The sequence below is a fragment of the Armigeres subalbatus genome, chromosome 2 (assembly GCF_024139115.2).
Source record: "Armigeres subalbatus isolate Guangzhou_Male chromosome 2, GZ_Asu_2, whole genome shotgun sequence".
NCBI lineage: Eukaryota > Metazoa > Arthropoda > Insecta > Diptera > Culicidae > Armigeres > Armigeres subalbatus.
In genome coordinates this window covers 447,784,226-447,891,537 of record NC_085140.1, presented here as the reverse complement: position 1 = coordinate 447,891,537, position 107,312 = coordinate 447,784,226, and the positions used below count along the sequence as shown (strand labels likewise).

General features: G+C 40.9%; 2 protein-coding genes across 2 annotated transcripts; one reads left to right on the top strand and one right to left on the bottom strand.

Moving 5' to 3' along the window:
• Window positions 1-29,296: 29,296 nt before the first annotated feature.
• LOC134218160 (protein sickie-like) lies at window positions 29,297-96,202 on the bottom strand. Its single transcript, XM_062697056.1, has 5 exons — window positions 96,075-96,202; window positions 79,374-80,028; window positions 56,804-56,940; window positions 32,721-32,898; window positions 29,297-31,614 (listed from the first exon to the last, which is right to left on the bottom strand). Exons 2-5 carry the CDS (start codon window positions 79,451-79,453, stop codon window positions 29,970-29,972), a joined length of 2,040 nt encoding a protein of 679 aa, XP_062553040.1. The 5' UTR covers window positions 79,454-80,028; window positions 96,075-96,202; the 3' UTR covers window positions 29,297-29,969.
• Window positions 45,204-46,281, top strand: LOC134218159 (chymotrypsin-like protease CTRL-1). The gene is made up of 4 exons (XM_062697055.1): window positions 45,204-45,314; window positions 45,374-45,537; window positions 45,593-45,852; window positions 45,919-46,281. Exons 1-4 carry the CDS (start codon window positions 45,264-45,266, stop codon window positions 46,212-46,214), a joined length of 771 nt encoding a protein of 256 aa, XP_062553039.1. The 5' UTR covers window positions 45,204-45,263; the 3' UTR covers window positions 46,215-46,281.
• Window positions 96,203-107,312: the final 11,110 nt, after the last annotated feature.

Genomic DNA, 107,312 nt, shown 5'->3' with positions numbered 1-107,312 from the left:
AGTGGATTACTGAGTAAGAATGGTTGAGTGAGTAGAATGGGTTCATTTAGAGAAGGCATTATTTCCTTTGTGTGCCTTATAGCGAGCATACGCGTTCATTTAAAGAATGCATCATTTCCTGTGTTTGCCTTATTCCTGGCAATCGCGTCCATTTAAAGAAGGCATCATCTCCTCTGTCTGCCTCATACCGGCAAACCCGTTCATTTAGAGAAGGCATTATTTCCTCTGTGTGCCTTATAGTGAGCAAACGCGTCATTTAAAGAATGCTTAATTTCCCTGTGCTCTATTCCGGGCAAACTCGTTCATTTAAAGAAGGCATCATCTCCTCCGTTCGCCTTATACCGGGAAAACGCATTTATTTGAAGAAGGCATTATTTCCTGTGTGTGTTCTATTCCGGGCAAACGCGTCCACCAAAGAAGGCATAATCTCCTCTGTCTGCTTTATACCGGGCAAACGTGTTCTATTAAAACAGGTGTTTTTACTCCATTTCGTAGAATAGCAGTTTTCCATGTCATAATGACAGGAATGACAGTTAAAGTTAATTAGAAGAATTATCAAAACTGTTGGTTAAACAGAATCTGTAATGCATTTATCTAAGATTCTATTTTTTATTCTTGGCAAGATTGTCATTTTGCGATATCTGTTGGTGTTAAAATAATAATAGAATACTACAGATTCAAAACGTTTTCGGGGAATTGCCTTCGGGGTAGTGTCCCATTCGGGTGATGGTTTTCGGGTACGTCCCATTCGGGTAATGGCGTTGGGGTACCGGCATTCGTGGAGTGAGTTCTATAAGAAATGTGTAAATGTATAAAAAAAGATACAAAGAAGGAGGAATGGAACGGGCCTGGGATTGAACCCACGACCTCCTGCATATGAGGCAGAAGCGGTAGCCATATGATCATCAAGACCGTTCCATGACGCAATTGGAACGGGCTTGATGATCACGTTAACATTAACCACTCACTTCGAATATTAAACACTGAATCGTGGTTACGGCTCATCTTAACTGGGAGCCAGAGGAAGGTCGCTAACTGAATTACTGAGTATGGCGATGATAGGCTGACGCGGATTCGATTGCTAAAGCTATCAGCACACTGTTTGACTGCATAACAAATATTTGTAAAGCCATCTTGATATCCATGTTGATTTCTAATCAGTTTGATAGATGTCCAGATGAACATGACAAATATTTGTCATTATGACAAGCAGTGGACTATGGACTTAATCGTATCGGCGAGACCCACAACGGCAATGATAGCTTGGAATGTACTTGAATTGTGATAGCATGACGAGAATGGCGATGGCGGAGATTATGAGGATATCGACCATCGCTGGGTTAGACTTGCTGAGAGAAGGCGATGGGGCTTGTTGAACTAATAGGAACGGCAATGGTAGTGATGAAAATGCCAGCGAGAATTAGATGCATCGAGCGGCGAGACTCACAATGGTGGTGGGAGTTCAATAGCCGATAGAACGAACTGGGACGACTTTGACGAAAACTAGGTCGATGTGGTTCTATTACTGAAAGGCCGATTGTGTACCCAAACCTAGCTTGAACAACAGCGGGATGGAATCGTGAGCTGAAATCAGAAGTTGTATATCCTCACTTTAAGATGGTGATGATGTCAGTTTATGGCATTTCAGCCGTTAGTATCATTCTGAGTTTCTAGGAAGTTCCAAGCCTTATCTCGGACCAAACTGTTCATCTATCAACCAGCGTATAAATATCGGCGTCTTAGCTGTTTAAACTCGAGCCAAAAAAAGTATAAAGACCAGATCTATATGCGTATGCGTTTTTTTTACTTTTGGTTTGATCTGAAAACTTTCTAAGAATGGAACAAAAGTAATATTACATATTTTTTTCATATGAATGACTTAACGAATCAGGCATCGTTATTTCGAAGAAATTCTCGCACTTTTTGTTAATGCTGCTTGTCAGTCGTCGCATAATTTCTTCAGATGATTTTGGCTAGCTGATTCCACCAATTTTTCATACGCCCAATGCACTATGGTCCAGTATTCAGATTTACGCGGAAAGATGCATTTTACGCCAAAACTATATTTTAGAAAAACTGATAAGAAAATTATTTTGAGCTTTTAGTGGAAGCTATTTCAGTTTTATCTTATTACTTATTAGTTCTGACATGAGCTGACTAAGGCCGTCTTCAGTGTCTTGTAGTCGGTCGAGTCAAGTACAAGACACTGAAGACGGCCTTACTGTTGAGGTCGAAATACGCATCTGTCAGGATACAATAATGGTGGAATTCAATGGGATTGTTCAAACTCGTCTTATGACAGGTAGAAAAACTGTTGCAAAATTGTTCGAAATAGTAAGGCCATCTATGGTTTTACCAAAAATAGGTATCATCATAAAAAAAATAGATTTTTTTTTATTCTCAGAATATTGATATGTTATGATCTACAATGTTGTAGGTAGCTTATTCCAATCAATTTTGCTAAAAAACTTTTCTGTAGCTCTTAGTTGGCTGATTTAGAGCAATTTTACTAATTGGATTAGTGTACCTAAAAATTGTATTTTGATCTACTTTTTTGTTTTACATTTCTCGAAAAAGTCGTCTTCAGTGACTTTATCAAAAATGCAACTTTTGATGGATGAATATGCTTAATATCTTTTTCCGATCAAAAGTTATAATTGTTTTTCTGTCAAAATACATTTTTCATAAGTTGATATCTCCGGTTAGGGCAGACCAAAAATATATTTACACAGCATTTGAAAGAGAAATTAATATTCTTTATTATGTCGAAAATTGGGATATGTTATTTTTTATCCCAAGTTTTATCAATTTTACTAAAATGTTTTTCAAATAAATTAATATAACCTGACAACGGAAGAAGATACAGACGATATTCTTTTAGCAAAACACGCGTTTTGAAAAGCCCCAAAAGTCTTCAGAAGATGACATTCAGAAATGGGAAATAAAAAATCTACAGCTTAAACACTTTTTATAAATTTTATCATTATCATCGTATTGCAAGATTTACGAGAAAAGATGCATTTTCGGTCTGAAGATACTTTTAAGAAAAAAATTTGTCTTCAAAGTTGTTCTGGATACTTGGGCTTTATTATAAAGTTACTGAAAAATAGGTGTGCATTTTATAAAAATGTGAATTTTTTTTATTTTACGGAAAATTGATAAAATGTTCTAAATAGCGCAGCTTTTTCCCATCAACTTTGCTATATAAACTTTTTATGTAGCTCAAGCTCACTTGTTTAGAGTAATTTTACTACCAGGATTAGGGTGTCCTCAAAAAGAATATTTATGATCTGCTCATTTCATTTTTCATTTTCACGGATGTCATCTTCGAAAACTTTTGAGGCTTTTTAAAACGCGTTTTTCCATAAGAATATCGTCTGTATCTTCTTCCGTTGTCGAGTTATATCAATTTATTTGAAAAACATGATTTTAGTAAAATTGGTGAAACTTGAGATAAAAAAATAACATATCCCCAATTTTTGACATAATAAAGAATATTAATTCTCTTCAGATGCCGTGTGAATATATTTTTGGTCTGCTCCTAACCGGAGATATCAACTTATGAAAAATGTAATTTTGACAGAAACGATTATAACTTTGATCGGAAGAAGATATTGAGCGTATTTACCCATCAAAGTTACTATTTTTTGAGCTCTAAAAGTCACCTGAAGACGACTTTTTCGAGAAATGTAAACAAAAAAGTAGATCAAAAATACAGTTTTTTGAGGTACACAATCCAATTAGGTAAAATTGCTCTGAATAGCCAACTTAAGCAGAGAAAAAGTTTTTTAGCAAAATTGATTGAATAAGCTGCGCACAACTTTGTAGAACATAACATGTCATATTTCTGAGAAATAAAAAATTTTCTATTTTTTAATGATGGGCCACTCTATTTTTTGGTAGAACTATAATTATGGCCTTACTATTTCGAACAATTTTGTAGAACAACAGTTTTTCTAAAAATACAGTTTTGTAAATGCATCTTTCGTAAATCTGAATCCTGGACCAGTGCAATGTCAGTAGTGACTGCTCCCTTCATTTTCAGTTTCTGTTAAAATCACCCAAAAGTTACTCATTGTTTGAAACTGAGGGCAATTTGATGGATTCAGATTTTTTGATGAGCTGAACCCAATATTGTAGTACCATTGTGTATTTATTGTGAATGGCAGCTGGCTAAATTTAGCTAAAACATAAATGGGCCATCATGGGACTGAATGATGGGTAAATCCGCTTTTGACGCAGATGGATTTTGCAGGACTGTGTATAATTATTTTTTTGTTCTCTTCCAGCATGGTGAATATTTTGAAACTACGTTAGTTTCAAACTGCGAAAAACAAAAAGAATGGTTTACTAATTATGAAATGCTGTGGAAAATTTGTATTCGATCACTTCAAGACTATCTGAAGCTCCCCATTTCTAAATGATTCAGCCCTTAGGGTGGTCAAGATACGCGAATTGTTTGCAGAATCGATATGGAATCTATCAAGGAAAAATTATTCATATTTTTTTGGGCTGGGTTTTAGAAATATATAAAATCGTGAAATTCTAATGCCATTATCATAAACGCAAATCGTAGTTGTAATTCATGTGGAGCTCGTTCCGTAGATTGAGACCTACTGAATCGCACACACAGAGAGGAGCGCGTTTATTTTCCATCCAATCCGCTAGCCGGAGAGAATGAGCTCCGCTCGTTCAACAGAGGGCTGGTCGGGACTCTGACAACTAGAAGTCAGACATGCACTCGACTTTGGCGAAAGGATCGTTCCTTTTGAAGGTGTATTTGCACGTCCTTTGAAGCATTAGAGTGATTCTCGTCCTTCCCAGTTGTAGTGGAGGTGCTGATGGTGGCACCGGTGACGGTGAATCCTTTTCATCACACAGTCGAAGAACAATTAAAAGTGACGACAATAGTAACTTGCGGTGGATGAATGGAGCAACAATACAGCGACCGGGGATGTGTGCTGTGGGGTTCGAAGAGCTGCATCCTCTTCGGGCAGGGATGCAGTGATGCAGAATCGCGAATGGACCAAATCAAGTGCTTTTCTTCCTGCTCGGTGAATCGATTTTCAGCAAGTCACCCACTGAAAGGGAAGATAATTTATTGTTAGTGGAGTTTTGCGCTTCTGCTTTTAGTGGCCGCAGATAAGGAAGACTCGACAGAACTAAGTTTTGCGAGCGTGTCAAATGTGGCTGTGCGATGATTTGTTACATCTATTAGTGCTTGCGTTGGTGCTTTATGTGTCTAGAGTAGTTTTTATTGAGCTCTATTATTCATAAAAAGCATTGTCTGGTGGATTGAGAATCGTTACTGAAAAGTAATTTGCCTTAAGTGTTACGCCAAAGAAGCAGCTTCTACGTCGTGTTAGCATATCTCAAAGGAGGATTTAAAGTGATAGGTTTGGTTCCGCATACAAACGAACAGAGCATCAAAGTGAACGTGAAAACCTCAACCCAATGGAAGAAGGGTGGATCGCGAACGGAATTGAGTTAAAGTTTTATTGTTTTGGTCTGAACAGAAAATACAACATAAATACCTCCCTCCAGCTCCGCACCCATGAACAGGAAATGAATCAAACAGCGAAGTGAGCGTGAAAAGCAATCGCCGCGGGAAGAAAACAACAATACCAATAAAACGACTTTTATCTCTTTCTGAAGAAGCATAATGGCAATCGGTGCTGTTCGGAAGAATCGCCAAACCCAGTTGGGTCGGTCAGGCGCTTGTTCGCTCGCGTATGTTCCACGCGCTTCGTCCTATCCGAACAAAAAAACATGTAAAAACAACACAGTGAATGAATCAGCTGAATCCTTCCTGCTTCCGAGCGCACAACCTGCAACTGGATATGAAAATCGATCGCCCGTATTGAGTGGAGCTGTTGGTGTTTGGTGGCGGTCGCGTCGCACGGGAGGTGATTATGCGAAAAGGATACGTCATCATCGTAGTTGGCGTGGTGGTGGTGCAGCGGAGGATAGGTCGGGCGAACAAAAATTGCACATCCATCGCACAGGAGCCCGGGCGTTAGTCGGTTGCTTGGATACATTGGAACGTTGCGTGGTAAGGAAATATTCGGGGATGTTGAAAACTGGAACAAAGATTGTTGTGAACAAAGATAGTTTTGATATCATTGTTATTGACGACCATTTAAATTCCTTCCTGAAATCATTATAAACAAATCTAGGATTCAAATTGATATCGAAATGATATTCTTGGTCCTGCTACATTATGCAAGAAACCCGTGCGGGTGAATGGCGTGTTTGATTAAATTGTGCACAGCACATTTCTAGCGCCACGTTCCACCCGGCGCTACGTTCCCATCAGTAGCACATACGAAATACGGAGCCAACTGTCTCAGGTTTGCAGCAGAGGGACTACCGTCGACCGGCAACAATGATCCTTTGGTGGTGGAGTCGGCGATCAGTAGGTCTTACTCCACAGCAAGGAGTGGCGCGTGATGTGACTCATTGTCTATGGTGTAGTGTGGTGAGAAGTGCATTCGAAAGCTGTGTCATAATTTCCGGTGAGGGTGGATGGGATTGTGGGTGTGGTGATGCAGCGGCCGATGAAACTGGAACAGGTGTTTCGAGGGGTTTTCTTCGAAAAGGATATGTATATCGACAAAAACTAATAAGATCATCGAGTTCTGAGCGGTTGGTGGGAGGACAACGTGATAGGTTGCTAGTGTCAGGCTATAAATGCTGTTTAATGTTTATTCATGATGGATGGTAAATGCTGTCGTCATGCGATTGTGGCCCTTCAGACTCGTATGGCGTCTGTTTTCGACATGAACATCAATTTTGAATGTGTCAAAAGTGAAACAAAGTCCCTATTTATTTATTTTATTTCTCAAGTAGGTCAGAATCGTGCCAGTAGGTCTTTCTAAAAGGCAATACGTAACTGAACGAAGTAATACTGATAATCCACTTTACTCACTCATTTGTTCTTAATAATTCGCTCAATCTTGCTCACTCACTCTTACTAGCCCATTCACTCACTCACTCACTCACTCACTCACTCACTTTACTCATATATCCCCTGTTACACACTTACTCATTTTTACTAACTCACTCACTCCAGCTCATTCTTTCTTCCAATTAACTCCCTCACTTTTACTTACCCACTCAACCTTACTCACTCACTCACTCTTGCTCACTGGCTTAGTCCTACTCACTCGCTCATTCATACCCCTCGCTCACTCTTGCTCGCTCATTCTCTCTTACTCAATTCACTCAATTTTACTCATGTACTCACTTTTGCTCACTTACTCACTCATTTCCTTTTACTCACTCACTCACATTCTTATACATTCTTAATGGAATTATGGGTAGTGTCGTAGAGTCTTCTTATATTATAGCAATCTATAGAACTGGAAATGGGATTTCATACCGTTACCATCTTCTATCCTATACCTACAACTAAAATAATTCTAGTAGGTAACTGTTGGAATCCGAAATAAGCGAAAAAGCTCGTTTCTGCATCCAATTAGAATATAACCCTTTCATTACTATCACATTGGCAATCCGTTAACCAAGACGAACCTATGCCATAGAACCCAACTCCCAGATTCCAATTAAACTCCGCATGAACTCGTGGCGAGTGCAAAGGTGTTCTCGGTTTTTAAAGACAAAAAAAAGTTCGGTCAGTACCATCGTTTGAAGTGATTTTAACAGAGACGTCAAAAAATGTCATGGGATTGATTTTTACAAAAGTTATTTACAATTCGATTTTTTGATTAACTTAAAGGATGTTACATTTTTGTTATACAGGTCATTGTTCTAAACACAAAGTGTGAGCCATGAGAACGAAATTTAAAAATGTCACGGAATGTCATGATATTATTGTCATTCGACACTAATTCGGCTCTCACGCTGGCAATTTCAGATTTAAGGCTATGACCTATTAGAAAAAAGTTTCAAGGTCTTTTAAGGGCTACACTGCCGTCCCAAGCATAGTTGTCCCATGTTATTTTTAGTTGATGGCCTTCCTGCTACCCTGGTGACCAACAAAAGAATCCATTAATAGATTTAAGAACTAGAAAGGATTGCTGGCAAGCCTTGCCATGATGTCTGATAGAAAAATAACTAGTCTGAGCAAATGCGACACCGCCAGCACACTGGTGTCGTAAAAGAACGACATGGGAAAACTATGCTTGGCACGGCAGTTCATGTTTATAAAAAGCACAATTGTACATAGCTAGTGAAAAAAAGGTATTATCAAATTAGTCTCCGCTCTGTACGCATTTAAGACATTATTTTCTTATATTGAGGAAGAGATCGAGATGACTTTTACTTGAGAATTTTCAAGCCTAAGTTGCTGAAAAGTGCAGCGTGAATAACGATGCTTTGGGGAACGCTCGTGATCACAATCATCGAACAGCGTCTGACAATGACCCTCTTTACGACACACGGATAATGGCAACCAGACACCCACAGCAATGAAAAACGGACTCGACAATGGACTTAACATTGAACCACCACGCGCACCTCTTTAACAGCGTCATGAACTTATCGATCACGTCGATAAAGCAGATGAGAATGCAACAAAAAGGCGCAAAACAGAAGCAGCAAAAAGGAAACAATATATACATTGACTCTGCGCTAAAGTATTGTAAAGGCACAGCTCGCGCTGTGCCCAATGGGACGAATGAGCTTGATAGTTAGTAGTTAAATAAAAAAAAAATTTCAAGCCTAACCGGAGCTCTATGACTGTGCATTCCGAACTAGTTTTTTTTATCATCTACTGACAAAATCCAAAAACAAAGTCCAAAATAAATGCAAAGGAAGGACCAAATTACTTCGAAGAACAGTATATGAAGCAGATCTATTTAGTTTTTTCCAAGTTCCTTTCATCGACTAACCGACGTGATCGTCATTGGCTCTACTGACGAACTCCTTCAGCGTTATAAGGATCTTTAGATGTCAAATCCATCTACCAGTTTCCTATAAAATGATCGTTTTAGTCTAAACACGGTTTGGGCATTGAAAATTTTTATTCGCGATTTTATCAATTTCACTTTGATTTTTTAGAATTTTTTTTTCAAGGTTTTCATTCAATCAAGTACCTAATTTCCTAAATCTATCAACCTTTTTTGATTTTTCAACATATTTAGAGTTTGTATATTCAATGCTGTTTTCAGGGTTAATTTTACATTTTCCGTGTAACGAGTTGGATAAATAGTTTAGTGTGTAATATTCACCACTATAATAAGAAGGTTAGTTGTAAGAAAATTCTTAGCTACAAATATTTTACTCTTCAACACACGGAAGAATTATTACTCAATTTTCAATATTTTTTAATAAATGTGTCGAACTTGGGAAATTGACTTTAAACCACATTTAAATATGCATTATTGATCAACATCAAAAACTTTTTCAAAATCTGTTCAATTGGAAATTACAAAAAAATGATCAAAATACCCCGTCTAAAGGCGGGCTTGGGCATTAGAGGGTTAAGTTAACTTGTTTCAGTCCGACCTAAATATCAAAAATAAATAAACCCGTATGGGCATTTTTTGTGTTAAATTTCAGAGAATTTTCAGAGAGCGTTATCATGCATATTTTTTGGTTCATCATAACTTGATTTGACCATGGTGTTAATTCGGTTGGATTTTTAAAACCATTGATAAATGAGGGAAAGTACCCAGAATTTTGATGTAACTGTGCTCAATCATTACTGACCAGTATCAGAAGATAGTTTAAATACAATTGGATCACCAAAACAAAAAAAAAGTTCCGAGAGTCTGGTTCCCTCGGGGAATTGGACAAATTTCGGTTAGTTCAAAACCCATCTTACGACATATCACACATTATAGTTTTGTTTAAAAGACAAGCCCAATAGATGAGTTTTTGAGTACTGAAGTATGTATTCCTGGGAACCAGGCTTAATGAAGTGGACAAATTTCGATTAGCTCTGAATTCCATCTTGCTACGAATCAACTTTCATGATTTTGAAAGTCCAGAGCTGAGAGCTTTTCGGCAAACTTGCCACTTCTTTCCAGTCTTTCAAAATCATGAAATCCGACATTCAACAAGGGGCCTTTCACAAATTACGTAACGCTGAAGGAGAGGGCGGGGGTCAAGCCGAGCGTTACGATGCATACAACAAAATTAAACCTTCCATACAAAAAGTGGTGGTCTAGGGGGAGGGGGAGGGTGGGGGTCTAAAATCACCAAATTTAGCGTTACGTAATTCAAAAAAGAACCCCAAGATGAGTTTCAGAGCTAATCGAAATTCGTCCTCTATACAAAGGGGACCACGTTCCCAGGAAAAAATGGCTCTCAACAACTCATCTGCTAAACTTATCTTTAGAAATCATGAATTTTGATATGTCGCAAATTAGATTTCGGGGTCAATCAAAATTCGTTCCACGGAACACTCCCGGATGTGGTCAGCGTTTCCAAAAACTCCCAAATTTCATATTATCCGGCAACTCGGCCGTACGAAAATAATTTTGTTTGTTGAATATCTTGGAATACATGTTTCAAAATGGACAAATTGATATGAAATTTGCAAAGAAGAATCCACGTATCATGTCACTCGAACCCACAACATCCTACTCTTGAGATTAGAATCCTTTAACAACAAGACCACTTAAAGGTTCCGTTTGCGGAAAAGCCATCAGAATCCGAATACCAGCATCCAACGCAGCTTGCTCTTTTTTGCAAATTGAACATCTTTCGGATGCTTGATTTACCCAATCGTCACATGTGCTTTATTTTTGTATATCCACAGTCAAGTGAGCCCTCCTTGTTCAAAGTTCATCAGTTCATCAGTTGATATTGACTTTCTTCATCGAGAAGCTTGATTCTTCGTAATATGGGTTTTGTACCTAATCGAAATCCGTCCACTTCCCCGAGAAACCCAGGTTACCGAGAACACTTCCGGACCGCTCCTAATGTGGCCAAAATCTCTTACAATGTATCTGCGGTTCTTGTTTTTCAATATCGTGAAGTTTGATTAGTCGCAAAATAAGTGTTGGAGCTAAACTAAATTTGTCCACTTGCCTGAGGGATCCAGAATCCCGGAAAAACTTCTGGTCTGGTCTGGTCTGGTCAATGTACCAAAAATTCTTAAAAATTAATTATTGAGCATGTTCCTAAAAATCATGAAGTTTGCTATGGGTTTCGAAACATTTCTCTGAGGAAACTATGTTGCCGGGAACACTTCCAGACCTAGCCAAAGTCTCCAAAAACTCTCAAAAATGTATCTATTAAGCTTGTCTGTTAAAATCATGAAATCTGATACTCCGGAAGGTGGGCTTCGGAACCAACCGAAATTTATCGACTTCCCTGGGAGAACCAGGTTCCCAGAACTTCCGGAACCATGTCCTGGTGATCTAAACGTATCACAACTAACTTTTGATTTGAGCACGTTTGCATTAAAATTCTGAGCACTTTCGCTCATTTATCAATGGTTTGAACAAATGGCCCGTTTTTGCTGAGCCTGACCCAGAACCCAGAAATCGGACAGAACCAAAAAAATAGACACGATGACGCTTCTTCTCTGAAAATTTTATGGAAATCAGACTCTCAATTTGAATGCAATTCGATGCTTGCTTTATTATTATTGTAAATCAGTTTGGTCAACATAATATTTGAATAAACGAACCCCAATCAATGTTTTACAATACGCCCATTTGGATATCTAAATCTTTCAAATATTCTTGATTATATGTAAATTCTATTATCATCTTCCACATATGGGAGTTCGATCGTAGCAGGGAGTTCGATCGTAGCAAGCGTCGTGATAAGAGGTGCTTATGACACTTCCCCGACGTAAGGTTTGCGGTTCAACCAAAAAGTGTTTATTTTCATTTTTTTCGATGGTGATGTGTTCTTATAAAGTATTGAAGCGCCTTCAAGATCGATCGTCGGAACCCTCGGACTAGATTTGCAGAAAACCGGTGAGGAAGTTCCTTTTATTTTTTCTTACACGCCGTAGTGCTATTGACGGAAGCAGTTCTTGGCTCCGTCCCCGCCATTCAAAACAAAAGGCGTGAGCAGTATACTTCCGTCATACGCATATTTGTCCCACGTTTGTTGAGATTCCCTATGTACATGGGACAGTTATACGTATGACGGCAGTATAATGTGCTTTATTTTGCTCGTAGAAATTGGGGATCTGCTGCAACAGAAAAATATTTGCATCTGTAGTAACTATTTATTATTTATTATTTTTTGAATATATTGACACTCTGTACATTTATCATCGGGTTTTTCTATCAATTATTCTTCATATCAACTTCCTGTATGTCGTAAGTTTCCTTCAGATAAATTGAAAGACATGATTGATTTTCAATCCACCACTGCAACTAGCATGGCGTACGGTTCTGTGTTCGAATAATGTCTAAAAGTAAACCGTCAGATGAAACGCATTTTTCAAAGGTACTTGCATGCACAGAAAATATAAAATATTTTTTCATAACGGTGTTTTGAACGCGAATAGATGCAGTTTTCCATTACGTTTTGGTTGTACGTTTTTAGTCTAGATTTATTTATTTTTTTCTATTTTTCGGGTTTATCGTAAGTGATATCCAAATAAGTGATATAAGTGATATACTTATGTCAAACCTTAAAAAATCACGTTAATAAAGAAATAAAAAAAAAAAGTGATATAAGTAATCATTATAGTTAGATACCCGGAAGATGGAATACTGTTGAAATATGACAAAAGGTGAGAAGAAATTGTGTTGAAAGGCGATGGAGACCATGAAATAAATCTCTTTGTTCATCAAATGACTGACTGATCAATCCCAAGGAAGTGTTTTTGGAAGATTGGAAAGAATATGCTGATTACTTAGGTAGAAGTACTTTTTTTTTAAAGAATACTCATAAACTTATAGTAATACGTATAACAACCCATTCAATATTTTATGATGTAGAAGTTGAAAAAAGCCAATATCTGTGTGGCGTGATTAATAGATTTTCCCTGATTCAATTTTGCAGATTTTCTGTTCCTCGCACATTTCAAATCATAGTTCATTTCTAATCGTCTAACGTATACTACGCATGAGGCACAGCGACAGCGGTCACTGCTGTATCGTGAAGGACTTGTGGGTTGATGGTTTAGATCAGACTCAAACTAAAGGTCTAGTAATAGTTTTATGTATTTTGACTTCGGTTAGTAAGTTAATTTTTAACATCACCTTTTTTCGGAGGTGGTTCAAAACAATCTTCGTAATAAGTTGCTTTTTCGAATGGATGCGTCAAGGCGTATAGGACTATTGGCAATATGTGTCCTTTGAGTTTGAGCCTTATGTGTTTTCTCATTCTGTCACTAATAAAGATGTAAGGTGCCTAATTTGTTCTGTGATTGCTTATTTGGGGTATTTCATTGTTAAACATTTATTTTATGTGTAAAAATTGTTAAGTGAATACAATACCACAAAAATAAAAAAAAGTCTTAAAATATCAAGCACTGGAGAATAAAAGATATGTGGACAGCTTTCTTTGTAAAAGACATGCTTCGTTTATTCCTTTCGACGTTTTTCACAACATCTGTGGTCTTTTATGTACATTTCATACAAATAGTATTTTTTTCTGGTAAATAGAATAAAATATAAAAAAAATATCCTGTCTTCAGCATGCTTCTCTTCTTTCTCATTTAAAAATTCATTGAATAGTTCGTCATTATAGATGATGACGTATGTTAGCATTAATATCCTGGTCAAAATAATTAAAAGCATGGTTTTCTTATCTTATTAAGGTTGCATGGATCGCATCACTTACCAAGGTGAATCCTGATTCGTGCAACTACTTATCCCGCCCACTAACAAAAATCCCTCCTGTGGCAACTGTGGAGATGCAGAGGTGATCTCGGTCTCTAGTAACAACAGCTGTCACACCAACTATTCCTTTCCTTCCCAGATGACCGTAAGGACGTGGCCGGCGCCGGTATTGATCATTTAATTACTGAACTCTCGATCTGTGCACATTGAGGTTGGAAAGCTAATCCCAAGCCCCAACTATTGGTTCCCTGTGCAATTTCGATTGTTCTGGTCAATCACGGAGTAGCAACTACGAATTGTGCGGTCATCAAGCTCAAGCTCAAAGCTCAAATTCTATTATCATCTTCCACATATCTTAGCCGTACATTCTCATGATAGTTCATTTTCATTTATTTAGTTAACATCTAAACAGATAACACTGAATCAACAATTTGACGCCACAATGCACGGTTCGAGGCCGCATCTCCATCCTCGGATACGCCCCACGCTCGCCAAGTCGTTCTGCACCTGGTCTGCCCATCTCGCTCGCTGCGCTCCACGCCGTCTCGTACCTGCCGGATCGGAAGCGAACACCATCTTTGCAGGGTTGCTGTCCGGCATTCTTGCAACATGTCCTGCCCATCGTACCCTTCCGGCTTTAGCTACCTTCTGGATACTGGGTTCGCCGTAGAGTTGGGCGAGCTCATGGTTCATTCTTCGCCGCCACACACCGTCTTCTTGCACACCGCCAAAGATGGTCCTAAGCACCCGTCTCTCGAATACCTGAGTGCTTGCAAGTCCTCCTCGAGCATTGTCCATGTTTCATGTCCGTAGAGGACTACCGGTCTTATTAACGTCTTGTACATGACACATTTGGTGCGGTGGCGAATCTTTTCGACCGCAGTTTCTTCTGGAGCCCGTAGTAGGCCCGACTTCCACAGATGATGCGCCTTCGTATTTCACGACTAACGTTGTTGTCAGCCGTTAGCAAGGATCCGAGGTAAACGAATTCCTCGACCACCTCGAAGGTATCCCCGTCTATCGTAACACTGCTTCCCAGGCGGGCCCTGTCGCGCTCGGTTCCGCCCACAAGCATGTACTTTGTCTTTGACGCATTCACCACCAGTCCAACTTTTGTTGCTTCACGTTTCAGGCGGGTGTACAGTTCTGCCACTGTTCTCATGATAGTATTAAAGGCGAAAGTACAAATTTGATAGTTACGTTAGGATACGGCAGACATGTAGATTTATATATAGAAGTGGATATTGACAACCAATACACTTCTATCCGAAAACATCGTCAAAAACAGGAAACTCTAGATTCGCGGCAAACGTTGTCATATTCTGTTGCAGTTTGCGACAACCATTTGTTGCGCGTTGACCTTGAACTAATATTTACAAAAGAGAACAATGTTGGATTGATTTAGTGTTTTACTTTGAGTGAAATTAAACGCATTTTACAACGATATCTAAGTTTGGAAAATGACATTAGCATTTTCCATATCATTGTAAAATGTGTTTAACTTCACGCAGAATTAATTATCACTTGATAAATTCGCGTTTTCGTGTCATTGGATAATTAACATCAAAACGAAATAACCTCTAGATTGAACATAAGTATTGTGAGTGTGTTTTCCTTTTGTTTTGATGGCGAAACAAAAAAAAAGTGCGAATACAATCATCGCACTTTGTTTTGTTGATCAAAACGATTGGAGAAGCCTCCGAATAAGTATGGAAAAGTTGGCTTACTTAAACATTAATTTGAAAACATACAATTGAGGTTAGGTTCGATTTCCGACTGCTCTCTCGCTGTGTAAAATGAACTCACCGAAAATCATCGGCCATCGGTTACACAAAATGAGTAACATCGTAGTTACTCATAATATGAGTTGTTCCAGGAGAGGCCCGTTTTGTGTGAACGGAACACAAAAATATGTAAGTCATTTTAAGCGTGTGTCGAAGAAATTTAAGCGCGATGATCTCCCTACAGAATCGCAAGCGAGTTAGCTCGTGTATGAAGCCTCGATAATTGAGATTTGAGTATGATTCTACCAACAATGATTGTGAAGACAAATAGCAAACTTTTCTAGAAATCTCTTGACAGTAACAGAAATTCAAACAGGTGGTCCTTTCAGGTTTACTTCTTTCAAAGCCAAGATTATTTTGTACCCGCAGTGACCCGCACCCTAAAATAAGTTGCGAACCCCCGCCCTATAACGGGTGCAGCAGAGTGAGCGCTCTCTCAATTTCTCACGTGATACGTTCTCCCAAAGCATGGGTGTGAATTTTCCGTAAGAGAAAAACGGATCTCCTTTTCGTGGAAAACGTGTCCAAACCGCTGGCAGAAGGCTCTGTCTGTAGCCATATGGTTTCGGAGAACGACACTCACCGCATCGACACAAACATCGAAGCGATGTTGATCATCCCCAAGAGCAACCCTCCTCGGACCACGCTTGTTCGGTAGATACAGCTCGTTATGACTCACCACGCCGATACTCCTACTGACTGGGGTTGTCGAATGCGTTCCAAAGCGAACAAGCGGAAGCAAAACACTCTGTTGCTTGTTGTTGCTCCGTCGTTCGTGTCCTTCGGTATGGGTTGCGTTAGTGTTTTTTAAGAAACCCCAAAAGCCAAAGAGGTACCCTCCTAAAAGTGTACGATGTAGTAGCAGCCGGCGTTCGACAACACACTATCCAAAAAAGAAAAAGGAGGTACAACGAACACAAGATTTCTCCCCAAAACCGAGCAATAACAATTGACGGCGTCTGACGATGCAGGTGTTGTCTATGCAGCAGTATTAAAACGGATTTTCCGAAGAGCTGTGCCACCTTGAGGGCAATACTATGCAACTGAGATTCAAACAAAATTATCGGCACAAGCAAGTGCAGAAGGTTCATAGCCCCCCTCGGGTGCGGAAAACAAGATTTTATCAATCCAAAACGTTACATTCCTCATGGGAATAATTACTCACCTGGTAATCTCATTCCGCCAGAAGCAGTATGAGCGCAAATAAGCAAACCAAGTTTCATGATTATGTCTATGTAATTCTGCTCATCTCATTTATACTCGGGGGAAGATAGTCTGAAGTACTTTCGTAGAATTCCAAAATAGCTGCATTTTATTTTCAATTATTTACCATATGCTAAACAGTTTTCTCGTCAGTTACTTTGTCATTTTTACTCAGTTTTGAATGATAATTTTCAAAAATGAATACATATATCGGTGTAATTTTTATTTCGAAATCAGAAAATAAATCTGTAGTTGCGTCATCACTGCTTAACATTTAACTTCGATTACTTCATTACTGTATTCTTTGGGTTATTAGACCCCATGGGAGCGTACAAACCCATTCTCTCCGAGAGCATCGCGCCAAGGGAAGGTGTGTCATGTTCACATTTGTGTTCCTTGCGACTTGCAACGTGGCGAGAAAGTTACCAACCCCAGAACGAGACGAGAGGTTGTTTTGCCAGAAACGCGTAAAAAATTGACACCATCGTTAAACCATAACAATAAGGTTTTATGCGCCACGAATAGAGGGTCCGCTTGGCGCTTCCATTTGATTGCCGTTTCAAGGATCATGTGGAATATTTTTTAACACAAGAGAAAGTTTTAAAAATGTATCGTCGCTGTTAATTACATACCTTGATGATGATCATTTTATTTGGAATATGTAGAACTCAGAAAAAATATTTTAAGCTCTTTTTAGTGGAATGTAATCAACCGTCTAAGACGAGTTAAGTACTCTCCATTTAATTTCACCAATTATTTCGATATCTTTGCAGATACGTATTTGGACCACAACTGTGTGGTCGTCTTCAGTGTCTCGTACTTGACTCAACTAAGTCGACTGCAAAGATATCGAAATAATTGGTGGAATTAAACGGAGAGTACTTAACTCGTCTTAGACGGTTGATATGTAGAACTGTTTTGATAAACTCATTAGAAGCATGTGTATAAAACACATGTATAATTGTATACACTTCATGCAAGGAATACAATAAATAGTGTTAATGTATTCAGTCTGTGCATCATCTAGTCGAAGACGGTAATCCTATCTTCTAAATATATGCTCAATAATCTGGCAAAACATTGTATGCTAGTAAGCTCTCCCACAATAATAATTTGTTTACATTTCATCCCAAAATAGTTACAAGACAAATTTAGAAGCTTTACACAGAGATTATTTGTTTGAAACCTTGATTACATTACCACCCGAATTTTCTTTGAGTTCTTGCAATTCAAATTGTCGCCTTCAAATCCATGTGAATTTGTTAAATAACATCAAATTCCAAACAGAATGAACAATTGAGCAAACTGTTGTTATACTAGATACTTATCCCCTGACCACTATCTGGTAGTATTTGACGGTAGGTACCGTGAAGCAATATCAGTTCATCCGACGTAACTACTTGTGGACCTCAGAAGTAAAAACAAATATGGATGTCTCTCAGTTTTGGACAGTATCTTGAGCGAGCAGTTCTTTGACCAGTGACTCCCACTATAAAACCCTTAAAATGATTCAACTGCTCCAAAAGCTATTGATGCATCAGTTTTCTCTCTATTATCTAAGCTTTTGGAAAATAGATCTACTGCCGGCTACGTTGACATGCCGAACAAAAAAACATCTAGCAAGAAAAACGAAAAAAAATCCAGCCTTTTGCCTTTCTCGTACGACAAAGTTGTACCGAAAGGCTATATGATTGCTCCAAAAAAGAACTTTTGATAGAAGGCCCGGAGGTGATGTCTGTATGTGTGTGAACAAATTTTGTAGGCACACTTTTTGGAACTTAGCATTATCCGATTTACTCCCAACAAATTGCATTCGACGGGGAATGTAGTCCCATTGTTTGCTATTGAAAAATTGTCCCGATCGGACATTGCATTTCGGAATTATTGAAAAATCATTGTTTTTCCCAAAGGTCCAGCTTTAGAAATAAAAAATTCAAAGCCATATTTTTTTTTTCAAAAATAATGGCAATGCAAATAAATGCAAAAAGATCGTAAAAATGTGATCTATTCCCCTAAAGAGCTTTTTTGACCTTTCTAATGTAGTTTTTTCAATATATAGAAAGGCATCAATCTGGGGGATTAATTGGGTTTTTTTTCCTATGAACGATTAACAAGTAATTCATACATCTTTGGAAAATTATCTAAAAAAATATTGTTTGATCCACGACAATTCAAGTTTACGCAATTTTTAACGCAACTTTGATCCTTAATCTTTTAAAACGTTGTGGAGCTATGGATATAGTTGTAATGCCCTTCTTTTCAAGCCTTATGGATCATACATACATACAGACAGCATGTCAAAGTAAGTCGATTGATATATAACATTCGGGGTCTACGGGCCTTGTGTCAAACATTTACGTTACGCATTGTTGTTCGAGAAAGGCAAAATATTGATCATAAAACAATCCAACTAATTATTAAACACTTTGATGGGATGCGTAGAAGCTCTTTTATTTTACATTTCCCCAGCTTTTCCCATTGCCATTTTCCTGAAGCTTTAAGGTTCGGCTAACCGTTATACTAAAAAGCTTACAATAGTCTAGCTGATACTCAAACCATTATAACACAAGCAGATGTTGTTGCACGGAACGCCGCGAGTACGACTTGTTGCTGCCATCGGCGTGTCTCGTCAGACAAACTGACGATACAAAACACGTATAACAGTTTCACTGACAGCATAAAGTAACATCGAACTGGATGGATGTATCACGTCGTTTATTGTCATGTTGTCTACAGGAGAAGTTGCGGAAGCAATGCTTGGTAGATTTAAGCTTTTAGTGAAGCATCAGTAGATTGCATTTTTTGGGAACAACATGACTACTTTTTTGAATAAACGATTTCTCTACACCCAAAAACCAAATCTGACAATTATTTTATAAAATCTCAAAATATAAAATTCTGCTTGGTTAAAATAAACAAAATGTATGCTTTTTATACATGCTTCAATTTAAAAATAATACAAAATTGAAAAATTTCAATACAACATTAAAATCTTCCGAAATTGTATATGCCAAAATGTTATACCGTTTCTTTAAAGTACTTTTGCAGAACTGTATTAAAATGTGCCATCCGCCAAGACACCAATCTTTTTTGTTGGGTACGCATTTCTTTTTAACATTCAAGCACAATATGGTCAACCGTAATCACATTCAATAGTGATCAACAAGACTTCATCAATTGTTGCAAGAAAATCGGTTGACGATGGCTATATGAAAAGTTGTCGAAGCTTTATCGGAACCTCTAAGCTGTCTGTCTAAAATGACTTTTTGAGGTGGAAGACTATTTGCAGAGCCTCCGCAGACTGCGTGGCTGGCGACGTGCAGCCAATGAACGAGTTGCATGGAGAAGACTTTTATTTACTGCACAGGCCATTCATGACTTTTCGAACATAAGGCCTTTTCTTCTTCTAGAAGGCAAATTGCACTTTCCTAGTTTGTTGATAACGATATCTGGCTGTTTTGCGATAGCTTTGAGGTTCAGTCTTTTTCAGCTTTCCCATTTGTTCCTTATTACATAATAATTATTAATCTAAACTATTTGATTTAACAATTTGTCTTTTTCTTCTGATTTGTCTTATTTGTCTCATTTGTCTTACTTGTTCTACTTGTCATACTTGTTCTACTTGTCTTAATTGTCTTACTTGTATTACTTGTTTTACTTGTTTTACTTATCTTCCTTGTCTTACTCGTCTTACTTGTTATTTGTCTCATTTGTCTTATTTGTCTTATTTGTCTTATTTGTCTCATTTGTCTTATTTGTCTTATTTGTCTTATTTGTCTTATTTGTCTTATTTGTCCTATTTGTCTTATTAGTCTTATTTGTCTTATTTGTCTTATTTGTCTTATTTGTCTTATTTAACTTATTTGTCTTATTTGTCTTATTTATTTTATTTGTCTTATTTGTCTTATTTGTATTATTTGTCTTATTTGTCTTATTTGTCTTATTTGTCTTATTTGTCTTATTTGTCTTATTTGTCTTATTTGTCTTATTTGTCTTATTTGTCTTATTTGTCTTATTTGTCTTATTTGTCTTATTTGTCTTATTTGTCTTATTTGTCTTATTTGTCTTATTTGTCTTATTTGTCTTTATTTGTCTTATTTGTCTTATTTGTATTATTTGTCTTATTTGTCTTATTTGTCTTATTTGTCTTATTTGTCTTATTTGTCTTATTTGTCTTATTTGTCTTATTTGTCTTATTTGTCTTATTTGTCTTATTTGTCTTATTTGTCTTATTTGTCTTATTTGTCTTATTTGTCTTATTTGTCTTATTTGTATTATTTGTCTTATTTGTCTTATTTGTCTTATTTGTCTTATTTGTCTTATTTGTCTTATTTGTCTTATTTGTCTTATTTGTCTTATTTGTCTTATTTGTCCTTTTTTCCTTATTTGTCTTATTTGTCTTATTTGTCTTATTTGTCTTATTTGTCTTATTTGTCTTATTTGTCTTATTTGTCTTATTTGTCTTATTTGTCTTATTTGTCTTATTTGTCTTATTTGTCTTATTTGTCTTATTTGTCTTATTTGTCTTATTTGTATTATTTGTCGTATTTGTCGTATTTGTCTTATTTGTCTTATTTGTCTTATTTGTCTTATTTGTTTTATTTGTCTTATTTGTCTTATTTATAATATTTGACTTATTTGTCTTATTCTTTAAAGAAAAGGCAAATATGGTCCAAAACCCTCATTTGAAGGCTGCATTTGCCCGGCAGAAGGCAAGAGAGGATTTAGTATCTTATTCTATTTTTTTAGGAAACTGCTCGGTTTAAGGAAAGGGCAGATATAATCCCTTTTATTAAGTCAAACATTTGCTTGGTTTAAGGCAAGGGAAGATATGATCCCTTCTTTCAAAAATGCATTTGCCCGGCAGAAAACAGGAGAGATTATACACAAAAAGACTAAGCTCGAAAAACAGAAGCGATGTCTGTAAAAGAACGCAACAATGATTCTTAAAAAAACTTTTCATAAGAATCATTTCTTAATAAATGGGAACGATGTGCAATGGGCAATCTTGCATATCCTTATATGGAATATTTGAAACGCCTGGCAAAACCAACGCCTGAGCATAAAAATAATTAAAATTGACAAAAAGAATTTTGTGATGAAAACAAATATTCTTTTACATGAATTTATTGCAGTTATAAACAAATTACTTTCATGACTATTCGGAACTAATGAGCTTTTCACATTCTATTTTGAGCGATTACCATTGACACACTAAATTAATCATTTGTAATTTTATCCCACGTGAATAATACGTTCACTAATTAATAATCTACCATTATGGGTCCAGCAGAGCTTGAAGCGGTTGTTATCTACAGCAGATACTCCTTCCATACAGGCTATAATTTCCAGTAATTATCTCAACATCCCCGCACAACTACCCATTTCGAAACTGAATGTACTGCATTTCGCTCATTAAAATTCATATCACTTTTATCAGCCATCCTTCCCCTCACCCAAAGTTGTACACTTCATTGGGCACTGCAGCTCGAGGGATGACACTCTGATGCCATAAAAATCCCTTAATCTGTAATTTTACACAGAGAGCACGCGAGCGAAAATGCTGGACCCCCTCCAGCATGAACGCAAGCAGCTTCCGACGAGGTTGCTGCATTCCATCGAAAGCCCCAGTATCGGGTGTCAAACCCAAGTGTGGTGGCATCCGCACGATTAAGTTGATGGTGCGTCGAACTCTAAATGCAAATCCCCCATTTTATGGACACCACGCACCAGTCCGCACTACATACGTCTTAAATTTGGTTCCACTGGAGCCCATAACTCATAATTACGTTCTCTATTCATTAGATCCCTTTTTTATCGCACCCCTCTCGGGACAACAGCCGCTGCCAAAATGTGGGGTGCTTCAGAACGCAGTCGACAAGAATTGCATGACAAGGATTCCCTTTGTGTGTGAGCATTACTGAAAAAGGAGGCGATGAAAAATAATCGAAGCATCAAAAATGGTTCAAGACTGGAGACTTCCCCCCCATGCATAGCAACCATAGATACGAGCTGCCAGGCAGGAGGTTGCTTTTCGAAACGAAACAGTGACAAACACCATGGTAACCGGCCCCCATCGAGGCTTCGAACAGCGTGTGGTGTATGCAGCAGACTACTAGATACGATCGGTGGTGCGACCAGTAAGTAGGAATATTCTCCCGCTTCCATAACAATGACACTGCTTGAAAGCATTCTTCCGAAAACGAAGTCCTTATTTGACGGAAATCTTTTCGCTTCTACTGCCACAGCAGTTGTTTCCCAAAGAAAGGATGATGGGTTACTACAAGGAAATTAAATTACACATATTCAATGATAAAGTATTGTTAGAAGCAAACAGCACGGTGTGTCTGTAATATAATTTTATGTCTGAATGCTACCGCATATTTTTGTGATAATGGATCAGCTATTCAAAAGAAAATCATTCGCTCGAGATTTATTTGAGAAGGTACCTAAACATTCTCAGAAAAAAATCACCATCGGAATAATTCCGGAAACAACTTCACTCTGATGAACCGCAACCTTTCGAGGAAAAGCTTCCGAAAATACTTTCACCCTTACAGCTGCCATGACCTCCTTCTTCTTGGTGGTCAGCCATCAGGGTTTTGTTTGGATTAAATCATCGGCTATTCCTGGTGTATCGGCAAAAGGGTTTTGCTCCCTCAAGGGCAACCCATTTATGGTTTCCGAACAAGTATCCAAGAGCTCCCTTCCCCAAAGGAGTTCCACATTGCTTAGTAACTGAATAAAGAAGAGCTACCGAAGCGATTCTACGAACGAAGCAGTTGAGCCTTCCTGTACGGAGCGACATGGATCAGAGCAAGTGCTTCGAATTTTTTAATCGTTTACTGGTTGATAAATTATTGCTGCTTGCGGCAGAGGAATTCAATAAAGAAGAGAAGAATTCATGTTTGCCGTTCCATTCCCCAGCCCCACAGCATCGATGCTGCCATGTCGTGCCGGAAATCCCCAACAGCATAGAATGTTGCTACCCAAGCGGAGGGATTTTCGCTGCCAAAAAGTGAGCACTTGCCGTAGACATAATCGAATTATGTGGAGATTGTGAGCTTGCGACGAAACGGAATAAGTGACAGATAATCAATTATGCCTTGTCGAGCGGATGTGCCAACTTAATCGCTCACCTGCGGTCCAATTCTCAGAACTGCACAGCGCGTACCGAGCATCAGATGCAAAGCTGCCGCAAATATTGAAATGGGAATTTTCGATTTATTCTTTGGATCCAGCATGGCATGGTTTGGCATATTCGTGTCAACAGGTGCTGTTTGCGCTTCTCGGGTGAAAAAGTTGCGTCAAGGGATAGAGCGGAAGTTCAGATAATAACTTTATGAGCACATCAGCTGTAGGACTTTTTTATGCTGAAGAAGTTTCATTGCACGTTATTCGCCTCTAGGAGTCGGATGTGGAGTTCTCTGAAAGAAGGGAGTGTTGCCGAAAAGATCTTGGCTGGATCAAACTTATTTTAGGAAGATTCTAAAGAGGTTGAGCTTTTTCGAGTACAGGGTCTCTTAATAATCAAGTAGACTCACTTGTTCATATGACGTATATTTACATACAAAATAAATTAAAAAAAATAACACCCGCGCTAAGTACAGTTAGGATCTGAATACGGAACGGAAAGACGAATGCTCCGCCATTCGACCAAAAGATCTGTAATGTAGTTTTAATCTTAGTTTAATATGAAATTGATTGAATGCAATTTATAGCTAAGTTATTTAAGCTTAGTTAAGCTTATACATAACATACTCCGTGATTGATCAGAACTGGTGTGAAAAATCTTTCCAAGAAGCTCGGAAGCCTCTTTTCAAGAGGCCGGGACGCCTCCTTTCAAAAGGCCAGGACGCCTCCTTTCAAGAGGCCCGGAAGCTTCCTTTCAAGAGGCTCGGAAGCCTCCTTTCAAGAGGCTCGGAAGCCTCCTTTCAAGAGGCTCGGAAGCCTCCTTTCAAGAGGCTCGGAAGCCTCCTTTCAAGAGGCTCGGAAGCCTCCTTTCAAGAGGCTCGGCCTCCCTTCAAGAGGCCAGGAAGCCTCCTGTCAAGAGGCTCAGAAGCCTCCTGTCAAGAGGCTCGGAAGCCTCCTGTCAAGAGGCTCGGAAGCCTCCTTTCAAGAGGCCTGGAAGCCTCCTGTCAAGAGGCCTGGAAGCCTCCTTTCAAGAGGCTCGGAAGCCTCCTTTCAAGAGGCTCAGAAGCCTCCTTCAAGAGCTCGGAAGCCTCCTTTCAAGAGGCTCAGAAGCCTCCTTCAAGAGGCTCAAGCCTCCTTTCAAGAGGCTCAGAAGCCTCCTTCAAGAGGCTCAGAAGCCTCCTTTCAAGAGGCCTGGAAGCCTCCTTTCAAGAGGCCTGGAAGCCTCCTTCAAGAGGCCTGAAGCCTCCTTTCAAGAGGCTCGGAAGCCTCCTTTCAAGAGGCTCAGAGCCTCCTTCAAGAGGCCTGGAAGCCTCCTTTCAAGAGGCTCAGAAGCCTCCTTTCAAGAGGCTGAAGCCTCCTTTCAAGAGGCTCGGAAGCCTCCTTTCAAGAGGCTCGGAAGCCCTTCAAGAGGCCTGGAAGCCTCCTTTCAAGAGGCCTCAGGAAGCCTCCTTTCAAGAGGCCTGGAAGCCTCCTTTCAAGAGGCTCGGAAGCCTCCTTCAAGAGGCTCGGAAGCCTCCTTTCAAGAGGCTCAGAAGCCTCCTTTCAAGAGGCTCCAGAAGCCTCCTTTCAAGAGGCCTGGAAGCCTCCTTTCAAGAGGCTCAGAAGCCTCCTTCAAGAGGCCTGAAGCCTCCTTTCAAGAGGCTCAGAAGCCTCCTTTCAAGAGGCTCAGAAGCCTCCTTTCAAGAGGCTCAGGAAGCCTCCTTTCAAGAGGCCTGGAAGCCTCCTTTCAAGAGGCCTGGAAGCCTCCTTTCAAGAGGCCTCAGAAGCCTCCCTTTCAAGAGGCTCAGAAGCCTCCTTTCAAGAGGCCTCAGAAGCCTCCTTTCAAGAGGCTCAGAAGCCTCCTTCAAGAGGCCTCAGAAGCCTCCTTTCAAGAGGCCTGGAAGCCTCCTTCAAGAGGCTCAAGCCTCCTTCAAGAGGCCCGGAAGCCTCCTTCAAGAGGCCCGGAAGCCTCCTTTCAAGAGGCCTCAGGAAGCCTCCTTTCAAGAGGCCTGAAGCCTCCTTTCAAGAGGCTCGGAAGCCTCCTTCAAGAGGCTCAGAAGCCTCCTTTCAAGAGGCAGAAGCCTCCTTTCAAGAGGCCTGGAAGCCTCCTTTCAAGAGGCTCAGGAAGCCTCCTTTCAAGAGGCTCAGAGCCTCCTTTCAAGAGGCCTGGAAGCCTCCTTTCAAGAGGCCTGAAGCCTCCTTTCAAGAGGCTCGGAAGCCTCCTTTCAAGAGGCCTCGGAAGCCTCCTTTCAAGAGGCTCAGAAGCCTCCTTTCAAGAGGCTCGGAAGCCTCCTTCAAGAGGCTCAGCCTCCTTTCAAGAGGCTCAGAAGCCTCCTTTCAAGAGGCTCAGGAAGCCTCCTTTCAAGAGGCTCCAGAAGCCTCCTTTCAAGAGGCCTGAAGCCTCCTTTCAAGAGGCCTCAGGAAGCCTCCTTTCAAGAGGCTCCAGAGCCTCCTTTCAAGAGGCTCAGGCCTCCTTTCAAGAGGCTCGGAAGCCTCCTTTCAAGAGGCTCTGGAAGCCTCCTTTCAAGAGGCTCAGAAGCCTCCTTTCAAGAGGCTCAGGCCTCCTTCAAGAGGCTCAGGAAGCCTCCTTTCAAGAGGCTCAGAAGCCTCCTTTCAAGAGGCCTGGAAGCCTCCTTTCAAGAGGCCTCGGAAGCCTCCTTTCAAGAGGCTCAGGAGGCCCCTTTCAAGAGGCTCAGAAGCCTCCTTTCAAGAGGCTCGGAAGCCTCCTTTCAAGAGGCTCAGAAGCCTCCCTTCAAGAGGCTGGAAGCCTCCTTTCAAGAGGCCTGGAAGCCTCCTTTCAAGAGGCTCAGAAGCCTCCTTTCAAGAGGCCTGGAAGCCTCCTTTCAAGAGGCTCAGAAGCCTCCTTTTAAGAGGCCTCGGAAGCCTCCTTTCAAGAGGCTCGGAAGCCTCCTTTCAAGAGGCTCAGAAGCCTCCTTTCAAGAGGCCTGGAAGCCTCCTTTCAAGAGGCTCAGAAGCCTCCTTTCAAGAGGCTCCAAGCCTCCTTTCAAGAGGCTCAGAAGCCTCCTTTCAAGAGGCTCAGGAAGCCTCCTTTCAAGAGGCCTGGAAGCCTCCTTCAAGAGGCTCGGAAGCCTCCTTTCAAGAGGCTCAAGCCTCCTTTCAAGAGGCCTGGAAGCCTCCTTTCAAGAGGCCTGGAAGCCTCCTTTCAAGAGGCCTGGAAGCCTCCTTTCAAGAGGCCTGGAAGCCTCCTTCAAGAGGCCTCAAGCCTCCTTTCAAGAGGCCTGGAAGCCTCCTTTCAAGAGGCCTCGGAAGCCTCCTTCAAGAGGCTCAAGCCTCCTTTCAAGAGGCCTGGAAGCCTCCTTTCAAGAGGCCTCAAGCCTCCTTTCAAGAGGCTCGGAAGCCTCCTTTCAATAGGCTCGGAGTCCTCCTTTCAAGAGGCTCGCCTCCTTTCAAGAGGCTCGGAAGCCTCCTTTCAAGAGGCTCGGAAGCCTCCTTTCAAGAGGCTCGGAAGCCTCCTTTCAAGAGGCTCGGAAGCCTCCTTTCAAGAGGCTCGGAAGCCTCCTTTCAAGAGGCTCGGAAGCCTCCTTTCAAGAGGCTCTGATTTATAAAGGAATTCCGCGGGTAATTTTTTAAGGAATTCCGCGGGGAATTTTCTAAATAATTCCGGGGGGAATTTGCGAAGAAATTCCGGAGGGATTCTGGAGGGAATATCCAAAGCAATTCCGGAGGAAATATGCAAAGCAATTCCGGAGGGAATATCCAAAGGAATTCCGGAGCGAATATTTAAAAGAATTCCGGAGGGAATATCCAAATGAATTCCGGAGGAAATATCCAAAGGAATTCCGGAGGGAATATCCAAAGGAATTCCGGAGGGAATATTTCTAGGAATTCCAGTGGGAATATCCAAAGGAATTCCGGAGGGAATATCCAAAGGAATTCCGGAGGGAATATCCAAAGGAATTCCGGAGGGAATATCCAAAGGAGTTCCGGAGGGAATATCCAAAGGAATTCCGGAGGGAATATCAAAAGGAATTCCGGAGGGAATATCCAAAGGAATTCCGGAGGGAATATCCAAAGGAATTCCGGAGGGAATGTCCAAAGGAATTCCGGAGGGAACATCCAAAGGAATTCCGGAGGGAATATCCAAAGGAATTCCGGAGGGAACATCCAAAGAAATCCAGGAGGGAATATCCAAAGGAATTCCGGAGGGAATATCCAAAGGAATTCCGGAGAGAATATCCAAAGGAATTCCGGAGGGAATATCCAAAGGAATTCCGGGGTAAATTACCAAACGAACTCCGGGGGAAATTTCCGAAGAAATTCCGGAGGAAATTTCAGAAGGAATTCAGGGGGGAATTTCCGAAGGGATTCTGGGGGGATTTCCGAAAAAAAAATCGGGAGAGAAGATTTCCGAAAGAATTTCGAGGGGTATTCCCGAAGAAATTTCGGGAGGAATTTCCCCCCGGAAGTCCTTATGAAATTCTCCTCAGATTTCCACCAAAAAGTCTCATCGAAATTCCTTCGGAAATATTCCCACCGATTTTTTTCGGAAATCCCCCCCGAATTCTGTCGGAATTTCCCTAAGAGATTCACGAAGAAGGAATGTCCGAAAGATGCATGGCGGGAATTTCCGAAGGAATCCTGGTGGGAATTACCGGAGGGAGTCTCCGAAGGAATATCGTGGCAAATTCCCGAAGGAATTCGAGGGAAAATTTCCTTAGGAATTCCTGGGGTAATTCCGAGGAGAATTATTTCAATGAAATTCGAGGTTAGAACTGTCTGGAGCAATTTTAGATGAATTGCAGGGGAATTTATAGTATCAAAATGAAAATTAGATTTTGATATTGATATGGAATATTTTGCTTTATGCTTTGAGCTTAAAATTGATTCAAAATGGACTATCTTTGTATTTGTAAGCATGTAATTTTTTTTCATAAGTTTTTGATAATTATTGCTTTATTTTTTAAAATAAATTTCATATTTGGTATTTGCTTTTACTTTGATTCCTTCGTTTGAAAAATTTCATACACATAATTTTTTTGCGTGAAATATTTAAAGCTTTCCATGGGACTCCGTATTTTTAAATTACGGATGATGAAAGTCAATCAGAGAACATTGTTTGATCTTCTCTTCATTCAATGCAGTTCAAAAACAGTTCTAACATTGGTCTTCAGGCCTTCTAATGTTTTATTTCATTTTCATTCAACGGCCATGGTATCATAGACATGTAGGTATGTGGGATGTTTTAAGGATCAACGTCGCAAACTTAAAACATTGCAACTCAAGAACACTCAAATGTGGCTAGAAATATGCAACTTATCGATGTTACCGTGGTTGAATTACTTTACGCATAGAAATTTCAATTCGATATTTTGAATAGTTGTTACGTCAACCATGAAATCATGGGCAGCATAGCAATTTTATTCTCTTGGAGTAATTCTTTATTGAAGGACCATTGCCACCTACTCAATTCCGCGGTGTTGTCTAACAATGATTTCCGCAACTAAGCAAATTGCAAAATTATTAGTGGATTGGATAAGAAGGATCATCAAGTCCATTTGTTTGTTCCCATATGTACATATAACCGTAAAAAGAATCCTCATCCGCAAAAAAAAACTTCTGGAAATTTTGACTTATACGTCAGCTATGCGATCATGGGCAGATCAAGTATTATCACTTCCATTCCAGTTTTTTTTTTCAAATCGTCAGCAAATGAATTGATTTCAAATACAATTCTCCCTAAATTAATTCCGCAACGAATGACCCCTCCAATAAATCATCGCACACAACAAATCTCCGAGCAATTGCCATCCCCAGCAATGCTCGACCTCTTAATCCCATGAATTAATTCCTCGGCATGTCTTTCGGACTGGCCCCCCTTCCATCGGCATCTCCTTTATTCCACATATTATTACCCAACAGACGACGCCCCACATCCCAAACACCAGACAATCCACCAACAGAAATAACTGTCACCACGGCGAGACATCTCCCCGCGCCTTTTGAATCTTCCTTGCCCATAGCGAATTACGACCGTACAAATCCCACGCACGCACCTCGGCCCTCGCCATTTACCCAAACATAAATTATCCGCTTCAATAATAATACGAGCTGTACCCTCGACCGACAGCGGTTTCGGGTCACATGAAAACAGCAACTTTTTTTTATGATTTTTATTTTCAAATATTACTCACCGTTCCTCGATCGTCGTGGGCAGCGGCGTTCGATTCCGCAAGGAGCTGATGTACTGCTGGCGTGTCATCATGCTGCTTCCACCGCCACCGCCCTCCGACAGGTACCCGTTCTCCATCGAGTCCGAGTAGCGTGCGGGGATTTTTCGCAGGGCGTCCCCATCGCTGCAATAGCCCTGGCCGCCCAGGTCCTCGCAGTACTCCGATATGTAGTGATGGCCGCGGGCACCCCGAGTCGGCAGGGTGACGTGACTGTTGTACCCGCGGAGCAGGGGTCTCATTGGGACCACGGTGATTTGCTTCTCCTCCTGCTCGTAGATGGTCCCATTCTGGTGCTGGGCAGTGTTTAGGATCTTTGATGGCACGGTGTTGAACTTGTTGTTGTTATTGTTGTTCAAATTGACATCGTTGAATAGGAACGAGGGCGAAGACTTGTGAGGGGAGCTGAGATTCGAGATAAGCTCGGAGCCACTTTCCGATCCACTGGGGCGATAAACGACACTGCTGGACTCGCTGGAGTTGGAGTGTTGACCGATGGACGCGCCCTGTGTCGAATTTGAATGCATGCTGTCACTCATGCAGCTGGGGATTTGCTGCTGGGAGGGGAGTTTCAAAGGACTTCCCATGATGTTGTTGTTACCACCGACACTGATTGTATTCACCACATTCAACCGATCACTATTGTTGTTTGATATGTTATTAGGCAAATGCTGAGGCGAGATCAGGCCGTTCTGGTGGCTCCCGAAACCAGCCAGAGCACGATCCAGCTTCGAAAGTTCATCCTTTGATTTGTGCTCCTGAAGGACTAGCTGTGGCTGCGACGGTTTGCTCGTTCCCTTCACAGCGGCCATCGGTTTCGGAATCCCAGTATTGACTGACGGTGGAGCGGCCATCGTTTTCGGAGGTTGCAATTGTGACTGTGGCTGGTGCAATTGCTGCTGATGCAGCAACAAACTAGTTTTACTTTCGGATTTTGCATCGAGTTTTTTGCTGCCCGTACCTCCCACAGAGGCAGGTTTCAGTTTCGATTCGGTCTTCGGCTGGCCTCCGCTGGCGTTGGCTGCAGTCGTCATGGCCGCCGCCGTCGGAATTTTGTGCGCCTTCGGAGCCGTGATCGGAATGTGCGTATCGTGGGGCTGATCCTTACCCACTTTGCTCTTGTCCCCGCCCAGTTTCCCCACCGCGGAAGTCTTCGCTCCGGACGCATCCTTCGAGCTCGACTTGGATGAGATGAGTTTCGATGATTTAACTTTGGCACTACTGTTGGCAGTGTCGGATTTTTTACCCACATTGCATTCCTTGGCGGGTTTCCCCGGGGGACCTTCGTTCAGACTCAAACTCGAGTCACTCCGTTCGCTTCGAGCCGAGGAAAAGCCACTGCTCGAGCTGGTCCGCTTGGAAATGGTCGATTTGGAGGTTTTGTCCTGTTTCTCTTTGCTGTTGAATAGTTTCAGTTTTTCCAGCATCGATTGCTTCTGGGTTGGGTTGGGAATGTTGGTAACATTTCCGTTCGGGATTAGGGTGACGTTGTTGTTGTGGTTGCTGTTGCTGCTGTTGTTGTTGTTATTGATGTGGTTGGTCCCGATGGTTTGGGTCGCATAGGGACTGGCCGGAATCTTGCATGTCGTCTGCGGTGGTCGGAGGCTGGAACGAGAGTAAACACACCGAAATGTATGACGGAATAGAATCTAGCGGGGGTGCTGCTCCGGGAAACCAGAGAAAAAGCCATAAAGCATGTTAATAGAAATATTTTGCTAGTCACCGGTTGATTTATTGGTCTGGTTTTTGTATGTTTTTTGGAGTAAATTGCTCATTCTGATTTGTGAATGGGCTATTCAGGGCTATTCTAATTCATCACAGGAATGGGAAGGTGTTGTTCATTATTGTGGCGAAATCATGATGAAAGAATTAATCAAGTTCATGAACATATCACCGTATTAGCTATTTTTATTTAAAGCCATCTAGTTGTTTGATTTTTTTTAATAAAACAACTGTACGTTATGGTTGAAACCTGAATTTGGTACAATGTGTAGAACGGCTCAAGTATTCGGCAATATAAAGAGTGAAGCGGTTCCTCACTTTAATGATTTCGATCACGTTCTTTCAACAAGTTTCACAAGTTACCCCCATCATTTTTCCACCCAAATCTGGCACATGAAACCATAAATTCCTATCAACGTGTCCTTGGGGACACCGTCGTTTAATCAGATGTGCCATAGAAAAGGCCTTCGCCGTCGTGTGGTGTAGCAACTCGCGTTTCTACAAGAAAAAACTCCCTTATTTTTGTGCTACCACCGAAAGCATGCAATGAAACCTGCTGCGCTGCCGTGAATTCGAAATTGGTCTTGCAAAACCTCTACGAAAAAAAATGTGATGCTCCCCACAAACGCATTTTACTCGATTCACGAGAAGACCATTTTGGATGACAAACACACAGCCACCGGCATCGACCGACGGACGAAGCGACCCCACCAACCCATCCATGTCCCAAAAGCAATGAAAAGTGCGCCTCTTCTCCATACTCCATACAGACACATGTTTGCTGTTTATAACCATCGTATCCAAACAAAAAAGCCAGTCAGTAAGTGCGGCGGCACCAGTAGCATCATAATTTTCATCATCCTTCTGTTGCGATCCCCCGCCGCACATCTGAGAGACAGAAATACCTAACCGAAGCAATAGAGCAGCCGTAGACCAGGACCAGACCCATCATAACAAAAAGCGACAAAACCGAGCGAGCCGATATTTACCTGCTGCCTCCTTTGGGGATCTGCGTTATTATCGCCGTCCCATTATGCTGCGGACTCCCTGGGCAGCTGTTGCCATCGTGTGGGGTACTTCCGCTGCCGGCGCTGATTCCTGCCTGGGCTCCTCCTACGCCCCCGTTGCCGCTAGCGAGGGTGTGCTTCTGCAAGCCCGGATGAAGTCCTGTGGATGAGAAGAACGAGAAAAAAAAACGAGTGAAAATTAAAACGTTGCCGTTCGGAAGAAGATTGGAAAATGTGGTAAAAATTTGTAAGCAGATCCGTGGGAATACGAAGTCAGCGGATGAGTTTCTAATGCATGTTTCCCTCTTTATTTTGAGTCCAGTGTGGTTGGGATGTGTAGCGGATAAAAAAGGTTGTTCCAATTATGAAGAACATGTAAAAGTGTGACTGCGCATAGGGAAATTGAGTCCTGCTGTGGGACGACTATCGAGAATGGAAACAAAATTGTTTTTGAAAGTTGATTACTGTTAAGGCTATGAAAGCTGTTTGTATGCTACGGATTTCTATAAATTGGGGTGTTTTCTTTTTGATTTCCAATATAAAATAATTGTGCTTCAAGTAGCGAAGTTCACGTCTTATAACATATTCGGCGGGTTCCATAAGTGGAAGACATAGAATTCTGTTTTTACGTGTCGTGTTTTTTTTATTTTGTGGCTTTAATTTACTACCAAAATCCTTGCAACATGTTCCTATAAATCCTAAATTATTCAAAGAGAACGCAGATGCTAAACACAGCAAATTCTGGGTAAAGCGTCCCATTAGTAATTCGCGTACCTGAAGATATAAAACAGGCCCCATTTCGCGGTCATTAGCCCTTTTACCCAGCAACTTTTTTCCCTACCTCCTCGTGACGCTGCTGGCCGGGATACGAGCAACCTTAGGGAAGATCGGGTAGCCAACCCCGGTGGGAACTATGGTCGTATTCTGACAGGGAAGGGAGGGGGGTTCGCTCCTCTCCGGAGCGTCTGTTCTCCATGTCAGGAGCGGCTCACAACATCGTCTATTCTCCATTCTTAGGGAAGATTGATCTTCGTCCGAGTGCCAGCGAGGGACTCTAAACTAAACTGTGCACGCCATGTTGCATCGTGTCAGCATCGAGAAGGCAGTTCCTTCAACGCGAGGTAGGTAGCGCAACCCTGATAAGGTAGCCTGCCGAAGATTCCACAGTTGCCAAGAAAAGCAAAAGTAGAGCAAACGGATTGATTCAACGGCAACAGACCCGGCAACGAATAAAGCACAACGATTGGAAAGTCGGATCTTGGAATGCGAGAACTTTGAATGAGCCCGCACGTGTTGGGCTCCTGGCTCGTGAGCTGCAGAAAGTCGGCGTGAGTGTGGCAGCAATCCAGGAAATACGGTGGCCCAGAATTGGAGAACGTGAATTCCGGGCGGTGGATCCCATAACGAACACTTCATTCAAGTACCACATCTACTGACAGAGCAGAACGAGGAGTTGGCTTCATGATGATTCGAAAGATGAAGCGTGTTATCCGTTGGAAGCCGATAAGCGACCGCATTTGCGTGTTGAGAATGAAAGGCAAATTCTTCAACTATAGCCTGATCAACATCTATGCCCCAACGAACGATAAGCCTAATGACGTGAATGATGAGTTCTATGAGAGCCTTGATAAGGCCTACGGAGAGTGCCCAACACACGATGTAAAAACTGTCATCGGGGATGCAAATGGACAGATCGGAAGAGAAAGTTTCTTTCGCCTTGTCATTGGTACGGAAGCCTCTATTCCGCTATCAACGATAATGACTTGTGACCTTTATTGCTGCTAGAGGGATGGCAATCAGCAGTACCTACTTCGCACGTTAGAATATCCAATAACACACCTGGCAACATCCTAGTGCAGACACTTGCTCACAGGTAGCAAAGGCAGAAGAGAAACGAATCCACCGCAGAAGAAAAAGGCAACACGAAGAGAGTGTGATAGCTGAAGCGCAGGGTAACATGGATAGAAACGATATGAGGAGGTTTTACACAAATGTCAATAGCGCGCGGCATAAGACTGCGCCAGTGCCTGCCATGTGCAACGACCGAGAGGCGAACTTGCTGACAGATAAGACTATGGTGGCTCAGTTGCTCGGAACCGGTCGGAATTAGTTTTGCTTTTCAATAGTTTGCCTGTTATCTTTGTTTTGCACCAGTCAGTAGGCGCACCGTCGGGTCGTTTGCTTTTCTACTGTGCACAAGCAAAAGTGAAACGGATCGTCATGAGTGAGGTGTTTATTAATACGGTCGAATTCCGTTTCTCGATCGATTCACCTCGACCCTCATGGGTAGAAATTGCTGAGTTCGTAAAGCAATTGGAATGTGATGTGTCGCATGTGGAAGCTATCTACAAGCTGACAGAAAACCGAAGCAACTGCATCAAATTTACTTCGGAGGCTGTGATGTTAGAATCTCTTCGAAAAAAATGCGGAGCCTTGGAAATTCAAATACGTTAGTGGTAAAAGAGGTGTAGAGGTGTAGAGGTGTGTATGATGGTACCGGGAGGTAATACTCGTTACCTTCGAGTGTTTGATCTGCCACCGGAGGTATCAGACAACGCACTTTCAGCGGTTCTCAACCAGTACGGAAAAGTGCATCGTACCATTCGCGAAAAGTTTCCTCCTAACCTGGGATTGGACCATGTCTGCACTGGTGTTAGAGGCGTGTACATGGAAATGGAGAAGGAAGTGCCTCCGTCAATCAAAGTTAACTGCCGAAGCATAAAAGTTTTCCATGACGGTTTCTTATGCCAAGCGACAGGACATCGTCAAAACATCTGCCCTTTGAGGAAAAACCGGAACCCGTCTGTTCCCCATTAGGCGACTGATCATCGTCCGAGTGCCAAGGAGGGACTCGCACCTGAAAAAAAAAGTCAGAAACTGTGGAAGTGGATTTGGCGGAAGACGAAATCGTGGAATTTGAGGAAGAAATTATTGTTGATCATCAAGTAGAGGAAAAAAGTCAGATAGAAGAAGAGATGCCAGAAAAGCAGGCACCAGATATCGATGACGAATACATCCAAAGGACATTCGGAATTCCCAACTGTTCGCAGCTGGTAAACGACTTCAAGGTAGTTATGAAGGAAAAGACACGGAAGCTAGAGGAAAGCCAGCGTCGAGCTCAATTCGCTTCGTCAGGATCCACCAAGCGTGCTCCGCCAAGGAAGAGTTCACGCAAGATTAATAAATAATTTCATTTTAACTGTATTCGGCTCCGTAAAGTTTGAGGAAACGTCTGAGCCTTAATAAACAAATAATTAACAAAAAAAGACTATGGTGGCAGCCAGGTGGAAGGAGTACTTCGAAGAATTGTTGAACGATGAAAATGAAGGTGTATTAAGGAGCAGGATGGACATAATCGGCGACGGTCAAGCTGTGGAACCACCAACGCAGGACGAGGTTAAGAAGGCTCTTAACGAGCTGAAAAACAGTAAAGCTGCTGGGAAGGACGAGATCCCAACCGAGCTTCTCAAACACGGAAGAGAGCAGCTGCATCAATCAATCCACCACATTATCTAGAAAATATGGGAGGATGAAGAACTGCCTGCAAGCTGGTTGGATGGCTTCATGTGCCCAATCTATAGAAAGGGCACAGGCTACCCGACTAGAAGGTCATATCAAAATTATATCATACTATGTTATTATGTTATACTAAATTTTTATAACAAAATTTGTTAGAAACATGGTGCAGGATGTTGTTAAAATATCTAAATTTCTATCAAAAACTGCACTATTGGAAACAAAAAACTATCAAATTTTGTTACAATTTTATCATAAAAATAACATATCCTGTTCGAAATTTATAACAGAATCAGATACAAAATATATTGTTTCTGTGCAGTTGGAATTTTTACAGGTCGTGATAGGTCTCCAGATTGTGATCAACAATCATATTTTTTTGTTTTTGTCTGAACAAGAATATTTTTCGAGAACATGAAATTAACAACAAAAAGGCAATCTTCTCAAATTATATCAGCGTTGTGATACCTATGGCTGGGAGACTTTGCTACATCTATTTTAATTGCCTACTGTTGGGCAATTCGGTGTTAAGCATTTTTCAAATCATATTATGATATAATCCTGTTACAACATTTGAAAGATAATGGCTACTGAGAACAAAATTGTATCAAAATAAGTTATAAATATCACAATATGTTAAATTTGTGTTCAATTTTTGTTATGCTCTTCTAGTCGGGTAGTGTGTGCCAATTATCCTGTTATCAGATCCTGTTCAACAGACTGAGACCGCTTGAGGAGTTCTTCGTCGGCGAATACCAGGCAGGTTTCCGTGAGAGCCGATCAACGACGGATCAGATATTGAGCCTGCGGATGATCCTTGATAAATTCCGGGAGTACAACTTGCAGACTCACCATCTGTTCATTGATTTCAAAGCAGCGTACGATTCAGTGAAGAGAAATGAGCTGTGGCAGATAATGTCCGAACATGGTTTTCGGGTGAAATTGATTAAGCTGATACGTGCAACGCTGGATGGCTCGAACTAAAGTATTCGGAGCGCAGACGAAGTGTCAAACTCGTTTGTGACCTGAGGCGGATTGAAGCAGGGTGATGCACTTTCGAATTTATTGTTCAATGATGAGGCGCTATTAAAAGATCTGGCGTGCAGAGGAATGGCACTATCACCACACGGTCGCATATGCTCCTGGGCTTTGCGGACGACATCGACCTCATTGGATTAGATCGCAGAACAGTAGTGGAGGCTTTTGTCCCACTGAAGAGGGAGACGGCGAGGATAGGCTTAACCATTAACTCTACCAAAGTACATGGTGCCAGGTAGAGATAGAGGAAAACGTAATAGTGCTGAGTTAGTGCTTGATGGGGATGTGCTTGAAGTTGTTGAGGAATTTGTTTACCTTAGAACGCTTGTGACATGCGACAATGACGTTTCCCGTGAAGTGAAAAGACGTATTGCATGTAGGACATGAAGCATGGACGTTAAAAGAGGCGGGGTTTTTGAGCGAAAGGAAGAAAGCTCGCTGACCCATAGTGTTAAATATCAACAAATTGAAAAAAATATCTTCACAATATTATTTTAAATCAGGCGTTCTCAACCTGGGGTCCTTTCAAGAGGCTCGGAAGCCTCCTTTCAAGAGGCTCGGAAGCCTCCTTTCAAGAGGCTCGGAAGCCTCCTTTCAAGAGGCTCGGAAGCCTCCTTTCAAGAGGCTCGGAAGCCTCCTTTCAAGAGGCCTGGAAGCCTCCTTTCAAGAGGCTCGGAAGCCTCCTTTCAAGAGGCTCGGAAGCCTCCTTTCAAGAGGCTCGGAAGCCTCCTTCAAGAGGATCAGAGCCTCCTTTCAAGAGGGCCTCAGCAGCCTCCCTTTCAAGAGGCTCAGAAGCCTCCTTTCAAGAGGCTCAGAAGCCTCCTTTCAAGAGGCTCAGAAGCCTCCTTTCAAGAGGCTCAGAGCCTCCTTTCAAGAGAGCTCAGGAAGCCTCCTTTCAAGAGGCCTCAGAGCCTCCTTTCCAAGAGGCTCAAAGCCTCCTTCAAGAGGCTCAGGAAGCCTCCTTTCAAGAGCTCGGAAGCCTCCTTTCAAGAGGCTCGGAAGCCTCCTTTCAAGAGGCTCAGAGCCTCCTTTCCAAGAGGCTCAGAGCCTCCTTTCAAGAGGCTCGGAAGCCTCCTTTCTAGAGGCTCGGAAGCATCCTTTCGAAAATCTCAGAAGCCTCCTTTCAAGAGGCTCAAAAGCCTCCTTCCAAGCTCAGAAGCCTCCTTTCAAGAGGCTCTAAAGCCTCCTTTCAAGAGGCTCAGAAGCCTCCTTTCAAGAGGCTCGGAAGCCTCCTTTCAAGAGGCTCGGAAGCCTCCTTTCAAGAGGCTCGGAAGCCTCCTTTCAAGAGGCTCGGAAGCCTCCTTTCAAGAGACTCAGAAGCCTCTTTTCAAGAGGCTCAGAGCCTCCTTTCAAGAGGCTCGGAAGCCTCCTTTCAAGAGGCTCAGAGCCTCCTTTCAAGAGGCTCAGAAGCCTCCTTTCAAGAGGCTCGGAAGCCTCCTTCAAGAGCTCAGGAAGCCTCCCTTTCAAGAGGCTCAGGAAGCCTCCTTTCAAGAGGCTCAGGAAGCCTCCTTTCAAGAGGCTCAGGCCTCCTTTCAAGAGGCTCAGAAGCCTCCTTTCAAGAGGCTCAGGCCTCCTTTCAAGAGGCTCAGAAGCCTCCTTTCAAGAGGCTCAGAAGCCTCCTTTCAAGAGGCTCAGAGCCTCCTTTCAAGAGGCTCGGAAGCCTCCTTTCAAGAGGCTCAGGAAGCCTCCTTTCAAGAGGCTCAGAAGCCTCCTTTCAAGAGGCTCAAGCCTCCTTTCAAGAGGCTCAAGCCTCCTTTCAAGAGGCTCAGAGCCTCCTTTCAAGAGGCTCAGGAAGCCTCCTTTCAAGAGGCTCAGAAGCCTCCTTTCAAGAGCTCAGAGCCTCCTTTCAAGAGGCTCAGAAGCCTCCTTTCAAGAGGCTCAGAAGCCTCCTTTCAAGAGGCTCCGGAAGCCTCCTTTCAAGAGGCTCAGGAAGCCTCCTTTCAAGAGGCTCAGGAAGCCTCCTTTCAAGAGGCTCCAGCCTCCTTTCAAGAGGCTCAGGAAGCCTCCTTTCAAGAGGCTCAGAAGCCTCCTTTCAAGAGGCTCAGAAGCCTCCTTTCAAGAGGCTCAGAGCCTCCTTTCAAGAGGCTCAGGAAGCCTCCTTTCAAGAGGCTCGGAAGCCTCCTTTCAAGAGGCTCGGAAGCCTCCTTTCAAGAGGCTCAGAAGCCTCCTTTCAAGAGGCTCAGAAGCCTCCTTTCAAGAGGCCTCAGGCCTCCTTTCAAGAGCTCAGGAAGCCTCCTTTCAAGAGGCTCAGAAGCCTCCTTTCAAGAGGCTCAGAGCCTCCTTTCAAGAGGCTTGAAGCCTCCTTTCAAGAGGCTTGGAAGCCTCCTTTCAAGAGGCTCAGAAGCCTCCTTTCAAGAGGCTCAGAAGCCTCCTTTCAAGAGGCTCAGAGCCTCCTTTCAAGAGGCTCAGAAGCCTCCTTTCAAGAGGCTCAGAAGCCTCCTTTCAAGAGGCTCAGGAAGCCTCCTTTCAAGAGGCTCAGAGCCTCCTTTCAAGAGGCTCAGAAGCCTCCTTTCAAGAGGCTCAAGGCCTCCTTTCAAGAGGCTCAGGAAGCCTCCTTTCAAGAGGCTCAGAAGCCTCCTTACAAGAGGCTCAGAAGCCTCCTTTCAAGAGGCTCAGGAAGCCTCCTTCAAGAGGCTCAGAAGCCTCCTTCAAGAGGCTCAGAGCCTCCTTACAAGAGGCTCAGAAGCCTCCTTTCAAGAGGCTCAGAAGCCTCCTTTCAAGAGGCTCAGAGCCTCCTTTCAAGAGGCTCAGAAGCCTCCTTTCAAGAGGCTCAGGAAGCCTCCTTTCAAGAGGCTCAGAAGCCTCCTTTCAAGAGGCTCAGAAGCCTCCTTTCAAGAGGCTCAGAGCCTCCTTTCAAGAGGCTCGGCAGCCTCCTTTCAAGAGGCTCAGCAGCCTCCTTTCAAAAGGCTCGGAAGCCTTCTTTCAAAAGGTTCGGAAGCCTCCTTCCAAGAGACAACCTCCTTTCAAAATGCTTGGAGACTCCTTTCAAGAGGCGCGGAAGCCTCCTTTCAAAAGGCTTGGAAATCTCCTTTCAAGAAGCTCAGAAGCCTCCTTTCAAAAGGCTGGGAATCCTTCCTTCAAGAGGCTGGGAAGCCTTTCAAAAGGTGGGGAAGCCTGCTTTTAAGAGGCTCGGAAGCCTTCTTTCAAGAGGCTCGGAAGCCTCCTTTCAAGAGGCCCGGAAGCCTCCTTTCAAGAGGCTCAGGGCCTCCTTTCAAGAGGCTCAAGCCTCCTTTCAAGAGGCCTCAGAAGCCTCCTTTCAAGAGGCTCAGAGCCTCCTTTCAAGAGGCTCAGAAGCCTCCTTTCAAGAGGCTCAGAGCCTCTCCCTTCAAGAGGCTCAGGAAGCCTCCTTTCAAGAGGCTCAGGAAGCCTCCTTCCAAGAGGTACAGAAGCCTCCTTCCAAGAGGCTCGGAAGCCTCCTTTCAAGAGGCTCGGAAGCCTCCTTTCAAGAGGCTCGGAAGCCTCTTTTCAAGAGGCTCGGAAGCCTCTTTTCAAGAGGCTCGGAAGCCTCCTTTCAAGAGGTTCGGAAGCCTCCTTTCAAGAGGCTCATGAGGTTCGGAAGTCCCTTTTCAGGAGATTTGGAAGTCTCCTTTCCAGGGACTTGAAAGTCTCTTTTAAAGATACTTGGAAGTCTCCTTTCAAGAGACTCGGAAGCCTTCTTTCAAAAGGTTCGGAAGCCTCCTTTCAAGTGGCTCCGAACCTTCTATTGAACGGCTCGCAAGCCTTCTTTCAATAGCCTTTTAAGAGGCTCAAAAGCGTCCTTGAAGAATGGTCAGAAGCCTTCTTCCTAAGAGCCTCGGAAACCTCATTATAAAAGACTCGGAAGCCTCTCTTCAAGAGATTCGGTAGCATACTTTCAAGAGCCTCCGAAGCCTACTTTCAAGAGGCTCAGGGGCTTCCTTTTAAGAGCCTCGTAAGGTTCCAAAAGTCATCAAAGTATGTAATTTGAATGGGAAAGCTTCACGAAAATTTCAGACAACTTTTGGGAGTGCAATATATCCCTTAGGATGGGGGTAAAAAATGAACAATCTTTACGGTTTTAATCAGCGGCGCAGCCGATTAGATAAAGTTTTGTATTGATATAAATTTACTAAATTTATGATTTCGTGTGTGTTACTTCTACGTGAAGTTAAACGATTTACAATGATATGGAAATACTAATATCATCTTCCAAACTTGGACGTACATGTTCATGATAGAATTAGAGGCGAAAGTATAGATTTGATAGTTCCGTTAGGATACAACAGGCATGAAGAATGCCTTATAGAAGTGGATTTGAAAGCGAGCGGAGGGCAATATTTGTGATGGCACATATCACACGACCTTCCTTCTGCCAAGCTCCCGTATGAAGGGTGAGGGAAGAATATCAGTGTGGAAGCATTCTTCATGCCTGCCGTATCTTAACGGAACTATCAATTCTATACTTTCGCCTCTAATTCTATCATGAACATGTACGTCCAAGTTTGGAAGATGATATTAGCATTTCCATATCATTGATATAAATTTGTTTTGAAATATCGCGGAATTCCGTTTAATTTATTTATAACCTAGTTTTTGCTGGCGAACATTTTGAATTTTTACAATACGAAACGAAATAATTTTTTTTTTAAACACCGCATATCCTTACCTGGAGGATTTAGAGAATGTATGATCTACGGAATTAAAAGTTATCTGGAGATATTCTGACAAGTTAAGGTCGTCACAATCACGGTGTCTCTATAGGAAACATTATTTTCAAAAATCAGTATCTCTGAAACACCCTCCACGTGAAAAAAGATGCTCTCCTCTTTCATATAGTGGGTGAACTAAAACGTTCTATCAGGGGATCTAGAACAATTTTTTTTCACTATTTTTGGTGCAAATTCCATAGAAATCTCAAATGATAGCCGATTTAACCCCCTCAAAAATGTATAGAAAAATGACCCCAGATAGAACATTTTCAAAATGCACATACGTGAAAAAGGAAAACCTATACTTTCGTGTAGTGAGTGTTACTGATTTTTTGAAAATAAGCCTCTTCGGACAAACACACCGTGAATAATGTGAATCGGAATTTTCTGAGACAGCTCTAGAATCTGAAATTGTTTATTGTATATTGTTGTTATAATGATCATCCGACATTGTATGTTTGTCTTAATGAATCTTAACTCTAAAAACCTAAATTCTACGATCACTTTGTCAATCGAAGTCAAAATTCGAAAACGTCTCGTTGAATACGATCATCATTGATCGAATTGGTCGATTGGATCGATTCAGGTCGCAGTCATGGTGTCGTCGAGGCAAACGGAAGAAGGCACTAGAACGGAACGTATACGCAGGCACATTGATGTCCATTAGCGCCAAAATATTGGGGGCATCCGCTTCTCCAACCAGAACTTTGGCAACAAAAGTCGCTTTCGCGTTTCTCCTACGCTGTCTCAGAGTTTCGATGCCAATCAGTTGACATCTGGCTGCATACGGTGGAAGGTGCGATGGGTCATTCCAGGGCAGAAAACGTAGAACGAATTTTATGAATTTTTGTTGCACCGATTCAAATCTTTCAATCATTGTTGCTTGATACGGGTCCCATACCCATGCATTTTCCCAGTAGTAGATTCGTGTTTTTAAACTGTTGATACTCAAAAGCTCCGTTCTTTTTTCTGCAGCTTTGAACATCGAATGAATCGAGACAGAAATGTTTTTCAATTGTTTTGATGCACTTGCATCATTTCTTCTAAGGATCAATGCACTTTGCAATTATGGCGCATTTCTTGGCAGCAACTTAATTATTTTATTTATATGTAATTTTTGAAGATTCGAAATAGGAAAGTTATCGAAAATTTGAAGTGAAACCGAATTTACACTAATGTGTCCCGAATTGGCCTACTAGAAATCAGGTCACTTTAATGTAGGTACTCAATTGATGATTCACGCTGAAAATCATCAACATAGATTCACACAAAACGAAGCTTGCGCCGGAGAATTTTTCACAGCGTTACATTCTTCATAAAACCGGAAATCTGTATATAGTTCACATATTAAAATCAATGGCATTAATATTCATGCTTGTTAAGATAAATACGTCAATAAATTACATGCCAACTTTATAACTCTGTAGCTATCACTCTATTATTTATTTATTTATTTATTTATCTATTTGCGTTTAACAGACACATTTCTGTGTTATTTATTTTCAGTGTTAATTCAAATTTTGATTTATTGCGACTGACAAAATTGTATAGGATTAACTAGATTACAGCTTACTAATAACCTACTTGATTGAGGATGTTATCGAAAGCATCCTGATGGTAATTTCGATGTCCATTGTATTATAAACTACACTCAATAGTAGGGAATTCCTCCGGATTATTAGGTTTGCTCAATGGTTTTTGACAGGACAAAAACCTACACAGTGAGTTCTGAGCTTGATTTCTATCTTAAGCAATTACGATTTTATCAACTGCAACAGAGATAAATCCAGCATGCTTTCAGTTTAGCGCAACGGCTTCCCGCGTGGCGTAGCTTACTCTTCAATCAGCAGAAACTTTAGAGTAAAAAAAACACGTCACTACGATTCCACGGATTGTCTCAATATTTTGTTCAACGTTGGATATGATAATTCATTTACTTATGATCGGCGATGAAGATTATCTTTACGTTTTGTAATTGACCTTTATGAGTTCTAATCAATTTTGATCTTGTATCCTTGTATCCCTCGCGTATTCTGACTTTCACGCTTTTACATTTGTTATACATCACCGCTGATGCCATAAGCAAACAAGTCAGTAAATTCCTCCATTCTGTCGGTGAATGACACTCCCAGTCATTAAGTTTGAAAATTTTGAAGCAAATAATATTTTTCTTTGTTTTCTCATACCAACCCAATGACGATATTTGTTGATAAAGATATCACAGCAAAAAGTATCAGAAATTCAACAACGTGTAAAAACGCAGCCATTCCCAGCAAACAAATAAACATTCGAAATTATTTCATTGATTTTACAGACCGCGGATTGCATTTATTTGCTTGCTCCAAATAAGTGCATAAAAATCCATACATTTAAAACTACAACATATTTTTATCTGTGATTGCTAAACGACCTTCTTTGTGTCTTTGTCATACAATTGCAGACAATATGGCTTTTGGGTCGGGCTGCACTGCAATCAAAATATTATTTCTGTCAGATAATCAATCAGGCGATCTTTTTTCTTCAAATATTTTATCAGTTTGCCAAAAATGCATAGAACACAATCTTTATGTCCAATACACAACGTTCACAAGCTACGTAACTTTGATTTTTTTTATTGCTTTCACTCACTAATTCTGGTTAGATTGTTTTGTGTTTAGAAAATTTGAAACATTTATAAGGGATATACAACATTACAGACACAGTGGTTCGTGATTCATGGAAGGCACCTCACATAATGACAGCTTTAAAAATGTGCCTGAGTGGACACTCAAACTCACTAGCCGGTCGTCCTTTTGTATCTCGCGTACCACCAGATATTCGTATTTCACTGAAATGTTATGAAGATGAGGAAATTGTGCCTCCAGCTGCAATCCTGAGCGCGCTGTCTTCACAGTTTTCAAATAAGATACCTACAACACAATTTAATAACCACAGAAGAAAGTTGGGAATCCTAAACAAAGATAAAGAGTTAGTTTCGGAACAAACACACAAGCTCACAGTCAGTAGTGATAAGTCAATCATCATGTCGATCGGTGCTGGCATCCGCCGTCGATGGTCCCGGTGAAACCCCAGACTTGACTCAACAGTCAGCCCATATGGGCCACGAAGTTACGCAACATCTGCAGCGTAGGTGTGGAAGCGATTTCGGTGGAAGTGAAAAAAAAAAGTTCATGTTTTGATAACGATAACATGTCAAGCGAAATGTGATGAATGAAACTGCGCGACACCGAGGTATAAAAGCGGACTCACTTCTTAGGGCCTCACCTGAAACAATCTCTGCGGCGGCGGTGTTCGACTCGATTCGATGAAGCAATTAACCTTATTATCAGTCATCCTGTGCGTTCTGGGCGCTCGGGTAGGTGAAAAACAGAATTGAGAGTAAAGAGCTTCTTAACGATTCTTATTCATATCTAGGCGGCACCCGATCGTACCCCACGCATCATCAATGGACAAACAGCCGCTCATCAACCGTACAATGCCTACATCGTGTACACCAGGGCCGACGGCTACGGATATTTCGGCGGTGGTACGATTATCAGCGACCGGCACATTCTCACTGCAGCCCTCAACATTTTAGGGTAATTTGGAATTACGGTTCAATTAACGCATTACTCAAAATACCGAATTCGACAGATTCATCCGATGGGATGTTGGAGTGGGAAGCAACATCCTCAGTCAACTGGGCACCGTCACCTCAAACACGGCAACGTCCCACCCATCGTTCAACTCCGCTACCCGCGCGAACGACATCGGAGTCATCACCCTGCCCGTGTCCTTGGTGATCACTTCTTCCGTAGCACCGATCGCTCTCCCCCCGCTGAACCAGCAACTTGGATATCCATTTGAGAACGAACAAGGCTCAGTTGTTGGATTCGGATTTACCGATGTTGCTGGTAAGTATCCATTGTTGGTATGTTTCACAGCCATTTTAATTCGTATCTTCCCATACTCTTCCACAGCAACGGTTCGACCCTCGTATCTGATGCGTGCCTATCAGCGTGTGACCACTAACGCCCGTTGCCAACAGTACTACCAGATCACGCTTCCACTGCACTTCTGCGCCGAAGATGCGTCCGGATATGCGAACATCTGCAACGGAGACATTGGAGCCGGTTTCATTACGGAAGTCAACGGCGTCCAAACGGTTACCGGAGTAGCTTCGATGATCACCCAGAGCTGTGGCTATCTGTTCCCAGCTGGATATACCCGCGTCGAGTCCTACCGGTCATGGATCTACAGCATCACCTTGGTTTAGAGCTGTGTACGATTGATTATGGGCGACGGAAGTGAAAATAAAAGCTACGGGTGTGGCACGTGTTTTACGTGTTGGATTTTAATGCTCCCTCTTCTAAGAAACCCTCCACTAAGGGTCATTCGCCTTGTGAGCTACATACACGTTTACTGTGTTAACATTTTTGAAGGCGTGTCCCTCATTACACGACATTTGCTTTCAATGGGTCATTTGTAATCCACTTGGGATTTCCTAGAAGCTACACTGATATTTCGTGAATCATAAGTGAACATAGCGAATAAGGTGAATCACTTCTGAATTTCGTTACTAATCTGGTTCCAATAGTATTTAAACATTGTCAGGAGGTTGAATTCTAATGATTTCTATCGTATAACCAATAATATGTTGGTATGCCCCAATCCCGATTACATGATATAAGATCCGAATTGTGCCGTAGTTTCAAATGAATGATAGATCTTTAGCGAATCTGAAGGTATTTGGTTTTTTTAGAATCTGGTATGCGATCAATCATCGTAGAAAAACGTACATTTTGATGCATGATTTGTAACTTATAGAACTTAGCCAATGTTAGCCTATGTTAGCTATTCATTTTGCAATGATTCAGATTTCAAATTTTTATGATGTTTAAACATGAATGACGAAATTTTGAATGCTAGATGACTCACAATATTTTTGATTTTATCTTAAACTACAAACTACACGGATTTGGACAAGGTTTTTTGATGTTTGTAAAAAATCCTACAAAAGTTTTGCAAAGTTGCTCCATTTTCCATGATTTGAGAAATCATAAAACTTTTTCTACACGGATTTTCGAATTTTGAGTTCAAAAATTATTTACACGGAAGGCAGTCCCGATACTACTACTGTTTTGAGTTAAAAAATATATTATTTACAAAGGATTTATAAGAGCACAACTCTCGCAATGTACTTAATTTATTAATATGTGAAGGTGTATTTTCCGCATTTTAATGCTCAAAAATGAATGCTAGAATTTAAGCATTAACCTCGAATGATGGTGTATAGCACAAGATTTTCTTTCCTGGTGGTTTATGTACAAGCAATTCCAATATACCACCGGGTCCTTTCATGCAGCCCTTTACTGATACGGTGGAACATCATCGAACCTATGACCATTCGCTTGTCAATGCGAACAGTCGTAACTTTTCAGCTACTAGACCACCTTCTTGGAAAATTCTGAATATTTTTCAAAAGTACTTTCACGAATCTGACCCTGTGAAATTAACGAAGAATTGGACTCCGTCAACAAGATACAAAAAAAAATCAAATGTGATTCCTCTCAAAACTCTCACGTGTTGCAGCTTCCCGAGTAAAACAAAAACGTTTTTCTCAACCCAGAGATGAATTATTTTTTGCAAGCGAATTGTCTGAATTATGATTAAAAAAAATAGAAGAACTATCCGCATGAAATGATCTTCAAAGTTTTTCGAATGGAATAAGCGATCCTGATCCTTTATTGTCGAATTATTATATGAGCAAATGTCAATGTAAACGAGTTATTTTCGTCGGGTTATCGTTAGGAATATTTTGATTTTCGATTTTCTCTTGCTGCTACTTATGAATCGAAATCGCACACCGCTATTCGGCAATGAGTGCCCCAGTATAATCCAAAAAAGCTTTAGTAAATCGTGTCTTTATACTAATGAACATTATGAAATAATGTTAGCTAACATAGTGTGATTGTACACAATAGATCAATCAACTGGTCGCAGTGGAAAATGTACCCAACAGTAAAGCAAAAAAAAGTGTGATTGTTATCCGTTCATCTGATGTGTGAAAATAGGTAAGTTCCTTCAGAAAATTCCTTTATTGGGCAGAAGAAAAAAAACTTGAACAGCCTGCCTGCTTACGTAGGCTGATCAGATCATTCCGGCGAGAAAACGATACAAACGCGCTTGCAAAATGAGATATATCAAAAAGCCTTGTGATAAAGAGCTGTGGAAAATTCAAAATTTATGGGCTTAATTTTCATTTTCCTTGTAAGAAATTAGAAATATTTTAGAGTGAATAATTCACCACCATAACCTTCTATTGTATTAAGTTAGTTGAGGAAAAATACTAAACTACAAATATTTCACTCTTCAAAGGGATGCGGGCAATGTATCGCGGACAATATTAAAAACTTTTCCAATTCTGAACAATTGAAAATAACAAACAATAGTTAAAGTACCCTATTAATGCCGGTTTTAAGCATTAGAAGGCTAAGAAAAAATCGTCTTAAGAAAAATGAGACAAATGCGAAAAGAGCACTGGTGTGGGATTATTGATTTCCCATGCCAAATCCTTTTTTCATGAATATAAAGAAAAAAAAATTGCGAATAAGAGTAAGAAGAAGTTTTACAGTGGATGATTTCGCGTTTTTTACAGTGAATGACTTTGAAATATTCAGAATTATTCAGAAAGACTTTGAATGATTCTTAATGTTTCGAAAAAACAAAATGATTGAAAGTCGATCAATGGGAAATGCAAAACGACATAGATAGCATTCTTAATAAGCAACACTAATAACATAACATCTCACACTTTTTTATGGTTTTCGTTCACTTACTTTGTTGAGAGATGAGCCAGCCGAAAAAGTCCGAAAAAAGATTCTAAAAGCAGTTCAAAAAGCGTTTCCTGAAGTCTTGGTATGACAGTTCCCATGCTATCAGCCAAGCCGATCCTGGGTGGACGTTAGGCAAAATAACAGCGATTTCAATCAAAATTGTTCTCAGATGGTCCTCTGCATACTTCCATTTTCTATTAAGGTAAATGTCCATACTTGTCGCTCACTTGCGATGTCTTTCAGTTTTATTCGTCATTACTTTCAATTGCTCCCTTCTACTTTGAGATTGGTGTGTGTGTGCGTGTTTTTTTTTTCTTACTAAGCAGTGGAGGGGGAAAGGGGCAACAGACATCCTGGGTTGTCCAGGAAGTGCGGGGTTAGGGACCACCTCCAACAGCAAATGAGGGAGGCAGGACTACATCTCCGACCCGCTAAACCGTTTCCATTGCCGCCAAGCCCATAGTCCCTTCGGTACAACCAGAAAGTAATGCTTCAAAGGGGGGCCAGTGCACAACGCACCCTCGAGGTTAGCTGCGTGTCCTTGCAGCACCGAACATCGTGACTCGTTTTTTTTTTTTAAGAAGAACGCCATGGAATCGTGCAAGAGCATTGCCGGCTTTCCATGTGGCCTTACCACGCCCTATGTCCTCGGAAGGCGGGAAGGTTCGACTTCGCGCCTGCTTCCCTCTGCACGACTGGTATCAAGAATGACGACGGCGGTGCCTACGCCTGCCCCAGCTTTGACGAGGACTCCTTTACGTCCTCGGGCTCGGAACCCGCCCGGTTGACCGACGCCCCGAAAGCGATGATACCATGTTATTCTTCGCGCGGCCACTTGTTCGATAAAACAATCGAGTTCGACCACAGAGCATGACCATCGGTATGACCCATGAAGCCGACTCCGATCCCTTGGACCACCTCTTATTTGCGCCTGAACTAGCCATCCTTGAGTCCACGCGCCACCTTCTGTGTAGCTCCGAGACGATTTGGGCGATAGCCGATAAAACGGCGTTCCAGCCAACTTCATCTTTACACATCCTCCAAACTAGGTTGTCCGGGGTAGTGTCCAGACCACATGTGGCAAGCATGTGGTCACGCATTGCGCGAAAACGTGAGCACACGAACAACACGTGTTCTGCCGTTTCCTCTAAACCTGCGCACACCAAACACTCGGGCGAGGCCGAGTGTCCGAACTGGTGTAGGTACTGTCTGAAGCAACCATGGCCTGTAAAGACCTGGGTAAGGTGGAAATTGATTTCCCCATGGCGCCGCTTGACCCACGTACCTATCTCCGGTATCAACCAATGTGTCCATCTACCCTTAGTGGAACTGTCCCATGTACGATGCCATTTGACCATTGAGGCCAACCTGACAGTCCTACGGATGCCTCCCGTGCCGCGCATTTCAAGCACTCTATGTCTTCACCGATAACGATGTCAATAGGCATCTTACCGGTGATGACGCAAAGTGCATTGTGCGACACGGTACGGTACGCGCTCGCAACTCTTAGGCACATAAGCCTATACGTACTTTCTAACTTCGTTCTGTAGCAGTTAATACGCAGGTCCGTGTTCCAAGCTGGCCCCCCATACCTCAGTATGGTCAGAGCAACGCTAGCCAGAAGCTTGCGCTTGCTGGCATAAACCGCAGAGCTATTGGACATCATCCGGGACAATGCCACTATAGCTGTGGAGGCACGCTTGCAGGCGTAGTTGACGTGGCTACCAAAAAAGGTGAGCTTATCGTCGATCATTACCCCCAAGAGTTTGATGGAGCGTTCAGAGGTGACCGTGCAGTTGCCTTCCCTTATCACCGCTTGTTGCTCCGACTTTCGGTTGTTAACAACAACCACCTCATTCTTGTGGTGAGCCAATTCTAACTTCCTGGAACTCATCCACTCCTCCACAATTGCGATTGAGTGGGCTGCAGTCAACTCCACCTCTTCGATCGATTCGCCGTAGACCTCCGGCGTAATATCGTCAGCGAAGCCGACGATTACCACGCCCACCGGGAACTTCAACCTCAAGACACCGTCGTACATGACGTTCCATAACACCGGACCCAGTATGGAACCTTGCGGAACCCCTGAGGTTATGTCAACGCACTTCCGACCCGCCTCCGTGTCGTATACCAGTACTCGATTCTGGAAGTAGCTTCCGAGAATCTTGTACAGGTACTCGGGAATTCCAAGACGCAGGAGCGCATCTGCAATAGCTGCCCAACTGACACTATTGAAAGCATTCCTCACGTCGAGAGTCACTACTGCACAATAGCGAACTCCCCTCCTCTTACGCTGGATAGCTATCTCCGCGGATTTGGTAACCGACAAGATAGCGTCTACGGTCGACTTACCCTTTCGGAAGCCAAACTGGTTACTCGATAGACCATCCGCACCCTCCGTGCGTATCAACAACAACCTGTTGAGGATGATCTTCTCGAGTACCTTCCCGCCGTATCAAGCAGGCATATTGGTCTATATATGCCGACGGATCCCCCGGTGGTTTTCCGCCTTTGGCAATAGGACCAAGCTTTGCCTTTTCCATGCTTCAGGGAAGACTTTCTCGTCCAGGCATCTCTGCATGACAGATCTGAACATCTCGGGAACCTCAGCAATGGCCGCTTTGATGGCCAGGTTCGGAATACCATCCGGTCCTGGCGCCTTACCTACACTAAGGGACTGTGCAATCCCCGCAAGTTCTGCCACAGTTACTCTTCCCTCGTCGGCCACCCTGACCCCAGGCAGCTCCACAAAGGGAGGCCAGGGACTTGGGTCGTGACGTGGGAAGAGTCCCGTGATGATCCTCTCCAGCATCTCTGGAGACCGCTCTGTAGCGGCCATCGCCCCACGTGTCTTGGCCATTACGACCCTATAGGCGTCACCCCATGGATTCACGTTGGCACTTTGACACAGACCCTCAAAGCAGGCTTTTTTGCTTGATCTAATCTCAGTCTAAGAGATAAATCGAATCTACCTCTAGCCCAGGTAATTCGACCCATACGAAAAAGCAAAGGATTCTGCCAATTGTGATATCTGTGGTCGAGTTTTCTGGCTTTAGCAATGAGATAACAAAAATTTATCACAATTGTATCAATATGTGCTACAAATAACAAAACTTGTAATAATTTTGTTATAATTTCTCTGTCAAAGTTGAAATAAAATTTCATGATCGTCGTTTTTTTTTACGAATTTTGGACAATTCTCTTTTATTACTGCCTCCTTGCCTTTCCAATGCAATGGGAAGCAAAGAAATTTCCCTTGTCATCAGACGAGTTTGTACAATCCCATTGAATTCCACCACTTAATTGCGATTGTACAAACTCGTCTTATGACAAGTGAAGACATTCCACTAAAAAGCTCAAAATAATTTTCTTAACGTCTAAGTCTAACTCGCAACAAATCCAAATTGTTCATAATTGGTGACTTCAATGCCAAACCCTGTTCATAAAATAATGCTCAAAGCAATTCCAATGGTAAAATTTCATTTGAAGTTCTGCGGGATATTATGCTATTCAACATCCCAATGGACCTACTTGTTTTTCTTCCAGTCGAAATCCTTCTACAATTGATTTAGTTTTAACGGATTGAAGACAGCTGTGTGGCCAATTGGTAACTCATGCTGACTTTGGCTCTTATCACATTACTGTAGCTTTTGAAATCTCACAAGAAGCCATAAATAATCCAATCAGCTCTACTTTTAATTACCACAGAGCAAATTGGGATTTATATAAAACGTATATCGATAGGAATTTTTATGTCTCGGTATTTAAAATGATATTGATAATGCTTTCGTATCTTTGACAAATTTAATTGTCGAAGCCAGAGGCATTGCAATTCCTAAATGTGAAATTAAATTCAACTCCATTACCATTGACAACGATCTTCAGCTACTGATCCGTCTCAAAAATATGAGGCGAAGGCAACACCAAAGAAATCGCGATCACGCGTTATTTGGCTAGATATGCAAAATGAAATTAAAAAACGTTTTGCTATTCTGAGAAATACCAATTTTGAGAATAATGTCTCGTATTTGGATCCCAGTTCGAAACCCTTTTGGAAATTAACGAAAATTCTTAAAAAACCTCAAAAGCCAATTCCAGCGCTTAAAGAGGGAAATAAAATTTTATTAACAAATGGCGAAAAGGCTCAAAAACTTGCTCAGCAGTTCGAGAGTGCCCATAATTTTAGTCTAGGTCTCACTAGTCCAATTGAAGATCAGGTTACACGGAGCTTCGAAGACATTCTCAATCAAGAGAATGTTTTTGACCCTTCGTTGGGAACTAATTTGGATGAAGTGAGATCTATTACTAGAAAATTTAAAAATATGAAAGCCCCGGGTGATGATGGTATTTTCTACATACTTATCAAAAAACTTCCTGAGAGCTCTTTATCTATTTTGGTTAATTTATTTAACCCATTTTTTTAATTGGCATACTTCCCAGATAAATGGAAAACGCCAAAGTTGTTCCAATTTTGAAGCCGTACAAAAATCCAGCTGAGGCTTCTAGTTATCGCCCAATCAGTTTGCTTTCTTCAATAAGCAAACTGTTTGAAAAGATTATTTGAAATAGAATGATGGTTCATATTAATGACAATTCTATTTTTGCTGATGAGCAATTTGGTTTTGCCATGGGTATTCAACCACCCATCAGTTATTAGGAGTTACGAATTTAATTCGATTCAACAAATCTGAAGGATATTCGACTGGAGTTGCTCTTCTTGATATAGAGAAAGCATTTGACAGTGTTTGGCATGAAGATTTGATTGTAAAATTGATGAATTTCAATTTTCCTCTGTACATTATTAAACTGATCCAAAATTATTTATCAGATCGCTCACTGCAGGTCAACTATCAAAATTTTAAATCTGATAGATTACCTGAAAGAGCTGGTGTTCCCCAAGGCAGCATACTGGGGCTCAAGGGCGAAGCCTTCGTGTCATTTGTAGTAGATTGCAAAAAAGTTTGGATATTTTCTCCACTTACTTGCAAAAATGGAAAACTTCCCCAGAAATTCTTCCAAAACTCAGCTTATAATATTCCCACATAAGCCGAGAGCTTCTTATTTGAAACCTTCTAACAGACATATCGTCCCTATGAATGGGGTTGCAAGCTAAATATTTGGGACTTCTGCTAGATCAAAAACTTTCAAAAATCACATTAAAGGCTCCTTATATCCGTAGTATAAATTAGGTTAAGTTTAGTTCAAGTTTAAAACATTGTAATTCCTACATGGTTCAATTTAACCTGAGGAAAAATCCTAGCTGACAGAGGCAATTGAAATGTATTAATAACAACAAAAAATGTAACAAAGCTAATAAGGATGATAGTGTTAAGAAAACACGGAACACCTAGTCTAAGAGATAAATGCATGTATTAGATAATTAGCAAATAAAATCAGTTGAAAAAAAAATGGGTCTGTATCGTCCGTAAAAAATCGTAAGCTCAGGATCATACAAACTCAGATAACTTTTTGCAGTTGAAGAGGACCTGAAAGCGGATATACTCCCTTCGGTGAAGGCTCATCGAGAAGGAGCTGCAACCCATCAAGTATCAAGTAAATCGGTTTGCACACAGCACGATAGCAGTAAGCCTGTTTACTTAGAAAAAATATTTTAAGCTCTTTTTAGTTAAAAGTATTCAACCATCTAAGACGTCTTAGACGGCTGTTCACTTATTTTTTTTAAGCCGATCGCAGAGTAGCGAGTATTACGGTTATCCTTCTTATGCTCATGTCATGGTCGTAACAGAAAATAATCAAAAAAATTAATATTATCATGATATGAAATGCAGGAAGCAAAATAGAGATCAGTTTCACTCAAATACATGATGAATATTTTTTGCATTAATAAGAGTTTCTATTAACAGAGCCATTATAGGTTTAATGGACGGCGAAGAGCATGAAGCATATTTTGAAAACTTTAGTTCCGTGACTACGTTGTTAACTGCAGATACAATGCGACGTGTGACATGAACAGTTTTCAACAGAGTGCGGATTGGTCTTTTTGAAGTACATCAACTGCAACAAATATGGCAATATTAGAACTGATAAGAATAGAACTGTCGAATTTATTATTCGTGACCAGACCATACATGAACAGAAGGGCCCTGCTTAGCCGTGCGGTATTAAATGCGCGGCTACAAAGCAAGGCCGTGCTGAGGGTGGCTGGGTTCGATTCCCTGTGCCGGTTTAGGTCTCGATTTCCCTGGGCATGAAAGTATCATCGTGTTAGCCTCATGATATACGAATGCAAAAATGGTAGCTTGGCTTAGAAACCTCGCATAAATGTGGAAGAGCTTAATGAACACTAAGCTACGAGGCGGCTCTCTCGCAGTGTGGGGATGTAATGCCAATAAGTAGAAGTGACTCTAACATTAAAAAGATTAACTGTGAAAAAACACAGTTCCATAACCAATAACCACCCAGTCAACCACTGATCGTATATTTAAATAGATATTTGATCGCATATGCTGCAGTTTTTTATCGCACTCGTATATGATTACTTATAAAGATAGCCCAAATATGATTACTATCGTATGTAATACCTAAAAAAAAGTCCTAAAACGATATAAACAATATCCGGTTTATCTGATTGAATCGCAAATATCGTATATCCACATAAGTGGTGCCAGGAAAATCGTATACGGATGTGCTTTGTACGTATATAATTTTCACTTCAGCGCGTTGGTCAAAACCCACTGTATCTCAGCGATAATATGGATTTAATTCCTACTTACTTCACTCCATTCGATGTAATTGAATTCCATTCCATAAATGCTGTTATTTAATTCCATTTCATTAATCCTAACGATTTGCACTCCGTACCACTGCCACACATCGATCAAAACAACTAAACTTCAACAAAATGAGAATAACTCAGAGGTAAACACGGCGAAATAAAATTTCACTGATGTTGACGTTTCATCATCGTTTATATGTCAGCAGAATCGTTTGGAATGCTGCGTAATCGTTTTATGTATGAACATTATCGGAACAATTACAAACAGTTTTCAAATAAGACTCAAGCTACATTTGTACGTACAACAACACGATTCTCGAATCTTATAAATGTAATATATATCGTATACTGCAATATCGTAGTCAACATTAGAGTTTCATCTAGATTATGATTGTCAAAAAGTTGCTGCTTTTCAAGAGTTGCTGTATAGCACATCGATAGAGCATTAGCCTCTGAATCCAAAGGTTAAATGTTCGAGACATGATTGTTTACAATTATTTTTTTGAATGTTTACTAGATCGTAATTATGCTTACGAAAACTCAAAAAAATCGTTGTTTAGTACGCATATGGCCTCCACTTTAGTAGGTATATAGCGATTCAGTGCAAGTTCTCTTGCTTGTATATGACAACTTATATCAACAGCTATACGTATCAAAATGTTAACTGAGCATAAACATTATTTTATTTATTCGCATTTTTTACAACTTGATTGAGATAAGAAAATTATTTTGAGCTTTTTAGTGGAATGTCTTCACTTCTTCACTAAATCGAGTCAAGTACGAGACACTGAAGACGGCCTTACTGTTGAGGTCGAAATACGTACATGTCATGATACAATAAAGTGGTGGAATTCAATTGTATAAACTCGTCTTATGACAAGTGAACTTGATTGAGTTTGATGGATCATCTGCAAGTGCATAAATTCATCAGATAAATACTTAGGTGTTTGCCTTAACATTCAATGCGCAAATGCCGATATTCATACTTGTGCTGGAATGCAAAACCATTTGCGAAACGGATTCTGAGGGATAATTGGCATGCATCTGCCCACAAATAAAAATGCATGCAGGAATTTATAGGATAATGTGGAGAACATATTAAATTTATGCATGAGTCCATCGATGTCACTATTTTACTGCATAAGTATCGTTATTGATGCGACTGAGATTTGTTCGTCTGAGATATGTAACTGCACGTCCACAAGTTATAAGATTATGCAACCACCGCGGTGCACCGCTATATAAAATATCACCAACATCACCTACTATGTAATATTCGACTTATTAACTTACCCGTCTGCTGGTTCGGGGTCGGTGGCAATGGCCTCACTTTATCCGGTGGACATCGCCGGGTGACCATAACAGTCGCCGGCAGCGGAATGGCCGTGCCCCCATTGACCCCCGGTTTGGTGTACGGTACCGGCAGTTGTCTGCAAGAAGAAAGAACAAAAGAGAACCACGTTATAATGACATTAAAATGCAATATTTGACCCCTTTACTGCTGCTGTTTGCTGTTGATTTCGATTTGATACCTCTTCAGAAGGAATTGATATAAAAAGTTATGACTGCGGGTGAATCGATTCGAAACTCGAAATCTTCCAATATCACGAAAAGTAATCTACTTCGAAATTTATGAAAATGGATTTTCTCCCATCCATTGGAGCTTTCCACACCTACGCATATTTGGACCACCCCAATAAGAGAGGTGACGCGACGCAGCCGTAAAGTCACCATTCCGTCCTATCTTTTCCCAGCGAGCGTCTTCAAACGACCAGAAGTCATGGAGCTGTGTCAGAGCTGGATGTCGTTCAAAACTATGTTAATTTAAACACGTTGCTCATTCCGGCCCTTCTCGCTACAAACCGGAGACATGTTGCAAGTAGGGTATCAGCTACCGGAGAAGGTGCGCCAACGAAGGGTCTACGACGAATAGGTCATCACATTTGCATAATCTCATTTGGAGAATGTTTAATTTTCCCAGCGAACCGTTCGACCTCGCACACGAACCGATCGGTTTCGCCTTTGTCGGTGCACGGAAAGGTGCCTTGTCACGAGACGTGCAGAAAGATGTGACACCCGAAGACGCTGACGCGGGCGCCGATGCACTTTCGAACCGGTGGCGATAGAGGGATAGAGAAATCATGCTTCGTCTCGAACAACATTAGAATGCGTCAACATCAGGTATTTAAAATGCAATACGCGCCCGAGTTGACGTCTGGCTGACACAAGCGGACCATCAGCCAGGTGATTGGGCGGGAAGAAAACGGCTGCCACGAGAAGAGATCGGAGTAAGACAATTTCTATGCGGTCATTGCGTGCCACGATGTTGTCGAGCAAAGCATGAACCCAATTTTCATGGGACCCAGACGAACCGATCGGATTGTGTGGTAATGTAGACAGGGATGACCCAAATGCATTCCACGGGCTGACTGACAGCAAGAGGTAGTGGTGGAGAGAACTGTTTTTAATCCAAATGTAAATTCCGAAAATTGGAATTTACCTTTGGACGCGGGGCCACAGCTCTTACCCATCCCGATTCGTTTGTGGGAGCATGTACTTTCTTGCACAGTTTCCCGGCAAAATAGTACACGAAATAAATCCGATTGCATCTATTTAGGTTTGCCGTTGTGTGGATTGCATAGCATTACACTGCACAACACTAGCTCTAAGCTATGAATTATTAATGATGGAGAAATGTTGGTACTTCGGCAGAAGGGCTAAGCTGGATCAAAGGAGTGCACTTGCATAAATTGCTGCAATTGCGCTCTATCTCTATCGTTCCACCAGTTAGTTGGGCTCAATGCAGTGAATAAATGCACAACGATCTAACCGCAATGAGGGGAACAATAAAGCAATGCAATGCAATGGGTCGGCATTCCCCACAGATGTACGCAATTTGGCAACAAAAGGAGTGCGGTGTCATTTTCGAAGCCCAGCTCAGGTAATTTTACCCGAGGGGGTTCGACTGAGCCAGCAGAGCTGGTTCAATGGGATAGTATTTAAAAGGAAGGATCGCGAATCTAATGACAATAACGCGATTCAGCTTGATGGAATTTGAAATTGAGGAATAACTTACAAAGGCAGCAATTTTTGCCTTTCTCGTTCACTAAGCTTTGGTACGTTGAAAGGGCTATAAGTGTCCACTTCGAAAATGAGAAACATCAATAGAAGACATGATAAATTGGACGAATGGGAATAATTAAGAAATGGAAAGGTATCGAACAACGTGTAAAATGCAGGGTTCGTACTTTTCGTTTCAATGAGACGAAAACAAGCGATTTTCGGGCTTTCGGTCGCTAGTTTTTTCTAAAAGAAATCATAAAAAAAAATCCTTCGAATTTTCTCGGAAAATTCCTTCGAATTTCCTTGGAAAACTCCTTCGAATTTCTTCAGGAAATTTCCTCGAATTTCCTCGGGAAATTCCTTCGGATTTCCTCGAAAATTTCCTTCGAATTTCCTCGGCAATTTCTTTCGAATTTCCTTGGAAAGCTCCTTCGAATTTCCTCGGAAAATTCCTTCAAACTTCCTCGAGGATTTCCTTAGAATTTCCTCGGGAAATTCCTTCGAATTTCCTCGGGAAATTCCTTCGAATTTCCTCGGGAAATTCCTTCGAATTTCCTCGGGAAATTCCTTCAAATTTCCTCGGGAAATTCCTTCGAATTTCCTCGGGAAATTCCTTCGAATTTCCTCGGGAAATTCCTTCGAATTTCCTCGGGAAATTCCTTCGAATTTCCTCGGGAAATTCCTTCGAATTTCCTCGGGAAATTCCTTCGAATTTCCTCGGGAAATTCCTTCGAATTTCCTCGGAAAATTCCTTCGAATTTCCTCGGGAAATTCCTTCGAATTTCCTCGGGAAATTCCTTCGAATTTCCTCGGGAAATTCCTTCGAATTTCCTCGAATTTCCTTCGAATTTCCTCAGGAAATTCCTTCAATTTCCTCGGAAATTCCTTCGAATTCCTCGGGAAATTCCTTCGAATTCCTCGAGGAAATTCCTTCGAATTCTCGGGAAATTCCTTCGAATTTCCTCGGAAATTCTTTCGAATTTCCTCGGAAGAATTCCTTCGAATTTCCTCGGAAATTCCTTCGAATTCCTCGAAATTCCTTCAATTTCCTCGGAAATTCCTTCGAATTTCCTCGAAATTCCTTCGAATTTCCTCGGGAAATTCCTTCGAATTCCTCGGAAATTCCTTCGAATTCCTCAGGAATTCCTTCGAATTCCTCGAAATTCCTTCGAATTTCCTCGGAAATTCCTTCGAATTCCTCAGGAAATTCCTTCGAATTCCTCGAAATTCCTTCAATTTCCTCAGGAAATTCCTTCGAATTCCTCGGGAAATTCCTTCAATTCCTCGGGAAATTCCTTCGAATTTCCTCGGGAAATTCCTTCCAATTTCCTCGGGAAATTCCTTCGAATTTCCTCGGGAAATTCCTTCGAATTTCCTCGGGAAATTCCTTCGAATTTCCTCGGGAAATTCCTTCGAATTTCCTCGGGAAATTCCTTCGAATTTCCTCGGGAAATTCCTTCGAATTTCCTCGGAAAATTCCTTCGAATTTCCTCGGGAAATTCCTTCGAATTTCCTCGGGAAATTCCTTCGAATTTCCTCGGGAAATTCCTTCGAATTTCCTCGGGAAATTCCTTCGAATTCCCTCGAATTTCCTCGGGAAATTCCTTCGAAATTCCTCGGGAAATTCCTTCGAATTTCCTCGGGAAATTCCTTCGAATTTCCTCGGGAAATTCCTTCGAATTTCCTCGGGAAATTCCTTCGAATTTCCTCGGGAAATTCCTTCGAATTCCCTCGGGAAATTCCTTCGAATTTCCTCAGGAAATTCTTCGAATTCCTCGAAATTCTTTCGAATTTCCTCAGGAAATTCTTTCCGAATTTCCTCGGGAAATTCCTTCGAATTCCTCGAAATTCCTTCGAATTTCCTCGAAATTCCTCAAATTCTCAGGAAATTCCTTCGAATTTCCTCGGGAAATTCCTTCGAATTTCCTCGGGAAATTCCTTCGAATTTTCTCGGGAAATTCCTTCGAATTTTCTCGGGAAATTCCTTCGAATTTCCTCAGGAAATTCCTTCATATTTCCTCAGGAAATTCCTTCGAATTTCCTCGAAATTCCTTCGAATTCCTCGAAATTCTTCGAATTCCTCGGAAATTCCTTCGAATTTCCTCAGGAAATTCCTTCGAATTCCTCGAAATTCCTTCGAATTTCCTCGGAAATTCCTTCGAATTTCCTCGGAAAATTCCTTCAATTTCCTCAGGAAATTCCTTCGAATTCCTCGGGAAATTCCTTCGAATTCCTCAGGAAATTCCTTCGAAATTCCTCTGGCAATTCCCTCGAATTTCCTCGGGAAATTCCCTCGGATTTCCTCGGGAAATTGCCTCGAACTTCCTCGGGAAATTCCCTCGGATTTCCTCGGGAAATTGCCTCGAATTTCCTTGGGAAATTCCCTCGGATTTCCTCGGGAAACTCCCTCGAATTTCCTCGGGAAACTCCCTCGAATTTCCTCGGAAATTGCCTCGAATTTCCTCGGGAAACTCCCTCGAATTTCCTCGGGAAACTCCCTCGAATTTCCTCGGGAAACTCCCTCGAATTTCCTCGGGAAACTCCCTCGAATTTCCTCGGAAATTTCTTCGAATTTCCTTGGAAATTCCTTCGAAATCCTCAGGAACTTCCTTCGAATTTCCTCGGAAATTCCTTCGAATTCCTCGGGAAATTCCTTCAGATTCCTCGGGAAATTCCTTCCAGTTCCTCAGGAAATTCCTTCCAATTTCCTCGGGAAATACTTTCGGATTTCCTCGGAAAATTCCTTCGAATTTCCTCGAAATTCCTTCGAATTTCCTCGAAATTCCTTTCAATTTCCTCGGGAAATTCCTTCGAATTTCCTCGGGAAATTCCTTCGAATTTCCTCGGCAAATTCCTTCGAATTCCTCGGAAATTCCTTCGAATTCCTCGGAAATTCCTTCGAATTTCCTCGGGAAATTCCTTCGAATTCCTCAGGAAATTCCTTCGAATTCCTCAGGAAATTCCTTCGAATTTCCTCGGGAAATTCCTTCGAATTCCTCAGGAAATTCCTTCGAATTCCTCAGGAAATTCCTTCGAATTCCTCGGGAAATTCCTTCGAATTCCTCGAAATTCCTTCGAATTCCTCGAAATTCCTTCGAATTCCTCGAAATTCCTTCGAATTCCTCAGGAAATTCCTTCGAATTCCTCGAAATTCCTTCCGAATTTCCTCAGGAAATTCCTCCGAATTTCCTCGAAATTCCTTCGAATTCCTCCGAAATTCTTCCAATTCCTCAGGAAATTCCTTCGAATTCCTCGGGAAATTCCTTCGAATTCCTCGGGAAATTCCTTCGAATTTCCTCGGGAAATTCCTTCGAATTTCCTCATAAATTCCATCGAATTTCCTCGGGAAATTCCTTTGTATTTTCTCGGAGAATTCCTTCGAATTTCCTCGGGAAATTCCTTCGAATTTCTTCGGGAAATTCTTTCGAATTTTCTCGGGAAATTTCTTCGAATTTCCTCAGGAAATTCCTTTGAATTTCCTCGGGAATTTCCTTCGAATTTCCTCGGGAAATTCCTTCGAATTTCCTCATAAATTCCATCGAATTTCCTCGGGAAATTCCTTTGTATTTTCTCGGAGAATTCCTTCGAATTTCCTCGGGAAATTCCTTCGAATTTCCTCGGGAAATTCATTCAAATTTCCTCGGAAAATTCCTTCGATTTCACACGAATTGTTATTCGGGAGTTTTAAACGAATTGTTTTCAGAATTAGCACGGAAAGTTTTAAGCCTTCTCACTAGCAATTTTTTCTTATGGTTTTGAAGAAAAAAGTTCAAGATCCCGGAACTAATTTCAATGAATTGATGAGGTCCAGCCAACTAACTTAATACAATTTTGAGTTTAGTTTGATTTATATCGATACTTTACTTTCCTTCTTCCTACACATGTTCATCCCTCTAATTAGTAACGATAATTATCCATATGGTCGCTTAATCAACTTAACGAAGGCAACGCTTTGCAGCAGCATCTGCCATTATTCACAGTTTGGAAACATCGATCAGCCGGCCAATCCAAATGTAGCAAACCTCGCTTAATCAAGTGACCGGCTATTTTTAACCAACCATCAAGGAAACCCTCTCGCCGTTCGAATCGAATCCAGAAGCCAAAACCCAACCGATGCATGCTTGCGCAAGCGAAGCGGTGGAAAGTGAAAAATTGATTTGTTTGCCTTTCCCTCAACAACACCCCTCCGGTTTGCATTGCACCGCGTCTGTTTGAGCGGGCTCCACAGCCATTGGTGTTGCATTTCTTATCGTTTGAGCATTAATTTTGCATGCCATGTGCCACACGGTACCGGTCGGTGCGATGCTGATGATGCTGCAAGATGTGCATATGCTGAGCGCGCGCGATCAACCGATAAGATAAATAATATTGAATCCGAGCGAAATGGAAATCGATATGCAATGCAGCAGCACGCAGGCAGCCCTATTGCACAAAATTGTCCTCCGCCGCTTGGAAAGGTGCGCATTGGGTGCTCGTTAGCTCTCGGTTTGCTAATCAAATTAATTTAATGTGTCAGACACGTTCCGATCGTGGGCTGGGGTTGGGCTGAGCCTCGAGAGGATAGATCAGCATCGTACGCTCATTTGCATATTGCTCGTGAGTTTGAAAGTGCGAATTAGCCTTGTTTGGATGAGAGGAGCCGTTTTTTGCACCAAATAAGTGCAATACTAAATCCACTTCAGTTTGTATCTTTCTTCATCTCAAGAAGTTGCGAATGAGCTGCTGCTTAGTTGGACCGTTTTGTGAGTGGCTCATTGACCTTCTTTGTGGGTTTGGTCTGTTGTCGTTTGTCGTGACTTGGTCGTGCGGAGCATTCGAGGCACGTTTGGCTCGTGCTTTCCATGTTTGCAGTTTTCGGTTGGCTCGCGGCGGCGTGTGTCATCGGGTCAAGTGACACCAGACAGAAAAGAAAGATGCTGTTCGGTGTTCATCCTTCGTTTGTCTGTCTGTCAGGCCCCGTCACTTGGAGTCAGTCATCATACTCTGACGGGGTTCACTGGAGATGTTGTGCTGCCCGTCCCCAACGGAGCAGCGGGCGTGTTAACTGCTGGAACGTGATTGGACATACATTCCATTATTTTGCAGTCACCTTTACCACCAGCAACATTGTCTTGTGGTTTGCTTTTCTGCAGTATGTATAGCGGAAAGAGATGTCATATAAGCAACATTGTCATCGAGATTACTTGAAATATTTTAAAAATTTAGTGGAAAAGAATATGTTTGGCAATAACTGGAGAAGTTCCAGCTTGAATTCAATTTGTTTTCATAACAAACCATCTATAGAAAAAAAATCCAATCAATAAATTATTATCTTGAGTCGCAGATCACATATAATATAAAAACGACATGCATTGATTATGTGCAAACCATTTCTATAAGGAGTGGTCTCAAATGGAATAGCAGCAACCATCCACTTTGTATCATTTCTCCAAACCACCACTCGGAAACTCGAGTTTCTCTCACTTTCGTTAGAAAATCAAAACACTTCCACCAGTCATTGAAATCTCACACCGACCGCCAAGTCAATCCGTCAGACAAGTCCCCTCATGTTTGAGTGCTGTATTAGGCACCAGCTACGACTGTTCAACCACCGCACCCGTCCGCCAGCCCAACAGAGCTGAACTAATGTTTTCACACTTGTCACTGACTATGCTTGCTCTGTTTACGCCAGGCCGATCCGCTGGTGCCGGTGAACTCTCTTCCGCTGCCGTCGTACTGCCGGTATTGGTCGTAGCTGTGGATAATCTGATCCGTGCGATCGAAAATTGTGGCAGCTCTTGTACCGGTGCTGAACGCATCATAATAAAGTATTATTATTTTTTTCAACATTTTCGAAAAGCTAAATCAGAGTAAAATATATTTCACAAATGAAATTTCAATTATTTGTACCTTTCTGATTTTCACTTGAAAAGTGTTCAATAGGATAGTTCTCCTATTTTTTGGAACGTATTTATGTTTAAGTCCCTGCAAAACATACAACGACGACGTTATCGGCTATTAATCGGCTGTAGATTGCACCCAAAATAACTTCTTTCCCGGAGAACACTTTCCAGCGCGACTCCCCACTATGGGGGATCCCCATACAAGCGAGCGGTCAAAAATAAAATTGGACTTTTAAAGTGATTTTCCACTTAGTTTTAGCTGTGTATGGTCGAAATAGCATGAATATACAATTTCCAACCCCCCCCCCTTTGGGGATCGTCTATGAATTACGTAATTATTTTTTTCATAGGTTCGATTAACGTGACAAAGCAAACCTATTTGGGAAGTTGAAATTTCGTGCGTTTTCTTAAGGAGAAGGAAGGGCTGTACAAAACTAAGTTCAGCAATTTATGGACATTATGGCGGCGATCATGTTAAATGACATTAATTTCATGACATTCCGTGATATTTTTTGTTCTCACTCTCATGCCTCACAATTTGTATTTAGAACAATTTGTTTGACAAAGTACTAGGATCTGAAGGATCATAAAGCATTAAATGTTAATCAAATAATCAGAATTGAAAATAACTTTTGAAAAAGGGTATTAGCAAATTAGAAATCGCAATCCCATGACATTTTTACGTGTACAAGTTATTCAAAAATGAGATTAATATATTCTCAAAAATGTGGACATTCATTGTGGAATGTAAGAATGCTCCATTCTTCCGAAAAGCAAAATTCTTTTAATTTAAATAACAACACTATTTGAATTACTTTTGATTTGTTTTCATGATTTCTACAAGTTATATACAGCATCATTCTTTTTCTGTGTCAAGGTTTAAGTCTTCAATGATATTTTCTTCAATTCCATCAACGATGGAAGATGAGATAAATTCATCTAAAGTATTAGAAGATAAAGAACTTTGAAAATCTTCAAATATTACAAAATTACGCATGGCATAAGAATAACTAAGTGAAAATTTTTTTCCAACGTCTCCTCGTTATCCAAATCGAGCTTAAAATGGATCTGATTCATGTAAGGCACGAAGGAAAATGTCAACATTTGCCTCTCTTGGTCATTTTCTTGCATTATGAGTTCTGAATTTCTTCACCTGATTATCTTGACTTTCCGCTGGTTGTTCCGCCCGAAAGCCTCAAAGGGCAGAAGAGTGAATTAATATATCCCTACCATTAGCCAGACATTCCTTGAACACTAGCAGGAATTTCATACGCTCCGTTCTAACTAAGATATTGTTCGTCTTTACTTTTGCAATAAACATGTCAGGAATTATTGATTCCAGGAGATTTATAAATATTTACATATTATGAAATCTCATATTTAGTTCTCCATCAGTAGCTAATGAATAGCTCAGAAAATTAGGTTTTAGAGAATGACTCAAACCACTCAAGCCCCAAACGCATTTTCAGCGGAATGGCGACGGAAACGGTAAAATTTGACAGGAAATATATGAGCGAACTGTTAAATCCTTCCGTTACCGTTGTGCTGCATTACATTGGGGGTTTTATTTCTTTACTCCCTTGGAAAAGTTATTAAATGAGCCCAAATGGTTATAAATAAAGTCGAAGTTATTACCAATAAATGTATTTTGACCATACCCTTTGAGCGCATAGTTCAGTCTGACCCATTTTCAATAGGAAACGATGGGACTAGATTTCCCGTCGAATGAAACTTGTTGCGAGAAAATCGGACACAAATAAGTGTCTAAATGGCGATTGCGTTCTTTTGCGCACATACATACAGACGCGCATGCACACACACAGACATCACCTCAATTCTTCGCGCTGAGTTAGTTGATATATACCACTAGGGGTCTCCGGGCCTTCTATCAAACATTCGTTTTGGAATGAGCATTAACCTTGGAGTACGAGAGAGGCAAAACACGGTAAAAAAACAAATGAAAAAAAAATCAGAGTGACTTAACTCTGTTAATTGCAAATACTGGCAAGAAATTCTTTCGGGACATTTTAGTCGAAGCTTTGTCCTTGATGTGTATCATAAAAGAACCCGGGGATTCCTGAGGAAAAAAAAGTTCTTCACTATCAAAGTTGAAAATAGCTTCCGCATTTTTTTCAATTTTTTTTCACAGTGTAACCATTAGTTTTTGCACACCATTTAAAAGCTTATACAATAACCTTTGTAATGATGTATTAACATTGAAGAAAAAACATTTAAAAAATATTTCAATAAATAGTTGAAAATAAAATATTTTTTCAGAAAATTTGCTAACTTTTTTACCCATTTCTGACTTTGCCACCTTATATCTTTGGAACTAGTGCACCTAGAGACTTCAAATTCAGAATTTCTCTTAATTAGAGTATTGACAATGGAGAGAAAATATTTTAAAATAATTCGGAAGACATGACATTTTCGATTAATGACCGCCCGAAATCCTATAGTGAGCTCCCCGGGGAGATTGATAGTCTTTTCATGTTTAAGCTTTGTCTCCGGGCGACATCTTCGAACGGGTTAACTTGTCCCGTGAGCTCAAGCGCGCACTCGCGTGCTCGACAACATGGTCCTAATAAATCGTCTTTCCCGCCCGAGAAGCCAAACCCCCGATGATGATGCCAAAACAAAGAAGCTGACTCTGATGCATCACCAAATCTCGCGTTCGTGTTCGCGGAGACTTCAGTGCACCAGGTTGTGAGTGGGTGGAAGGTAGATTTATGGGTGCGACAACCAAAGGCAGAGAAAAATCCGAAAAGTTTGCCGTCGAGTTCCGAAAAAGTGACACCGAAACTGAAGAGGAAGTCGGTGGCGATGATGTTGTGAAGCGATGGGAGCAGTGGCAGCGGGAATGCCAAATGGGGATTCAGTAGTGGAATCATTGACCGCGATGTCATGCCGCACACGAACAACGAACTTCTGAAGCGGAAGTTGTTGGCAATTTTGAGGCTGTTTTTGGCACGGCACGATTGCATGGAACGCAGTGTTTAATAATTGGACAGTGTCTACGTACTTATATAATTGTTTGAACATCATGATAGAATGATAAAATAAAAAATAAAAAAAGCGTTGCTTGATTCTTATTCATACTTTGATACGGGTTACCGCCTTCAACAGCTCTGAGAAGCGTTACATATGCAGCGATATGTTTTTCTTTGATTGCATTTTTCAACAGAAAATAATTTTTTTATGTCGTTAGTAACGAGATTTTCAAATTTTGGATGAATTTCTTCGGGAAATTCGGATAAATTTCCTCGGGAAATTGGGATGAATTTCCGCTGGAAATTCCAATGAATTCCCTCTGGAAATTCGAATGAATTTCCTCTGGAAATTCGAATGAATTTCCTCTGGAAATTCGAATGAATTTCCTCTGGAAATTCGAATGAATTTCCTCTGGAAATTCGAATGAATTTCCTCTGGAAATTCGAATGAATTTCCTCTGAAATTCGAATGAATTTCCTCTGGAAATTGAATGAATTTCCTCTGGAAATTCGAATGAATTTCCTCTGGAAATCGAATGAATTTCCTCTGGAAATTCGAATGAATTTCCTCTGGAAATTGAATGAATTTCCTCTGGAAATTGAATGAATTTCCTCTGGAAATCGAATGAATTTCCTCTGGAAATTCGAATGAATTTCCTCTGGAAATTGAATGAATTTCCTCTGGAAATCGAATGAATTTCCTCTGGAAATTCGAATGAATTTCCTCTGGAAATGGAATGAATTTCCTCTGGAAATCGAATGAATTTCCTCTGGAATTCAGATGAATTTCCTCTGGAAATCGAATGAATTTCCTCTGTTAAATGGAATGAATATCCTCAGGAAAATCGAATGAATTTCCTTTCCTCCGAATGAATTTCCTCTGGAAATTCGAATGAATTTCCTCTGGAAATTCGAATGAATTTCCTCTGGAAATTCGAATGAATTTCCTCTGGAAATTCGAATGAATTTCCTCTGGAAATTCGAATGAATTTCCTCTGGAAATTCGAATGAATTTCCTCTGGAAATTCGAATGAATTTCCTCTGGAAATTCGAATGAATTTCCTCTGGAAATTCGAATGAATTTCCTCTGGAAATTCGAATGAATTTCCTCTGGAAATTCGGATGAATTTCCTCTGGAAATTCGGATGAATTTCCTCTGGAAATTCGGATGAATTTCCTCTGGAAATTCGAATGAATTTCCTCTGGAAATTCGAATGAATTTCCTCTGGAAATTCGAATGAATTTCCTCTGGAAATTCGAATGAGTTTGTTAAAAACTATTATGCTCAAAATGGTCCAAATGGTTATTCGAAAACCTTTCACTCAATTTTCCTTCTAGGTCAGTCACCCTTGATTCTCCACAACTATCTGATAACAATAATATAAAAACACAACAGCAATTGTAATTAATACAATTGTGTCGATTCGAATGTACTTGATCGCGGGTGTCAGTTTAATCACCCATCGTTCAGGCCTCTTATGGTCACTGGTAATGGGCACCTAGAAATTGGACTCCATCTACGAAGCGGTAAAGTTCAGTGGCCGTTCCGGCAGGCGATCAGCCACCGCAGTGTCGAGTTCGTTGCTTCGGCAGTCGGGGTGGTGAATCAGAGCAAACAGTCAGTCAGTGCAGCAACTAACGGCACATTATTTCGGCGAGTTGATGTGTCGCCTGCTAACGGTGATGGTAAAAAAGCAGCAATATGAGTTCATTAGAAATCTGTGCGCCCACGCGCAAGAAAAGTGCAACTACGAAGAGATCGAGAGATGCATTTTAATTCATTGCATGGTTGGAGAACCAGTCTGCGCGCTCCTTTATGAAACGATCTGGATCATACCTTGCTTTGCTTCGGTTGTGCATCTTTGTCACGAGAGACGAAAGCACTTGAGATGAAGGATGGCGGCAAGTCACGGCTTATAATTCACCGATGTTTATAGAAGTGCTTGGCGATAAATCGGCTCATAATACGACTCAATTTTGCACCTTAATGGCCCGGGAAATGGGACGCAGTCAACAGTCCTCATATGTTTGTATAATTCTATTCAATGCAAAACTGGATAGATTTCCATTTTATCTGTTCCACCTCCGCAATGACAGAAATAGTTACCGCTTCGTTGGTTTCAGTGGGACCGAGCCTGGTTGGGTTACGCAAAGCGCGTTCAATTCAGTTAAAATTTATGTGCTTAGATGTCTTCATCAACGCGACATGTGTTCTTCGCCACCAGAACGACAAACACCAGAAACAAGACAAGTTGACAAATTCGCGCCCCGGTTGGCCACATCTGGACTCGATTTGTCCCCGACCCAACTCTTTGGCATGTTTGTCGTAAATTTTCGCTCTCGTTATCGTCACCTTGCAGTCTTCCATCCGCGCGGATCACTACTTTGTGTGTGTGCTTCTCCGCGTTAGAATCTTTGAATCCAGAAGTGCCTTTGCCAGCTCATACTTTCGATTTCTTCCAGACGTCGTTGTTGAGTTCTTACGTCTGACAAATTGCAGCTCACCAACTTTGATGTGGGTCATCTTTCGAGAAAACCACTTTTGCTTGATCGACCATTATCCGCAGCTACCAAGTATTCTTCTCTTACTTACTAAACCGAAAAAACCAGACCAATTAGCTTCGCCCATCGTTCGCCCTAAGGCCAAAACGAGACGCGAGGGGGCGATCAATCAGCGATAAAATCAAAACACACATCAGAGAGCAACACTCAGCGGCACGAAACCGGGAATAAAAATCGCCGCCATTAGTTTGAAGTCTGGGGATATGGCGAAAATGCATTTACTGGTTCTCGATTCCCAAGCAGGCGACGACTGACATCCAAGAGCGCCATGACTAAGCGAGCACCGTTTATGTGTGTGGTGAGTAGTCGTAGCAGCAGAGAGGTACCTTCATCATCCAGCCAAGGTTCTGGGTTCGTTGAACCAAACTGCGCGGTCCGTGATGTGTGATGCGTTTTTCACTATTCCAGTAAACAAATCATCGATTCTTTGGGTTTCCAAATTCTCAGAATGCATTTGATCTTGCCTTGTTATGTTAGGAGAACTGGCTTATAATGCGCTTCGCGGAGGCGGTATCGGGCAGTGTTGGTAGAAGTGCAGAACCTCTCCAATAAGCAAACTGATTGAAAAGCTTATTCTAAATAGAATGATGGTTCATATTAAAGACAATTTATTTTTTGCTGATGAACAATTTGGTTTTCGCAATGGGTATCCAACCACTTATCAGTTATTAAGAGTTACAACTCACCAAATCAGAAGTGTATTCGACTGGAGTTGCTCTTCTGACAGTATTTGGAATGAAGGTTTTATTTATTTTCTCTCCCTACTGATTCCAAATTATTTATCACATCGCTCACTACAGAATTCGAAAAATAAGATAGATTAGCTGTAAGAACTGGAGTTTCCCAAGGCAGCATACTGGGCCCACAGGGCTGGTAGCGATGAATGCCGTTCAAAATAGTGACTTTAGTGACCGACGATGACGAAAAAGTGACCAAATAGTGACTTTCAATTGCAGAAAAAGTGACCAAATAGTGACTTTTGTATAAAGTTTTAAACCGGGTATAGAACTACAAGTTGCATTAGCATTGTTACGGTATAATTCGTAGATTGCAAACTAGTGTTTTATTTTTTAAATACTAAATCTAAAATGCTATCAGAAAATAAGAAAAGACCAAAACAAGCAAGAGACCCTCTCATAAGTACCACGGTGTTGGATATTGGGGATGGTACTCGTTGGATCAGCCAGAAGCTAATAATGTGACAATTGGAACCTCATATTAAGTTACACACCACGAGAACTGCCCTGCGTCATGGGAGCGCGTAGTAAGTTACAAGTTGTGTCACAAAATTATGTTGATAATTACAACAGCCAAACAATGATATAAAATAGTTGATTCCTAGACGGTGAACTATTCGCACTCACAAGGCTTATAAATCTTTGATGGGAAAATTTGTTAAAAAAATTTAAAGTACCTAATTAAAATAACTGGGAAATTTAAAAAATATGATTTGAATAAAAATAAGTATGAATTAATAACAAATTTAAATTAAGTTTTTGAGATTTTGGAAACGACGTGGCTTTCTGAGAAAAAAAATTGAAAATCCAATAGTCTTTTATTAGAAATTCATAAATTTTAATTTACCTTCCGGGACTCGCATTGTCCTAGATCGCTCATGCAGTCCCGATCGTCTTGTGAGTGACAAGCGAGCTTTTTTCGAAGGTGTTGTACTTTTTACAACGGCACGAGTCCCGGAAGGTTAACTATAGTTTCTAAATGACAGACTTTAGTATTAAAGTTAATAAAAAATGGGTGGCCAAATAATATCGAGTTAAAAAAAAACTTTTGAATATAAGGGAACTGTTCCATTTTCCATCGCACATCTCACAGCACCAATCTTGCCGTTTCTTTTTGCTAACATGCGTGTTAACTGTTGAAAAAAATCACAAAAATAAATATCAAATCAAATACCTTTTCATTGCTGTGTTTTTGATGGGATGGAAATAGGAGCTATGAGATGAAGTGTCGAACCGTTCCCCTAATTATTCTTAATTGCGGATTTAACTATCATCAACTTGACATTTAGCCTTAGTTTCGCGTACTCCATATTAAAATGTCTGTATTCCAAACCTAATATGAAATTGTCTGCCTTTAAAATTTGAACACATTTTCAAGTTATGCGACATTCCCGCTGAACGATAAACCGTTATCCGAGAAAATTAGCCCACCTTTTGCTACTGGCGGGGTTAGATATATTTATTTGATAGAGCACCCCTTGGCGTAGGAACACTGCCTTTGTGAACTACAGCGTGCTTGCAACGAGTGGTGCCACCTCTGGCTTCGCCAATGTTCAAGAGTAAATTCTGCTCTGTGATGTGTATATGATCTTTCTTATGTTCATTCAATCTTCTTTCTTTGATTATTACTTACTAAATTTTCCGAAAAGATATAATTTGCTTAATTACTTCGACTATATAAGTTAGTCATCGGATAATATTAAAGTCCCCGGATAATGTTTGGAAATATCAAATGGAGCCAGTATATATGGAGAGCTGTTTAATCGCTTTATTCCTAATACCGTCGTCGGGTGGACAATCGGTCTGGGGGGTCAGCGCTCTCACCGACAGTGCGGAGGTCAGATAACAAAATCGTTTAAAAAGGTCTCTTATAATTCAGTTTCTTGTCCTCAGATATAATTAATCTTTTCTACAAGCATTGTATGTAGTGACAGTGGAACAGTGACCCATTCTCACCACCATTTGACCCACCCGCACCCCCGGCGGCGGTAACTCTTTACATCCGTGGTTCTGGTTCCAATACTTCTCAATTCTGTACTCTATACTCGAGGCCAGCCAGCATTTTAACAAATTCCATTCGTGAAGAAAAAGATCATAGTTGACATAAATCGGAAATAACCCCACGATTTTCACAACACACTTGGAACTTCTTTGTTGCATATTTTCCAAAATTAATATATTGCTACTACTTTTATTATCAGGCAAATCAAATGTAAATCTTTGATTTGCCTGATAATAAAAGTAGTAGGTACAAATTTTTATTTTAATCTTTTTTATAGGCAATGCGAAAATAGTGACTTTAGTGACCATTTTCCGAAAAATAGTGACTTTAGTGACTTTTGGATGCAAATAGTGACTTTTTAGTGACTAGACTCAAAATAGTGACCAAGTCACTAAAAAGTGACTCGCTTCCAGGCCTGCGGCCCATAATATACAGTAATATCCCGATTTTATCACCCCCCCCCCCTGGTGAATTTTGGGGTGATAAAACAGGGTATGTGACAAAATCGGAAAAATATTATTTTAAAATTTTTGGAGAGGCAAAATGCGTGAACGGTACTCGTTATTTCTTGTCGAAGATGCTTATAGAATCCTTTCCAGGTACTCAGAAGTCATTTATAATAAACTACAGGTGGTGAAAGATATTTCATTGGAATCAACGTTGATTGCGGTATTATTTACGAAAATAAAAAGAATGATAACAATTTTTGGAGTGACAAAATTGGGTCGAAAACGTGATAAAATCGGGTCGAAAACGTGATAAAATCGGGGGTAGACAAAATCGGGGAGTGACAAAATCGGGTCGATAATGTATAACATTTTCTTATCTGACTGACTATGTTACCCTTACATGCAAACATGGAAAATTTCCCCGAATGCTTCCAAAACTCAGCCTATAATTATCCCACTTAAGCTACATATCCCACATGAAACCTTCTAGCATACATCTTGTCACTATGAATGGAGATCAATTACTGATGTACTTTAAGTTTAATAGAAAATTACTTTGAGAAAGACAAAAAAATCTGAGCCAATAGTCCGATTCACCCAACTTTCAATAGCAAACAATGGGATAGGGCTCCCTGTCGAATAGTATATCTACACAAGTATGTCTACACAATTTTATATACACACGTACAGACATCACATCAGTTCGTCGTACTAAGTTGATTAGTATACGATACTATAGATCTCCTATAAATAGTTAATTTTTGGATTTATCTTATAGTAGTTACATACACTTAATGTGAAAGGCAAAAATTGTTAAGAGGGAACATATTAATATTATATTTGGTTACTGTTTTGAGCAAAAACTACTCTTTATTTTGAGTTGAATTCAAATGCGAGTCCAAGTGGTGATGCCCCAGGCTCAAACTCAATCATTTGGGTGAGAAAATCACTTTTCATCAATCCGCTGATAAGTAATTTCTGTTAGGTTATTTATTAAAGGCAATGAGAAAAAAAAATAGTTGGTTCCCTAACCGAACGGTAGATAGCTAATATAATGGACCGTTTTCCCTAAAAAAAATTACGTTCGTAAAAAGATAGGGTTTTGAGATATTTGAGTTTTTGTGACAAAAATGATATTTTCTAAAGCATAAAAAATTGCTTTTTTACGTTATACATTTTTTTAGAATAACCATTTAGTTCATAACAATCGAACATTCCGCTTTTGCTGTGCAGCTCTTTGAATCCGAGGAAAACGAACAGATTTCTTGGGTGTTATTTGCTGAAGATCCATCAAATACCATGAACGTCGGCAATCCAGATTATTTACGCTTATCTTTGACATCTTTCCAAAAACGTTTCAGATGTGATTTTAGGTTCCGTATTTTGCTGATGTTGAGAATAGAATCCTGACTGCCTCGCTTGTAGTCGTGATTGAGCTTAACATAGTAGTTTCTCAGCGAAACAGTTCGATGCTTAGTGAATTTGCGTAGAGCCGCTCGCTTCAGAGATTTCATTCTTCTCAGTGCACGTGTTTGCCAAGGGGGGCCGTTCTTTGTATCGCTCGATCGTTTGGGAACGTATCGATCGATAACGTATGCTAAAACGTTGGAGAACGCTTGTGCAGCATTTTCTATGTTTCCGAGGTTCAGAATAGCTTCCTAGTCGAGAGAAGATAGAAACTGATTGATACGACGATGATCAGCTTCACGAAAATTATAGCAGAAGCAAGCAGGCGAGACATCCGTTTGGTTTGGAATACTGCAATCAATTGAAACAACAAGCGAATGATGGGCTACCCGTTTCACCAGACGGGATGTAGCTAGATCTACGATTGTAGGCTTGGTTGCAAAACACAAATTCAGGTAGTGATTATTTTCATTGGCGATAGAATTAAACTAAGATAGCGTTGCTGAGCTGTAGCAGTCTAGAAGCTTCGCCGCTCCAGAGTGCAGAACGGAATTGTCGATATCCGGGAACAGGAATCCGTTAGGAGAAGTTTTCCACGAAACGGTAGCTTGGTTGAAGTCACCCAAAACTATAATTTCGTCGACTGAATTAGCCTCTTCGAGAATTTGAAATATATACAATTGAAGTGTGTTTGTATGTACTCGATATCACGAGTCCGATCAGGAGGAATGTACCCTAGTAGCACAGTTCAGTTCGATTTGGTTGCAGCAACTCCAATGTGACTTGATTTGGTCGCATATGAGTCACTGTGACTGTTATGTGTCAAGTGTGCTACTCGGGTAAATCGCGCAAATAAACAATTGGCGATCGCGCAACTCGATTGTGGTCCAGGTCTGCTCAAGATACTTCCAAGACACATTTTCAACTGATTTCGCCTTCAGACTAGTTCTAAATGCAATTAAAACTCCTCCACCAGTTGACTTACGACTATTCTCGTGATTTCGGTCACATCTGAAGACATAATACGCAGTTCCGAACACCTGAATAGTGAGCGTAGCCTCAGTGAGCCAAGTCTTCACCAGAACAATCACATCGTAGCTCTGACTAGAAACTGCAAGCCGATAACCCTAGATGCTTGAATTGATGCCACAACCATTTTGGTAGTACATAATCAAGCAATTTCCTCTTTGATCAGTACTGGAATTTGAAAGGCTTTGAGGCAGAGTTCGTCGGCAGATTGTACTTTCCTGAGGAGCGTTTGCGGAAAGCCCCTTCACCTAACTCATACTCAGAACCGGGACGACTGTTGGCCGCTGACTGCAGGGGCTCGACTGAGATGAGTGGGCTAGGGCTTTCCTCAAGGCCGTTTGTAACTGTGCGCCTCAGAGATGTTGACGGCAGGGGTCAGGTGGCTCAAGGACTCCCTCATTACTGTTGGCAATGCGTCCTGTGCACAGCATTGGTTATAGGCGATAGTAGGGTCATCTATAGGATGATGATACGCATAAACTAGTTTGAAGCTACAGCGGATGGTGGTGAAGGGGTGAGGTTGAAAGTGGAAGGTCTCCGAAATTTTTTTGAAACACAGTCCTCAAACTCCCGGAGCATAATTCCTTCTGCCCACGTTGAGAGATCGAGAGCATCGTTCTTCAAAGCTGGATCGAGTCCAACTTTGAACGAGACGAATGACATATTACTGGTATCAACTCTTTTTGCAACTAGTTTTATGACTTCTGGATCACTAACTAGTCCCAAATTCGCTTTCACCATTTCGGAGATCGCTTCGTTCGTTACATCAGGTCTTATGCGAGACAAGTAGAGCCAAAATTGGTTTGCTGGTTTGACGCTGACGTGAATTCTTCTTCTTCGGAATTTCCTCGGGAAACTCTTCGGAATTTCCTCGGGAAATTCTTCGGAATTTCCTCGGAATATTCTTCGGAATTTCCTCGGGAAATTCTTCGGAATTTCCTCGGGAAATTCTTCGGAATTTCCTCAGGAAATTCTTCGGAATTTCCTCGAGAAACTCTCTGAATTTCCTCGGGAAATTCTTCGAATTTCCTCGAGAATTCTTCGAATTTCCTCGAAACTCTTCGGAATTTCCTCAGGAAACTCTTCGAATTTCCGCGGAAATTCTTCGGAATTTCCTCGAATTCTTCGAATTTCCTCGAGAAATTCTTAGGAATTTCCTCAAGAAATTCTTCGCAATTTCCTCGGTAAATTCTTCGGAATTTCCTTGGGAAATTCTTCATTATTCCCTTGGGAAATTCTTCGGAATTCCCTTGGGAAATTCTTCGGAGTTTTCTTGGGAAATTCTTCGGATTTTCTTTGGGAAATTCTTCGGAATTTCCTCTGGGAAATTCTTCGGAATTTCCTCAGGGAAATTCTTTTGAATTTCCTCTGGGAAGTTTTTCGGAATTTCCTCTGGGAAATTCTTTGGAATTTTCTCGGCAAAATCTTCGGAATTTCCTCTGGGAAATTATTCGGAATTTCCTCTGAAATTCTTCGAATTTCCTCTGAAATTCTTCGAATTTCCTCTGGGAAATTCTTCGAATTTCCTCTGAAATTCTTCGAATTTCCTCTGAAATTCTTCGAATTTCCTCTGGGAAATTCTTCGAATTTCCTCTGGGAAATTCTTCGGAATTTCCTCTGGGAAATTCTTCGGAATTTCCTCGGGAAATTCTTCGGAATTTCCTCGGGAAATTCTTCGGAATTTCCTCGGGAAATTCTTCGGAATTTCCTCTGGAAATTTTTCGGACTTTGCTCGGGAAATTCTTCAGCATTTCTTTTGGAAATCCTTCGGAATTCCTTCGGGAAATCCTTTGGAATTTGCTGGAAAAAAATTGTCGGAGCTTCCTCGGAAAATTCTTCGGTATTTTTTTAGGAAATTGGTCGTATTTTTTTTTCAATTTTTTAGAGTTTCCTCAGGAATTTCTTCGCATTTTGCTCGGAAAATTTTACGGAATTTTCTCGGAAAAATCTTCGGAATTTCCTTAGAAAAATAGTCAGAATTCCCTTGAGAAATTCGTTGGAATTTTCTCGGGAAAATCGTCGGATATCTTTGGAATATTCATCGGAATATCCTCGGGACATTTTTTCAAATTTCATCTTAATTTTCCCAGTTAAATTTTCTGGATTTCTTCGTTAAACACTTTTTCTGATACCTGATATTTCGATAATTTTCTAGCATCCTGAAAATTGTCTAACATCACAGTGAGTTGATCACACATAAGCCACATAAAATCGTCTCAAGCTAGTATGTTAAACCATCTGGCAACCATGATTATGGGAGCGCGTGCAACCCGCAAAACATGGAACATACAAGCAGGATCATAAACAAGACCCATTGACAGCACGATGACGAGCAGTGTCACTTTCTGTTTATGTGTTGGCTAGAGGGCCCTTCGCCGCGTCTCGCCATCGACCGCTTTGGAAAACATGGTTCGCCATGTGCTACACAGCAGCGGTCGTGCGGAGTTTCGTGAATTTCATCACCACCTCGGGCTGGATGCCTGGAGAAGTGTCAGATTTTATGACGAATTTCTTGTCTTACGTTGGAGCGGGATTTATTTTTATTTTACGATGGATAACAAGGTCTTGTGGTAGATAGTGCGTAAATGGGACTTCTCTCATAGGGTAACTGAGCAGTTCGAGAACATCTCTGGCTTTACATTTTTACGATCAAACAATAAACAGTGTCAGATTTTTTAAAATATAAATAGGAATAATAGAAAAATGACGTAAAATCTGAGCTAACAATGAATTATTAACAACAGGCAGATATTACTAAAAATCTACTGCTTTTTAAAGCATTTCATGGTTCTATACTGATTTTTCAAAGGTCTGATGATAAAAAAATAGTTCTTTTTTTGGTGGATTTCAAGAAGAAAAGTGGAATAAATGCATGTGATCAGCAATCAGCAAACTACCCTACACGCTTTCGTTCAGGATAATTTGGAACAACTCATCGGTGAGGGAACGTCTTCCACTCGAACTCGGCGAGGATATCCAAACGCAAATTAGTCCAATTATTAGCTGTCGCACGCAGTCAGCTGTTGTTTTCCTCCGGGTGATCGTTCGAATCGTGTTTGCGTGACATACTGCTTGCTGCGTATATCCCGACTCGTAGTCGCCGTCGTTTTCTTCATCTTCATCGCCGCAATCCAATTCCAGTGGCATGACTGGACCCGGTGCGTGTGCGATTCCCATCACCCATCCCGGCCGGCATTGCAGGAGGTGGTGGAGGGCAATCCATCATTAGAAGCGTGGCGCCGAGGACCGTGTTTTGCGTTCTTTCCCTCTGATCGGTGTTGCTCATTAGCGATACCCAAATAGTACAAAAATGTAAAATTCTGCGGGATGCAAAATTGCTTGCAGCTGAATCAGCTCCCGTGGTGCCGTTCTCAGCTGGTGAGTCAAACGAGCTGGAACACGGTGGAAGCGATACGCGAAGATGATGTTGAGTAATCGCCAGTGTCGACGCGGGATTTTGGTTGATTTCAATTCGACTCGCAAGTGATAAAAAATGATCGCATAATAAAAAATAATTGGTTTTTGTGACAAGCGAAAAGAGATAGAGGTGAATGATTTGCAATTGCTCTAAAATAAAAATAATATACAAATACCATTGCAGATGTTTGTCTTCTGCAACAGTAGGATTATAGAATTCATATTTAAAAAAAACAAATGCTTTTACGTAGATTCCCATGAAAATGATTTATAATACATATTTATTTATAATAAAAAACAGTATACAAGTTATTTGTAATATTACCTTCTCACATCCGGCGAGTTGGGCAAGCTGCGACACTTTCTCCCTTTATCACTTCGGGACGAAGACGATGAATTGCCCATCCTTCTGCTTCCGTTTGACCATAACCCACCCACACTCAACAGTGCCGTGGAACTACCCTTCCCATGCTCAAAGTACTCAACAAAGACAACATTTCAGCTTCCATTCCTGTCGTAATCAAATGCATGCGGCTTACTCATCCCCGATTAAACACAAAACATAAAAGCGAAGAAAAACTCATCTCATCACGAACATTCCCCCCGTTTTTTTTTCTTCGTCAGGAGAATACCAGCTCTCAACCACAGCTGGTGCTGCTGCTGCACTGTTTGGCAATCGAAATGAAACGCTTTTCTTGCTTCTGCACTATTTACGTCACTATGTCGATGGGACACATCACAAAAGGATTGTGGGTGGATGCGATGCAACTGCCGATGCTTTCCTCACTCTCGACGGATGACGCGCTTGGTGGGCACCGTTGCCGTTGTGGGCAAACAACTTTCACTTCGGTACATTTCAATTACCCGATTCCCACAATCACTAAACTTTTGTTGTTTGTCGTGCGCCGAATGCTTTCACCCGCTGACTATCACTTTTTGCCACCGGATTCATTTCCGTTTGCCGGTCCGGAATAAAGACACTGCGGAAATGGGATCCTTTTTATTTCCTAGTTGGTGAGCTTACTAAAGCACACATAACTTAGGATCCTCTTGTTGAACGAAACTGACGAAAGAAAAAGACATTTTTTCTCTTCTTTCGGCAATTTTTCACCAAGCGGGCTGTCATGTCGTCGGTCGAGCTCTACGGGTGCACATGCGGCACGTGCTACACTTTCGATTGCCGCCGTAGGTAGGTGCACGTGTGGGTGGGCTGGTGCGGATGTGTGTTTGCGCGTATGTGCGTGTGCGAGCGAGTCACAATGTAAGGAAAAACCTCGTCGAGTGAATGGTACGCGACACAGCAGCGACTGCCGCACACCGGCCGGCCTGGTCGGGTGGGAGTTGGAGCGATATTTTGTTTGTTTTCTGCATTTTGAAAGGATTTAATCGCGTGCCGAAATGGATGTTGTTGTTGTTGGATTCAAGTGGATCAGTTAATCGGCTGGGATTTGTTGAGCTTTGCCCGAGATGGGAAATGAATTTTTATGCTTGTTTGTTGATTCTGAGAAGGAACGAGGCGGTGGTTGGATTGAACGGAAAACGCTACTTTTAAGATAGACGGTTCAGATTGGATCGATTGGAACGTTGAAAGAATTTTTATTAATCGTTTCACTTTCGTAGCGGGGAAACGAGCGGTTAGTTAGTAGACCATGCTGTGGAGGGTTTAATGTTTGCTTATTTTAAACAATTTTGTAACAAAAACGGTCCCTGATAAACTGTATTTACTTTTGAAGATTGAAATGCGCTTGGTTACAAGTATACTTGTTCGTAATCTTCTTCTTTTGGGACATTCCCGCTTCGCTGCTTAGTGTTCATTGAGCACTTCCACAGTTATTAACTGCGAGGTTTCCAAGCCAAGTTTCCATTTTTGCATTCGTATATCATGAGGCTAACACGATGATACTTTTATGCCCAGGGAAGTCGAGACAATTCCCAAGTCGAAAATTACCTAGACCGGCACCGGGAGTCGAACCCAGCCACCCTCAACACGGTCTTGCTTTATAGTCGTGCATCTTACCGCCAGGCTAAGGAGAGCCCCAACTTGTTCGTAATATTCTTCTTAATCTTTTTGAACTGTTGTTGATTTTATGCTTATTTCTTATTATTTATTCATTCTTCATTCCAATTAGGAAGTGGCCTGCTTTCAACTTCCTATTACCATTTCGATAGTTTCTAATTGGAAGATGTTGCATAATTTGTATCTTGTGTGACAAGTAAATACAATGGAAATACTTTGTTTTTACTTGATTATATAGCATTTCAGTCGAAGGCTGGCTCGTTTCTTATGAGAACACTGATTGCGCAATGAATGTATTACCCCCGAAAATATCTTACACCGGACAGATAATTAAATTTGTCGTGGGCCGAATCGAAGAATATTTAGAAAAAAATTTAGAAATTTGGAAAAAAATCTCGTGGAATGTCTGAATTATTTTTAGTTAGACAACCTGTTATATAACATGAACATATCATTAGTTACATAACAACTTAACTTCATAATTGACTGTTGACAACTTTCATTACTCCTTCGATTCTTCCCAATATCTTATGGGCCCGAGTTCCACAGTTCAGTAGAGGTCTTGGATTCCACAGCTGGAGCTTCCAGGTGCGCGCGTTCCTGGACGCAAATGGAGTCGTTCATAAGTTGTAGGAATATACTCCTGCGGAGGCAGTGGAAAAGATCAAACTCGATGCTGCAGACAGAATCATTTTTGATCGGTTTCCTGGCCGATAATTTTTTTTTAGATTATTCGTTCATAGATTTTATGTTCATCATGTCTTGGATCACTTGGCCATTTTAGCGTGCAAAGTAAGAGCTTCTTTAATGGAGATCTAATTCGGCAGTTGAAATTAGCTGGGGCGGCGACTTGATCATAACAGTTGTTTGGAATAAAGAAGGGCCGTTTGCTCGAAAGTTTTTTAGCCGAAAACCATTTCATTGCAGGCCACTATGCCGGAAGTCATTTGCAGACCGGGTCATATGACGAAAATATTGTTTGACCGAAATGGTGAACTGGTAGAAAGGGTTATTCGGCCTGAAACGTCATTTGACCGAAGACTGGCCTAGCAGCTAACATTACATTGGCGAAAATGTCGTTTGGACGAAAACGTCTTTGGGTTGAAATGGTAATTTGGTGAAAGCTGTTTGGCCGAAAATATTTAGTGAAAATGAAAAATGGGATTTAAGAAATGGGAAGTGATACGTGAGAAATCTCATTTCTCACTTCCTATTTCTCACTTCTCATTTGTCAAGCCCCCAATGTTGAATTGCGTGCGGAGCTTAAGAAATGATAAGTTGAACGTCTAACTTCTCATTTCTCATTTCTCACTATTACCTCTCAAGACCATTTTGGCCAAACGGAATTTTCGATTAAATTACCAGTTCGGATGTATGTCCCTTTCGGGTAACGCTCAATTCGGCCAAATGGGATTCGGCTAGCTGATTTTCTGCCAAATCGCATTTGGCCAACTGACTTTCGGCAAACGATCCTACCCTGTTTGGAATCTTTCCGGAAGCTTGAGAGAGAGAAATATATTGCCAATGCTTTTCTCATCAAACTTTTCTTCAATATTTTCACTGATTAACCATGCCGGTCGTAGCTGAAGAAAAATTCAAATTTTTCTTGAACTATTACGAATCAAATAGCGGTAAAACCCACAAAACACGCACACACTTAACCGTTATTGACTCTTGTAGGCAAACTGCGGGGGGAGATGAGGGGATATATTGAAAAGAATAGCGAACTTTTCTGATTTCCTTCAGTATTTTGGATTCGCACTCACGCCAATAATCTTTTTCTACAATTATTAGGAGTTTGTCAAATTTTGTCCGTCGTCTGGGGTCTTTTTTATGAACCGTTGATCACGGCTATTGAAAACCTTGGCTATGACGACTTAAATCTGGGAAACGTTAGGAAACGGCTTTTGCAAGTCAAGTCAAGTCAAGCAACAAGATCAGCATCAAGATATAAAGCAGGAGTCAACAACGTTTGCCGGTGAAAAGGGAAAATCCAAAACGCAACAACTTAGTGGAAATTGTCACAAATGTGGTCGAAAGGACACATGAGGTAGGAATGTCTATAGAACAGCAACGGCCAATGTTGTGGCAGGTGGCATGTTTCTCGGTGAGCTGTTGTTGGATTCTAGTGATACTTTTGTAGGTTATCATCTTTCATTCATCACTGATTGATTTATTCTGATCACAAAGCAGAAATGACGGGATTCTACAATTTGGGACGAGGTTACATTCTTCAAGTCTCAAGTTCAACGAGAAAAATTGATCTGCATGAATCTTTTAGCCCTGCATTCATTCAGTTTAGTACCCCCTACTCAATTGTAGTTTTTAGAGATGAAGTCCACAGAAAAAAAAAAACTTTGTTTCTTAATAAAAATGTCGTTTGTAATAGAAAGACGAAAGATTGTAATCCACTATGAGCTATGATCGGAATCCCAAAAGATTGAGATGACAAGAAATAGTGCAAGACTACAATCTGAGCTCAAGTTTCGAAACACGAAAAATCGGGATTGCTATCGGAAACTTAGTAGAGTGAATAGTTGATGGTCTGAATGACAATTCCGATACTCGAAAGCGCTGTTGCTTAGAAGCTGTTAATGAAAGATGGCAGAGACGTCCATGTAGAGAAAGCCCAATTGAATGAAGTTGATCTTTGCAGTAGGAATTGATCATTAAACTTATTTTCTGTAGGTTAACATTCTATCGAGCGTGCTGTATTTTGTACAGTACAACATCATTCGCAGTACACAGCTCGAGCGAGTCTGCATGAGCATTCAAGGACCGCACGCGTACTGAACGATTAATTAAATTATGCCGCCGTTTGGGGCTGTCATGTCACTCATGTCCTTCGAAGTGGCAAAAAAAATCAGAAATGCAAGAGCTGCAAACAAGCGAGACATTTTTCACTAGATGCTGTTTAATGCGGAAGAAAAAGACTGAAGGAAAAGTGGAACGAAACAGATACAAGCGAATCGTTCAAGTAAAAGGCTCGTCTGCAAAGAAAAAAGAACTATAGTAATGAATCTGATGTATTCAATTTGTTCCATCTTGGATTGAAGCGATCGGTCAACGTTAAAGTGGGAGGTGTTCGAAAAGGAAAATCGAATATTTTTAAGGCATACGGCTCAACCATTCCACTAATCACCCTCGAAGAAGTAGAGAAGGGTGTAATTTAATGTTTAGAAATACTGCAACAATATAAAAAGACTTCACTATTCCATTTACTTCCACTATAATACTTGGCTATAAATGCCCATTATTCTCCAAAAAGATCGTAGTCAAGTTAGGTTTGATCAAGTATCTCAATATTGTCGAGAAAAACTGTTTCCCACGAATTGAATTATTTAACTAGTTTGGTATTTTAAAACATATCTTAAAACAATTCATTACACATTAAAAACAGAAGATATATTAACATAAGCAAAGCATTGTGTATCGTTCTTCAGTAATCCAGGCTATCAGGTCAGAGGCATCAGACACATTACTTCTTTCTTTGAAAAGCTAACAATGAAATAAATATTTAAAAAATTATGGAACTTAACGACCAGGATATAATGAGGCGTGTGAACGAAGCATCTGAGAGGGTTTCACCAATGCTCGTGAGCGGGAAAAAATGTTCGAAAATAGTTTACAGCTACATATTCAAGCTCTTCACATGTTGGGTGTTATGGTGAAGTAAGAAACAGTCGACGGTAGCAACATCATCCAGTGGAGCAGAGCTCGCGGTTTTAGGCATGGCTATTATCGAAGCAATTTAACTCTTAGGAGCTCTAGGAAATGTTCAAGAAACCATTTTTGAAGTCAACATATAGCCCATACATGGCCAAAAAAAGTAGAGATAAAACGAACCAAAGACATTAACGTCGAGCCATTTTGTTTTTCCTTATGTGGCGTCCGGATCACTGAAGATGGAGAACATCAGATCCCAGAACCAGTTGGCGGACATGTTCACAAGGTGGTTGGAAATCCCTCGTTCCAGATCTGTACGAGTTGAACTAGGATTTGGCAGGAATTATCATTTGAGCAGTAGGGCAGCAGGGACTATGTCCAAGGGCTTGACGATCCCTCCCCAGGCCATCTGCGAGTTGTGGGGCTTGCCTAGGATGTGGTGGGGTTTGACAGTGGGCCCTGTTAAACCTCTATAAAAAGCTGCATGTATCCGCAAGTAGGCCCCACCAAAGCGACCGTGTGCCGCTCAAAGCGCACAAGCCCAAGTCCTGGTGTTAGGTGGGACGCTAAACAGCCCTGACACGACGGCCCTCCGACGAGACAGGAGGTTTGCGCTGGCCCAATAAGCCGCCTAGAAAACCAATCATTACGAACAATATAAGAGATAATGCGACTCGATATAATCGGCAAAGACCTAGGCGACGAATACAGGATCACGATTGGAAGCTTGGAACATGGAATTGCAAGTCGCTAGGTTTCGCAGGTTGCGACAGGATGATCTACGATGAATTACATCCCCGCAACTTCGATGTCGTAGCGCTGCAGGAAATCTGCTGGACAGGACAGAAAGTGTGGAAAAGCGGGCATCGAGCGGCTACCTTCTACCAAAGCTGTGGCACCACCAACGAGCTGGGAACCGGCTTCATAGTGCTGGGAAAGATGCGCCAACGCGTGATTGGGTGGCAGCCAATCAACGCAAGGATGTGCAAGCTGAGGATTAAAGGCCGTTTCTTCAACTATAGCATCATCAACGTGCACTGCCCACACGAAGGGAGACCCGACGACGAGAAAGAAGCGTTCTACGCACAGCTGAAGCAGACATACGATAGATGCCCACTGCGGGACGTTAAAATCGTCATCGGTGACATGAACGCACAGGTAGGAAGGGAGGAAATGTATAGACCGGTCATCGGATCGGATAGTCTGCCCACCGTATCGAATGACAACGGCCAACGATGCATAAACTTCGCTGCCTCCCGCGGAATGGTAGTCCGAAGCACCTTCTTTCCCCGCAAAAATATCCACAAGGCCACATGGAGATCACCTAACCAAGAAACGGAAAACCAAATCGACCACGTTCTAATCGACGGTAAATTCTTCTCCGACATCACGAACGTCCGCACTTACCGCAGTGCGAATATTGAATCCGACCACTACCTCGTTGCAGTATGCCTGCGCTCAAAACTCTCGACGGTGTACAACACGCGTCGAAGTCGGACGCCGCGGCTTAACATTGGGCGGCTACAAGACGGTAGACTAGCCCAAGAATACGCGCAGCAGCTGGAAGTGGCACTTCCAACGGAAGAGCAGCTAGGCGCAGCATCTCTTGAAAGATGGCTGGAGAGATATTCGATCCGCCATTGGTAGCACCGCAACCGCTGCACTTGGCACGGTGCCCCCGGATCAGAGAAACGACTGGTATGACGGCGAATGTGAGCAGTTAGTGGAAGAGAAGAATGCAGCATGGGCGAGATTGCTGCAACACCGCACGAGGGCGAACGAGGCACGATATAAACAGGCGCGGAACAGACAAAACTCGATTTTCCGGAGGAAAAAGCGCCAGCAGGAAGATCGAGACCGTGAAGAAACGGAGCAACTGTACCGCGCTAATAACACACGAAAGTTCTATGAGAAGTTGAACCGTTCACGTAAGGGCCACGTGCCACAGCCCGATATGTGTAAGGACATAAACGGGAACCTTCTTACGAACGAGCGTGAGGTGATCCAAAGGTGGCAGCAGCACTACGAAGAACACCTGAATGGCGATGTGGCAGACGAAGATGGCGGTATGGTGATGGACCTGGGAGAACGCGCGCAGGACATAATTCTACTGGCTCCGGATCTCCAGGAAATCCAGGAGGAGATTGGCCGGCTCAAGAACAACAAAGCCCCTGGGGTTGACCAACTACCAGGAGAGCTTATTTAAACACGGTGGTGAGGCACTGGCTAGAGCGCTGCACTGGGTCATTACCAAGATTTGGGAGGAGGAAGTTTTGCCGCAGGAGTGGATGGAAGGTGTCGTGTGTCCCATCTACAAAAGGGCGATAAGCTGGATTGTAGCAACTACCGCGCAATCACATTGCTGAACGCCGCCTCACAAGATACTCTCCCAAATTTTATGCCGTCGACTAGCACCAACTGCAAGGAGTTCGTGGGCAGTACCAGACGGGTTTTATGGGCGAACGCTCCACCACGGACCAGGTGCTATTGCCAGGTACTGCAGAAATGCCGCGAATACAACATCATCTATTCATCGACTTCAAAGCCGCATATGATACAATCGATCGAGACCAGCTATGGCAGCTAATGCACGAACACGGTTTTCCGGATAAACTGACTCGGTTGATCAAAGTGACGATGGATCGGGTGATGTGCGTAGTTCGAGTTCAGGGCATCTCGAGTCCTTCGAAACCCGCAGAGGGTTACGGCAAGGTGATGGTCTTTCGTGTTTGCTATTCAACATCGCTTTGGAAGGTGTAATACGAAGAGAGGATTAACACGAGTGGTACAATTTCAATAAGTCCGTCCAGCTATTTGGTTTCGCGACGACATAGAATTATGGCACGAACTTTGAGAAGATGGAGAGCACATCAGACTGAAGAGGAAGCGCGGATCGGACTAGTACAACACGTCGAAGACGAAGTACATGATAGGAAGAGGTTCAAGAGAAGACAGTGAGCCACCCACGCGAGTTGCATCGGTGACGAAATCGAGGTGGTAGAAGAATTTGTGTACGGGCTCACTGGTGACTGCCGAAAATGACACCAGCAGAGAAATGGAGACGCATAGTGGCTGGAAATCGTACGTACTTTGGACTCCGCACTCGATCGAATAGAGTTCGCCGCCGTACCAAACTGACAATCTACAAAACGCTATAGACCGTAGTCCTCTACGGACACGAGACTGGAAATGCTCGGAGGACCAAGCACTTGAGCTTCGAAAGGAAAGTGCTGTGTTCCATCTATTGTGTGGATGGCGGACGGTCGTGAGGAGGCGAATGAACCACGAGTTGCATCAGTGTTGGGAGAACATCATCGTTCACACCGCGAAAATCGGACGACTGCGATGGGCCGGGCACTGAGCAGAATGTCGGACAGTAACCGGTGAAATGGTTCTCGACAACGATCCGACGGGCACAAGAAGGCGAGGTGCGCACGGGCAAGGTGGATCGATCAGGTGGAAGATGACTTGCGGACCTCGTACGTGCGTGGTTGGCGACGTGTAGCCATGAACCGAGCCGAATGGAAGACTCTTATACCGACAGGCCACTTGGCCTTAGTCTGAATAAATAAAATAATAAATATTTATGAGCAAAAATGTTACTCGGACGAGCAGATCATAGCGCACATTAGGCTGAATAGGTCATTTGGTCAAAAATATTTTTGGTAGCGTCATTTGACCAAAAATGTCCGAATGAGTCATACGGCTGAAAATGTCATTTGGTCAAACAGGTTGTATGGCCGAAATTGTCATTTTCCGAACGTATCATACAGCTGTGAATGCCTTTTGATGAACAGGTCATATGGCCAAAAACTTCTAACATCTTGCATCCTATCGACCATTTTTCATTTCTCAAAAAAAAAGTCTTGTTTCTTACTTCTCACTTTTCACATCTCATTTCACCCCACTCACATATATTCACTTTACTCTCATATAACTTTTCACTGCTTGAAGTGAGAAATGAAGAAAAGTTAATGTGAGAAGAAGTTGAATTTTTCACTTAAAAAAATAGTAGTGAGAAGTGAGGGAAGGTCGTTTAGCCGAAACCATTGTCGAAAGTCATTTGGCCGAAGTATCACGGAAAATCTGTTCTCAGAAATAAGAAAATAATTCATGATTTCATGGATCCGTCGTTTTTATGAAAAATTTCTATGAAAATCACTATGAATATAAATCATGATTTAATGATTTTACGTAACGCAATGGTTGCAACGATTTAAAAAATAAAATTAAAAACAAAGTTCAACAGAAGATTTGAACTCGAGACACTGAATGAGAGACCGGTGGGCTACCTCTCAACCGTTCTTACTTCTTGGAAAGGAGTGTTCGAAGTATTACCGGTTATGCATTTTGTCAACTGATGAGTATTATGTAACATGAATAATGTTTGAAATCATGATAACATGTTTCATGTAAGATGAATACATAGGTGTTTCAATCTGCTAAATTAATGGCCGAGAAGAAGACGGGTTGAAAATTATTTAGAAACATAAACAAACTGCCTGGTCCATACTAAAATTCAAGATGACTGAATCGTGAATTTGGCAAATTGGTTAACTATATCTGTGTATACATCTTGGTTTCATGAACTGACCTGATTAATGATTTCATGATTATTTATTCATGAGAGACGTCCAACTTCTCTTTCTTACTAATCATTTTTCACTTCACACTTCTGAATGTGAAAAATAAGGGTGCGAAGTGAGACGTCACACTTCTCATTCCTCATATCTCACTAATCCCTTCTCACTGTGTAAAGTGGGAAGAGCGAAGAAAGAAGAGAGTTGTCCTTCTTTGCAGTGACAAGTGAGAAATGATGATTGAAAGGTGAGAAGTGAGACGTCAAATGACCTATTCGGCTGAATGACCCATTCGTCCAAATAACCTATTCGGCCAAATGACCTATTTGGCCGAATGACCTATTCGTCAACTGACCTGTTTGACCAAATGACCCATTCAGCCAAATGACCAATTCGCCAAATGACCAATCGGCCAAATGACCTATTCGCAAATGAAACATTCGACCGAATGATCTATTCGGCCAAATGACATGTTTAGTCAAATGACCTATTCGGCCATATGAATTTCGGCCTAATGGTCTGTTCGACCAAATGGTATATTCGGCCAAACAACTTTCTGCCTAGGGGCCTTCGGCCAAGCGGCATTCGGCCGAATGGTTTTTGGCCGAACCGCCTTCCCCTTCAATCCACATTCAATCGTGCTTTCTACATCTTGAAAACCTCTCTATTTCGATATTGCTCTATCTCGATGATTTCGTCATATCTAGAGACTAGCATTTGAAAAGAGCGTAACAGGCAAAATTTATTTTGCTTGTCTAGATATTATGTTCAGGATTCGTTCTCCCTATGTCGATACAGGGCGGACTCGATTATCCGAGGTGTTGAAAAAAATTCACTCGGATAATCAAACCCCACTAATATAATATAATATCGATAATCGAGCCACCTTTTTTGTTGCTGAAAATATAATTTTGCTCAAATAATCTTCATTCCAGTAAAATAAAAACTTAGAAAATATCCGTTGGTTCGTGCATGGGTTCTGACGCTTTGACCACCGTTAGAGATGTACGCCGATCCGCAAATCGTCGGCGGCAGCGTTTGTCATAATTTGGTTTTTCGGCGTCAGCGAAAATATTTAGCTACCGGCGTGTGAAGCACCGTGGCGATTTTTATTGCGTTTGTTACCTAAAGATTTTTCAAGAAGTTTTAAGACATTAACAGGAGAGTTTTTTAATTCTTGCAGGAAAAATCTAATCTCTAGAAATTATTTCAAGCTTTTGATTTTTTCCAAAAGCAGATTTTATAGAATTTCCACATTGAAATTGGTATTTGTAATGGAATTTATTTTAATTTTCAGGAAATAGTTTGAAATTTTTTCAATTTCCACAGAAAATGACTGCTGAACAAGTAATACGGCCAAAAATGTCGACCAGAGACGAAAGTGATTCGGTGAAATCCTTTTTTCAAATGCCACTTGATCAAATAACATGTTAAGGCAATAGTTATCTAACCAACTTCCATTAGGGAAACGCTTATAAGGTCGCAAACGGTTTGGCCGAAAAAGCCATTTGCTGAATGCGACATACAGGCTAAGTGGTCCTACAAACCAAGAACTGATAATTTGGCTGACAAAGTTGTTTTCCCAAACAGATCATTTGTCCGCGTTTGGCCGAAAATGCCGTTAGGCTGAACGGACCAAAAGTTATTAGTACGCTATCGTCATATGGACAGAAATATGTATAACCTCATTCGGCTAAATAGCCCTTTCTGCTAAATGAGTATTTCGACAAACGATATTTTTGAGTCAGATGAACTATCCGGCCAAACGAATTTTTCGGCAATATGAGCAGTTCGGCCAACCAACTTTTCGACCTTATAACCATTTCGGTCAAATAACGTTTTCGCCAGATGGCCTTTGCAAACGACCATTTCGAAAAAACGCTTTGTGCTAAAAGACCTATTACACCAGACTACTTTTCGGTAAATAACCGGTTCTGCCAAACGACATTATTGGACATATGGCTATCTCCTAAATGATTTTCGATCAGACGAGTTTTGATCTTTTATTTGTTCGGCGACATACGTCCGACGAGCTTTGGGCTTTAGGCCTTCAACAAAACCTACTCTCTCTAAAATTTTGACTTCAAAGTGAAACTCTGGGTTTAATGGAAATCCTTGAATTTCACGAAATTATCTATAAATTCGACGGTAAGCTTTTCCAAATTTTAACGCTAATTTTCTCAGGGTTTGAACTGCAGTACCTTCGGCATTTCGAAAGGAATTCTTAAGATTTCGACGAAAAATTCTTCGGAATTTCCAATGAAAGTTCATCTTAGTATTTATGAAACCTTTATTGAAATTTCAACGGACAAATTGGGTATTTTCAAAAGAAATCTTCTGAGTTTCATTTTGTTTTGAAATATAAATATATATATTCTGAGTACATATTTGATGTTGTGGCCTAAACATATGTTTCTATGACCCTCCGGAAGATCCGGAACATCCGGAAAATGCTAAATTATTGAATACCATTGCAAAGCACCATTTGTGAGATATTTTTTCAAGTTTGTTTATTTGGTAGGCTCAGGCGTGTATAACACTTTACGGAGCCACGTTTCGTTATGTACAATCGACATAATCTTATTATTAAATTAGTAAGAGAGGAAATGAGCCAACATACTCGTAGTGACTCGAGGTTAGGTTTACAATGTTTAATGGATGGAGATTAGGATTCGGGAATCAGGGAATCAAGTATTTGCGATGATATTATTAGAATGGAAATATTCAAACTAAGGCCAGTGTGGTCTCTGTAGGAACTTTTGGAAAATCCGGATCTTCCATTTCATCGTGAGGACAAGCACAACTTTTCTTACTATGATATGAGTATGGAGCTGGTGTTGTAATTCTACATGGCCCACCTGTGGTGGTTATATTTTCTCATATAATTCCGGAGGAGCATTTGCTAGCTAGAGCCCCATCAACGCCGTACTCAGAATGAACTTACAAATGTTTCTAAAATAATCGGTGCTTTGAAATGAAGTTCGTGAATTTCCATCCTTATGAATGCTTGATTTTGGATCCTTAGAAAGCGAGAAAGGCACATCATCACTAGATGGATTAATCTGGATTTTGATATAAGTCTGGCACATTGGATACGTTACGGCGAGTTTGCCTTGATTTTGTGTTTTGTTGTGCTAAACACGACTAATATTTTCATGTATGATAGGTAAGTATATGACTCTGGATAAACGAGCCCCGGATAATCGAGTCCTTTATTTTTAAATTCAGGACGCTACACCTTATCTTGACATTATTAACGCTTAGTTTCTTCCATTTCGAACTCTCCTCATTTGATGGGCTCTTTAGCCAAACGCCATTTTGACCTTTGAGGTATTCAGTCTGTGCGATTTCTGGTCGAAAATGGTGATCCTGTCTTTTTATTCGGCTAGATCGACTTCCTGAAACGGGTTATTTGGCTGCGCATTCAGCCAAACGGAAAGTAGTACGAACTCGTCCTTTGACAGATGACAAATTAAAGTCTATTGATGATACATCAAAGGTAAAAACAACTATCCATTGAATCATCACTGAATATCAAAGTCAAACTTGAAATTTATTCACTACTTATTCAGCGTGACACAAACATTAGTCCGGAAATTTGCTAAAAGACGCCCATTTTACTTACTCTGAACCGAAGTAGATCCTTTATCCACAAAACGGCAAAACAATCTTTCCTATATCAAACATGCCTTTATCATCTGTCTCCCTTTTCACACACTCAGTACGAACCGTGCTCCATTACGCTCGAGGAATAAAACACATCGCTGAATAATATATAGAAAGTCTGCCCGTGAAATGTGTCAAATTTATAGCTCCGGAAATATGGTGGTGGATAACCTTTTAGCGGAAGCCTTCAGTCCATTTTGGTCCCACTCCAATGGCAATGGTTGCTCTCAAATGCAACTAGAACAAGCTCCCGGATAAAAGGGGAGAATCAGTGCGTCGTGTATCGATCCTAAATCCGAAACCACGTGTCAAACACCGAGGGTGTCACACTTCTCGCAAGGGAACGAGCAAACTGTGCAATATCTTTGAATGGATATCCGAAGAGATAAGAACCTCTAAGTCGTTAGTGGATGCGGTTGAGAATGTAATTAGATACGCTCATTTGCCGCAATTACGCTCTTGGATGAGTCGGATTTACGATGTGGTTTGAAAGGGTTAATCCCAGAATCCGAAATACACATTGTGTTAATGTGTCATTATGACAAAAAGTGAGCGACCATCATGTCCAACTGCATGTCGCTAATTAACCGTTAAACCTAAGTCCACGTCAAAAGCTAAAAGGCTGATTAGCCATGGCTTAACGCCGAAGTTGAACGCTTTCGGTTTGGTTCGTTTGCCAAAATTTCTCATGAGATCTACTCTTGCATCATTCGTCCCGTTACCAAATTTGGAAGTGACCGCACGCATCTCTCCTCACATATGTCAACCTGATGTTGCGATATGCGAACTGCCGCACGAATAATAATAATTTGGAAATTAAGAAAACGCAGCTCGCGACCGGCATGATTTATCCATTTGTCAACTCTCATCGAGCGTCGGTCACTTTCCATTCGCGTGTCACATTATTCATTTGGAAAGATTAATTGATTGGAAGAATGTTGGTTGTTTTGGGCTGTCGCCGTTGCCGATGTTGTCTTTGTGGTGGAGGAAGAAAGCGAGGCATCAGCCGTTTTGCAGAAGTTGGCAGTTGGGGGTAGTTAAATTGATAAATTGGGCCGATTTGAATGATATTTTGGTCTTGTTGCGATGTTACCATTGATTTGGTTTGTTTTATTTTTACGCCTATAGTGTTTCGTCTTCCACTACACTTGATTCACTATCAGTAAATGTTGGACAGTGTTGTTCGTTCGATTGAATTATTATTCAAAGGAAGAAACATTAAGAAGATTGACTGGCTGATTTAAAAACTACTGATATATGCTACTGGGTTTGAGTTATGTATTCTACATAGTGTTCTTCCATTTGCATTCATCAAAAAACAATCTAATAATTACTTGCCATAAGACGACGAGTGCGTACTATCCCATTTAATTCCACCACTTGATTTTAATTTAATAATGGAACATCCAACTGAGATTTTTTTGAATTTTTTGGTGAATACGATTGAAGTTTTTTGTAAGTCTTTGCTAAGCATCGAATAGTTGAGATTCAAAATCACCTTAAAGTTAGCTTTTACTACATTAAATCATTCAAATTGAGATTAAATTTTAGAGTTGAATTCCTTGTGCTAACCTTCTCTGTAACATAATTGCTGCATATATTCGGATACCTTATGCTGAACAACCCATCATCACAATTTGTTGCAGAATGGAGCAGTTCAGTCTGTTCAAACTCCACCCCAATGTGATCCCATTTACCTATCGTATGCACTCCTCTCCATCCCGGTGGATATTTCCAATTTCTGAAAAGCATCATGTTCATAATAATGCGAAACACGAGCAAGAACTCTCTTTGCAAGAAAACTGCTAGCTGATCCCCGCTCAGTACGTTTACCGAGTCAGCAGAAAGTCGACGACGACGACGACGAGATGGCATCTCCCAGTTTTCGATAATTTATGGACTTTTTCGACCTCCCCCACCATCGCTATTTAGGCGGGCGCGAAGGATTATTGCCGGTGTCGGGCTCGGCAAATGCACGGGTTCGTTCGACCGGTTATACAGTGATTGTCCGTTTCAGGAAACACGTAAATCAAATCTCTAGTACATATTCTGATTATTTACTAAATTAAAAATTGTTTTACTAAGATACAATTCTGCTCGGACGTTTCGATGAAAAAAAAATACAACCAAATAAGACAGTAATAATATATTTTTTATAAGTATTGTGTTAAATCATTTTTATTCCTTATTCTCTGATGACGTCAATTATCAATCATAGTTAAAGATCGTCGAGATTCGAGATTAAACTTACGAATATTACCAATATTTAATAAATATAGCATGGGAATGTGTTAGGCTCATTGTAGACTCTTTTACGTTGACATTGTAATAGATTTAACTGTTTGAGATACAAAGTCATCATTAGATTAACATTTTGTTTTTAATATTATTTACATTGGAAAAGTGTGGAGACTTTCCGTTGTAATAAATAAAATTGAATAGCACTCAAAGATAATTATTGCATCGATTTGTCGACCTTTATCAAAATCTGAGCGAGAATTGTTTCCAGACGAACGACGTGGTCCTGAAATTGGAATGCCACTGTACGATGTGCACTCAGTACCAAACCACCATGCGGCTGACTTTGCATACTGTTATGACTACTAATAGTAAACTTGGGCTCGTTTGTTGATCTTTACTCTCGTGGGAAGTCAATCGTCGCGCCAGCAGTAAACAGCCAACAACCTTTCTGGAGGAGCCTCAAGCTCAACAGCAGAAGCAATTGACAGATCAAAGGAACATGTTTACATTTCAAATCTCTTCCACCGCCGTCGCCATATCCCCACCATGTGGTCAATGTGTAAACACAAACGACGCTCACTCGTTCGTCACTGGAAAGACACATTTGCATCTACCTCTTAGTCGCCATTCTCCGAGGTGCATGCCTGTGATTAACTCAAATAACATCCAACAACAATTTGCCCATCTCGTCAGAGCTTTACAGCAAAACTAATCCACCTTTGCCGGTCGTCCTGGAAAGGGCTCGCTGACACACATTCTGATCCACACTTGCACCGACCGGCACCCTCGCCCATGCGGCCATTAGTAATAGCCACTGTGCTTCACTTGGTTGCGGTGTTTCTGCCGCATAAATCACCTCCGCAGGACGACGAGACGTGCGTTAAAGCCTTTATCCACCGGCCGGGCGACCGACCCGACTAGCCGTCCATGCACAAATACGAAAGCTGCGATTTATAGCGGTTCGCGTTAATTTCCTTCATCCTTCGACCCGCGAATGCTTCTGTCTCCCCACCACCTGGACTTACATTGGCTTCTACAGCGCGCCTTGTTTTGAATTCAACTTCTTTGTTTGAACTTTTAATCAATTTCACTGATCCGCAACTATCACATTCGCGGTGAATCCGCGCACTTTGCCTCGTCGCGACGACTTATAGACTAAAAACGCTGAGATTCAATAGCCCAATAGTGACCAGAATAGCACCATATGGCTTCAACCGTTTCGATCCTTCAAACACACTACTTCGGTCCCCTCATCAAACGCCGACGATGACGACAACAACAATGCTTTTCCTGCTCCTCGATTGCGAGGATTAGGAAGTACCCACGCGCGCGACCTCTCAGTGCAACAACAACGCGTCAAGCGCAAACACAACGGGGTGTCTCTGGACTGAAGAGCGACAACCAACCATGAACGCGATGACGTACCGAATAAACTAACCGGCAAGCCGTTCCGCGAATGGAAGCAGACATGCTGCTTCACTGCGTGCTGTTGCGCGTTTCATCGCATCCGCCAGCATAGGGTTCGCGATGGGCTTCCACCTCGACGCTAGAACATGGCGTTGCAGCAACATTAAATGGATGGTACTCACTGCTGCCGCCGAGTGACTTGATGTTACCACCGACGAACGAAAAGCAGCGTGCGACAACCGAATATGTTGAGTGTAAAAGGAACTTCGTCACGAAGTTGTTGGGGTGATTGAGTTGCCTTTGCAACATCTCCAAGAAGTGAAGGTACATGATGCGGTGGTTATGCAATAATTATAATGGTGCTTATTCAAAGGACGTATGTGAAACAAGGATTTGTGTCCGATCGTTGCTTCCGCAAACCACACCACTAACAGGTGCCGAAGGCCCCATCTGTCTATGGTGATGGTTTGCGTGAGGGCAACGAGAGACAAATCCCGAATCTTTGTTTACAAATCACATACTCACTGATAAGTACCAGAATCTATATAAATTAAAATTCCTGTCAATTTACTCCTTACTTTTTTTCTATTAATGTTTTGTAGTGGAAGTGATTTGGTACACATAGCGATTTTAGATACTATTTGTTTCTAATACGTAACAATTTCTCAAAATACTATGAGATCTCAAAATCTCTAGAATGTTAACAATAAAACTCAAAATTAAAAAAAACCGCAAATTGTTGAGATTTGAGCAAAAATTAAAGATGTATACATCCACGACTAAAATAATTTCAATTTTATCCTTATTTTAATAAAACTTTCACCAAAACTTCGAAAACTAAATCTAAATATTATGCTCAGAAAATTTGCGACACTTTCTTATATGCTTAACTTTTGAATGATAAAAAACTAGATTAAAGTGTATTGTTTTAAGTTTGAAAACTTGACAAAATTTGTCACAATTTGTCAAGTGAGCATCGAAATGACTTCAAGGAACAAGTGCTTTGACAAACCTAGGAAGAGGGATAATCTCATCAAGTGCAAACCAAACTATTCAAGGAAGCCGGACTTCATGTAATCGCTAACCGAACCGATAAACAGGACGCGGTGTGCCAGGAAGCTGTTCCGCAAGTGGTTGTGGTACAGTCCGAAATGCATCATAATAGACGACAGAAACTTATGTAGGGAACAGGTGGTAAAATTAACACGTTAAGGACTTGCGGTTGAATTCAATCATAAAACGAGGATAATTTGCAATTTTTACCACTTGGTTCAGCAATTAACTAATATTCTTATTGCACTGAACATTGCATTGCTAAAAAACATTGTTTTATATAGTTTTCATCGAAATAAAAACATCGAAATTTCGTATGTACAAAAATAGTGCGAGTAAAATGAACACTGCCTGGTGGTAAAATGAACATCGCTTCTAAAACTCTACGTCTGTATATATAACTAGTTAGAGTATGAAGTGCCTTTTGAAAACCTGGTATAACTTTTGAAAAGCTCTTAATTATCAATATAATAAAAATAGAGAAAAAATTTGAATTATCAGTTATTTTTAAATTAAATTTACATATTCAAAGTTTTATCTTTTGATATGGTTTGTTCTTGAACTTCCGCTTCACAATTGCACAACTTTTATCATAAATTTGTAAAGTTTGATACAAGTGTTCATTTACGCCCATACGTACCTTGTGATAAATAACTCTTCCTCTAACTATACAAACCAATTATTTTACTATTTACCGCCACATCTTTGTGAATGTTGTCCTATTTGCCGCTGTGGTTAGAACAGGTTTGAATCAATGTTATTAAGAATTTATAAAAATTAAAGCTTGCGGAAAAATGGTTAAAAATTACATTAGACCCTATTTCTACGAGCTTCGTTTGACATTTGGATAGTAATAGCAATTCGTTCGGAATCAAACCCAAAATATTAGCTCAGGTACCTTATTTTATTTCAAAAAGGTCTGCATGATTAACATACGCCTAAATAGTGTTTTAGCATGAATATAATACACCTGTTCATTTTACCACCTCTTCCCTACCTATATTGAAGTGGACGTCAAGCAGATACTCAACGGCCAAATATGTATAGAAGAATGCCTGCCTTGTTGTGACGTTCTGTTTGGCCGGATCTGGCATCGCGCCATTTCGTGAAATCGTCGATGGAGTAGTTCAAGCCAACGATAATGTTTTTGTACCCGGAAAGAAGGCAAACCGCTAAACTCGTCAGAACTTCACAATCGATACATTCTGGGCTATTTTGGCAGCGGGCTTCCAAAAATTTCTTCAGGAATTCTCTTAAATTCGATGGAAATTTAATTGCGATTGCCTCAAAAAAATAACATTTATTCCGCTGGAAGTTCTTCCCGGAGTTCAGCCGAAAATTCTGCTATTTCATCTCAAAATAATTTAATAATTCCCCAGAAAAACCATTAAAGAGTTCGTAGGAAGTTCCGTAATTCTCAGGACATTCCTAAAGAAATTCCTCCTCGTTCATGAATTTCTACAAAAATGTGTTCAAGTCAAAGCCCAAAGAAAGTCCCTTTCCACCCAATTCCCCAAGTGCTCATTTGTTTCGAATTCCTCAGAAATATTTCAAAATTTCTCTGAACCTTGGAAATTCTCCTGCTATTTTTCACGAGCATCTCAAAATTATCTCAGAAATTCATCCAGGAATGTCCACGAGTTACTTTAAGAATTCCTTCCTCCCAGAAACTTCTTCAAAACTTCCTCCGAGGATTTGTTTTAATTTCAGGACATTCCTCAAGGAGCCGCTCGAAATTTCTCTTTCAGAAAGAAAATTCACGATGAATTTGGAGAAATATTCGAAGAGTACCTGAAAAATTACTTGAGAGATTCCTGGTTTGAATCTGACCCTGGGGAAATTTTTTGACATTTTGATGAAATTTCAGACGTACATATTTCAAAGTGGATTTCCCAATAAATCGTCGAAAAAAACAATCTAGCAAATCAGAAAAATCATAAAGATACAGTTTTGATTTGACAAATTTTGGGAAATAAAATCTGGTATATTTTACGATGGATTTCCAGGAGAAATTATCACAGAATTCCTAAGCTGGAAGTTGAAATATTATCCAAGGAAGTTCACAAGGATTTTGATGAAAAAGATCAAATGAAGTTCTGAAATAATTTCGGCAGAAATACCAAAAAGAATTCGATTTTAAAGAATTCTACAAGCATTCTAAATTTCTAAGAACAATTCCCACATCTTCAGAAACATTGAATGTCACGACGTCGAGGATTTCTTAGTAAAACATAGTTTAATGTTTGCGGCGTCATATGAGGATCTAATGGCTAAATTTTGATTACAAAGAATTTTTCCACGAATTTTTCAAACATTTCTTTTGCTATAAAACAACTCCTTGCTGTTACAATTGTTTGGAGCGCCATCAAATGATTTCGATCAATAAATGTTGTATGAAACTAGCAGATCGAACCCTGCTGTTCGAAATCAACACTTTTGCTTTTAAAAAATGTCAAAATTAAGCACGCACTCTCTAAATCGATTTGTAACACAGACCTCTTGGATTTTTCCCCATTCTAGAATGGATTAAATCATGCATAAATCTAGCAAATCGGTCAACCAATTCGTGATAAATGTCATATGAAATTGCCTTAAAATGTGTATTTCCGACTCCAGATAAAACTGAACGTAATAAAAAAAATGCTCTTTTGAAAAATTGTACAAAACTCCTACGTCTTTAATAGCGCGGTAAAACAAAATGATTCGGCGGTGGTCTAATTTTTGCCGGCAGCGCTGGTGAAAATCACCGGCGGCGGCGCACGGCTACTGGAGTGGATTAATTGATGACCTTCGAAATACGCCATTACCGAAGCAGGGCTGACGACTCGATAATAAAACTATATACACAATACTTCAGGCATAACATACTCTGTTATTACAATACCAAACGAATAAGTACCGATTTGGATGTACCGTTTGGAGTACCGTTTTGGCTCAAATTCGAAACATTACTCACATTCCGAACACTCGCGTTGACCATTGACCATTTTGGCTTTATTCGTAAGAAGAAAATTATTTGAGCTTTTTGTGGAATGTCTTCACTTGTCATAAGACGAGTTTGTGCCAATCCCATGAATTCCATCACTTAATTGTATCTTGACAGATACGTATTTCGACCTCACAGCAAGTACGTCTTCAGTGTCTCGTACTTGTCTCGTTTATTCGTAGTTTTTCTCCGTAGGATTTTGAATACCAGTGTTCTTGTTGATTTCGCGAAACTGAAAAGTTTAATTTTAGTTGTTTTGACTTGGCTGTAGTGTTAATTTTGAGATTTTTGGCTATGCAGTCTGGTTTATTAGAACATGGGGACGATCGCGTGATTTGCCGAAATTTTGTGTTTTGCATTGCGCGGCCGGTAATAAAGTTAATTAGTGCATTGCGTGTTGGCTCTTGTTTCGGACGGCGATCGCGCTGGTTCGTCCGAAATTTTGTGTTTTGCATTGCGCGGCCGTAATAAAGATTAGCAGTGCGAGTTGGCTCTTGTTTCGGACGGCGAACGATCGCTCGATTTGCCGAAATTTTGAGTTTTGCATCAGCGGCCGGTAACAAAAGCTAATTAGTGCAGTGCGAGTTGGTTTCATGACGGCAGAACGATCACGCGATTTGCCGAAATTTTTGTTTTGCATTGCGCGGTCAAAGTTAATTAGGCGTGGTGCAGTTGGGCTCTTGTTTCGGACGGCGGAACGATCGCGATTTGCCAGAAATTTTGTGTTTTGTTTTGTTTTTCCTGGACGGTTCGTAAGTAAATTGATGAATATTTATTTTTTTTTACAGCATATACTGTTATTGACAAACGCTCTATATTGTCGAAAGAGCTCCCTATTATTCACCTTTCCCACTAACACAAATTTTTCCTTCCCAGAGACATCTATGAAGGTAGTATGGGTTCCCTGCATCTTCACTAGTAGATGTTGAACTAACATTCCTTCCCTTCCTTCCGTGATATAGGACGTGGCCAGGTATACAACTGCTACTGTATAGGAAAAGGTACTAATCCCAAGTACCAATTTGCGACAATATAGAGATTGCTCAATTGAGCATTGTATAGCCACCCACGATTTGTACAATCACATATGCATATACTATCAGTCTGGTTTTATTAGAACATCATTTTTAGTTTTCTACGCCTGACATCGAGTTTGATGTCTTCTTAAGGAAAATAGAAGACATCGTACCCGATGTAGAAACGTTGGACAAAATTTAAAATAAGTTCAATAAACAGACTCATATAAAAACAAAAAAGGGTCTGTAAAACGCCAGTGTTCGTATTGAGTCATATTTCAAGATTTGTAACTTTTATTAAGTTTTAAAGAAATGCCAATTCTCTTAATTCATTCACAAAGAAAATTTTTCTTATATAAACATAAATTTCTAGTTCATTCAATTCCTATTTGCCTACTTCTTGTGTGCTCCGAAAATTAAATTTCAGTCCATTTACTGCTGTGCTTGCAAAGTGGTACAGGCAAGTCTCCGCTAGTGCGATTGTTCGACCCGAGAGTTAAGGAAAAGAGGTGAGCTAGTTCAGGACGTGCGGATGTCCATGCAAAGACGTATGGACGTCATCGATAGTAACAGATTTGAGCCAAAACGGTATATATTATGCCTAAAGTATTGTGTATATTAATTTTGGTATTTATCTCATATGCAAGTGCAGTCTATATATAAAAATCAATCTATGTATGTATGTTGCTAACTACTTTGAACCACTTGGCGAATTGAACCAAATTTGGTACACGTTCTCTATCCTCAGGGGAAGTTGACAAAGGGGTGGAGGGTCATTTAGAAAAGGGAGGGGTTTGTTTAGAAAACGAACAATTATGTGTAACTTGCATCTCCTAGGACCGATTTCAATCAAATTTTTAAAATTCATATAAGGAGACAACCATAGGAGAGTGTAATCTTTGAAGGGGAGGGTCTGGAGGGAGGGTAGGTTCAGAAAACGGTATAGAGTCATAATTCTGAACCCCTGACATTTCAACCAAATTTGATACAAACATTCTCACTCCTAAACAAAAGATAACAAAGCGGGTGGGGCGGACACAAAAAAGGAGGGGTATGGGGAGGGTTGTCTTTTAAAACGAGTCAATTAGGTGTAACTCCCAACCCCAGTACCCATATCAAACATGCCATATTCACTAGATGATCGATCATATGGAAGTGTAATTTGGGAAAGAGGGGAGGGCTGGGGGAGGGGTATTGTTCAGAAAACAAGCAATTCAGTGTATCTTTTGAACCCCTGGACCGATTTCATCCAAATTTTTGGTACACATTCTCTATCCTAGGAGAAAATAACAAAGGGCAGTATGATCATTGGGAAAAAGGGAGGGTAAGGGGAAGGGTTGTATTTAGAAAAGAGCAATTCAGTGTAACACTACTCCCAGGACCGATTTCCAACCAAAATTGTGTACACATTTTCTATCCCAAGGAGAAGATAACAAAGGAGGTGGGAGGGTCATTGGGAAAAAGGGAGTTAGTGGGGAAGGGGTTGTCTTAAAAAATGAGCAATTCAGTGTAACTCCAGGACAAATTACAACCAGATTTGGTACTTATTCTCTATTTTTGGAAGATGTTTATTGAAAAGGTGAAGGCCAAACAAATAATAAAAATAGATTGATACAAAGGAACAATTCTATGAGCGGAGATCTACCTCTGTGGGTTTTGTGCTACAGCATTGGACATTTTATGAATAATTTATTTTCAGTCCCTAGAAAGCCGAATACATATAGCTATTAGCTATCTATATATCGGATACGATCAACGTATGTGACGTATGTGATTTTGTAAACAAAAATTTAAACGTTGATTTCTGTAATGATAGATCCCCGCAAACCATCGCCACATACAGGTAGGGGAGGTTTCGGCTACATGTTCGTTATGTTGGTTTGCGTAGGAGTGCCATCATATTTTAAAATCGACGTATGCATCTTTGTTTAAAATCACATATCGTCCTTTGAATAAGTACCGAGATATATAAAACTCAATGTTTGTAGTTTGTGTGTATGCTCCAGCTAACTTCTGAACCCATTATTGTATTGTTTGGTTATCGATCAATTTAACCATTTTATCGAAATTATGTTGCGCCAGTGACAAGCAATGATTAATGTGTTTCCTTCTGGATGGTGAATGTGATCCTTCTTTAAAATAGACGTTTGCCCGGAATAAGGCATCGGTGGATGTTTTTCCTTCTTTAGAAATAAACGTTTGCCGAATATGGCGATTGGTGGTTTCTCTTCTTCAAAACCAGTCAATGTTGGTCAAATGAAATCTGCCTTCTTCTGATCAAATGATGAAGTATCGATAAGAAAACGCAATTATCCTGTATACCATGGTTATTTTCCGATTGTGAAAAAAAACTGCGAATCAAACTGGCAATTCCGAGCAAGGCCGGACATAAAGCTAGTTCATAATAAAGTATGGATAATAACAATGAGGCTATTGATTAATTTCTCCTGCTCGGTAGACCATTGATGGAGAAAAGCTCCAACCGTATAGTCGCGTAGTCATTGGTTTGAAAGAACTACTGACCTTTCATGACAATTGGAGTGAATTAAGTGCAGAAGGTATTAACAGATTGAACAAAGTCGTATCGAAAAAACCGGACCTATCAAGATACCGTTTTGCCTCGAATTGCCGGACGCTTCGGAAAGCCGGACACTTCTTTAATTATTATTTGACTTTTTATCATGTCTTAACAAGCATTTCCTGTATCAATGCAGGAACGAGTTATTAGATTGAGCCATTTTAACAAAATGTAAGTAATCGATCATGATGGAAAACTTTTGAAATTTAGGATAAGTTAAAGGTCATGTCAAATCAACGCTAATTTCGTCTTGGTAAAACACTTTGTCTCAACATTAGAACAATTAAAGCTCATATTTTCTAATTCTATCATTGTCAAGGGTATAGTTAATTTACTAATCATAGATATGATAGCACTCTTTTGTCATGAGATTAGGAAAAAATGCTTGGGAATTCATGTTTACTGTATTTTATTGATCTTCTCGTATGATCCGACTTCTGAAGTAAGTTTGCTAATGTTTGGATTTTGGACATACTAGAATGATGATTAAAAACTGTTGATCAGTTGAGATTATTGAAATCAAATGATTCGTAATGAGTAAGGCATGTTAAAATTTTCATTAAATTTGGTTGTAAACCCTAAAAGGAACATGGCTTTCTCAACTTATCGTATATACTAGTACACATATTGTAAATGGTATCCACTTTTATTAATCTGTACACAGTTACAAACTCTAACTAACTAACTAACTAACTACTCTGGTGAAAGGTTGTCTTCAAAGTATAGTATCACATTTTGTAAAAAAACAAGTTGTAAAAGCAGCTTTTAATAGAATTGTATAAAAAAGACACGTTGCGAACGACCGTCAAAATAAAAACTCAATTTTCTGGGACTAAGCCGTTTATCAATCCGCATGAATTCAATTGTTCAAAATCGCTTCTTTATCCTTGATTTCTAATAGCAACCTGAAACGGAGTTCAGAACACATATTCCATAAATCCAGCCTTTATTTCCAAATATAGCAACAATAATAAGATAAGTGCGATTTTAATTCTGATGTCATCCTCGAAAACAACAACAAAAAAATTAAAAGATTTTTTTAGTGTTTTTCCGAGACTGATTGAAAAATCGACGAATTTGATCTGTATTTCTTTATTTCGCGATAGATGAACATATATTTAAAGAGATGGAACTCAAGTCTCTATCATCATTTTATTTCTTGGCATATTGATCTACCTGAAAGGGAGAAGGAGATTCTGTGAATGCTCTAGATTCCCAATGTTGTATATGCAGTTGGTAGATACACTTGGTTTACAAATGCTGTTTTTGGTAGCTGGTCAATCTTGGAGCAGAAACTTCCATGGTACTATAATGGGAATGCATGATTTTCATAACCAACGTATAGAAGTTATTACTTTACGGAGTTTATATTTAATGACAAATAAATGCTTTATCCTAGCTGCCTTTGAAAGGATTAAATTGGCTGTTTGAGAATCAATATAGCTCAAACTAGCGAAATGTCCGAAATTTTCACAAAATTTCCGTTGTTGAAGCATCCTTTATACTGTGTCCGGATTTTTTTTTTTCGAATCACAGTTCGTGTTCAATGTTTCGATTATATTACTATTTCTGTCATAAAATGTCATTTCAGTACCACAGCAAATTTGATAAGTTAATCTGACTCTGCAAGTATCAGTGTCAAGATCAATTCCGTTTGAATAATGACTGAAAATTCAGCAGTGCTTAGGTGTCAGGACTTCGAGTCAAAACGGTATATAAATTTCACAGTGGCTTTCGGTACTTTGTGGCACTGCTTGACTTATTGGTCCTAATTTCAATTTTGAAGTTTAATATGTCATCGTGTCGTTTGATGAGTGCAACGTGGACCAGATCCCTCATGATGATTCCTGCGAAATTGGCTAAAGTGTTTTTTATAGTTCGTTCAGCGGAACTGCACAGACCGTGGTGAAATCGTTGTATCGAAAGCACGAGTGAGAACGCACTTGATGCTCGGCCAATCTTGGTACGCCATCGTATTTCGACAGCCGCCACCAACTCAAGCTCACTACAGACGCCGTCCTTCGTAGCTAGACCACCGCTGGCTGCTAACGAGCGCGAAGCGCTTTCAAACGCGTTGTGGAGCCACCCGCCATGCCCGTTGCGCACACCCAGTTTTTTCTTCACCTAAACCGTCCATCACGTGAGACTTCCATCGACAGTCGTTAGGCAGTAAGCCAGGTTCCGACAGCACTGCTTGCTTCCCCTCGAAGTTGGGCACTACACCGCCAGAAACTTAGACTGGGCCAACCTCTTCACCACAGAAGCTTGCTTCATTGCAAAGCCACATCACGTCGCCAGCTTCTACGTTATCTCGCCGTTATCGGCGAAACCACCATCCGACCCTGATTCAGGCTGGTGCCTCGTTGCCATCTCCGCTGCAATTCACCAGAGCAGTGTTTGAAGCTCCTCCGTCACTGCCTTAGCCACTGAATAAAAGCTTAAAAGGTTATTAGGACCACTCACCGAAAACTCCCTTCTAAACAGCGCCCAACAACGGTCTTTGCACATATTTACTGGAATCTATAAGGTTTGATTTTTGTAATCATAAGTAAAACTATATAGAGAACATGTCTCTTAGGAATCATGTAGGCTTTTTACAGTCTACTCGTTCTCCTTGAGTATTGAAGTACATCAGTACCTTCCCAGAAGCTTATTCCATGCTTCTTTCCTTTAGTATTTCCTGTTGCTTTCTTTTTTTCACTTCCTTTTCATAATCAAATGATGATAAAGACAGTAATGGCGATGTGGTAAAATCTTTCCAAACTAAGAGGAACGCTCCCTACATGAGCTCGACGTTGTGATACTACTTATCAGTATGAGCAGAAAAGAGGCTTTGGAAATAATTCAACGCTAATTTTGACGGATGCTAATCTCGATGTGAATACCTAACAAAAGCTTTAATCGAACCAGTTGAAGCAGCTGAATTTGAAAATATTTTTCAACGTTTCCATTGCGAAATACTGGATTTCGGCGCCCCCTTGGTTGTCGATAGCTTTAAGGGGCCAACCTGCCTACAACCACAAGCAATACGTAACCGGAACGAAGTACACCGAT

Excerpts from the sequence above, each read along its gene's own strand:
- LOC134218159 (XM_062697055.1), top strand. The coding sequence starts at position 45,264 with ATGAAGCAATTAACCTTATTATCAGTCATCCTGTGCGTTCTGGGCGCT. Across the intron at positions 45,538-45,592 it reads GCAGCCCTCAACATTTTAGG|ATTCATCCGATGGGATGTTG; the intron begins GTAATTTGGAAT and ends CGAATTCGACAG. Across the intron at positions 45,853-45,918 it reads CGGATTTACCGATGTTGCTG|CAACGGTTCGACCCTCGTAT; the intron begins GTAAGTATCCAT and ends ACTCTTCCACAG.
- LOC134218160 (XM_062697056.1), bottom strand. The coding sequence starts at position 79,453 with ATGGGCAATTCATCGTCTTCGTCCCGAAGTGATAAAGGGAGAAAGTGT. Across the intron at positions 56,941-79,373 it reads AACTCGCCGGATGTGAGAAG|ACAACTGCCGGTACCGTACA; the intron begins GTAATATTACAA and ends TTCTTCTTGCAG. Across the intron at positions 32,899-56,803 it reads GACCCCGAACCAGCAGACGG|GACTTCATCCGGGCTTGCAG; the intron begins GTAAGTTAATAA and ends TCTCATCCACAG.